This window comes from Artemia sp. Qi Xiang Cuo, chromosome 10 (genome assembly GCF_049724085.1).
Source record: "Artemia sp. Qi Xiang Cuo chromosome 10, ASM4972408v1, whole genome shotgun sequence".
NCBI lineage: Eukaryota > Metazoa > Arthropoda > Branchiopoda > Anostraca > Artemiidae > Artemia > Artemia sp. Qi Xiang Cuo.
The window spans coordinates 3919324-4053075 of record NC_142803.1 but is presented as its reverse complement, the minus strand read 5'-3'; the positions used below and the strand labels follow the sequence as shown (position 1 = coordinate 4053075).

General features: G+C 37.2%; 1 protein-coding gene across 2 annotated transcripts; it reads right to left on the bottom strand.

Moving 5' to 3' along the window:
• Positions 1 to 12342: 12342 nt before the first annotated feature.
• SecS (Sec synthetase) lies at positions 12343 to 130680 on the bottom strand. 2 transcript variants are annotated; one of them, XM_089095221.1, is made up of 3 exons: positions 130639 to 130680; positions 19900 to 20222; positions 12343 to 13827 (listed from the first exon to the last, which is right to left on the bottom strand). In XM_089095221.1, the coding sequence occupies exons 1-3, from the start codon at positions 130650 to 130652 to the stop codon at positions 12713 to 12715; spliced, it is 1452 nt and encodes a 483-aa protein (XP_088951347.1). In that variant the 5' UTR covers positions 130653 to 130680; the 3' UTR covers positions 12343 to 12712. The 2 variants fall into 2 exon arrangements, with proteins under 2 accessions (XP_088951347.1, XP_088951348.1); XM_089095222.1 differs by lacking the exon at positions 130639 to 130680 and adding an exon at positions 36214 to 36264 and having other exon boundaries at positions 12344 to 13827; positions 19900 to 20212.
• Positions 130681 to 133752: the final 3072 nt, after the last annotated feature.

The window sequence follows — 133752 nt, the reverse complement described above, 5'->3', positions numbered from 1 at the left end:
CTACCATTTATTTGGTTTTTGTTAGTTTACTCCAATTTTTATTGCAGGTGAGTAAATAAAATAATAATGATTTATTGTTAACCAACTACGAATAGTGTTATAAACTTATAAGAATGGAAAATCTTGTTTAACCGCATGAATTTTTAACTAACTGGGAATGAAATTATTCTTTTAGTGAACAGTCAAAGGGTAAGTCACTGTCTTTTGTAATTGCTTCCTTTTTGAGTTAATTATTAAAATTATTTTTAATAATTTTAATAAAATTATTTTTAATATTTGTAATAAATAAAGGAATCAATTATTAAAATCGAAAGTGATTAGAGAGCAACCAACCACGGCGGGAACATTTTCCGGGGGGGGGGGATAAACGCCGGCCACCTAAAATAAGGTTTCCATTGGAAAACACATATGCATATGGTTGTAGTTTATCGAATGGTGTCATCTGAAAATTTGATTCATAACTGTTTTTTTTCTGTTCATTTGGCCAAAAAAATCGTTGACTGTGATGTGACCTATTGTGACACATTAGCTATTGACCTATTTACTATCGTGACATATAAACTTTGGGTGGAAACTGACGCCATTGTGCAAAAGATAAATTGTAAATGTTATCTGGTGCTTTTGCCAACTAGCGTTGTAAATTATATCCAAAAACCATCTAAAATCGCCTTTACAGAAATATCCCCTTTTTCAAGAAAACGAGGGGAAAATTTCAAATTTCTACAATATTTTTTGGATTGAAATGTGTTTTCTATTGATTTAAAGCCGGGGAAACAGAAAATTCCACCGCATTATAAAAATTCCGTCGCTTAGTACCCCAATTCACCTTAAGCGAGGTCAGAGGGGATGGAAATCGGAATGTTAATTTTTGCAGTATTTGCACACATATGAACACTATAAGTTTCAGTAAAATTCGCTTAATAACATATCCAAAACGTTAGAAATGGCCCGTGCAGAAATATCCCAATTTCAAGGAACAGAAGGAGCAAATCTTGAGTTTTGATTTCTGCTATAATTTCTGGATTGAATTTCCTATCAATTTCAGCCCGGAAAGACCGAAAATGACATCAAATTCAAAACTTTCCTTATCTAGTACCTTATTTCCAGCCTAAGCGAGACCAGAAGGGGTATATACCATTTGTGGTATATTTTATTAATCTGAACAGCATTTCACCGACATTTCAACTTCAAGAAACCGAACCTGAAGTGATGATTCTTCTGTTTTATTCTGAACCCGAATTCGAAGTTCACAAATACGCCCTCTTCCTCAGTTTATATTCAGCGCGCAATAACCGCAACTTCAAATACCTCAACTTCAAATCCCGCACAAATATAGACAGCTTCATCTAGTGTCGTTAAAAATGATTTAGGAATGATAATTATTATCTAGGTTTATCTTAATAGTGAAAGTTTATTGTGAGCAAATTTTTGGGTATCTTAAAATGACTATTCGAAGGTGTAGGCCTACCACCTTTATCTATCTGGAAGACATGCGCCAATTCTGTAAACCGCTATTTTATGGCACAAAAGGGCAGCATTTGCAAAACTTTGAGCGCGAATCCAAGCAGCTAGCAGACAGTGTTTCTGACTTGGGATTTTTAAAGTCAAATCGAGATTAATATATATATATATATATATATATATATATATATATATATATATATATATATATATATATATATATATATATATATATATATATATATATATATATATATGTATAGACATAGACATAGGCTTATTAAGATCGAACAGCGTAGCCATGGCTAATTTATGTCGTCTTTACAACAATATGGAAAAAAAAAAATACAAATAACACTATAAGAACACTAACTCGTGAATACAAATAACACTAAGTCTTGTTGTATGCTTCTACGAAAAAGGGGACAAATGTGTTTTTGTAGCGGTTGGTCCTGCAGACCGGGGGTTGTAGCTTCGACTGGTATCTGGTTCTTTGGTTAACAGGAGCATCGGGTGGGAGGATCAGTCTGTGATGGGGCGAAGATAGCAGTGACTTGCCGAGGGACATGATCAGTGATAATCGTCTGTCGCTGAGAGATTCAAGGTTCAGTTCTTGCAAGAGTTTGTTGTAGTCGTCACTTCTGTTACCAACGATTATGTTACTAGCTCGTTTCTGCAAAGATTCAAGGTCATCGCAAAGGTAGTGGGTGCTCTGGACAAAAGGTGCCCAGACAGCAACGGCATATTCGAGTAGAGGTCTCACATACGTAATATAGGTATTTTTTAGGCTTTGAGAGTCGCAGCCAAACCTGCGCACCAGGACTAGAGTCTGAAGTGATGCATTGCCAGCCTTAATAACCTTCTCCACGTGTTCGGTGAATGTGCAGTCCATCGATAATGTGACTCCGAGGATTTTTGCAGATGGAACAACAGGGAAAGGGACTTGCGGGAATTCCAGACCACGCTTTAAGGGGCAAAACCAGAGGATCTTTGATTTATCTGCATTCAGTGTCAGCTTGTAACCTTCACAGTCCTCAGAGAAGGATGCCAGAAGGGTCTCACTGAACTGACGTTCGATTACACCTTCTCTCACGAGGTATTTGAGGACAAATGATAAATCGTCAACGAATTTGAGTCGCTCTTCGAAATTCTGAAGGAGGAAGTTGATGAGGGAGATAAATATGAAACCAACAAGTCTTGTACCCTGAGGGGCTCCACAGGTAAGTTTAGACCAGTATGAGATCAAGTCACCTTCAAACAATGGAAATACACACTGCATTCTGTCCTGAAGGAAGCTCATTATTAATGCAAGAGACGGCTTCTGTGTGCCCATTCCTCGCATATTTTTTGCTGCCGTAAGATGACAAATCAGGTCAAATGCCTTCCTGAAATCGGCGAGAGCTAGGTCAATGAAGGTACTGCCCTTGTCAAGCCACTTAAAGATAATGTCAACTAGGCGCACGAGGTATATCGAGGTATTGCAACCTTTTAGGCCGTCATACTGGTAACGGTCTATGTTTTCCCGCGTTTGCTTGAGCGATTCACGCAGGAAAAATGACTCGGTGACTTTTGCAAAAAGATGTGATTGATATCGGTCGTAACTCGTTGCAAGATTTGGGTGTTTTAGTCTTCGGTATAACACGAACAAATGCGCGTTTCCAGCACGACGGGAAAGTTGACTGGGCGAAACATTCTCTGATGATGTGTCCAAGTGGCTTGGCCAGGAATAAGAGAGAACTCTCGTATTAACCTTATAGGCAGCTCTTCAGGAAAAGAGCTACTGGATGGACTCAACTTGTTCAGCTCTTTGAAAACTTGATACTCAACTATTTCGATTTCACCTTCGTCAGGGCATATTGACAGTAGATTCTCTATTTCAGTGTTAGTTGGGGCAAAAATGTACAAATGTCAGAAAAGTAATTGTTGACGTTATTTGCACTCACGAGTGACCCATCATCGTTCAGAATACGGATACTAGATGATACTGTTTTTCAAGCAATCTGCCTTACTAGACGGTGCCATTTACGGGGATCCTTTTTTATTTCAGGGTCCGAAAGGGATTTTCCGAAGGATTTTCTTGCCTCGCGACAAAGGCTAACGATTTTGTTTCTTAATAATCGTAACGACGTTGCGTCGCCACTTGACTGCCTTACAGTGGTTTTTTTTGCAAATTAGCTGTTTTATTTTTGGAGTGATCCAGGGCTTGTCAGATTCGCTCATGACAAACTGCTTTTCCGGGAAAACTTTTAAGTATTTTTCATAGAGTAGTGACTGAAATATTTCTGCTTTCCTGTTGACATCTCTTTTGTTGTATACTTCGCTGAAGCAGTGAGTACCGACCCACATTCCGTACGTATTAATAGCAGACTTCGCGATAGGTCTCCGGAGTACTTTTATTTTCTTAGCTTCCTGATTTCACTTTTTGCATTCATCAGCAGAATGTGATGGTCCGATTTGCCCAATGGCCCGTTCGAAGACACGTCTTTGTAATATGGAGCAAGGTTTGTAAGAATAAGGTCAAGGGTGCTCCCGGTCACATGGGTGGGTATCTTGACCACTTGTGACATACCCAGCGTATTGGCAAGCCATTGTTTCTTTGTTTGGTTGAAGTCACCAGCTAGCTTCAGGCCGGCAACACTCGTCCCTAAACAGAAAAGGGAGTGTCATTCACCACTTTCAGCCTCTAAGTGGCAAGCTGAAGTTGGTCCTAATAACTAGGGAACTCCCTTCTCCAACCTTGGAGGGCTCCCCATGGATCTCAGCTTGCTTCACTGTTGACACTTCATATGAACAGAGTTATTGACCCCCCCCCCAGACAGGATTTTCGCTGCCACCGTTGATTTTGAATTGAATTTATCAAGTATTTTGGGCAATTGGTTGCATCAAGACTGGGCTGGGTATTTGTAGACAGAGAAAAACCAAGACAGATAGTACAATTTACTGAGAGGCAAATGTTTAAATGGCTGGGGCACCTAGCTAGCAACCTAGTAAGAGACGATCACGTCAAATGTTACGAAATATAAAAACTCATAGTTGCTAAAACAGGAGTCAGATCAAAACAAATTCGGGTTGCAGCGGTAGCTAGCAACCTAGTAAGAGACGATCACGTCCAATGTTAATAAATGTAAAAACCCATAGTTCCTAAAAAAGGAGTCAGATCAAAACAAAAATCCGGGTTGCAGCGGTAGCTAGCAATCCGGGTTGCAGCGTTAGCTAGCAACCTAGTAAGAGACGATCACGTCCAATGTTAAGAAATATAAAAACCCCTAACTCCTAGAAAAATAGTCAGATCAAAACAAAAAGTACACCATTAGAACCGCCTTCTCCGAAACCCCTATAAAGGAAACTTACCACCCTTTGGCTTGAATAACAAAGAAAATATATTGGCTTGAAAATCAAGAAAATTGACTTTAACCACGTTATTCTGCACAAACGGGATATTTTTTTCTTTCTTTTGTTTCCAGAGATAGCTTGGCACTGGAACATCGTAGAGAGTTGTTCAATAGCTCATTTTAAAGGAAATCTTTAGATCTAGCGCCTTTTGCACTTAATTTTTTTATTAATTATTTTTCAAGAAAAACTTAATTTTGTATATACAATATTGATCAATGACGTCATAGTCGTTGGATGTAGTACATAAAGGCTCGATCATCGAATTTAAGCCGAAACTAAGTAAAGGACAATTATGCCTCCATATATTCACAGTGATGTATAAGATTTCCCATTACATCTGTAAACTGTTCCACAGTTGCCGGTCCATACCTTTGAAGCTTTTCACTAAACATGCAACATTTCTTTTCGATATTACTATGAAGTTTTGCGAAAGCATCTCTAGCTGACTTTTCAACAAAATCTATTCTTTCAGAGATAATTTTAATCTTTAATTTTTAATATTTTTCGTAATCCTGGTAAAACATTCGTAAAATTTTTCTCAGTTTACAAAGATCAGCCTGTGCGTTCTTTGCAGCTTGTGTAAACTGCAAAAATATCTATGGTATCCGAGCAATAGTTTGAATATTTCAATACAAGCTGAAAAGATGCCTTAAAATGTTAAAATTAGTTTCATTTTTGGCTTGGTTCTAACTACCCGATGTGGGATTGACTATGTATTTTCAGACCAAAAAATTACATTTTCTAATATATATTTTATTTTTCAGTTTAGAATCGCTAAAGTTATTATGTAAACTGCAAAAATATTTATGATATCTGAGCAATAATTTTAATTTTTTCATTCAAACTAACAAAATACCTGAAAATTTAAAAATTAGTTTTATTTTTTGTTAGGTTATGGATACCTGATACGAGTTATAAGAAGTGTTAATTAGATGAAAGTATTATTTCTTGTTTTGTAATAAGATGTCTTCTAAGCGAGTTATTATACGTAATTTAAAAAAACAGTACTATACACAAAACAGAGACAACATCTTGGAAAGAAAAAAGCAAAGGTATTCAACTGACAAGGCGTATCGAGAAGTAATAATTGAGAGAGCAAAACAAAACAGCAAGATGTGTTATCACAATGATGAAGATTATAGACATGTGAAAATTGAGACAGCCAAACAAAAGAGTAAGGAACGGTATGATAATGATGAAGATTACCGAAACAAACATAAGAAAAAAGTTGTTACCAGAATAATGGGTAGATACTGGGGTGACAAAAGCTATAATGAAAAAATTAAATTCTCTGCGAGGTTGTACCGAAGAACGCATAAGGACAAAGGGAAAAATTACATTCAGAAATACAAGAAGATGGCAAAAATGCAGGCTGATCTTTGTAAATTGAGAAACATTTTACGCATGTTTTATCGGGATCACGAAAAGTATTCAAAATTACAGATTAAAATTCTCTTTGAAATTATAATAAAGAACGACCTCTTGCATATACTAAATTTTATACGCCACTTAATTATAGTATATGTTAGGAATTCCACAGATAGCTTTGCACTGGAACATCGAAGACAGTTGTTCAATGGCTCATTTTAAAGGAAATTAATAGGGTTAAAAACCTTTTGTAATTCCTTAAGAAATATTCCTTAAGAAATCATCATAAGTAAAAATTACCCATACGGAAATTCAACTCAGGCCAACTGGTTGAGAGCTATCCCAACCTCTAGACCACATAGGATAAATTGAAATATTCGATTAAGGAAGTTTATATTAAAGAATAAATTAAAAACCTAGTTAGCTGTCTGATTATTTGAGGATCGTCTCTTACTATTCCAAAGAAGAAAAAGCCATAGGCTTTTTCCTGTTTGTAATTTATATTACAGTAAAGAACGAACCTTAGCCCATAGTAAAAGACGATCATTAGAAGAACAAACCATTGAAGAACAAACCTACATTAAATGACAATCACTGAAATAACAAACCATTTCTTACATTGGACTTAGTTAGCTACTTGATTGTTTGAGTTTTGTCTCTTACTATTTAAAAGAAGAAAAAGCCGTAGGCTTTTTCCTGTTTGTATTTATAGTTAAAAAACGAACTCAAGTCCAAAGAAACTGAACACTGTGGTTCATTCATATTATCTTCATTATTTTAGCTAGAATGTAAATAAACAAGTTTCTTTTTTAAATTTTAAATTGAAAAGATAGTGCTTTTAATTCAACATATTAAAACTTCTCCCCGACGGAGAATCGAACCCCCTTCCCCCAGGTAACAAGTGGCCATACTTACCATTAGACTATCGAAGACTTATAAAATAAAAGTTACATATAAGATATGATAATAATTTTTTAATCCGGGTTACATAAAGGCTCGATCATCGAATTTTTCCGGATTGCAGCGGTAGCTAGCAATCCGGGTTGCAGCGGTAGCTAGCAACCTAGTAAGAGACGATCACATCCAATGTTAAGAAATATAAAAACCCCATAACTCCTAAAAAAAGAGTCAGATCAAAACAAAAAGTACACCATTAGAATCACCTTGTCTGAAATTCTCTATAAAGGAAACTTACCGTCCTTTGGCTTGAATAACAAAGAAAATATATTGGCTTGAAAATCAAGAAAATTGACTTTTACCACGTTATTCTCCACAAACGGGATATTTTTTTCTTTTTTTTCCACAGATAGCTTGGCACTGGAACATCGTAGAGAGTTGTTCAATGGCTCATTTTAAAGGAAATCTATAGCATCTAGACACTATTTGTACTTAAAACAATTTATTTTTAAAATAGAATCAGTTTTTTACGAAAAACTTACATATTTCATATTAAATATTAAACAATGACGTCATAGTCTTTGGATGTAGTTAGTACATAAAGTCTGGATCATCGAATTAAAGCTGAAACTAAGTAAAGAACAATTATGCCTCCATATATTCACAGTGATCTATAAAATTTCCCATTACATCTTTTTTTATATTAAGCATTCAGATTACAATTATTCTATCTTCATAAACCCTAGCATTGTTTCTCTGTAGAGGGTGGGCGAACCGAAATATCAAAATCGAACTTTAGAGTTCTAATTTTCGTTATTTTCAAAGGTTGTCCTTAGAAAAAAAATTTTTAGGGGATATTAAAATTCACACAATAAACAAAATAATTATTTCAAATAACCAAAGACACGCATCATAAAAAAAGAACCATAATCTTATTGTGCTACGTTTAGACCTAACACAAAGCCAAAACCCCTTTTCCGCTCTATTGCTCTCCAGAAAAATATACAGTGTAGCTAATTTGACTGTTACAGAATCGATACATCTAGATAATGACTTTTCTTCATACTAAGCGTCGGAGCCAATATTGGAACAAAATAAAATTAGCAGTCTTAAGCTATGCCCATAATTGATCATCAAAAAGCCCAAAGAATCTTCTAGGACGGGAGAAAGGGTTCATAATATCGAATTCTATATAAGAAACAAAGCAGCTATTCCGAGAAAGTGAAAAACACAACAAAAAAGAATTTGGGCTAGAATAGTATTATCCTCTAATCCAGCGGTTCTCAAGCTGTGGTACGCATACCCCTTAGGGGTACACAATTTTTTTTTGGGGGTACACGGCCGGCCAAAAAAAATAAAAAAATAAAACAACCGTTAAACTCTAGGACTGGCAAACTTGTAAAAATTGTCCCTTTCTGACTCTCAAACGCTTTCAGCGGAGACACGTTAACATGCGCATGCCACTAAGGCTTAGTCATGAGAGTGGCAGTGCAGGCCGGCCAGTCATCCGTGTCACTGCACTGCAGTAGTATTGCCTGCTATTACAAGCTCACTCTCAGTATTGTGTTATTTTTGGGATGTGTTGTGTTATTCTGCGGACACTCATTCCTGTTCAAACAGTACCGCCATCGTGTTAATTCAGATACGTAAGAGAATTTTACAATAAAATTAACAATGGATAAATGGTTCCCAAAGAAAAGGCCTCAAGAAGATCTGAAACAAAGTTCTGGCCCATCAACTTCACAAATGAAAGCAGTCCTGAACGTCTTATTACTAATGAGCAGCCCAAGGAAAAAATACAAAAAACCTAAAAACTGGCAAATGAATCTAAAAGTAAAAAAAGAAAATATGACAAGTTCTACTTAAAATTAGGTTTAACTTGGACATGAAGCTCAGGCGAGCGTCATCTACAATGCGTTAGTTTGTTCTGAAGTTTTATCAAGTAAATCTATGAAACCTCTTTTAAAACGCCATTTTGAAAGCAAACATGAGAATTTAGTAAAAAAAGAGGAGTTATAGTACTTTGAACGTCTTTTGGAAGATCTTAAAAGCAGAAAAAACACAATAAACCAGTGTTTTGCTGCAGATCAAAATGAAAGTGCTGAAAGGCTTCTTACAAAGTTAGTTATTTGATTACGAAGGCTGGAAAAACCATACGAATTTGCAAAAATCTACCTCCCTGCCGCAGCAGAAATTGTTTCTTTCATGTTTGGAGAGAAAAGGGCAAAAATAATTACAAAAATTCTATTATCAAATGACACAGTTTCAAGGAGAACTAGTGATATAGCGTACGACACAAAAGAACAACTTGTCCAAGCAATTCGAGGTAGTCCTTGCTTTGATATACAACTCTATGAAACCACGGATGTTGCTGGCATAGCCCAACTAATAGTTTTGTATGTGGAATTTTTTTAAGATGAAATATTAAAAGATATTTTATTTTGTAAGACACTTAAAACGTTGAAAAAAGGTGAAGATATTTTCAAGTTGTTAGATTCTTTTTTACTGAAAACCAGCTCGAGTGGAAAAACTTTGTGCAAGTGTATGGATGGTTCTTATGCTATGAGCGGTCACATCACGGAGCTTGTAAGTCATGTTAAAGAGGTTTCAACTGAGTGTAAGTTCACTCATTGTGTACTTCACCAAGAGGCTTTGGTGGTTAAGAACCTCCCTGATGAACTTAAAGATGTCCTAAATCAGAATGTTAAAATTGACCTCAAAAACTAGGTCTCAAAAATCTCATTATTTTAAAATTCTATGTTAGGAAATGGGGAGCATACATGCTAACCTATTACTACATACCGAGGTACGATGGCTTTCTCGGGGAAATGCTTTGTCATTGTATTTGAACTCCACAAAGAATTATTATTTTTTTTTTTTTTACTGAACACAAATTCTATGTCTTCTGTACTTACTGATGTTGATTGGCATTTGAAGTTGGCTTATTTAAGTGATATTTTTGAAAAACTCAACATCTGGAATTTACCCATACATGACAGTGTTTCTGATATTTTTTATGTGGAAAAGAAAACTGACGCCCTGGTAAAAAAGATCACTCTCTGGGGAAAACAAATATAAAATAACAACTGCGAGGCGTTTGAAAGATTACATACATTTTTGCAAGATAATGAGAAAAACATATCTAATTTCACTGAACTCAAGACTCAAATGAGCCAGTATTTGAATGCATTGAAAATCTGCATAATAGAGTATTTTCCACGGCTGGAGAAACAGTTAGAATTGATACATGACCCCTTTAATGCTGATACTATGGACCCTAACCTGAGTACCTTCCAAAAGGAGCAACTCATTAATTTAATGTCATCCCACGCTGAAAATAAATACTTGACTCCTGGGACTACATTGTTAGCTTTTGGATCGGTATTAGGAAAGAATACAATTTTATTCAGGTCTGTAATCCTTTGCCAGATATTGCGAAATCTAACAAGCTTCCCAGGGATTAAAATTCAGTGAAAAAGCTTACTGGTTTGATAGTTAATTAGGCATCCCTCCTTCCCACTCTCTAAGGATTTTTACTTCCTTTATTTGCCCTTTACCACGTGACAGTGTCTCCCAAGATTGGTCAGTTAATCACTGATTAATGGAAACAACCTTCAGAGAAAACATTGACATGCTGCTTTTTTAATCAGAGGCAACGCTGTAGTGTTGCTTATAGTAAAGGCCCTACGGCTCCAATGTTTGTGGTTAGTGGTATGGAATTGGGAAGGAATACAAAGAATTGTCAATTACTGCCGTTAAATTTCTTGTAGGATTTTCACCACTTATTTATGTGAAAAGGGTTTCTCAAGTTTAACCTATCTTAAAAGTAAATCTTGAAACAAATTAAATTTTGAAGACGATTTTATATTGTATTTAACTAAGTTAGAACCAAATATCGATAAACTGTGTAAAGGGAAGCTCATCCTTCTCACTAATCTCTTTGAAAGTAAGCACTTTTTGTTCTTTAAATTTTGTGTTTTTTTATATAAAAATGTTTCTAAAAAATATACCTTTGTTTTTAATTAAACATAATGCGTAATTGAGTCTAAATGGTTAAGGCTTTAAGATGTGTTTAATATTTTAGCTTTAGTTTCCTTAGTACCACTACCTGAGAAGGGGTTCCAATTTTTTTTGTGGGTAAAAAGGGGTACAGTGTCTAATTAAGTTTGAGAAACACTGTTCTAATCAATACTGAACCCATTTTTCTGTTCTTCAACTACCCTATTATTCATGGTGTTGCTAATTTGATTGTTGCAAAATAAAATGGGTTTGAAGAAAATTAGAACTTTATTGGGGAGCAAAGCTTTGAATACATTGGTGTGGAAAAGGCGTGTGCACAGTTGTTGGCTTCAAGCGGCTTAGTACTGCAGTGAATTATTAGTAGGCTAATCTAAGAAGACTAGCCTACTAATCATAATGTCTGGGAAGCACCTTTCCCATATGTCAAGCATTGACATTAACTGGTGTTTTTACGACTGAAACTGATCGGCTGCTAGGGCAATGTTTGCTAAAAATTGCTTATCCCAAATTTGCCTCTCAATCTCTCGGACTATCTGTCTGGGCTTTTTCTACAATTACCCATGTTTTGATGCCTGCAAAATACTTGATTTTAATTCAAACATGTCTTGTTGATACTTAAGGACTGCAAGACCAATTGAAGAAAACACTAAAGAATTCTGAAAGCTACTTTACTTACTTGAGTTATTCCTAAAGGTGCATTATTTCGCTTTATCTACCCCCCTCCCCCTTGCTGGAAAAATGTATAAACCACTTCTTGTATTTTCATTATATTTTAAAATAACGCTATTGAAATATAATGAGAGCACTATTGCAAAATATGATGAGATATAGTGGGTTGTGTATTTATCCACTAGGGGGGACGGGGGGGGGCAAAGTGAAACAACCCGTCCTTAGTTATTGCCCATAGTTTTAACAAATATCAAACCACTTTAGAATTGAGAAGTATGTTAGAACACGTTTCAATTTGAAAATTAGATGATAGCCATTTGTTGTAATGGTTAAATAAATATATCATATCACAAATTAGTGAACTAAAATCAAGTATTGTCAAAATTATTTATCATTTTCGGTTTACTTCATACTTTAATGCAAGCACGTATTCGAATGAAGACCTAGGACCCCCCCCCCCTTCATTTATCAGTATTTTCTATAACTATCCCTATAATTTGATTTATTTTTCCTTTAAGGTTCAATTCTGCTTCGCCCCCTCCCAAAAAGCAATCTTACCTACCTGATCTTGCTTCAGTTTCTTTTTCTTCTAAAAGTTTAATAAAAACCTGGAAACAGGATTGTGACATCGAGATCTTAAACACTTTCCAAATAACAAAAATATTAAAAAGAAAACTAAACGAAAATGTAAGAAACTGTTGCAAAGGAAGAAAGTATGATATTCTATTTACGTTTTCGTTAGATATAGTCTAAATACCAGATTTCCTTTGTTGCATGTTTTTTTTAACACCAAAACATAATATTTTATTTTGATCCTAAAAATAAATAATAAAGATAAATTTCACCCTAATTCAATGAAATGGCCTCGTGATTAAAATTTTCAAGATAATCTAAGAATAGGAATTCAGTTTTTTACTTGTCCTTTTTTCTTCCACTCACTTAAAGTTGTATCCAACTTATTTAAAAACACATCAATCTCCTCTTTTTCCATACCAATACCAGCAGCCACGGTCAAATATGGGGTGGAATAAGAACTGTTATGTGAACCCCATCCTTGATATGTTACCCCCGCCACGTCTTTTACACTACCGACATCTATAACACGACAGCCCGATATTCTTTTTTGAAAAAGCCACGCACCAAGTTCTGTTATGTCATTGTCTCTTAAGCCTTTAATATAAGAAAGAGAAAGTGCTAATGATATATTGTTTCCTTTTGTCTCTAAAACCCTTTCTCCATGCTTTTCAGCTACGAATTTCAATCCAGATTTTAATTTTTCAAAATTTTCTTTTCTCTCATTTAAAAGTGTTTTAAACTTATTTTTACCCACACTTAATAAAGTGATAAGCAAATCTAAAGAGGGGCTAGCTGATGCTCTTCCAGGGTAGAACTTCGAAATATCATCAATAAACGTTTTATCAAAACCGGCGATTATAGAGCCGCCTACAGGGACCATAAAATTTTTATCAGTGCTCTGAACAAAAGCATCAACCCGTCCCTTTATGGCAGCAGTTTGAATAAGATGGCAGCACTTGCTACTTTGCAGACCATAAGCATTGTTGACTAGATGTGGAATGTCATATTTTACACACAATTCAGATACACTAATAATGTCATCAAAAGCACGGGGTGCAAAGCAACTAGTTGTTGTTATAACACAAAGAATTTCTTCTAAAGGAATCTTGGTTAATAGTTGTTCGATAGCAGAGACATCTGTATTCAGCTCATCACCATTTTTGGTTGTGTCAACCACTTTTAATGTAAAACCACTTAACTGCACTGCTTTTATACAAGATTTTTGGTCAATTCGGGACCATATGACGTACTTTGACGAGGGACGTTTATGCCACAGTGTAGACAACACAAGAGATAGGGCCATTCCGGTGGCAATTGGTGCCACGAAACAGTTTTGAACCGAAGTAATGCCACATATTTTTATAGCATCTAGTGCCAAGGCATTGGTAAGTTTATTAACAAGGCTTGAGCCAACTGCTTTGGGTTGAGGTTCGACCAAATCACCTAAAATTCAAAGTCGGCTTTTAATTCAAAGTGAGATGAAATGTCTTTAAACATCAATTATGAATTAATGTGAATCATGTATGAGCTAACAGTTTGAAACATATAACACACCTTTAATTTGGACAAAAACTAAACCTCCTGTGCCAAAACCATGGGAAGTGTTGCGGCAAATGTGACACAGGAGTAAAAGTTTCACAACAGCATATGCAACCATGCATGGGCAAAATCTATATGTTCCGTTTTATATTTCCATAGTTTGTGCAATTAAACAACTTCAGAAATAAATCTTCTGTGCACGAAGCCACGATTAAACGTATAAACGGAAGAGTTATTTATTCAAAAATATGTAACCAAAAAGATTACCTGTTTGACGGGTCTGGTAACTTCCTGCGATTCCCCCTGAATTTTCCTGAGACACATAAAACACTGATAGTTTAAAATATGAAGTAGATCTCAGTACATATCATAAGATAAATGCTCAACGGGTTATACTATTGGGTTCAAGCCCCTTAGAGGCTTAATTTGAATCCTAGTTAAAAATCATTACTACATTAAGATTGATAAGCTCTTCTGATGGCTGTGAATGACAAGAACTTAGCCATTCCCAAACAAAAGTCAGATCGAAGACTTACTTTCGAAAAAATAGCTGTACCTGCGGCCAAATTCGGCTGAACAAGGCTGATGACCAACCATTTTGAAATCACTAAGTCCTCCCCTCCCCTCTAGAGGTCAAACTAAGTTTAACCGCTAGAAAGGTAGAGTAAAGTACTTAGAAATTTATAGGTTGGGATTCCTGTTTGGTTGGGACTCAACAGCCCCTTTTATAGATATCTATAATTTAGGAGGCCTTCTCCACCAACAGTAGTAGGACTGATATCATACCCTGAGATGCACCAATAGAAAATATACCTCTATTCATAGATACCCTGATTAATTGGTCAGGTCTAATTCATACCCAAAAAAGCAAAATGTAAAAATAAATATGACTTTTCATGATTTTTTTTTTATGTATATTTAACAACCAGTTCAGGAAAATTTCCTGACTAAAAGAACAAACATATAGCTAGAACATGAACCGTCGATACTGGCTCAGTTTGGGGATCAGTTTGGGGTCTGTCCCTTGAGTAGACATACTAAACTGACATACCCCTTACACACAACGTCAAGTTGTTACCGCTTGTAAAATTTCTTGAGATCTAAATATTTCTTTTAGTAGATATTCTGATGACAAGACACCAGATCTACATTAGCCGGATTCCTTCCATATCCAAAACAGTAAAATATGAAAACACGAAATTTTTCTGTGTCTGACAAACATTTCAAGTAGATTACAAAAAACTCACATACAACTTTAATTATTAACTCGGTTAGGGTGAGATCTGGCAATTCCTTAGGTTGATATCTCCAACTTAGGAAGTGGCTCCCATCACAAATCAACGTCCCACCAATGGTTTGGGCATTAGCTAATCAAACATTAGATGAAGATTTCTGTTTGGCTTGGCCTTAACTAAGCTCATATCGATCGAACTTGGCTGATAAGCTCATATTCTGGTGCTATATAAATTTCCGTTATGAATTGGTTTGGTTTCAACTGATTCACAAAATTAGATCTAGCCAAATTATGGTCATAGTAAAATCTCATTATAAATGGACCTAAAAGGATACATAATTCTGATCTAGTGTTTTAAATAGGTCATTCGATGTCCTAGATAAGTCAGGCATAAATGACCCCAAAAAAGTTTACGTTCAGTTTCCAAAAAAAGTTTCCAGAGCAAGGACAGTTTCGTTTCGTCTCTTTTTTTACACTATTTAGAAGGCTAGAAAAACGCTAATTATTTTGTGGAAAATTATTAAATATAATCAAAACTCCGTAGAATCTTTTTCCTACTAAATAGAAAAATTTCAACTTTTCAGCTTTTACTGTTGCAAAACTAAAGATCATTAATAACAGAAAAATAAAGCAGGAGCATCGCATCGTAACATGATCATAGCTAATACTGAGCCATAATTCAGAAAGCGCAAACGACTGTTTTCAACTTGAAAGGTTTTCACTTCTTATTGTTAACCGGCAATGGATATTAATCATAAAAAAAAATTATGTTGAGAAGTCATTGAGAAAGTCATTTAACTGCCATGGTCTTTAAATCTTAGCGGATACCAATTTTTTTAGCTAATTAAAACATTTTCTTTCTTTGTTATGGCAGTTTGGCCATCTAGATATCTGAAAAAAGTCAAGTTCTATCTTTTTTTCTTTTCTTTTTTTTGCAATCTATATTTCTGGAAAAAGTATAACTCTTTATAACGTTTCTACATGTACCTTAAAAATGAGCTAAGTTCCTTTCTTATTCCGTGGGGAACAAGTATTTTGTTTAAAAGGCCAAGTTACTTCATATGAAATCTCCCTTGTGGACGAAAAAACAAGGTGCTAGCCTTTCACAACTCTAATAAAAATAATGCTATCAATAATACTTTTTTACACACTATTAAAAATTGTAAAAATATAGTGTATTGAAAAAAAAGGAAAAATAAACAAAAACAACAAAAAGACAAAAATCGGAATTGCAAAAAAAAACTAACAAAAAAAAGAATACTGAATGTAAAATAAGGAGAGTGCAAAGTCACAGGCACAAGTTACAGGCAAAGGAAAAATAGCAAGCAAATCAAATAAGAAGCATCAAGAAGCAAAATGAAAGAATCATTTTGGAAAACTTATTCAATAGCATCTCAATGGCACAACTATATCAGTAGCTAAATACTTGGCAGAAATTTACTGTTATAATACCGCTGAGGTAAATACAGCAAAATTTTAAAACAACAAAGAAAAAAGCGCGGTGAATCAACAGCAAATAAACAGGTATTGTCCGAAGTCAGACATCCTAAATGAAACAGAAAATTATGGTAAAAAAGGATGAACTTAAGATTGGGGAATGGCTTAAAGCTTAAAGACTATGCAGAAAATTATTATCTGTTGAAATTTTAATAAATTTATATTAAAATAAATTTATTTAAAATAAAACATATTTTTTCGAATTGAAAACTTACACAACCATTTATATTAATTCAAATTAAAAAGGAATAATCGGGAATAAGTTTTTAATGAAAAGTCCTCCTTTTTCGTTGTGTATAATTTAGTAGAACTATGAACTATAAGTGAAAAAACAGCAAAAAAGCTAAAAAAAAAAAAAATAGTGCACTTAACAGCTTAAGAACATGCAGCTTTCCTTTGAAGGTTTAGTTGTCTGAAGGTGAACTGATTCCCCAAGTTAGTAGATTGTTATTGTTTAAATCAAACAGTTTGTGGCAACGAACTGTAAGTAAGGAGCGACCCGGCTCAATGGTAACCGAAACTGTAGAAAACGGAATTTTGATACCAATAGATACATCAAAAGAATCAGATTTTAATGCTGATTTCAAATATATAGGTTTCATCAAATTTAGTTCTACCTATCAAAAGTTACGCGCCTGAGAAAATTTGGCTGATTTTTGAAAAAAGGGGGAAAGACCCCCTAAAAGTTATAGAACCTTATTGAAAATCACGCCATCATATTCAGCGTATCAGAGAACCCTACTGCGGAGGTTTCAAGCTCCTATCTACAAAAATGTGGAATTTTGCATTTTTTGCCAGAAGAAAGATCACGGATGCGTGTTTTTTTCTTTGTTTGTTTGTTTTTTTTTTCCCAGGGGTGATCGTATTGACCCAGTGGTCCTAGAATATCGTGGGAGGGCTCATTAGAACGGCAATTAAAAGTTCTAGTGCCCTATTTAAGTGACCAAAAAAAATGGAGGGCAACTAGGCCCCCTCCCACGCTCATTTTTAACCCAAAGTCACCCGATCAAAATTTTGAGATAGCCATTTTGTTCAGCATGGTCGAAAATATGATAACTATGTCTTTTAGGATGACTTAATCCCCGAAGTCCCCGGGGGGAGGGCTGAAAGTTATGAACTTTACCCAATGTTAACATATAGTATTGGTTATTCGGAAGTATACAGACGTTTTCAGAGGGAGTTTTTTCTGGTAGTGGGGGGGGGAGTGGGTCGGGGGTTATGTGGGAGGATCTTATCATGAAGGAAGTTTTAATGGGAGAAGAAACATTGCTATGAAGGGGGTGCCGGATTTCCCAGCATTATTTAAATAAAGATCAGAAATTATATATAAAAAAAAACAAGTTTTCCAACTGAAAATAAGGAGTAGCATCAAAACTTAAAAAGAACAGACAATATTACGTGTATGATTGGGTTCACCCCCTAGTCAATACCTCGCTCTTTAAGCCAAAGATTTTTTAGTACTTTCATAAGAGCTATTTATTCTAAATAACGGCCTTTGTGATTAAGGGGTCATTTTTTTAGAATTGGACCAAAATTCAAACTTTAGCTTAAAGAGCGAGGTATTGACTAGGGAGCGAGCCCCCTAATATACGTATTAAAAATATATGAATATAGAAGTTCGTTACGTAAGTTAATTCGTAAGTTACGTATATTTATTACTAATAAAAACGTTTGTAAATAAAATCAAACAAGTTTCAAGAAAGCAATTTAACAAATTAAAAGTAAAATTAATATGCAATTTTTTTTTTAATTATTCATGTACGGGGAGTCAAAATCAAAACCTGCATTAATTCAAAAACGTTCAAAAATTAAATAAAAAAAACAAGTTTTTTAACTGAAAGTAAGGAGCGACGTTAAAACTTGAAACGAACAGAAATTATTCCGTATATGAAAGGGGCTGTCCCCTCCTGAACGCCTCGCTCTTTACGCTAAAGTTTGACTCTGTCTCACAACTTTATTTTTTAAAACAATAAAAAACTTTAGCGTAAAGAGCGAAGCGTTGAGGAGGGGACAGCCCCTTTCATATACGGAATAACTTCTGTTCGTTTTAAGTTTTAACGTCGTTCCTTACTTTCAGTTAAAAAAACTTGTTTTTTTTATTTAATTTTTATACAGATACAGTAATTGCGTTGTCAAATTTAACTAATTAGTTTTGCTGATTTATTTTCACAGTTTTCGTGGCAACACTGACAAAATTTTCATAGTTTTGAAACAACCAAAATCATTTTTTTTCTTAGAAAAATTGTTGTCCTCACTTATGAATACACCAGTTTCCAGGGGGGGGGATAAAAAGTTTTTTGGATATCCTTGGTACTTTAAGTAACTGAAAATATTTATTGAAGGTAAAAGCAAACAATGTCTAGTAGTCTTCTGAAGAACAATTTAGAGGTCTCCTGATTCATATTGTCTATATCACCTCGAAGTGACGAAGGATATGACAAAGCTATATATTTGACACATTCTGGAAAAAAGAAACACAAATATAATACTGTAAACAAATCCTTTAAATCTCCCGAGGCTCTAACTTTTAAGTATCAAAAGACCTCGAAAACGTAAAAGTTTCAATAAAGACGAGGAAAATTTTTGAAAAACAACGTTTTCACTTCAATAGCTTACTGGTCTAAAGCACTGTTTCGAGAGATAGCGTTTTTATTACACACTCAAAGGTTTTGATTCTATGCACAAAAATTACCCCTAGGAGGAGGATTCTCCAATGCAACTTTGTGCATTCTTATCCATAACACTATTTTAAGCAGCAAGATTTTAAGGATGAATACCTGATCTTTCAATTCCATGGGATAGACCCTTATGTCTAGTCCAAATAATCTTGGAAAACACACAACCTTCTCGTTCGCCAAATCAAACTAATCTAAGGAAATTGTTGCTAACCAGACATCAATTCTATCCCCTAGACAATCCCCCCTTGCAAAAAACTCCCCTGCAACTTATGTCCGTGTTTCTCAATAACAAATACTATCTGTAAAAATGGACAAGTTACAGAACCTAAAAAGGCATTTTATCTTTTACAAGGCGGTTCCGTGAGAAATCTAAGGTCTCGGTCTATTCTTAAAATAGTTGACATGTAATATTATAAACTCCGTTCCTATCAGGACAATGGAATCGTAGAAATGGAGTTAGAAAGTCTTGGTCATTTCCTTGTCAACTCCTTAGGATTCCCCTGTGCTCCATCGTCCATTCTTATCCACAACATTAATTTGAAGCAACAAGATCATAATGATGAATACCTGATCTTCCAATTCCGTGGGATAGACCCCAATGTCTTGTCTGAACAATCTTGGAAAAAACACGACCTTCTCGTTCGCCAACTCCAACTGATCCAAGGAAATTGTTGCTATCCATCAGTGCTATTTCATGAAGGAATGCTTCTACCATACTATTGCTCCACCCCTCTTCTGGCCACTTCCGTTTTTCAAGAAGCTCTTGAATCTTATTGCTTACTGACTTTTTAGCTTCCTCTGCAATTCGCAGGTAAGAGACTGGCAAAAGCTTTGCTGCAGCTTGAAAGTCCATGCGTATTTTCTGCTTTAACTTGGCTACCTGAAACAGGCTATAACATAAATATTTCAATAGAATACAGATGAAGCTCCTAAGTTCTAAGGACGTTCAATATCACAAATGTCGTTTTACAAGTCTCAACGTCGGATGACACTCTCAAAGACAAAGGGCATATAAGAAAATTTTCCCAGCACCATAGAGAGCTTCCAAAGCATTTTTTTTAATTGACAGGAGATCTTAAATATGTCAACAGTAGTTTCTAACACCTCAGAGACTGTTTCCGTACTAAAGAGAGTTTGAACTGTGCTTCTGGTAAGTTTGGAAATCTGAGTCTCGATTTGAATTTTCGACCAATAGGAAATCAGCATATGTTTTTTTTAACCAATAAGAAGCGTAGCTCGAAACTCCAACTAAGTCATTAATAGGCTAGTAGTTCAAAACAAAGACTGTCTAGCCTCTTTCTAGTTGTTAAACCAAATGCGGTCAATTCAATGTACATACAGCATTAATAATATGCATGCTATGTCGGCAAAGATTTCAATCAAGGTGGTAAGCAAAACAGAAACTTCTAAAGCTGTCAAATTATTCAATGATGCTTCTTTTGAGCTGATTTTTAATGTTCTCCAAGCAGATATACTACAATATTTTTAGGGACTATCTAGGCTACATCTAATTTTAGTAAGAAAATTCTGCTTTGTTATAAGAAACAAAAAATTCACGTTCCCTAATGATGTAACTTTTATGAAATCTGAATATTTCTATCTCTGGCACATAACGGGAAATTTTAAATGTTTTTTAAAATTAAAGTCAAGTATTTTGCAGAAATCAAGACATAGCTAATTGTAGAAAAAGCCATTGCGCAATCTATTGCGCAACTAAGTCATTGCACTACTAACTCTCAAGGCTAGAGAAAATCAGACCTTGACAAGCGAGGGGCTACTTACTCTCTTTCAGAAGGTGTATAGCGCCGGTATAAGTATAATCTAGGACTCTACTTATACCGACCACGCTGTTTTTCTTGATCTGTTTAAAATCGGTTTTTCTGCGTCCACTCGGAGATAAACATAAAGTATGATATTTTCATCAGATTTTGGTATATTTCATTATGATCAACCTAACTTCCCTTCTTGAGTGTGATTGGTGTAATACACAATTACCAAAATGTGTTTTGTCAGTTTTCCAAGTTTATTGCAAGACAAATGTCAACTTTTCTGCACTTACTTATTTACTTTCCTAAAAATCAAAGAGCATAAAAGATAAGAAATAAAAGTAGGCTAATGATCTATGAAAAAACTAAAAGCTCGGAAAAATAACTAAATAGAATATTTAGCCCACTTTTTGGCACCAAATTAGAATAATGACAAATATTTGGCCATTTTATTACCAAATACTGTATTGGTTATATCTAGACCTACAAAATTGCAGCAGTCTATGGTCATCACTGTTTTCTTTTCTAAAACTGAATTTACCTAGGCTAGGATACCTTCTATCCCTATTTCTACTGACCTGGGTGTTAAAATCTCAGAATAAAAATACCATATTCTACATAGATAATTTCGGAGACCACACTGCCTTACCATGACGATAAAATAAAAGTTCGAAATAGGGATAAAATCCTTTTTAATAGACAGTGTATAATAAATTTCACAAAAAATAACAGATATTTCGGTCACATATTCAGTGACCGTCATCAGTAGTAAATCAGTTTTACTACTGATGATGGTCACTGTATATGTGACCAAAATATCTGGTATTTTTTGTGAAATTTATTATACACTGTCTATTAAAAAGGATTTTATCCCTGTTTCGAACTTTTATTTTATCATGTTTTCCATGGAACCAAGTCTATTTGTTCTTGTAACTGTGAATAAAATCCATCTGAATCACTAGTATCTCCGTCAGTTAGTTCTACAGGGGCATATGCTATTATAACTGATACCCTGAAATTTTTAGTCATAAAATGAGCGATTAGTATTCTATTATTAATACCTTCCCAGCCTAAAAAAGGCTTAGCAGCTTCCTTACTCATTATGAGCCCTAATCCCTGTCTATGTGCCCCATCCTTCCTGCTGGAGAAAATAAATTTCATATCACCTAATTTCAGGCTTCCTAACCCATGGACCTGAGTTTTTGAAACTCCTAATAAGTCCAATTCGAGTCGTCTGAATTCATCAGCCAAAATAAAGATAAGATAGTCATTTTTTAACGTCGTAATGTTCCAAGTTCCAATGTTCATATTCTTTAAATCATTAAAATTGTTTTGGCCTGAGAAAAAGCAATGGTTCCAGATAGCAGTGTAGGACACGACTAACACATCTTCTCAAGTCTACGAGAATCACTTCAGCCGGCTTAGAACCAGACAGTAAAAATTCTCTGGGACCTCCAGTTGATTGGAGGCAGCCGTGCAAAAAGTGGGGTAGCAAAGTAGCAATGCTACTTGGCAGTTTTCAAATTTGTTGGCAGATTCTGTCTGAAAATACCATTTTTATATATAAAATAAATTTTTCCTCATAAAAAGGCTGTCAGAACACAAGTTAAGCTGCTGAAAGTTGGCAGCTTTTGGAAGTCTGTTGAATTCTGCTACTGGCAGGCAGCAGCTTTGGAATTATTCTATACCTGACTCCCCCCTTCCTAACACTTAAGTATATAACCCAAATTATATATTTCCCATGAGCTTTTCTGGATATTTATTTTGTCACAGTTGGTCCAGTTTAGAGGTACACAGTTTTAAGCAAGAGTGATACTAACAACTTAATGTAAATATGGTAATTTTAAAAAGATTTGTAAATTATTTTTCTAATTGGGTCATGATGAATCAATGCCTCTGGATTTTATAACTTCAAAAAAATGGAAATGTAACAAATATTAAGTTTTTAATGGTACTTGTTAATTAAACAAAAAACACTCAAGAATTTGGCTTAGGTTATATCTAAAAAAAAACGGCTTCATAGCATACAAAGACAAGTGATGGGCGATCGAAGTGCATCGGACTTAGAAAATTTGGGCTATAGCCTATATTTGCACATTGGGGGGGGGGGGGAGGGGGCAGCATGCAAAAAGTTGGGTAGCATAGTAGCATGCTACTTGGCAGATTTTATTGTCTAATAAAATTTGTTGGCAGATTTTGTCTGAAAATATCAGTGCTTTGACTATCCCCAAATTTTTGGGGATTTCCCAAAAATCTGTCTTCTCAAAAAAAGCTGCTTCCCCAAAAATCTCCTTTCGTTCAGGATTGCCACCCTAGTGATTCATCACTAGTGGCAATCCACCCCTAGTGACTACCACTGTCACTTTACTTGACATTATTTTTTCACTACTTTCCAAAGTTTTTGTCTCAATTATTAATACATATAAAAAACCAGACATCTGAATTACTGAATTACTGACCTTTCTTCTTATGCCAGTAAAGGCATAATGTTTATTAGACTATACCATTTCATCAATAATTCTTTTGTGACCTGGAGTAAAGAATTTTATTTGAACACGTTTTACGTTCAGTTTAATTTTGAGATTAAATAAAAAAAACAAGTTTTTTTAACTGAAAGTAAGGAACGACGTTAAAACTTAAAACGAACAGAAATTATTCCGTATATGAAGGGGGCTGTCCCCTCCTCAACGCCTCGCTCTTTACGCTAAAGTTTTTTTATTGTTTAAAAAAATAGAGTTGTGAGAAAGTCAAACTTTAGCGTAAAGAGCGAGGCGTTGAGGAGGGGACAGCCCCCTTCATATACGGAATAATTTCTGTTCGTTTTAAGTTTTAACGTCGTTCCTTACTTTCAGTTAAAAAAACTTGTTTTTTTTATTTAATTTTTGAACGTTTTTTAATTAATGCAGGTTTTGATTTTGGCTCACCGTACATGAATAATTAAAACAAAATTTGCATATTATATTTGGTTAAATGGCTTTCTCGAAACTTGTTTAATTTTATTTACGAACGTTTTTATTAGTAATAAATATACGTAACTTAGAATTAACTTACGTAACGAACTTCTATATTCATAAATTTTTAACACGTATATTAGGGGGTTCGCCCCCTAGTCAATACCCTGCTCTTTAAACTATAGTTCGAATTTTTTTTCCAGTTCTTTAAAAATGACCTCTTAATCACAATCAGTTGATCAGTTGAAAAACTTGTTTTTTTTTATTTAATTCCTGATCTTTTTCTTTAATAATGCTGGGAAATCCGGCGCCCCCTTCATAGCAATGTCCCTTCCCCCCGGCAAACTTCCGTCATGGACCGCGCCGGCCATATAGCCCCCGCCCCGCGCCCTCCCCCCCCGCCCAGAAAACATCTCCACTGAAAAAGTCTGTATACGTCCCAATAACCAATACTATATGTTAACATTGAGTAAAGTTCATAACTTTCAGCCCTCCCCCTGGGGACTTTGGGGGATCAAGTCATCTTAAAAGACATTTTTATCATATTTTCGTCCATACTGAACAAAATGGATATCTCAAAATTTTGATCGGGTGACTTTGGGGAAAAAATGAGCGTGGGAGGGGGCCTAGTTGCCCTCCATTTTTTTGGGTCACTTAAAAAGGGTACTAGAACTTTTAATTACTGTTCCAATCAGCCCTCCTACAATATTCTAGGACCACTGGGTCGATACGATCACCCCTGGGGAAAAAACGAACAAAAACAAACAAACAAACAAATAAACACGCATCCGTGATCTTTCTTCTGGCAAAAAATGGAAAATTCCACATTTTTGTAGATAGGAGCTCGAAACCTCTACAGTAGGGTTCTCTGATACGCTGAATATGACGGTGTGATTTTCATTAGGATTCTATAACTTTTAGGGGTCTTTCCCCCCTTTTTTGAAAATCAGCCAAATTTTCTCAGGCGTGTAACTTTTGATGGGTAGCTCTAAACTTGATGAAAGTTATATATTTGAAATCAGCATTTAAATCTGATTCTTTTGATGTATCTATTGGTATCAAAAACCCGTTTTCTAGAGTTTCGGTTACCATTGAGCCGGGTCGCTCCTTACTTACAGTTCGTTACCACGAACTGTTTGATTGCAAAGAGTTACTTTAGACTGCTGGGCAGTGAATTTAAATTTTGTTTTCTTTTGCCATTCTGTTTAATTTTCAAAGGTCTGAAAGTACAAGGGAGTTAGATTGAAAAATTATTTTAAAATGAAAAAGGGAAAGCATGGTTCCTATGCAGAGAAGGGGGAGGGGATTTTCATTGTCAAGCTATAAATTTGATGAACATACCACTTGAAACCTTTTTTATGCTCTTTCAAAATATTACCATTGTTTGACAAAAAAATTAAATGGACCCTTTAAGATGATTATTTGAAAAAAACTACGTTTTCTAAAGAGTTAAAGAGGCTGAGTTACAAGGTCGAACCTTAAAACGTACAGGGATTAGGAGGCACAGTTGAGGGGCTGCCGCCCCCAAACCCCGCTTTCGCAGCCTTTAAGTAAAAAAAAAATTTAAACTGAAAGTAAGGAGCGACATTAAATCTTAAAACGAACAGAAATTATTCCGTATATGAAAGAGGCTGTGCCCTCCTCAACGCCTCGCTCTTTACGCTAAAGTTTGACTTTCTCACAACTCTTTTTTTAAACAATAAAAACTTTAGCGTAAAGAGCGAGGCGTTGAGGAGGGCACAGCCTCTTTCATATACGGAATAATTTCTGTTCGTTTTAAGATTTAATGTCACTCCTTACTTTCAGTTTAAATTTTTTTTTTTATTTAAAGGCTGCGAAAGCGGGGGTTTGGGGGCGGCAGCCCCCCAACTGTGCCTCCTAATCCCTGTACGTTTTAAGGTTCGACCTTGTAACTCAGCCTCTTTAACTCTTTAGAAAACGTAGTTTTTTTCAAATAATTTCTGCACGTTTTTGTACAGTTTATTACTTATTATTGCTTGACTAACTGTTAGCTGATCGTGTCAGGAGTTGAAGTTGGGGGCTGCCGCCCCCCAAACCCCCCGCTCTTGAACATTCTTGTTTTAAGGCTTTTAATTCCTGAATACTCAAATCACGTCGTACAGGGTGCCTCCTAATCCCTGTACGTTTTAAGGTTCGAACTTGTGACTCAGGCTCTTTAACAGCCCCCCCAACTGTGCCTCCTAATCCCTGTACGTTTTAAGGGTTGACCTTGTAACTCAGCCTCTTTAACTCTTTAGAAAACGTAGTTTTTTTTCAAATAATACACATAAACAGGTTAGACATGCCTTGTTATGAAAATTGACGCGCAGATATTTTCATAACATAGCATGTCTAACCTGTTTATCTGTATTATTTGAAAAAAACTAAGGTTTTTCGTAAATGTAAATTCGGGGGATAATTTTTTCGGTCTGAAAATATCGAAAGGCCCTAACAGGTCGACTTCTGCTTCGAATGAGTCCTCATTCAACCGGATCCGTTGCCAACTGTGGCCTGTAGGCGTGGCTAAGAAAAAAAAAGAGATGAATGTTAAGTGGCTATATTTGGTTTTTTGAAAACAGGGAAGGAGTTATCGGATTGAGCTGAAATTTCGAGGATAAGCTCCCGGGCCCTAGGAAAGCTTAACTTATATATTTTAGCCCAATCGGACAACGTTAAAGGGGGGCTGTGGTAGGAGGGTCCAAACTTCCGGCCCAGTTTACCCCATGAAGATAAAATCGGAGGAGGATGAAATTTTGCAAATTTCTTAGTTTGAGCTTGGGCTACAAAATGCAATTACCGCCGTCTCTCTGCGACCTCTAGGACCTGAAATCGCTTAACATTGTGGTGGGTCGCCTCTTTATAGAGGCACAAGTGTGCCTCCTTGATACCTTTTTCTCTTACTTTCTGCAATTTAGTTTGAGTCTCATTTACTTTTACTCTAGGTTTTGGGCATAATATATTAATCTTAAATGCATAATAATTGAATGCGTGATAGACTAAAGGGTACTTATGTATTTTACAGCCAACACTCAAATTTACACTGTTAAAACTCGAGACCAAACCAGTTTTATCTGTCTGCATTAAGGAACAGGTAGCTCATGCTCAGTAGAAAACAAGTAGCAGGTGACAGAATACATTAGAATTATATAATATGGGCTATATATTTGTACATTCGGGGTAGAGGGTGGGGGGAGGGTTGGGTAGGTTAGTTTAGTTTAGGCTACAATCCCCCCCCCAATGTGCAAATATACAGCCCAAATTTGTTCCTAAAGTATTTAATTTCATCATTTTTTGGTATTTTTCATTAGGATTAACCTAACTTCCCTTATTGAGTGTTGGTGGTATAATACATAAGTGCAACTTAAAGGAATTGATCTTTTTGCCAGGAATCTTCACTATTTAATTTTTTTTTGAATTTTGCTTCATTTGGTATGTAAAAATTAAGTACTTTTCTTTTTTCCTTGAGAATTTTATTTTGCATATAACCTGTTATCTTCAAATGTATTCCCCTCCTCCTCCTCCGCTCGCCATTGCTATTCTGGTGCCCTCCCCCTGCAAGATTTTTGGCGGGCGTCCATACTTGATTGAGTGGTTCAAATGCAGTCTTGGATCTTTTTATGGTCTAGGAAAGTTGCTAATTAAGTGAATGCATTATTTTCAGACTTAATTTTTATGAACAGTTGGTCTTTCTTTCTTACTCTGTTACCTGATATCTGTGTTAGAAGATTGATCAAACCGTTTGTGGTAATGAACTTAGTACCTCAACCCAACAGAAACCAAAACTGAAGCAACTACAAAACAAAAAAGAGCTGTTTTTGTTTTTGATTTTCTTTTTTTCTACCAGGTGTTAAGATTCTAAGCGTTTAACCCCCCCCTCCCCGTGGAAAATCCCCCCTGCGGAAAAAAGTCCCCCCAGGAAAATACCCCAAATGGAAAATAAGGCTTTCCAAATTTAAGCATTTTATTTGAGTTTTATTTTTTTAATTTCCATAGGGAGAAGAAATTTTGGTACTTGTGCATTATGCGCCACTCACTCAAGTTTACGCTGTTTAGAACTTGAGAACAAACCGGTTTCTTTATTAGTTTCTTTAAGCTTAGCACGAGACAAGAAAAGACAAGCGACACGAGGCTATATATTTGCACAAAAGGGGGTGAGGGGCAGTAAGTATTTGGTCAGTTTGAAGTCAGAAAACAATTCTTACTGTATGATATGCAGAATAATTGTCCCTAACACATTTTGCATGCAGACCTACTATAGGCTACTTTGCCCATAATGTGCAAATCTATAGCCAAAATTTGTTTCTAAAGTAGGGTTATGGAAAAAGTTTTGAAGCAAATGATAACCCTCGCCAAGACACAAGGTGTCAGTTTCAAGAAGCCATCATACTTTCAGGGACAACTATCCCCTGATGTTTTCCTTGCTCAGTGACAATCGAGATGATTATTTGAATAAGATCTCTCATGCCAATTTTGTACTTAGCTCAGAAGGTATTATTGATATTTACAAAATTATGACTAGCCTTTTCCTTTCACTCCAAAAGGTGGAGCTCTTACCATGGAAAATCACGAATATATTGAATAAATATATTGATGATCTCGCCAAGATGAAGTTACAACTGTCAGCAGATGATCCAGTTGATTCTCAGCTACTTCCTTGCTTCTTGAAAGCAGCGTCTTCCTTATCGACAGGTTTTTTACACCATGGAGTTCCCATATTTTTACACCAGAAACCCCTAATGTCGCGAGGGACACTTTTGGTGATTGATAACAATGCGATTTCTGAGTTGGGAGATTCTCGAGGAATGGCTAAAGATGCAGTTGCTGCAACTTCCTGGAAACTTTGCAGCTTTTTAGACAAACTATTGAATAATCTCAATTACGCTTTTTCGTTGCCACAAATAGGTAAAACCCAGTTGATGAATGGACTGCCATTATGGGAAAAATATTTGATACAAGCACCAGCTCAGTTGAATTGACGTTCAGAAAATCTAATCAACTTGGACACTTGGTTGATCTTGCAGATTCAGAGGGTTTTCAAAATTTGCCACAAAATGCAGCTTTTGACCAGTACAAAACATGGTTAGATTGTGTTTCTAGCGTAAATGCAGATCCAAAGCGTTCCTCTTTTAGAATACTACAAAAGCTTTACTTATTTTTTCAGCAGGCAGCAATGTATGATGGCATTACCGAATTCCTTCACCTCTTATTGTGCTGTATATGCAAAACCTCATGCAAATCTGTTGTCGAGAATATGGGCAGTATTGTGGACAGACGTGCTTGTGGCAGTAGTGTTAGTTCTAACACTCTTTGCAATGAGTTAGTTATCTGGTGGCAGGGTCCCCTAGTCACCTCGAAGCGGCCTTGGATGTTCACTTTGGTTCACAGAAGAAGTGGCATTTCTTTTGCATAACTAATTGTGCAGAAAAACTAAAATTTCATTGCATAAGTGAAATAACAGAATGGAGTAGCTCCAAAAGGCCCTGTGTTCCACTTGCTTTGTGAATACCAGTATGTCCTATATTCTCATTAAAACTATTATGCAAACCTGATCTTTAATGCTTCAAGACAAAGATATTGGCAATCTTAAAGATTGGTATCAAATTCAATTAGTACATTAGAATGACTTTAGCACACATTTAGAGAAGTAACATACAATCTCACTTTGTGAGTGAGCTCTCATGCTCTTGCTTTTTGAAACTTCTTTAAACTAAAAGCTCATTGACTTTCAATGTTGCTATGTGAAAATTTATTTTTAAGTCATTGATATCCTTCATCCTTGTGGACAAGTTGTGACAAACTCCACCTCTCTTCAACTGAAAGTGAATATTTCTCCAAATCTCGCACAAATAGCCAAATTCTCTCAAAACTACTTATTTGTCAGTTGAAAGAATCTTAAAAGGGCTGGTAACAATTAAGGTGTAAATACAGTTAAGCAGGTAATGGGAAAGCTGGAACACGGAGGATTAGTAGCCTAAAACAGCCAAATTACACTATAGTAGTAATTCTCTGTTTGTTTTTGGGATTAGATTAGAGCAAAGTTGTGCTGTTAAAGTGTCAGCAGCTTTTGGAATGCTACTGGCAGCTTTGGAACTTTTTGGACACCTGATTGGAGGGTTTGCACAATCCTTGGCCCATCTTGGTCACAACATGGTTTTCGGCACTTAGCAATGCTCTTCTATCAACAAGAGTCAAAATCCTGCACGGACAATCTCAAGCCTATTACCTCAGACTTATCATATATTCATGTCTACAAATATTATGCTACTACAGGGATGCAACCCATAGTAGACAAATTAGCTAGGAAGAGGTTATAGTTGACTTCAAGATGCCCTGTCTTGCAGGTGCCCTGAAAGTGTTGAGGCATCCCTTTACACAGGCCACTGTCCAAAGATCTGGATCTTATGCCCTGCTGCAGTTGTCTTCCTATAAAGGGTCCTCCAATGATGGTGTTCTACCCTCTGATCCCAACCTCCAATCACTATGAATCTTAAAAAGGGCACTAGAACTTCCAGTAGCCAATTCAATGATTGCCCTCTGAAGTTTATATGATCACCCTTTCTATATCTTATATTCCCCCAGGGCAAAGTTTACAGCCTTTGCCCTGAGGGCTCCGGGGGGGGGGTCATTCTCAAACACATAATTTCCAGACCTCTTATTTACATTGAACAAAATGGATATCTCAAAATTTTGATTGGATGTGTTTGGAAAAATGGTGGGCGTGGGAGGGGGGTAGTTTCCCTATAATCATTTTTGACTATTAAAAATGCATTAGCCCTTTCAATTTCCAAATCAATAAGCCTTTTGTGAAGTTTCTACAACAACAAATTGCCATCTCAAAATTTCTATCAGATACATTTCAGGAAAATACAAGTTTTAGGGGGGTATCTACCCTTCAATCACTCTCAATCTTGAAAGGGACACTAGAACTTCTGATTACCAATCCAATGGACCCCTTCTGAAGTTTATATGATCACCCTTTCTATATAAACCTCACATGCCCCCAGGGCATAACTTACAACCCTTGCCCTGAGGGCTGTGGGGAAGGGGAAGTGTCATCTTGAAAGACAAAATTTCCAGACCTTTCAATTATGTTGACCAAAATGGATATCTAAAAAATTTTGATTGGATGTGTTTGGGGTCATAGAAGGAGGGGTGAGTTGCCCTAAATCACTTTTGACTATTAAAAAAGGCACTAGTCATTTCAATTTCTAATCAAATGAGCTCTTTTCAAAGTTTCTATGACGACAAATGGCCATCTCAAAATTTCTATCAGATACATTTTGTGAATAAACTAGGTGTTTGGGGGTGGGGGGTATCTCCCCTCTGATCACTCTGAATCTTAAAAAGGGCACAAGAGCTTCTGATAACCAATTCAAAAATCCCCTCTGAAGTTTATATGATCCCCCTTTTTATATACCTTATATGCCCCCAGCACACAGCTTACAACCTTTGCCCTGAGGGCTCTGGGGGGTTGTCATCCTTAAAGACATAATTTCCATACCTTTAATTTATATTGAACAAAATGGCTATCTCAAAATTTTCGTTGGATGTGTTTGGGAAAATGGTGGGCATGGGAAAGGGGTTAAATGCCTTCCAATCACTTTTGACAATTGAAACGGGCACTAGCCCTTTCAATTTCTAAGACAACATATGGTCATCTCAAAATTTCTATCAGATAAATTTCAGGAAATTACAAAGTGGGTGGGGGAGGTGTCTAACCTCCCATCACTCTGATTCCCAAAAAGGGCACTAAAACTTATGATTAGCAATCCAGTCATTCCCTCTAAAGTTTATAAAATCATTCTTTCTATATAATTTGAAAAAAACTACGTTTTCTAAAGAGTTAAAGAGGCTGAGTTACAAGGTCGAACCTTAAAACGTACAGGGATTAGGAGGTGCAGTTGGGGGGCTGCCGCCCCCCAAACCCCCGCTTCTGTATATAAAAGGGGCTGTGCCCTCCTCAACGCCTAACTCTTTACGCTAAAGTTTTTACTGGTTAAAAAAAGAGTTGTGAGAAATTCAAACTTTAGTTTAAAGAGCGAGGCGTTGAGGAGGGCACAGTCCCTTTCATATACGTAAGCGGGGGGTTGGGTGGCGGCAGCCCCCCATCTGCACCTCCTAATCCCTGTACGTTTTAAGGTTCAACCTTGTAACTCAGCCTCTTTAACTCTTTAGAAAACGTAGTTTTTTTCAAATAATTTCTGCACGTTTTTGTACAGTTTATTACTTATTATTACTTGACTAACTGTTAGTTGATCGTGTCAGGAGTTAAAGTTGGGGGGCTGCCGCCCCCAAACCCCCCGCTCTTCAACATTCTTGTGTTAAGGCTTTTAATTCCTGAATACTCAAATCGCGTTGTACAGGGTGCCTCCTAATCCCTGTACGTTTTAAGGTTCGAACTTGTGACTCAGCCTCTTTAACAGCCCCCCAACTGTGCCTCCTAATCCCTGTACGTTTTAAGGGTCGACCTGGTAACTCAGCCTCTTTAACTCTTTAGAAAACGTAATTTTTTTCAAATAATTTAAAAAAGAAACTGAGTTTCTTTTTTAAAGTTTAAATTCAGTATATAAAAAATTTGCTCTGACCGTCAATCGAACCCGGGTTTTCCGCCTGACAGTCTAGAGTATCAACCGATGGACTAAAGAACACAACTGTAATTGTTTTTTAGTAAATGGAATCTTATTTCGATGCAAGCAAATTCCCACAAAACTTGATATTTGGTTTTTGGAAAACAGGGAAGGAGTGATCAGATTGAGCTGAAATTTCGAGGATAAGCTCCCAGGCCCCAGGAAAGCTTATCCTCTAAATTTCAGCCCGATCAGACAACGTTAAAGGGGGTTGTGGTGGGAAAAATTAACATGGGTTATTATAGGAAAACGAGGTTTTTCGTAAATGTAAATTCGGGGGATAATTTTGTCGGTCTGAAAATATCAAAAGGTCCTAACAGGTCGAATTCTGCTTCAAATGAGTCCTCATTCACCCGGATCAGTTGCCAACTGTGGCCTGTAGGCATGGATAAGAAAAAAAAAGAAATGATGAATTTTAAGTGGCTATATTTGGTTTTTTGAAAACAGGGAAGGAGTGATCGGATTGAGCTGAAATTTCGAGGATAAGCTCCTGGGCCCTAGGAAAGCTTAACCTCCAAATTTCAGCCCAATCGGACAACGTTAAAGGGGGGCTGTGGTGGGAAGGTCGAAACTTCCAGCCCAGTTTACCCCATGAAGATAAAGTTGGAGGAGGATGAAATTTTGCAAGTTTCTTAGTTTGAGCTTGGGCTACAAAATGCGATTACCGCCGTCTCTCTGCGACCTCTAGGACCTGAAATCGCTTAACATTGTGGTGGGTCGCCTCTTTATAGAGGCACAAGTGTGCCTCCTTGATAAACCATATATGCCTCAAGGGCATAACTTACAACAATTACCCTGAGGGCTATAAGGGGGTGTCATCCTCAAATCTATAATTTCCAGATTTTTCAACTATGTTGAACAAAATGGCTAGCCTATCTTGAAATTTTGATTGGATGTGTTTGGGGAAATGGTGTGCATGGCAGGGGGGTTAGTTGCCCTCCAATCAATTTTAACTATCAAAATGTTAATAGCCCTTTCAAATTCTAATCAAATTAGCCTTTTTTGAAGTTTCTATTAAAACTTTTTCAATACAAAGTGTCCGGGTCAAAAACAAAAAAAAAAAAAAAAAAAAAAAAAACTAGTAATACATTGTGCCCACATTGCTCTTTACATAGGCAGCGCTATTGTGCTCCATATGATACATTAAAGACCCCAGGGCATAACTTACAATCCTTGCCCTGAGGGTTGTAGGTGGAGGGGGTGTCATCCTCAAAGACATAATTTCTGGACCCTCCAATTATGTTTAACTAAATGCCTATGTCAACATTTTGATTGGATATGTTAGGGGAAATGGTGGGCATGGGAGGGGGGTTAGTTACCCTCCAATCACTTAGAACTATTAAAAAGGGCACTAGCCCTTTTAATTTCCAATTGAATGAGCTCTTTTCAAAGTTTCTACAACAACAAATGGCCATCTCAGAATTTCTATCAGATGCATTTCAGGAAAATACAAGATGTGGGGAGGGGGATAACCACCCTCCAATCACTCTGAATCTTAAAAAGGGCACTAGAATATCTGATTACCAATACAAAGAGCCCCCTCAAAAGTTTATACAATCACCTTTTCTATATATATACCTTATATGCCCCCATGGCAGCACTTACAACCCTTGCCCTGAGGGCTTTGAGGGGGGTTGCCATCCTCAAATATATAATTTCCAGACCATTCAATTATGCTGAACAAAATGGCTATCTCAACATTTTGACTAGATGTGTTTGACAACAAGAGATTTTGATGACAACAAATGGCCATCTCAAAATTTCTATCAGATGCATTTTGGGATAATACAATGTGTGGGCATGGGGGAGATATCCACCCTCCTATCTCCCTGAATCTCAAAAAAGGCTTGGGTCTTTTGAGCATCTTTAAGTTTGTTTTTAGTGCCTATAAGTTGAATCTTTTTTTTGTTTTTTTTTTTTGTAAGAAATGCAATCTTAAACTTAAGGCTTCCATGGGCTGTTTTGAGTGCCTATAGGTTTAATTCAGCTAACTTGACTACTTTTCAAGACAAAAAATCTACTGATTCAAAAATTCCTATCATTACTCACAACTTTGTAATATACTGATTTATTAAATATTTATGCACAAGTGGTAGCAAAATAGGTAGAATTCTCGTTTAGTTACTTTTCACACTCTTGGAAAGGGGTTAGGTCTGAAAATTGGGTAAACTTCTAGGTGGCTCTTTAATTTAGCTAGGATGAAAGTGAAAACATCATTTGATGCCTTTTTTTATGCTCTTTCATAATTCAATAATTGCTTCTGTGGCTAATTGCATCTTTCAGTAATGAATCCACTAATGAATCCTTTGAAACTTTCAGTAATGAATCCAGGGCCAAAAATATTCCCTGGGAAGGTTTTGTCAATCTTCTATGTTAGCCCTTTTCAGACTTCTAAGTCTTAGAAATTTGCCAACTTGACAGGTCTATAACCTATTGAAATTTTGACAAAGCAATATTTTACCTTAATTTTCTATAATCAGTTTCATTTTCTGGTAAATTCTTTGCAAATCATATTTTGACTTACAAACAAAGTAAATATGCCCCTCGTTGACTTTTTCATGCTATTTCCAAATATAAAGATCCCTTCTGTTGCAAATGTATTTCACCCCCACCCCTAGCCTATATACAAATTCAGGGTATTTATTTGCACATTAGGGGGGTGGGGGTAAAGTTTAAACTTACCTACCATTTAAATCAGAAATAAAATTCACCCCCATCCCCCTAATATGCAAATATATACTCTGAATTGGTATATATAGGGGCGGGGGTAAAATTCATTTTCAACAAAAATAATTATTATATTTAGAAAGAGCATAAAAAAGGCATCAAGTGGTATGTTTACTTCATTCATAAGTCAATAATATGATTTGCAAAAAAATTCCCCATTTTCTTAGGCCTTAGTTCTGAAAATACAATTCTCATTATTTGAGTAGAATTTGAAGCCTAATCAATATATTTGTCAAAAATTTAGAAAATATATTTGCATATTTTTAAAACCTTATAGACTGGGATTGAACAAAGTTATGAAGCTGAAAACAGTTTTGTTGTACTTTATTTCAGCAGATCTAGTTTACAAGGTTTCACTATGGGGTCAATATCTACCAAATCATATTATTGAGTTAGGACTAAAGTGAATACACCATTTGATGCCTTTTTTAATGCTGATTACAAATACAATAAGCATTTCTATTGGAAATGAATTTCATCCCCCCCCCCTATATATGCCAATTCAGGGTTAGGTTGGGTATAGATTATACAGGGGGGGGGCTTAAATTCATTTCAGCCCCCCCCCCCCCCTATATGACATCAAGGCCCTTTAGAGACGCCTATAAGGCCCTTTAGAGACGGGCAGACGTCTCTAAAGGGAGAAAGAGCGGAGGTATGTGCTTCAAAATACCTTCCCTGGATAAACTAGCCTGATCCATCCCTGAAAGTTTCGTATTCCGAAACTAGCCCCTTTCCAAGATAGTGAAAGTATAATTTTACCGCTAAACATCTAGTTACTTTATAAGAAATTATATAGTATTAACTACACACGTTGACTACTAAGTTCCTTTCCTTGGCCCTGCAGTGTGGGCCCCTATGTATTATCAGGTTCCAAGATTTTGAATTCATCTTCTCAATACGCCATCTATATTTGGAAAAGGTTGTTTTAGAAAGTTATCTAATCCACAGAAAACAATGTATGTAATACAGATATCGAACTTAAATAACCTTATTGATTACAATGAATTGGTTGCTTGTTAAAAATTGATTTAAGATTGTCGTTGCAGGTTTTCGACTCTTGTTGATAGAACAGCAATGCCAAGTGTTGAAAACCATGTTGTGACCAATATGGGTTAAGGATTACACAAAGCCTCAATTCATAGTGGAGGTCCCCATGACTTTTAGCTGTCCCATTGTCAGCCGGCTTAAGCGCTTCAGCGTAGACTTAAGAAGATGGGTTAGTCCCCGTCCTGCACTGGTATCCGGAACCATTGCTTTTCCTACGGTCAAAACAATTTCAATGATTTAAAGAATATGAAGATTGTAACTTGGAATGTTACAATTAAAAAAAAAAAATTAACTATAGTATTGACATTTTAACTTATTAGGACTTATTAAGAATTTCAGAAACCCATATCCCACAAGCAGGAGGAAGAAAATAAGACTATATAGAATTTGTTTATTCAGGAAAGAGAGAAGGGGTACATAAAAAAGGTGTAGGACTCATGATGAATAATGAAGTTGCTGATTCTTGTTTAGGCTGGGAAGAAATTAATAATAGAATACTAATCGCTGGTTTTATGACTAAGAAGAGCATGTCGTCAATTATCATAGTATACATTCCTGTAGAATGGATTAACAGAGATGATAATGCCTCAGATAAATTTTATTTACAGTTACACTAGCAAATAAAGAGGATCCCAGGTAGTAACAGGCATAGATGGTATTCTAGCCTAGGTAAATTTAGTGAAAGAAAATAGTAATGGCTAGAGACTGCTGCGATTTTGTAGGTGTAACAATCTATTCAAGGCGGATGGAAATTCAAATTTTAAGTCCATCAACAAGACCGGGAATCATACTAATAAGCTCTGATTTTAGCAAATCAGCATTGGGGCTTTACTGAAAACGAATTATATTAAAAATGTTTTCTTTTGTACTTAAAATTGAAAATAAGTATTAAAATTACAGTAAAATTTTTAACTGATGAGCTTTCAGTAATTAATATAATTATACATCAAATAATCAGTTTAATTTATTAGCTCTTTCCAAGATTGGTCAAGACAAATATAGTTTGACTACAAACAAAATTTGGATACTGTCCCCTTCTTTAACTGTAAAAACCTAAGGCCTTTAGCGCCATTGGCGCTTCACTGGAAACGAATTACTCGTATATTACAAATTTACTCTTTTCCAGTTCTTACAGCATTGAAAATCAAAATAAAAATTACAGTGAAAAAAAAATCTTGAACTGATGGATCTTTCAACAATTAATATCATTATATATCTAATATTCAATTTGATTTTGTTATACTTTCCAAGACTGTTCAAGACTCACATAGTTTTCAGTAAGGTGCCAATAACGCAGTAGGTTTTAGGCTTCTGCAGTGAGGCGATACCCAAACTCTTTTTTGTACTTATTTTTATTCGATTCAAACTTGATTTACAAATTCATTTTAAGTTTCACTTGTTTTAAGATTTATTTACTCATTTACATTAATATATATTGTATGTTTGTTCACATTGATTGTTTATTTAATTTCTGTTCGTTTTAAGTTTCATTTATACTCTAATATAAAAATATTATTTTTCGTTTTAAGCTTGATTTTCATATTCAATTTAAGCATTACTCGCTTTAAGATCTATTTATTCATTTATATTATTGCTCGTTGTATGTTCTTTGCTATGATTTTGTATTTAATTTCTGTTCGTTTTGGGTTCCATTTATTCTTTAATAGTAATTTCTGGTCGTTTTGAGTTTGAATTTTAACAGGTATTTGTATCTGCTGAGCTTAAGTTTAAAATGACCTTTACTTTTATTTGAAAAACTTATTTTTCGGAAAGTTTTTTTTTTAATTAATCACTCAAAATACCAAGCACTTTTTTATTAATGACATGAGTGGACACATTAAGCTGACTAGTTGCAGCGGCGGTGAGAGAGACGGCTGAGGCTTTATCTTGGCTATGAACTAACCATCTTATCTTGATAGGATCAGATCTCACTCTTACGATACCATCATCACCATCCAGTCTATCAAGGATATCTTTGCGCTCAATAAGATTTTTGAGGTTAGTAAGTGGATTTTTAGAATAGCTGCATAGGACGGTTTTGAAAGGACAGAACACTCTTGCATTAACGACAGTGGATGTCCAATTTTTCAAAACAGAAGAGTTTTCACATAGTCAGACAAAGACCATAACTCGGGCAAACAGGAGTTTACACGGCAACTTGACGCTCAAACAGCATAGGTAAGAATGAGCGGTACTTCACTAGGGTGGCGGATAACAAAGACTGACAGACCAACATCATCAGTATCGAACTTTGCGGTAGTATCGATAATATCAGAGACACTGTTAATAAAAGCATTTGTACCCACTCTCTTTGGCTGAATTTCTCCAGGACGGAAAATAAGATTTGCCTCCTCGCTTCAGAAACCTGAGCGAGTGTAAAAAATTCAGACATATGTTTCCTCATAATATCTGGAGAAAAACCTTTTTCGATACTGTTTTGGACAAAATTCAGAACAGGACTATGAGCGAGCAATCCAGCGGTCCATGAAATCAGCACCGAAGGCCGAATAAATACTAAATGACGGAACCTAGGAACAAAGGAAGTGTAAGGACCCCCTCAACTGTTCCCCGCAATTTACGGGTAACTTATTACCGGCGGCTGCAAAACGTTACTTGCAGGAGGTTCTTTCCCCTCTTCTGCTAGTTCCCAGTACACTTCTTAACGATATGAAATAAAAAATGACGCTTTAAAAATTGATATTATAGATGGCGCTTCAACCTACGCAAGAAAAAGATGGTTCTGGTAAGAATTCCCTAAAAAAACAGGCCTATTCCAATAATTAAAGAAGATCTTACAAACACTACTTAGCAAAAAATCTATCTTTAGAGGGTAAACAACAATAGAAAAATACCCACAAAATAATTCAGAAACTTTTCAGATAACAGCTAAGAAGCAAACTCAGCCACAATAACATTGAATATACTATAGATGGTGCTTGCCCCCCCCTTTATGGGAATGGGTGGGATAAATTTGCAAACCAAAATAAGATTATTGGAGGTTACATTGATGACAGTGGTCCAACATGGTTCTGAATGGATTCTGCGATCCATGGTTCTGCAATCCAAAAAATTGATAAAAATTTGCAAAATTTTTCCCAGACAAATTATCAACATACTGGTTTGGGTACTTGGCTGACTGACCGTATTTCAAACAGTAAATTCTACGAAAAGTGTAGGTCAACCCTACCTTCTAGTGCAATAATGAAAAAAAGGTTGAGGTGGCTAGGGCACGTTCTACGGATGAAAGGCAACAGATTGTTCTTTTTGGCCAACCGTCTAACGCTAAACGGAAATCAGGTTGTCCACGGTTGGGGCGGGAGGGTGTCATAAAGAAAAATCTAGGGGAAATGGGATTTTCCCGGGATATTGTAAAAAAAGGGGCTTTGAAGAGATTGGAACGGAGGAGCATCCATAGCTGTGTTGGCCTTGGGTGGCCTGGTGCTGCGGTGAGTTGTTGCTATTAGAAGTAGCTTGTCTATCCTTAGTTTCTGCGGCTTTTAGCACATACTAACGTTATCATGTATAACCAAGGCACCCGGACACCCGACACTTTTTTTTTATTATTGGAAGATAAGGCACTTATATGTCTGTATTAATACATGTTGTCTATGATTCAGACAGAAAGAAGCTTACAGATCATAGTATAATTTTGGATCAAATCTTAAAGTTTAAATAAAGGAAGGCGAACTTTAATCAACTCTAAGAACTGGATATAGCAAACTACAAATAGCTGACCCAGGAAGAAGACATTGCACCTCAAACTTCAAAAGTTTCTCATGAGTGGGCGGCAAGATCAGTATTTAAACTGTTCTCAGACCCAAACCAGCTTACCTTCCTAAACATAGCTGGTAGAGATTCGGTGAAACAAAGAACATAAGGTAGCTTTAAAAGGAAAGAGGAAAGCCAGAAACCATCTTCTGAAATATTTTGTTCCCAAGAACTCTTGGTGTCGAGAAAAAAAAATCAGTAATGAAGATTTCTGTGAGGATATGAAGGCTACTTTACACCCTTTTCGGATTTTGTACAGTGGATCTTCATCATAGACAGCGCGCTAGCGCTGCTTAAGTAAAGAATGATGTGGGCACAATGTGTTTTTTCTTCTTCTTCTTCAGTCGGGCACTTCGTATCGAAGTAGTCGTCGTAGAAACTTCGAAAAGGGCTCATTCGATTGGAAATTGGAGTGGCTAGTGCCCTTTTTAATAGTTGGAAGTGATTGGAGGGCAACTAGCCCCCCCCCACGCCGATCATTCCCCCAAACACATCTAATAAAATTTTGAGATAGCCATTTTATTCAGTGTAGTTGATTTCCTGATAGAAAATATGTTTTTGAGGAGGACACTCCTCCAAAACCCTCGGGGCAAGGGTTGTTTGCACAATGTACTATGTATAATTTTTTTTCAAATAGGGCAGGGAGCTTCATATGGAAGGGGTCGTCGTAGAAACTTCAAAAGGGGCTCATTCGCTTGGACATTGAGAGTTATAGTGCCCATTTTTAATAGTCGAAAGTGATTGGAGGGCAACTAGCCCCCCCACCCCACGCCCCTCAATACCCCCAACACATCCAATAAAAATTTTAAGATAGCCATTTTGTTCAGCGTAGTTGAGTTCTTGATAGAAAATATGTTTTTGAGTAGGACACTCCCCCACAACCCTCAGGACAAGAGTTTTAAGTTATGCCCTGGGGGCATATAAGGTTTTTATAGAAGGCGTTGTCGTAGAAACTTCAAAACAGGCTCATTCGATTGGAAATTCGAAGGGCTAGTACCCTTTTTAATAGTCGAAAGTGATTGGAGTGCAACTAGCCCCCCCGCCCACGCCCATCATTCCCCGAAACACATTCAATCAAAATTTTGAGATAGCCATTTTGTTCAGCGTAGTTGATTTCCAGATAGAATATATGTTTTTGAGGAGGACATTCCCCCACACAACCCTCAGGGTAAGGGTTTTAAGTTATGCCCTGGGGGTATATAAGGTTTTTACAGAAGGCGTTGGTGTAGAAACTTCAAAAAAAGCTCATTCGATTGGAAATTCAAAGAGCTAATGCCCTTTTGAATAGTCGATAGTGATTGGAGGGCAACTAGCCGCCCGCCACGCTCAAAATTTCCCCAAACACATCCAATCAAAATTCTGCGATAGCCATTTTGTTCAGCGTAGTTGATTTCCGGATAGAAAATATGTCTTGAGGAGGACACTCCGCCATAACCCTCAGGGCAAGGGTCTTAAGTTATGCCTTGAGGGAATATAAGAACGATGTTAGCATAGTGTACAATTTATTTTTTTTTTCCTTTAGAGCTGGGCACTTCATATGGAAGGGGCCGTCGTAGAAACTTCAAAAGGGGCTCATTCGATTGAAAATTGAGAGTTCTAGTGCTCTTTTGAATAGTTGAAAGTGATTGGAGGGCAACTAGCCCCCCCCCCCCGCCCATCATTCCCCCAAACACATCCAATCAAAATTTTGAGATAGCCATTTTGTTCAGAGTAGTTGATTTCCAGATAGAAAATATGTTTTTGAGGAGGATACTCCCCCATAACCTATTATTTTTTTCCTTTAGAGCTGGGCACTTCACTAGGAAGGGGTCGTCGTAGAAACTTCAAAAGGGGCTCATTCGATTGGAAATTGGGAGTTCTAGTGCCCTTTTTAATAGTCAAAAGGGATTTGAGGGCAAATAGCCCCCCCCCCATGCCCATCATTCCACCAAACACATCCATTCAAACTTTTGAGATAGCAATTTTGTTCAGAGTAAATGATTTCCAGATAGAAAATATGTTTTTGAGGAGGACACTCCCCCACAACCCTCAGGGCAAGGGTTTTAATTTATGCCCTGGGGGCATATATGATTCTTATAAAAGGCGCTTTGCAGAAACTTCAAAAAGGGCTCATTGGATTGGAAATTCAAAGGGCTAGTGCCCTTTTTAATAGTCGAAAGGGATTGGAGGGTAACTAGCCCCCAGGCCACGCCCATCATTCCCCGAAACACAACCAATAGAAATTCTTATATAGCCATTTTGTTCAACGTAGTTGATTTCAAGATAGAAAATAGGTTTTTGAAAAGGAGACTCTCCCAAACCACCCACAGGGCAAGGGTTTTAAGTTATGCCCTGGGGGCATATAAGGTTTTTATACAAGGTGTTGTCGTAGAAACTTCAAAAAAGGCTCATTCAATTAGAAATTCAAAGGGCTAATGCCCTTTTTAATAGTCGAAAGTGATTGGAGGGCAACTAGCCCCCCGCCACGCCCAAAATTTCCTCAAACACATTCAATCAAAATTTTGAGATAACCATTTTGTTCAGCGTAGTTGATTTCCAGATAGAAAATATATTTTTGAGGAGAACACTCCCCCACACAACCCTCGGAGCAAGGGTTTTAAGTTATGCCTTAAGGGCATATAAGAACGATGTTGGCACAATGCACTATTTATTATTTTTTTCCTTTAGAGTTGGGAACTTCATATGGAAGGGGTCGTCGTAGAAACTTCAAAAGGGGCTCATTCGATTGGGAATTGGGAGTTCTAGTGCCCTTTTTAATGGTCGAAAGGCATTGGAGGGCAACTAGCCCCCCCGAGCCAATCATTCCCCCAAACATATCCAATACAAATTTTGAGATAGCCATGTTGTTCAGAGTAGTTGATTTCCACATAGAAAATATGTTTTTGAGGAGGACACTTCCCCACAACCCTCAGGGCAAGGGTTTTAAGTTATGCCCTGGGGGCATACATGGTTCTTATAGAAGGCGTTGTTGTAGAAACTTCAAAATAGGCTCATTCGATTGGAAATTCAAATGGCTAGTGCCCTTTTTAATAGTCGAAAGTGATTGGAGGGGAACTAGCCCCCCCGCCAATCATTTCCCCAAACACATCCAATCAAAATTTTGAGATAACTATTTTGTTCAGCGTAGTTGATTTCCAGATAGAAAATATGTTTTTGAGGCGGACACTTCCCCACAACCTATTATTTTTTTCCTTTAGAGCTGGGAACTTCATATGGAAAGGGTTGTCGTAGAAACTTCAAAAGGGGCTCATTCGATTGGAAATTGGGAGTTCTAGTGCCCTTTTTAATAGTCGAAAGGGATTGGAGGGCAACTATCCCCCCCCTCACCCATCATTCCCCAAACACATCCAATCAAAATTTTGAGATAGCCATTTTGTTCAGAGTAGTTGATTTACAGATAGAAAATATGTTTTTGAGGAGGAAACTCCCCCACAACCCTCAGGGCAAGGGTTTTAAGTTATTCCCTGGGGGCCTATATGGTTCTTATAGAAGGCGTTGTTGTAGAAACTTCAAAAAAGATCATTCGATTGGAAATTCAAAGGACTAGTGCCCTTTTCAATAGTCGAAAGTGATTGGAGATCAACTAGCCATAACCCCCCCGTCCATCTTCTCCCCAAACACATCCAATCAAAATTTTGAGATAACCATTTTGTTCAGCGTAGTTGATTTCCAGATAGAAAATTTGTTTTTGAGGAGGACACTCCCCCACACAACCCTCAGGGTAAGGGTTTTAGGTTATGCCCTGGGGATATATAAGGTTTTTACAGAAGGCGCTGGTGTAGCAACTTCAAAAAAGGCTCATTTGATTGGAAATTCAAAGAGCTAATGCCCTTTTTAATAGTCGAAAGTGATTGGAGGGCAACTAGCCGCCCGCCACGCTCCAAATTTCCCCAAACACATCCAATCAAAATTTTGAGATATCCATTTTGTTCAACGTAGTTGATTTCCAGTTAGAAAATATGTTTTGAGGAGGACATTCTCCCACAACCCACGGGGCAAGGGTCTTAAGTTATGCCTTGAGGGAATATAAGAACGATGTTAGCACAGTGTACAATTTATTATTTTTTTTCCTTTAGAGCTGGGGACTTCATATGGAAGGGGTCGTCGTAGAAACTTCAAAATGGGCTCATTCGATTGAAAATTGAGAGTTCTAGTGCCCTTTTTAATAGTCGAAAGTGATTGGAGGGCAACTAGCCCCCCGCTCCCACGACCATCATTCCCCCAAACACATCCAATCAAAATTTTGAGATAGCCATTTTGTTCAGAGTAGTTGATTTCCAGATAGAAAATATGTTTTTGAGGAGGACACTCCCCCACAACCTATTATTTTTTTCCTTTAGAGCTGGGCACTTCACTTGGAAAGGGTCGTCGTAGAAACTTCAAAAGGGGCTCATTCGATTGGAAATTGGGAGTTCTAATGCCCTTTTTAATAGTCAACATTCCATCATTCCCCCTAACACATCCAATCAAAATTTTGAGATAGCAATTTTGTTCAGAGTAAATGATTTCCAGATGGAAAATATGTTTTTGAAGAGGACACTCCCCCATAACCCTTAGGGCAAGGGTTTTAAGTTATGCCCTGGGGGCATATATGATTCTTATAGAAGGCGCTGTTGCAGAAACTTCAAAAAAGGCTCATCGGATTGGAAATTCAAAGGGCTAGTGCCCTTTTCAATAGTCAAAAGTGATTGGAGGGCAACTAGCCACCCCCCACGCCAAACGTTTCCCCAGACACATTCAATCAAAATTTTGAGATAGCCATTTGTTCAGCGTAGTTGATTTCCAGATAGAAAATATGTTTTTGAGGAGGACACTCCCCCACACAACCCTCAGGGTAAGGGCTTTAAGTTATGCCCTGGGGGCATAGAAGGTTTTTATACAAGGCTTTGCCGTAAAAACTTCAAAAAAGGCTCGTTCGATTAGAAATTCAAAGGGCTAATGCCCTTTTTAATAGTCTAAAGTGATTGGAGGGCAACTAGCCACCCGCCACGCCCAAAATTTCCCCAAAGAGCAAAGGGGGAGTGTAGGACACTCCCCCACAACCCTCAGGGCAAGGGTTTTAAGTTATGCCCTGGGGGCATATATGGTTCTTATTGAAGGCGTTGTTGTAGAAACTTCAAAAAAGGCTCATTCGATTGGAAATTTAAAGAGCTAGTACCCTTTTCAATAGTCGAAAGTGATTGGAGGGGAACTAGCCCCCCACCCATCATTACCCCAAACACATCCAATCAAAATTTTGAGATACCAATTTTGTTCAGTGTAGTTGATTTCCGAATAAAAAATATGTTTTTGAGTAGGACACTCCCCCACAACCTATTATTTTTTTTCCTTTAGAGCTGGGAACTTCAAATAAGGGTCGTCGTAGAAACTTCAAAAGGGGCTCATTCGATTGGAAATTGGGAGTTCTAGTGCCCTTTTTAATATTTGAAAGGGATTGGAGGGCAACTAGCCCCCCCCCCCATCGCCTATCATTCCCCCAAACACATCCAATCAAAATTTTGAGATAGCCATTTTGTTCAGAGTAGTTGATTTCCAGATAAAAATATGTTTTTGAGGAGGACACTCCCCCACAACCCTCAGGGCAAGGGTTTTAAGTTATGCCCTCGGGGCATATTTGGTTCTTATAGAAGGCGTTGTTGTAGAAACTTCAAAAAAGGCTCATTCGATTGGAAATTCAAAGGGCTAGTGCCCTTTTCAATAGTCGAATGTGATTGGAGAGCAAATAGCCCCCCCCCCCACCCATCATTTCCCCCAACACATCCAATCAAAATTTTGAGATAGCCATTTTGTTAAGCGTAGTTGATTTCCAAATAGAAAATATGTTTTTGCGGAGGATACTCCACCACAGCCCTCAGGGCAAGGGTTTTAAGGTATGCCCTGGGGGCATATAAGGTTTTTAAAGAAGGTGTTGCCATAGAAACTTCAAAAAAAGCTCATTCGATAGGAAATTCAAAGGACTAGTGGCCTTTTTAATAGTCGAAAGTGATTGGAGGGCAGCTAGCGCCCTCCCCCCACCCATCATTCCCCCAAACACATGCAATAAAAATTTTGAGATAGCCATTTTGTTCCGCATAGTTGATTTCCAGATAGAAAATATATTTTCTAGGAGGACACTCCCCCACAACCCTCAGGGCAAGGATTATAAGTTATGCCATGCGGGCATATAAGGTTTTTATCAAAATCTTTGTCGTAGAAACTTTAAAAAGGGCTCATTCGATTGGAAATTCAAAGGGTTACTACCCTTTTTAATAGTCAAAAGTGATTTGAGGGAAACTAACCCCCCTCTCACGCCTACCTTTTCTCTAAGCACATCTAATCAAAATTTTTAGATAGCTTTTATTCAACGTAGTTGAAATTTTTGGAAATTAGGTCTTTAAGGATGACAATCCCCCCCCCCCCTCACAACCATCAGGGCAAGGGCTGTAAGTTATGCCCTGGGGCATATAAAGCTTTTATTGAAAGTGTTGTCCTAGAAACTTCAAAAGAGGTCATTCAATTGGAAATTTAAAGGGCTAGTGCCTTTTTTAATAATTGAAAGTGATTGGAATGCGACTAACGCCCCTCTCACGCCCACCATTTTATTTTCCGAAACACATCCAATCAAAATTTTGAGATATCCATTTTGTTCAACGAAGTTAAAGTTTCTGGAAATTCGATCTTTCAGGATGATAACCCCCCCCCCATAGCCCTCAGTGGAAGGGGTTTAAGTTATGCCCTGGGGGCTTATAAGATTTATATAGAAATTTATTGTATAAATCATAGGCAGCAGGATTGTGCTGCCTAAGTAAAGAACAGGGACAACGGGGACTAAGTAAAGAGGAGGACACTCCCCCACAACCCTCAGGGCAAGGGTTTTAAGTTATGCTCTGGGGGCATATAAGAACGATGTTGAAACAATTTATTATTTATTAATTTTTTCCTTTAGAGCAGGGCACTTCGTGTCGAAGAAGTTGTCGTAAAAACTTCAAAAAGCGGTCATTCAATTGGAAATTGGAGTGGCTTGTGCCCTTTTTAATAGTCGAAAGTGGTTGGAAGGCGACTAACACCCCTCTCACGCCCACCATTTCCCCAAACACATCCAATCAAAATTTTGAGATAGCCATATTGTTTAACGTAGTTGAAAGTTCTGGAAATTTGGTCTTAGAGGATGACAGCCACCCTAGTAGAATGCTTATAATGAATTTGCCTACAGCTCTACACCTTTTCAAAGAGAGTCAGAACTCCCTCACACAGTTTCACGTGCACATTGCAAAAAAGCCTGCAAAAACCTATAAAGTGATTAAACACGTTTTGAAACTACATGCTATTTGCTTGTCTTATGTCCCCTTGGTACCTTTCCAAACGAGCGGGGATTCCCCACTGGTACCTAAACATTGCAAAAAAAAGCGAGCAGTATGAACAGGGATTCCCCACTCAACTTTGTTTCAACTTTATGTTTTTCAACCAGACTAGTATTTGAGCCAACACCTATGTTTTTTTTAGGACCAATCAGAGAAAGATGGAGTTAAAGGATGATTTACTCCTCTCTCTCTTTCTCTCAATTTGTTTTTGTTGGTAGCTCAGTTTCATTGTGGCAGTGAGAGTGTTAACACATGAAAAAATGTTCCATACGTGTCCACTATGTATGTACACACTGGGCAGCTGGTCATCATGTGAGAATTGCACAATGATCGATGAGTATGATGAAAAGTGTAGATTATGCAACCCGTGTAAAGTGCATAAAGGATATGCTGTACAAATTAAAGGTTGTAATTCCTGTCTTGAAGAGGTGTGTGACTCTCATCCTAGAGGGCACTTATGCTCCAATTGCCACTATGATAAATGTAATCAATGGGAGAATACATACCCCGGTATGATTGGAAAGAATCCTAAGCGTGATTTTAGTTTATTGCTACGAGATTGGTATTGTCGTGGATTTAGATTGTTCTGGGAGGAGGAGCCGGGTCAGCGATACAACTGTTGGAGCAACAAAAGAATTTGGTTTCCATGTCATCGTTGTGAAGACAATGGCTACTATGATTATAAGCCCACTGATTTTTATTTTGCTGTGACGCAATGTGATTCGTCACTTGAGGACACTGTTTGTGACATTACTTCAAATAAACAAATTGAAACATGTGAATTCTATAGAATGAATGAGAAGAGTGTCATTGACTATACAAAGAGATATGACAAGAGTGAAGTTACACTTTACAGTAGAAAATACGAGCCTGACATTGCAGCACATCAGGATCAGTATACTGTGAATTCGGATAATCTACCTGCATTAGTTGTTATCGACAAATACCTAGTAGAAAATAAAATCTAAAGATTAGGAAAGTAATTTTTATCATGTACATACATTATTTTAAATAATAAGCAATCTAAAAAACATTTTGTGAAAATTTTATTCGTATGGCACTAAAATCAATATTAAACACGCTTGTAAGAATATTTTCCACTAGAAAGTCGTTCCATCGAGGTAAGTCAACGTAGATGTCGAGAAACTGTTTGTAGGTATAGCCACGACATCTGAACATGAAAAAGAGTAGGGGAGAACGGGGTGAAATTGGACAGGGGCAAACTTGGACGTCGAACCTGACAACTAGCCTATTGCTTCTATCGATCCACAAAAAATAGGGTAGATGGGACTTATGTGTGTCTACATTGGCGGGAAGTTTGAAATCTAACGGAACTGTTAACACCAGGATAAGAGGTAAGAAAGTTTTTAGATGCTTAAAAAAAATCTGGGAGTCGCAACATCAGTTCGATTTGCGGTAACAAAAGGTGGTAGTTTTTCTTTGTTGTTGATGTTGTACAGTTGCTAGATACATCCTCTATCTATGCCCTGAGTGTGATTTGTCTATTCCGAGTACTTCTTTTTCAGGACGCCATTTTCTAAAATTGGTTCGATAGGGGCGAGATTGGACAGAAATTCAGGGGCGACTTTGGACACTGTCCAAGGTCGCCCAGTGTGTCCAACTTCACCCCATGCTGTTTTTGTTTATCATTTTAGAGAATGTCTTTGCCTCTTTGGAGGCAATTTTTAGAGAATTTCTTAACTAATATTTGGAGTTTGATCGATGATGGTAGATGGCGTTGCTTGTGTGTAGATGTGTTTTTTTTTCTCACAATACAATGAGGTTAAGTTGGCTGTTTCATTAGCTTAATGAAAGGAGCAACATTAAAACTTAAAAAAAACAGAAATTATTCAGTATATCCCCTCCTCAACGCCTCACTCTTTACTACGCTAAATTTTGACTCGTTCTCACAACTATATTTTCTTAAAAAATCAAAATTTTTAGCTCTAAGTGGGTGGCTTTAAAGAGGGGAAAACACCTTTCATATACGGAATAATTTCTGTTCGTTTTAAGTTTTAATTACGCTCCTTACTTTCAGTTAAAAAAACTAGTCTTTTGTAATTTAATTTCAGGACGTTTTTGAATTAATGCAGCTTCAATTTTGGGTCATCGTACATGAATAATTCAAACAAAATTTGTATATCAATTTTATTTATTTTTTGGCTAAATGGCTTTCTCGAAATTTTGTTCTGACGTAACTTATGAATTCACTCACGTAACAAACTATATTCGTATATTTTTATTACGTATTTTAGGGGGTTCACCCCCTAGTCAATACCTCACTCTACGCTAAAGTTCAAATTTTGTTCCAATGCTTTAAGAATGACCCCTTAATCACAAAAGCCGTTAATTAAAAAAAAAAAAAAATTAATTTATAATATAATTTTTTTTTAATTACATGATCAAACAATTCATGGTAACGAACTGTAAGTAAGGAGGGACCCGGTTCATATCATTGCTTCTTAAAGCTATTTCCAGGTTATTTCCCGTGCATTTACTGTTTGTTCTTTCTAGTTGGACAATGGTTCGCAACTACATCAGGAAACACGATCTACCAGATGGCGAATCCATGGAGCAGGCAGTGAATACAGTCTTAGAGCGTAGACTATCTATTAGAAATGCCGCAAAAACCTATGGACTGAAGAAATCAACCGTCACCTATGCTCTGAAAAATCGACAAGGAGTTACTGAAGAACCTCGAGCGAATCCAGTTACACCCCCAGGTCGCCCAAGCCCATCCAACCTGAAGAGAAAAACTGTTTTCTCAAACTAACAAGAAAAAGAGTTTGTAGAGTATCTCCTAAAATGTCAGCTGATGAATCACGGCCTCACTCCGAAAGAAGCGAGGAAACTTGCCTTTGAATGGGGCAAATTGATTGGCATCGAAACGCCGGAGAGCTGGGTGCGAGAGGACATAGCTGGGGTTGACTGGTTCTCAGGCTTTATGAAACGAAACCCAGAGCTATCTATTCGTAAGCCTGAAAATACCAGCCAGGCAAGGGCTGCTGGCTTCAATTCAGTGGTTGTGAATCTGTTCTTTGACAACCTGCAGAAACTCTACGAAAAATTCAAGTTCCCACCAAACCGTATTTGGAACTGTGATGAGACTTGGCTTCTTAATCTATTACCAGCTCCTTAAGTAATTACACGAGCAGGATCGAAGCATGTGTTCCAGGCTGTGACAGCAGAATGTCGGTAAAATTCTATAATGCTCGTTTCTATTACAGCAACAGGTTACGCTCGTCTCCTCATGGTTTTATGCCCCAAGGCTTAATTGATTGACCAGGTTTGTTTAAAAGACCCCCGAGGATGTCTCGGGCCTTCTCGCCCTCGTGGTTTGATGACCTCCATCAATTCTGTTGCATCTATTAAGCACTTCATCAATCTTGTGAATTCATTAAAAGAAGACTCTGTACTATTGCTATTTGACAACCACACTAGCCATGTCTTGGTGGAAATAGTGCGGCTGTGCAAAGACAATTCGGCCCACCTCCTGACCTTTCCTCCCCATTGTTCCCACCGCTTACAGCCAGTGGACGTCTCTGTCTACGGACCATTCAAGTTTGCGATGAGAGAATCACTGAACACTTGGTTGCAGATCCATCCAGGTCAACGAATTACGATTCACGAGACTGCCCAGCTCAGGAAAGAACCATTCCTTTGCAAGTTCAACCCGGAAAATATAACAGTTGGTTTCACGAAAGCTGGAATTTGGCCCTTCAACAGAAGTGTATTTTCTGAGGTAGACTTTCTACCTGCTGAGGTGACAAATCATCCACCCCCGGACGATTCGTTACTCGATATAGAGCCAAGACCCTCCCTCTCTCCTCCACAGTCTTGTCCCTAAAGCTAGCTAGAAAAACAGACTCCTGAAGCGGTAAGACCCTATCCAACAGCAGATATGACACAGCCCAGAAGGACTACAAGAACGCACGGTCGAACTTGTATTCTTACCAAAACACCCATAAAACATTATTTAAAAGCTGAAGCATGATAGAGAAAGGAAAGCAGAGTAAAAATCCTATACCCAAGCAGGCCAAGCAGCCCACTGCCATGAAAAGAAAGCAAATTGAATCTCCAGTGGAAAGTAGTGGTGATGACATTGAACTTGACGACAATTCATCTGACGATTCTCTGCACCCCCAGGAGGCTGATAAGGATGACATAGACAAGGACATTCAAGCCGGAGACTTTGTTCTTGTCAAGTTCGAGTATGGAAAGAAGAAAGCCCTTGTGTATTATGTTGGCGAAGTTCTTGATGTTGTAGAAAACCAGTTTGCGAGGGTTAACTTTCTTCGGAAACAAGGGGACAAATTCATGTTTCCTCAGCTTCCCAATATTGCTGAGATAGACGTTACCGACATAGAACTGAAGCTTCATGTCCCCTCTTCAGCTGGTGGAACCAGTCGTGCAGTTCAGGGGCTTGTTTTTGGTTGTGATCTTTCGATGTACGCTTTAAAATGACAATTCTAGTTGAAACCCGGATGCCCGTGCAATGTTCCTGGCTGATTTTTTTATGCGATTTTGAGTTTTCATATGATTTTGAGTGATTATGTATCATTTTACACGAATATTCTGTATTTGGATAAAGTTTAACTGCTTAAAACTGTCTTGTCCAAGGTCGCCCCACGCCTGTCCAATTTCACCCCGTGTACGGGGCGAAACTGGACACTTGACAAGGTCCTACTCTCATGGTACTCACGCTTCAGGGTGATCCTTAAAAATCTGAAAAAATTCACCATTATTTGCCAGACTTTTACCTTTCTAACGACCCACACTAAATTGTTTTATGTCAATCCAGTACCTAGTTATGCTTGGAAAACTAAAAAGTGTCCAAGTTCGCCCCATTCTCCCCTAGTGCATGAAAGCCACATGTCTTAGTCGTTAAATCCTGTACTCTTCGTTGATTTTGAATAATAGTTTTCCCACTGCTTTCAATAAAGTTGCTGATGTATGGAGTGTAGAATTTATACAACAGGCCAAGAGGATCAAAAAATTCAATATTCTTCGCTGTTTAAAGATGCATAGCCAATAGCCGGTCTTCAAAGTCAATGGACTGCTATTAACAATGATTAGGGTATTGTTAACACTTGGAATTTTTCGATGAAGTCCGATGGTATGCAATAGGACTTGTACTGGGACATGTATGGATCCATACTAAATACGTTGATTATTTGGTTTTTGTTCAAGATGCTAGGTCTAGTAGAACACTGCCGTTGGGTGTAATCTCCCAATAGGTTTCAAATTGACTAGATGATATTAGCTCGATACGCTCATCAAAGCATCGGGAAATGTACACTCTAAACGTACATTCCCTGTTCGTAATATGGTCATATCCTGAGTCCCCGACAAATCCAAAACAATTACACCATGATTTTTTGAAAACATTGAATCGGTTATTCCATTTTCAAATAGTTGAGAGTCATGATCTAAGGATTGCATGGTCAACTCGTACAGAGTTCTATAGGATTTGTTTTCAAAAGATAGAGTTTATCGGGGAAAACAATTCACTTTGCACACAAGGCTAGATAGACCGAAAAAATTAAAATCATGGGGGGATTCAGTCTAGGATCCAACGGCACTGCCACTCTTCACAAAGGCCAAAACCAATTTTAATGGGATTTCTCCATAGATAAATGAAGAATCGGTATAGCTAAGAGAGCCGGAGGCAATGTGACGTTGATTGGTGATCGTAAGGGGGACAAGAAGTTTAATGTTGTTGCCATTGGCTCTTAGCTTTTCAACTGCCAATGCGACAGAGCTCAGAACCTGTTGTTTTCGAACGTGGAGGATTGCCGATGTGATAATGACATTTGCATCGGATGCTGCAGGAACGGTTTTTCTCAAAATGAAATTCGATGGGGCCAGTTGCAACTTTATGTCAATCTTGACATTGGGGGGTAACCACTGAGATATGTTGAATATCTCATGATTTAATTTTCCAACCAGATGATACTCCTGGCTCACTGCAGTAGTCAAATCACCGTCAGTATCAACATCTGTTCGATAGTTATAGCCTAAAGATTGTCCTATCTTCTCCTTATAGGCCCTTGTCGTCTTCATCATAAATTTTATCTAGATCGCATACTTGGATAAGTTATTTCTAGTCATCACCCATGTCCCATTAATAAAAAAATTAATTTGTTTGAATAGGTTTTGTAGAATACAGTTCTCGTAGGAGAGACCGTCGACAACAGTTGGAGTTGTATTATCTGACTTTTTCTTCAGCGCAAAATTTAAATCAATATATGTTGATGACAAATCAATGAAATAGTCTTCATTGGAAAATATTTGAAAGTGTATATTTTCCGAGAGGGGTTGTTGGGGATGAAATTGTTCATAATAGCCATACTTGACACTGACATCAACATTTTCAGCATTGAACAGATTCAATGAGGAACTGATTGATGGGTGTGATTCCTCGTGAGGGAGATAAGTCATCTGAAGAGAAGAAATCCTTCTTTGATTTAACACTCTTTTTTTTTCTTCTTATTGGCCTTCCTTGTTTTATTCCTCAAAGTCCTTGTTGATGTCCTTCAATTCCCACCTGGGTAGAGACTGATGAGTGAATGACGTGCACGCATCCTTTTCAACCCCTCCCCATTTTGCCGAGGTTTTCATTGCTCACCAACGGCTCTTGCTGAAGACCTAATATTTTCCTTAACACTCTCCTTGAAATTCTTGCCCGACCCCCAGTCCTGTAGTGTGGAGGCAGCAAAATTTGATGCAGCAGGTACAAGATATTTTCTGGCAAGGGGTAGTGCAGAATAAAAAAATTTAGCATACCAGCTACATAGATCATAGACAGATATTGTAGCACGTCCCCTGCGGCGGTCTAGGGTATTGCACGTTTGTTACTAAATCAGATCATCGGCTCGACCGTTGTCATCAGGGCGGATAAGTTAACTTCGCTCAACAACAATTACAGGTGCTGCTGTGGTAAACCCTGGGTTAAAAATGACCTGTAGTTGCATCTAAAGCTTTTGCTTATGCTTGATGATCACCCAACTCACATTTTAGAGTTAACTGACAGAGTTCCAAATAAGAAGTGTTTACAGGAACATACTGAAGATGCTTTATAGTATAGTGCTGAACTAGTTCATGGGTTGTTTTTCGTTCAAGAACACGTAGGAGGGGGACATTTGAATTACCAACTCTCGATGTTTCCACAAAAGATGCACAAAGAAATATGCAAGAGTCCGAGGCAAAACCAGGTGGATAATAAGCAAAAATAACTTGATCCATCCCGTAAACAGTGCCAGCACTTTTCCGTATTGATCATATTCTGTTTAAAGCCAAGAACGTCTCTCAGATTATCATTGAGAATAATTATTTCACTGTCAACAGGTGAAGTAATGCAAATCCTATCGTGTTCCAATGAACAATTAAAATGGAATGTGCCGTTCCTACGATAAGAGATTTTCCTATTCATTGTATGACATATATCTCTGATACAACCAAATTCATTATATTATAATTTGGCATGTTGATATTTGCTGGATTTAAGTGCTTCAACCCAATCATATTCAGCGAAGAGTGACCAATCAAATGGTATATCATTTATATTATATACACGATCCATTCTCAGGATGTCATAGGCATTTTTTAGAATACAGCCGAAACAAGCCACTTTATATGCGCCGTAAAACTTAATGGCGGGATAGATCATTGCCCGAGAACCACTTGTCTTAGTCAAGTCATTGTAGAGAGTATTGGAAACGTTGGGAATAAATGTTACATAGAAATCATTGTGAATTGTCAATATCTTCAACACTGATCCAAGAATCAAAATCAGAGATGTATCCTAGCCACCGAACAAGTAACTGTTTCCTACCCCTTGAGTACGAGGCTTTAATATCTTTTCAATTTGATAGATTTCACTATTTTTTTTAAATTTTTGTAGTTCCTAGTCATAAAAGCCGCCGAGAATCTCTTCATCTTTGGTACCACGCAAACGATAAGTTATTGGTTTAGTGTCTAGGATTTTCGCCACTTTAAAAAGTTCTGTGGACCAAAAGTAATTACCCTTTTCAAAAACATTTGCTGTCCTGTTGATTCGAACAGTATCACCAACATTGAATTTTTTCTTCTTGACAATCGTTTCATTGTAATATTTTTTACGAAAAGTGTTAATTGTATCATGATCAAAATGATGAACTTATTTTGGGATTGAGTTTGACAATGATCGATAAGGTCGTTGATTATAAATTAAAATGATTGTATCTAAATCATGAATAAAAGCAGATGTATTTTTCAATGTGCAATATCTTGAAATTAAAAGTCGAATAGTTCTTATCAATCGTTCGGCCATTGCAGCCGTTATAGGGCTATGACTGTGATAGAGTAGTGTATTATATTTCGCTAGTACTTTTGCAACATGGGGATTAACAAATTCACTAACGTGATCCTTTTGAATTTTCTTATACGATACCTGTTCGAGAATGCTTTTTATGGCTCGAGCAACTTCAACATCTCTCTTCGGTTGCAATGAAATGACATATGACAAGTAACTAAAAATACTGATCGTAAGAAAAATATACCTTTGAGGTGTATTGTGATGTCTTTAAATCTGATCCAGAGTTAAGTGATCTACTTACATTATATGCAAGGGGTAAAAGGCTTTAGTTTTTCGATATTGATTAGCACGAAGTCTATGATTTCTATGCAGAATGTAACTTGATTCATTTTGTATATAGTCTTGTACACTTTTACCGTGAACACCAGTGACTTTGGAAAGAGTGGTGGGGGAACTTAAACTCCCCACTCCACGAATATTTTCATAAACACGTTTCAGAACTTCAACCATTTTGAATGTAAACGTTTAGTGTAACGTCCGTTACCCTTTTGTATACTGGTGGTTGGTGGTGATGGTGGTGATGACGTTGACTTGATACGTCTTCACTTTTTTCTAGCTATCAGTGCTGTACTGTTGCTGCTCCTTAGTTTCAAGTGTCTACTAGGGATGATTATATTTTCAAAAGTTGATTTAGAATCTTCTTCTTCTTCTTCAAGTTCATATTTGAATGGTGTTCACAAGGGAATATGCTTATTTAATTTTTTTAGAATTGCTTCTTTAAGAATAAGATTTTTGAGAGAGGTTAGTTTATATATAAAGGTGTATAGATGAGTGTCAAATGATAATAGTCCTTTACGATTTGTAACCATATCATAAATTAAATCAAATAAATTATAGCTTTTGGCTTGAATTATAATCTCTTTCACATTGCTATCAATTTGAATATGATCTTGATCACTTTTCATGAGATAAGTTATGAGTCGTGTACTTTTTTAAAGATTTGGGTGGGGCATTAGATTTCCAATTTTCGATACAATTGAATTCAGTTCCTCCTCCTTTAATTGTGTTCCAGCAGCAGCAGCAGCAGCAGACTCTTGAGAAGATGTTTCTTTTTTGTAATCAATATCACTAGCCTTCGCACGATAGGGCTTATATTTGTCCTCTCGGCAAAGTGCATCTTGAAGTAAAAGCAGTTTTTTATCGTCCTCAATATTCTCGTTGTCAATGAATTTACTCAGATTGCCCTCAAAGTGTTCCACGGGTGAGAGAGCGAGTTCTATTGGAGTCAATTTATAGGGTTTGGCCATTCTCGCTAGAGAAAACATTTTACAGGTCGTGCAATAATTGGCAATAGAAGCGGGAAAAAGCTACCGCCCGCCTGAAGAAGTCATTTCTTTTTAAAACTATTTCCTTTGTTTTTTCAGGCCAATATACGTAAAATGGGACGATGTTTCTTTGCCTGTTGCTTAACTACTTCTGGCAGTTGAACATTGCCCTCGGTTAAATTTTAAAAAAGTTCATATATCAGATTAATGAAATCACCATTATCACGAAACATGAGCATGACTTTCCCTATCTAAAGCGCTGAAACGTCTAAAACTGAAAATAAATAGCCATATTAATGTTGTTTCTTCAGTGTCTGTTTAGCAATATTTAGGTACTTCCGGTTCTCAAATGAAGATATACTGTAATTTCATGGTCAAAAATATCTTATGGAACACACAGAACCTAGGGTTCATTTTTATTAAGATCCAAAAGTATGCAACCGTAGGGTATATTAGTTGCCTGACTGTACGCTGAGAGCAGAAATTTGGGGGCACCTGGATAGATTTGTTTATTGAGGGTTATTAGGGAGCTAGAATCACGAACAACTCTGTAGATGATATAGTAGGTGCAGTTCAATGAAAGTGTTCGCATACATTTGCTCTGATGAAAGAGATTGTTCTGAACCAGAGTAATTGAAATCTCTTCATGATGAGAGAGAACATTGAATAATTGCAGCATTTCCTGGGACCATTGTTCAATAGATCCAGCCAGATCGTCAATAATCAGCCAAGAGTTCGGTTCAATAATGTTGAAAACAGGTCCCTGTATGAATTGTATCTGCACCAATCCCATCGTGGCAATTGATTTTATTTTATCGAATGACTCCTGCCAAATACTGTAACAATAGTAGATTTTTTTCGGCTTTTCCACAAACATTTTATCACAATTTTTAATTATTTTAGTTAAGAGTGTTGTTTTGCCGACATTGACGGCCCACACAGAAACGATCTGAATGGTGTTTTAAATTGATACATGTTCCCTTCAACAGTTCACCTGGACAACTAACTGTAGACTATAGTTGTCTAATGACTAATTAATTTCCCCTATTACTACCAGTCTGTTCAAGAGAAAAATAAATAAAGAATCGTATTTCTTATATTATAAACAGCACTTTACAGAAAACAAAGAAAAATACAATTTTTAAATTTATTTATAAAAAATGCAAAAGAAAAAGCACTTAAAATAATATAACTTTTTTTCAATGAAACATGTATATTTACAAAAGCACAAAAAAAATCTGCTCTAAGTAAAAAAAAGATAACTTTGGTAGTGGCGGTTCACCCCCGCTGAAGGCCACCCCCCCCTCGGGACGCGAGCCCCCCCCCCCCCCCCCCCAAGGCCACGAGGCTCCCCCCCCAAGGTTTTGGGAAAAATTTATTGGACTTTACTCAAACCGAGACTTTCCCTATGGCTAACACATTCGGCTCGGTCGGAAGTTAAATAGTGTCCCAGGGGGAGGGTAGTCACACCGTCTTGACAAACATAGACCTTGTTTGAAATGTACTCATGGCATTTTTTCTACATTTACAGTAAAGTTCCTTTAGTTGAGGGAATGAATTGCCAGCAATTTGGCTCGTGGAATTGTATTTTCAACAATACAATTCCTATAGATGTCCATGTCAAAATTCTTATCCACATGGCACGTGGGTACTCCTTTGCAACGTTTCTTGATTTCCTCGTCGTTTGTCTGTATAAATTACACCTTCGGACTTACAAACATACCACGGGAAATCATGTCGCTTACCGTTTCTAATTTAAAAAATAAAAGCTGATTTGGCACCCGACGTTTCACTAGCTCTGAGTAAAGCCCACTCCAATTGGTGTAGTCCATCCGCGATCTGATGATTTCATTGTGCGCCAAATCATCAAGTAGATTTGGAGTTTTTACTTTTAGCAGTAGAGAATCTGTATCCCCGTAGCAGACCTCTACTTGCCCCTTCTCCGGCCACTGTAGCCTAGCCACATTGTAGTAGAATTCCAAGATGAGCTTTCTGAGTGCGATCTCCAAGATCGCACTGCCTGCAGGAATATTTTTATTCAGGACAATGCGTCTTTTTTTTTCTATTCAATAGTACCATGTCTGGACCAGTGATCGTGAAGGAAGTGCAATTTGTATCGGAAATAATTCGACCAAATTGTTCGGGATCGGTCATGACGTCACAACGATTTCTATTGCGAACACTCTCGCAAATTTTAACAAAAGCCGAATTCAAAATGAGCTTATAAATTTCTTTTTCGGCTTTCGTTTGCGCTTCAGAATGTTTCTTGACAAAAGTGTCAACAAACGTTTTCAGATAGGGTTTTTGACTAAACTTGAGGGCTCTATGAATCTGTGTTGCGTTGAAACCGTTGTTGCACATCCATTTTAAAGCCACATGACGCACAACAATATTTTTTTTCGGCAGAAGGTCAGCAATAAGTTTTTTTTGAAGGTGACCAATGCAATCCTTCGAGCTCGACTAAACGCCTATTGCAAGGGCTCAAAGAGTCCCTAATCACAGGTCTATTAATGCACGGGAAAACAAAATCCTTTACTGAATCGTGAAGCTCAACTGATATCTCCCCATCAATTTCAAAAAACCCTCCAACCGGCATATTCTCCTCGGCACAGTCAATATTGGGGAAATGGAGAGCTTGAGGTTCATTGAGCCATTTATAGTCCTCGAAGGGTAGCACGTAATGGCACATGGCCGAGGGGTAGAGAAAATTCATATCAAGGAAAACTGCATCCGATTCTGCCCCCATCTTCTCTCCAGTTGGATCAGTTTCCAGGATACGATCCCCGTGAAAAACGTATCCACCCCTCATTGACCCATCGATGAACAGGTGCTGATCGATGTCGGTGATTAGCCCTATTTTTTCCCCGCTAATTTTTAGGATGAGGTCCATTACCAGATTAGGAGATAAAAAATAATATCCTAAATCAAGATTAAATTCCCCATAGATTTTGTCCGTATTTTTAATTTTAATGTCTAACAAAGTTAAAAAATAACTCGACAAATACAGCTTGCAGTAGTCAAAGCCATTTTTACATCCTCCCTCTGCCCACACTTTTTTGGAAAAACTGTATTTATCAGGCGTGAACTTACAAACCTGTAGACTATTGTAAAACAATTCAATCGAGGGAATAGTTTCCTCGGCAAATCTCGACATGGAACAATAATAATCATAAGGATATATGCCCTTGACCGTCAGCAAATCATATAAATCATTTGGAAATTGTTGCTTGAGAAGGGGGAAAGCGTTGCAGCTGTCATCATTTTTCTGCACTTGAATTAATTCACTCAATGATTTGGGGAATAACTGTAGGAATCTAAAAAGGGAATTTTATTCATGTACTCAACGTCGTCTTCAACAAATTTCCACAGAACGCTCGAACCAGGATGCTCTTCCGACGATTTAGCAATAGTTTTGTAGAAAATGGTATCTATCACCAGAGTATCATACACTTTTCAATTTCTTTGAAGATTCGCCATTGCTGGTAGAAAATATTTCATATTGGAGTTAGAGATATACGTAAGAACTGGAAGAAAAAGTTGCTGTTTAATTTTTAAATTACATGAATTGTGAGCCCACCCCCGAAAGTTACTTTTCCCCATTGAATTAGGGTCAATAAGATGATTATGATCCTGGACTGCGTCTTTTGGGGCAAGAGCACTCCTTCAAACCGAACAAATTGTCCCCTTTTCTAGTGCCCGTTGCTCCTTATCTGATAATGACATTGGGTAGTTGGTGACGCAATCGCGAAATTGCACCATTCGCCGTTTTTTTTAAAGACACCAATAACTTCTCCATGTTACCCTCCTGATCCATAGCCAAGAAAACTCTTCCAGCTGCATTTCATCATTGGAATCGCGATGGGCATGCGCACAGCAACACGCAACTAATTTGTGTTCCTTGGCTATATTTAGCCTTGATGGGTCTGATACATCTACCAGTCTTGATTCACAATCCAAACATACTTTATCAACCTGTAGCAGGGAATTTTGGAAGTTTTGAAATTGTAAAGTATCTTTGCTTTCTGCCGGCATTTCTATTCTTTGATTGCCATGAATTTTACAATATCTCATGTGATCCGTGAATGTTCACTCAGATCTAAATGAGGAAAGGCACATGGGGCAATAGTAACATTCTCCTTTGTTCTTGCCTTGGGATAAGAGTCGACTTATTGCCTTAACGGGGAAAAAATGACCATAGGAATTTACATCTTTGGGGGGTTCATAAATAACACAAACCCAATTTTTAACATTATCTACTAACGGTGTCCTAACTGATTATAAAACTCCTTTTTTATTCTTTCCCCCATTTACAAATTCTGTGTCATACTGGAGAACAACCACCCCCAACCCAAGATTTTCGTTTGCTTTTTAAATATGGTTATTTCTTTTAAGGACACTGGATACTTCCCCCCTAAACAATCCAAATTTACTTTAGGGAAATTTTCTCCACCGTTACGCGCAAGTCTGTCGAGATTTTTCATTCTTGAATCATAATTTAATATCTCATCGGCTGTTAGTAAATCAGCGCATTTAAAATATTACACTCCCATGTCAAATTCGAAGCTTCTAACCCCCCTCGTGGTTGTACCATCCCAAAGATAATTATTTTGTCGACTACTAACCAATTTTGAGACACTAATTTTCTTTTAAATTATATTAAGATTCAGATCTATGTGTTAAATTTATAAATTGGTGGACCCGCTCCCCCTCTCGTTAAATGTGTCCAAATTTGATATTAATTTATTAACCCAATTGAAAAAGTTACCCTCAAATTCATTTAGACCTGGGTAAAAAGTTTGATTGCCAGTTGAATGAAAATAAAAAATGTCCCCAGATGTCCCCTTTTGTAAATAAACTTTTTGATTTACCGCTGCCTTAATCCTCCCCTGACCCCCCCCCCATTTCTGAATGTAAATCTCAATCAGTGCTCGAATTCAATCGATGTAGGTATGAAGAACATTTACAGGGTCTGTTAAAATGACACTCCCGTCAGACGTGTTTTCCTCGGAAGGATTAAAATATACCTTATGTGTTTGCAGGGGACCAAGAGTAAATTCTGGCGAATGAAATTCATGTAGTTCCGGGGATATGACGCTATTTTCGTGTCTTGTATTCATTTGCAGAGGACCCAATTTCTTAATAATAAGGTCATCGTCAAAAATGTCCCCGGAAACATTAGGTCCAACATTTTGCATAAGGCTATCCATTTCTTCAGTTGTAAATTGAAAATGAAGGAGAGTAATTGTAGGAATTTTCCTCCTTAAAAAGAAGAAAAAATTTAGTATGGAAAAAACGATTCCCCTTTTTTACAGAAGAAAAAATAAGTCTGCACAAAGAATTCCCCCCTCCCTCCCCCATACTTTCCATGTGACGAAATAGTTTGTTTTTTCACCTCGCAACGAAAGTGTTAGAATTGATACATTGCTCCCCTCCCCTGCCTTATATTTTTATAAAACCCTCTTAATCATGGAATACAATTGAAGATAGAATATCTCTCGTCTAATTAGACCAGAATACAATTTCTCTCTTTGTCCAGGAAAACCTTTGCTGCTATCCATAAACATGTGCTATTAATATGTGATAACACGAGCGTGCGAAGTTTGCTTCCAAAAAGGACCCTTTCTGTAATTATAAACACATGTGGTTTTAGACCAGAAAAAAGATTTTTTATAATGGGAAAAGGGACATTTTTGAACGAAATAACTAAAACTAATGAAATAAACTCGTAGACATAGGAGGGGGGATGTAGGTTTACATAGTGGAAAAAAGAGCGTACTTTAAGTTTTCTTGCGAGTATACTTATCATATTGTAGGGTTTGTATTGTTGGAGGGGAGGGGGGGCTATGTCCCCCTGAAATTTGAATTTACTAGTGGGGTGGTAAAATGATTTTATTTGGAAATAAATTAAGAAATTAAGTAAACTGTACTCACATTGTAAATTGATGTATCCATAACTTCAATGTCAATAATATTTAGTGTACTATCCATAGTATGTTAAATCATAATGAAAATTTAATTGTAAGGTATGAGCATTTTATACAAAATCTCAAGGACGAATAAAAAATCACGTCTTTTATTTGTAACCAATCACCGGTCGAGTTATCGTATATTGAACAACCTCCAATGTCTCTGATTGGACCCCTAAAAAACAGATCTTGGCTCAAAAAACAGTCTGGTTGATAAACTTGGACTTGAAACAAACTTGTGTGGGGAATCCCCGTTCATACTGCTCGCTTTTTTGCAATGTGCATGTCAAACTGTAGTGTCTCAGGCGTAGGTTTCAAACCTTATACACTATCAAGATGAACGAAGTTGCTAGACATGTTTTTTTTATCACTTTGTTTGGAAAGGTACCAAGGGGACATAAGCAAATAGCATGTAGTATCAAAACGTGTTTAATCACTTTATAGGTTTTTGCATTCTTTTTTGCAATGTGCACGTGAAACTGTGTGAGGGAGTTCTGACTCTCTTTGAAAAGGTATAGAGCTGTAGGCAAATTCATTATAAGCATTCTACTCACCCTAACAGACCTTAGGATAAGGTGTGTAATTTATGCCCTGGGAGCATATAAGGTGTCCAAAAGGGCTCATTCGATTGGAAATCGAAAGGCCTAGTGCCCTTTTTAATAGTCGAAAGTGATTGAAAGGCATGACATTTTATAGTGAAGATCGAAGTGGGTATAATGTATTATTTTTTGTTGTTGTTGTTTATTAGATCATGGCACTTCGTATCGAAGGAGTTGTCGTGGGAACTTCGAAAACGGCTCATTCGATTGAAAATAGAAAGGGCCTATGCCCTTTTTAATGTGATTTGTCAAAAGTGATTTGAGGGCAACTAATTCCCCTTCCACTCCTACCCTCCGACGCCCAATCTCAAACGCCAACCCTCCCATTTCTGCTCTTAAAATTTAACCAAATACAAATAGCGTAAGTGTATCCAAGCTATCAAAGAAAGTAAACAGATTGTTTTTGCGAATGGTATCAAGTTTTCCATTTCAGGTCAACTAGAGGAGGTATGAAACTGAATTAAACACTGCTACTTGTGTCTATATTTTTAAAATAGTGCATGTTATTAAAAATTGCTGAAAATTTTTCTTCAGTAAGCAAATAGAAGGCCAAACTATAAAGTCTTGAAAAACGAAAAGATTTAAAGTATTATTTTCTTTTTCCCTGAAAAGATTATGTCAATATAAAACGAACAGAAATTAATTTGAAAAACTTTTTCCACAAAATAAGTTTTTCAAAGGAAAGTAAAAAACTCCATTAAACAAAAATGAGCAAAAATAAAATCAAATAATCTACCGAGCGTGAAACTACCACAAACCAGCATCGATAAATAAATGAAACCCAAAACGAACAGAAATTACAATAAATAACTGAGTCAAACTCAAAATGAGCAGAAATTAACATGAATTGGAAATTAACATGAATTAACATCAAATTAGCATAAGTTGAGCGGAAAACCCCTATGCCTTCCCAGGGCCAGAAAAAAATTTGCACTTTACTAAAAAAATAAGCTATAATTTTTTTTACTTTTATAGCTTTAATAAATCAATTAATTTTAACATTTTGATTACTAAATATCAGTATTTGTATATTAAACTGACAATACACATTCATTTGTATTTTTTCAGTAAAGTGCAAATTTTGTTCTGGCCTTGGGAAGGCATAGGGGTTTTGCGCATGTTAATTTCTGCTTGTTTTTAGTTTGAATCGGTTATTCATTGTAATTTCTGTTCGTTTTGGGTTTCATTTATTTTTCGATGCTGATTTGTGGTAGCTTCACGCTTGGTAGATTATTTGATTTTATTTTTGCTCATTTTTTGTGTAATAGAGTTCTTTACTTTTCTTTGAAATACTTATTTTGTGGAAAAAGTTTTTTAAATTAATTGTCGTACAAACAAGGATCGGCTCAATGCTGTCAGTACTGCTTTTTCATTTCAAAATGTTTATTGATACGGAATAATTAAATGGTTGATTCTAATAAATTACAGAGCTTTATCAACGGTGGCAAATAGCACCGGCTCCATTTTGGGCATTGGTGTTTATAGGGTTCCCTGTTCTTTCGGTTGTTTCTATATTGGAAGAATCCAGCAACAATTAGGGGAGAGGTTGTTGGAACACAGTTCCTCAGTCGAAAAAAATGTGGGACCTTTGGTTCAGCCTTGACACAACACGTCTAGAACAGTCTATATAATTTCATTTTGCTTAATAACACTTTCATTATTGCCCCCCGCTAAAGGTCTCACGCCAGTTTTCAGGGAGGCAGATGAAGTAAAAAAGCACATTTACCACAGGATAGCTATCATGGGTGCCAATAAGAGGGGGGGCAGAGGGGGTGCCAGCCCCCCCTGGCCGAATGACGCTGCCTTGTTTTTTCTTCAGATTTCTATTATACAGCTAAACCCCAGAGCTGTGCCAATAAGGGAAGATCGGCAGAGGTGGGGGCAAAAAAATAGCAGCAGCAGAACAATGCTGGCAAGATCATTATGGACAACAAAATTTTTTGTTTTGATCAGTCTTTATCCAATCCCAGCTTTAATTTACAGCAGATTTTGGCCTATTCACGAGTTAGAAACTTTGCAAGTTGCTGCCTGGACGCTAGTCTTATTTGTTATTCATCAAGAGAAGTAGAAATCTGGTTGAAACGAAATCACTCTGGTATTTCAGAACCCTTGCATAATAGTTCAAATATCAAACAGCTATGTATTCCTAACAAAAATAATTATCAAAATTAATAGTAGTTTTTTTTTCGAGCAACTGTACGAGCAACTGTCACCATTTAAATCACAGCTCGGTTGGTAGGAAAATATTTCCCCTTAGCTTTCATACTGTAAAACATCCTGAAGGGTTTTGGGAGGTATATCCCATTTCAATCTAGATGGTTTTGATTATGAAGATCTGTGCTCTTAAATACAGACCAACCAAATGTTTTATAGCCCATGAAGCTGGTGGCCAATTGCTGTGCTCATTAGATGTTCTAATTCCAACCCCATCCCTACCTGCACTGCCATTCTTTCACCCAATGTTTTCAGTAAGCCCTGTGTCCTTCTAACTTTATGGGATATCCACTGCAAAAAAATGTCCTTCTTTCAGATAATTCAGTTTTGGGACTATATGAGCTTCTTCTTATGACACGATCAACCAAAGATATAACTACTCCCCTTTTTTTGAAAGAAGACTGATTGGAAGAAAAATACAAATACCTATTATTATGTGTAATTTTTCTATAAATCTAAAACTCAAGGCTGAGAGATTTATTGAAGATTAAGGCGTCTAGAAAAGGCAGTTTATGATTATATTCTAACTCCAAAATGAACTGAGGGCTAGAATCCAAAGTGTTAAGATGATTCAAAAAGGTGCTAAGTGCCATCTCTTCATTATCCCACAAAAAATAACATCATCGACATTCTGGCCCCAGAAACGGTGTTTCAGAGGAAAAGTATGCAAAGCGGAGGTTTCAATAAATTTCATATTAAAAGTGGCCAAAAAAGGTGAAAGGCTCGTGGCCATTGAAAGACCTATAACTTGGTGTAAAATTGATTATTGTACCGAAAATACATGGAAGATCTATTGCAAAGGCGAACAAGACGCATAACGGTTACGATATCTAGTGTTTTATGGTCTATCTTGTCAATATTACCTTTTAGTTTCTTTTGAAGAGCAAGTTCACACTTTCTAATATCACATGAGGCATGCATAGATATGGCATCGAAACTGACCAAAATTGTGTCTTTTTTTTATTTCAAGGTTTTTAATTTTTATATCAAGGTCTGTAAACTTAAACTTTCGCGGTTTGGGAAGCGGGCAGTAGCCAAAATCTTGTTTGTAATGAAAACTTAATTATGTGTCTTGAAGAGTCTTCGAAAAACTAATGAATTAAACTGAATATTTTAGGTATAATCATATTACTTGATGAAAGCTCATCAGTTCAAGATTTTATTTAGCCGTAGTTTTAATATTATTTTCAATAATGTAATACGTACAAAATAAAATATGTGTAATATATTTTGAATATTTGTTTGTTATGATACTATATTTAATTTGAGTTTGTTTTGTGTTTCCTTTATTCTTTGTTAATATTTTCTGTCCTTTTGAGTTTCGATTATTGTAAGTTTGTATTTCTGCTCATCTTAAGTTTAATTTGGTCTTTAGTTTTCTTTGAACAACTTTTTTTTAACTTTTTAATTAATTCCATATCAATAAACATTTTGAAATAAAAAAGCAGTATTGACAGCATTGAGCCGATCCTTGTTTGTATGACAATTAATTTAAAAAACTTTTTCCACAAAATAAGTTTTTGTAAGAAAAGTAATGAACTCCATTAAAAAAATATCAGCAAAAATAAAATCAAATAATCTACCAAGCATGAAACTACCACAAATCAGCATCGATAAATAAGTGAAACCCAAACCGAACAGAAATTACAATAAATAACCGAGTCAAACTCAAAACGAGCAGAAATTAACATGAATTGGGCGCAAAACCCCTATGCCTTCCCAAGGCCAGAACAAAGTTTGCACTTTACTGAAAAAATACAAATGAATGTGCATTGTCAGTTTAATATAAATATACTGATATTTATTAATCAAAATGTTAAAATTATTTTATTTATTAAATTTATAAAAGTAAAAAAATGTATATTTTTTTCAGTTTGCAGGACTGTGGGGGGAAGGGTTGTCATCCTTAAAGACCCAATTTCCAAAATTTTCAACAACGTTGAATGAAATGCCTATCTAAAAATTTTGATTGTATATGTTTGGGGAAAAGGTGGGCGTGAGAGGGGGGTTAGTTGCCCTCAAATCACTTTCGACTATTAAAAAGCGTCAAATCCCTTTGAATTTCAGATCGAATGAGCCCTTTTTCAAGCTTCTACGACAAAGATTTCAATAAAAACCTTATATGCCCCCAGGGCATAACTTATAATCCTTACCCTGAGGGTTCTGGGGGAGTGTCCTCCTCAAAAATATATTTTCTATCTGGAAATCAACAACGCTTAACAAAATGGCTATCTCCAATTTTTTATTTGATGTGTTTGGGGGAATGATGGGGGTGGGGGGAGGGGGGGGCTAGTTGCCCTCCAATCACTTTCGGTTTTTAAAAAGGGCACTAAACCTTTGATTTTCCAATCGAATGAGATTTTTGTGCAGTTTCTATGACAACGCCTTCTTTAAAAGGCTTATATGCATCCAGGGCATAACTTAAAACCCTTGCCCTGAGGGTTTTGGGGGAGTTTCCTCCTCAACAATATATTTTCTATTTGGAAATCAACTACGCTGAACAAAATGGCTATCTCAAAATTTTGATTGGATGTGTTTGGGGGAATAATGGGCTTGGGGAGGGAGGGGGGGGGGGCTAGTCGCCCTCCAATCACGTTTGACTATTAAAAAGGGTGCTAGCTCTTTGAATTTCCAATCGAATAAGCCCTTTTGAAGTTTCTATGACAACGCTTTCAATAAATACTTTATATGCCCCCAGGGCATAACTTACAACCCTTGCACTGAGGGCTCTGAGGGTGTTATCATCCTAAAAGACAAAATTTCCAGAACTTTCAACTACGTTGAAAAAAAATGAGTATCTCAAAATTTTAATTCGATGTGTTCGGAAAAATTGTGGGCGTGAGAGGGGCGTTAATCGCTATCCAATCTCTTTCAACTCTTAAAAAAGGCACTAGCCCTTTCAATTTCCAATTGAATGAGCCCTTTTGAAGTTTCTACGACAACGATTTCAATAAAAAACTTTATATGCCCCCAGGGCATAACTTACAACCCTTGCCCTGAGGGCTGTGGGGGGAGGGGTTGTCATCCTTATAGACCTTATTTCCAAAACTTTCAACTACGTTAAATAAAATGGCTATCTAAAAATTTTGATTGGATGTGTTTGGGGAAAAGGTGGGCATGAGAGGGAGGTTAGTTGCCCTCAAATCACTTTTGACTATTAAAAAGGGTACTAGTCCTTTGAATTTCAAATCGAATGAGCCCTTTTTCAAGTTTCTACGACGAAGATTTCAATAAAAACCTTATATGCCCCCAGGTCATAACTTATAATCCAAGCCCTGAGGGTTGTGGGGGAGTGTCCTCCTCTAAAACATGTTTTCCATCTGGAAATCAACTACCCTGAACAAAATGGTTATCTCAAAATTTTTATTGGATGTGTTTGGGGGAATGATGGGAGCGGGGGGGGGGGGCTAGTTGCCCTCCAATCACTTTTTACTATAAAAAAGGGCACTAGCCCATTGAATTTACATTCGAATGAGCTTTTATTGAAGTCTCTACGACAATGCCTTCTTTAAAAACCTTATATACCCCCAGGACATAACTTAAAACCCTTGCCCTAAGGGATGTAGGGGAGTGTCCTCCTCAAAAATATATTTTATATCTAGAAATCAACTACGCTTAACAAAATGGCTATCTCAAAATTTTTATTGGATGTGTTTGGGGGAATGAAGGGCGTGGGGGGCTAGTTGCCTTCCCATCCCTTTCGACTATTAAAAAGAGCACTAGCCCTTTGAATTTCCAATCGAATGAGCCTATTTTGAAGTTTCTACGACAACGCCTTCTATAAAAACCTTATATTCCCCTTAGGGCATAACTTAAAAACCTTGCCCTGATGGTTGGGGAGGAGTGTCCTCCTATATATATATCCTAATATATTTTCTATGTGGAAATCAAGTACGCTGAACAAAATGGCTATCTCAAAATTTTGATTGGATGTGTCTGGGGGAATGATGGACGTGGCGGGGGGGCTAGTTGACCTCCAATCCCTTTCCACTATTAAAAAGGTTACTAGCCCTATGAATTTCCAATCGAATTAGCCTGTTTTGAAGTTTCTACGACAACGCCTTCTATAAAAACCTTATATACCCACAGGCCATTACTTAAAACCCTTACCCTGAGGGTTGTGAGGGAGTGTCCTCCTCAAAAACATATTTTCTATATGGAAATCAACTACGCTGAACAAAATGACTATCTCAAAATTTTGATTGTATGTGGTTGGAGAAATGATGGGCTTGGGAGGAATAGTTGCCCTCGAATCACTTTCAACTATTGTAGAGTGCACTAGCTCTTTGAATTTCCAATCGAATGAGCCTGTTTTAAAGATTCTACGACAATGTCTTCTATAAAAACCTTATGTGCCCCCAGGGCATAACATAAAACCCTTGCCCTGAGGGTTGTGGGGGGGGTGTCCTCCTCAAAAACATATTTTCTATCTGGAAATCAACTACGCTGAACAAAATGGCTATCTAAAATTTTGATTGGATGTGTTTGGAGAAATGATAGGCGTGGGGGGGGGGGCTAGTTGCCATCCACTCACTTTCGATTATTTAAAAGGGTACTAGCCCTTTGAATTTCCAATCGAATAAGCCTATTTTGAAGTTTCTACGACAACGTCTTCTATAAAAGCCTTATATGCCCCCAGGGCATAACTTAAAACCCTTGCCCTGAGGGTTGTGGGGGAGTTTCCTCCTCCAAAACATATTTTCTATCTGGAAATCAACTACGCTGAACAAAATGGCTATCTCAAAATTTTGATTGGATGTTTTCGGCGGAATGATGGGCGTGGGATGTGGGGCTAGTTGCCCTCCAATCACTTTCGACTATTAAAAAAGATTCTAGCCCTTCGAGTTTCCAATGGAATGATCCTGTTTTGAAGTTTATACGACAACGCCGTCTATGAAAGCATTACATACCCCAAGGGCAGAGCTTAATACCCTTGCCCGGATGGTTGTGGGGGAGTGTCCTCCTCAAAAAGATATTTTCTATCTGGAAATCAAATACGCTGAACAAAATGGCTATCTCAAAATTTTGATTGGATGTGTTTGAGGGAATGGTGGGCGTGGGGGGGCGGCTAGTTGCCCTCCAATCACTTTCAACTATTAAAAAGGGCACTAGCCATTCCAATTTCCAATCGAATGAGCCCTTTTCCAATTTCCAATCGACTCCTTCGGTACGAAGTGCCCGGGTATGGAGAAAAAAAAATCACAACACATTGTGCCCACATCGTTCTTTACTTAGGCAGCGCTAGCGCGCTGCCTATGGTATATAAGATCGAAATTTTGAGACATATATTTTGTTCATTATTGTAACAAAACGATAAAAAACTTTACGAAGAGAATATAAACAACCAGTGAAAAAAAAAACAATCGCAGATTACAATGTAAATATTGACCGCCAAGATCTTGACCGTCCTTAGTGCAGACCGTCCTTAGTGCAGAAAATATTAAAAAAATACTGATAAAATCTGAAGATAATATAAAAATCAAACCTTAAAACAAACAGAAAAACTAAAATAGGAAAACCCCCTTACAGTAACAGTGAAGGGGTAACTGAATGATGGCAATTCAAATTTTCAATTTATGCAGAGCATTTTTAAAAGCCAATCACTTATCAGGTAAAATGTTATCATAGATTCTGTTAGGTTGTAAAATATGATTTTGTTTATTGATATAAAAACAATCAGAATTAAAAAGTTCATTAAAAATGAAGTTTCAATGTATAGATAATTTCAAACATCACACTGCCTTTCCATGACGATAAATAAAAGTTCAAATTGGGATAAAACCCTTTTAATCGACAGTGATAAATTTCACAAATTACTTCATATTTCGGTCACATATGCAGTGACCGTCATCAGTAGTAAAACTACTGATTTACTACTGATGATATTCAATGCAAATGTTACCAAAATATCTAGTATTTTTGTGAAATTTATTACGGTCGATTAAAAGGAACTTATCCCTATCTGAACTTTTATTTAGGGGCTTCAATAAGTTTCTCCAGTGTCTCTATTGATAGATACCATGAGCACCCATAAGCTGAATTTTAGGGGGGGAGGCTTACCTGGTCTAATCGGCACTTCCAATGTTGAATATCAACTCCGGCACAACGCCGGTATATCCATCGAATGTCGCTGACGAGAGTCCGAGTCAACTGCCGCCGTTGTTTAATAAAGCTGCCGCCACCAGCCTGGCGGTGGTATTTCGCTGACTTTGAATTAATTTGAGCCAATTCTTTATTGCGTCAACCGCAATGTCGGAGCTTTTCTTTTCTCATGTGGTTAAGGATTTCAATTTTCCTGCTTAGAAATCAAGTGCGATTTCAAAATTAAACAAACAAGTGCGCACGCAAATAATTTGCATGAATTTCTTGTGTTCCCAGGGGGCTGGAACACCGAACGCCTTATGCTCGAATGCCGCCGACCAGAGGCCCTGTCAATTGCCGCCAAAGTGTCGTAACGCCGCCGTCATCTGGGCTGACGGTGGCGTTCCGCTGACTTCGAATTAATTTGAGCCAATTCTTTATTGTGTCAACCGCAATGTTAGAGCTTTTCTTTTCTCGTGTGGTTAAGGGTTTCGATCTTCCCACTTAAAAATCGAGTGTTAATTAAACAAACAAGTGCGCACACAAATAATTTGCATGAATTCCTTGTGCTCCCAGGGTGAGTTTTTATTCAGTTCTTGTTGCACATCCATTGAACAGACAATTGTCTTTTGAACAGACACAAGATTATATTCCATGTACGAACTTAGGATTTAAGGACAACTTGGTATAGAAAAAAATCAATATTTCTTGAGTCCTTGCTTTAGACAGGTGTTTATAAACACTTAGGTTTTGATTCCGTGACATAGACGCGTTACTTGAAACGGTAGGTTCTGAAAATTATCAAATTCCAAACTCTCAATTTCTGAATTTAACATTGAGGACAATGAATGTGTTTCATTATTTGTCATAAAACCACTGGAGGTGTAATTACTAGGAGCAGACTAGGAGAGACAGTTCATAGTAGAGACCTAATCGTAATTGTACATTTTTAGCTTGACTCTAATCTTCGGAAATAGGCTACTGCTCAATCTTGAACAAAGGATCTTAAAATTGAAGTATCTCTATCATGGACAGATTCAATCACTGACATGTGCTGTGAAAAAGTATAGTCATATTTAAATAGACTTGGCAATAATATTATAGTCAGTCAATCCCAACTGTCTATATCAGGTCCAAGGTTAAGAAACTGCTGTCCTTGCTTAGGTAATATACATTTTAGTCAAAAATAATTAAAATAATTGAAATAATTAAAATAATTAAAATAATAAATAAAATAATTAAAACAAAAATAACAAAAATAATTATCAAAATTATTAGTAGTTTTTCTTCGAGCAACTGTCACCATCAAAAAGAACTGTCACCATTTACATCACAACTCGTTTGGAAGGAAAATATTTCCCCTTAGCTTTCATACTGTAAAACATCCTGAAGGGATTTGGGAGGTATATCCCCTTTCAATCTAGATGGTTTTGATTATGAAGATCTGTGCTCTTAAATACAGACCAACCAAATGTTTTATAGCCCATGAAGCTGGTGGCAAATTGCTGTGCTCATTAGAGGTTCTAACTCCAACCCCATCCCTACCTGCAAGTAGAAGGGGAGGTTCTACTCCGATTGCTAACCCCTGCTGCCACCTACAACTTTTTTTACATAGTTTATGTCTGTTTGTTGTCACTGAGAATGAAAAAACAGGAATTTTGTCACATTCATGTCTGTTTTCATGGATGGTTATGTATGTTGGTCGATTTATTTGATGTTTTATGGTTTTTGTCAGTGAGAATTTGAAAAAACAGGAATTTTGTCACATTTATGGATGTTTTTATGGACTTTGTCAGTGAGAATGAAAAAACAGGAACTTTCTCACATTTTTGTATGTTTGTTGTCAGTGAGAATTTGAAAAACAGGGACTTTCTCACATTTTTGTATGTTTGTCGTCAGTGAGAATGAAAAAACAGTATTTTTCTCACTTGAAAAACAGGAACTTTCTCACATTTATGTATGTTTTTATGGATTTTGTCAGTGAGAATTTGAAAAACAGGAACTTTCTCACATTTATATCTGTTTTATTGACTTTGTCAGTGAGAATTTGAAAAAAACAGGAACTTTGTCACATTTATGTCTGTTTTTATGGACTTTGTCACTGAGAATGAAAAAACAGGAACTTTATCACATTTATGTCTGTTTTCTTGGATGGTTATGTGTGTTGGTCGATTTATTTCATGTTTTTCATGGATGTTTTTATGGTTTTTGTCAGTGAGAATTTGAAAAAACAGGAACTTTCTCACATTTTTGTATGTTTTTATGGACTTTGTCAGTGAGAATTTGAAAAACAGGGACTTTGTCACCTTTATGTATGTTTTTATGGACTTTGTCAGTGAGAATTTGAAAAACAGGAATTTTGTCACTTTCATGGATTATTGAGTCATTAACCGAATCGTTTCCGGGCAAAGTAATGACACTTCCTTCCTGTTCTTGTTCAAGCCAAATGTTATGAGTTTCCGGGGAACACCTGTGCTGTCGGTCATTAATCAAATTGTTTCCGGGAAACAGTTAATTAATGTCTGACAGATGACGTAAAGTTAATTAATGTCTTTGGATTTCGAACAGAAATGTTCCCGAGGCAAAGTTTAGATCACACATGACAGATGATGTCATGATTGATTGAATTGTCTCTGGCGCGAAGTTTATTAATGTCTAGAGTTCTTCCAGAAGAATTGTTTCCGAGGCAAAGTTTAGATCTTAGCGACGAATTATTTTAGCGCGAGAATCAGGTTTCCAAATAATTGAAATGTGCCAGCGCAGGGATGCCAAACAAAAGGAACATGCTGAAATTTCGTTTAGGGATAATTTTGGCGAAACCTTTTTAGCTATTTTATGGAATTATTTCGACGAAACAGTTAGAGACATTATAAAATATGATTTTTGAAGAGATTTTAGAAGAGAATTTAATGGTGAAACTCTGTGGTCGTTATAATACACAAGTTCCATTTGAACAGTGTTGTGAGGTCCTCTACCCCAACCCCAAAGCGCTCCGACCCCCCTACCCCAACCCCAAAGGGTTCCGATCCCCCTACCCCAACCTCAAAGGGTTCCAATCCCCCTATCTCAACCCCGAAGGAAGCCCCCGGTCCTCAAGGGTCCCCCCAAGCTCCCAAAGGGCCCCCAGATCCCCAAAGGCTCTCCCCGGGCCCCCAAAGGCCCTCCCCCGGTCCCCAAAGGTCCACCGGGCTCCCAAAGGACCATTCGTCCCTCAAGGGCCCCCCAAACCCCCAAAGGCCCTCCCCCAGTCTCCAAAGGCCCTCCCGGACCCCCAAAGGCCCTCCCCGATCCTCAAAGGCCCCCCAGGCTCCCAAAGGGCCCCCGAACCCCCAAAGCCCCTCCCCCGGGCCCCACAGGTCCACCGGGCTCCCAAAGGGCCCCCGGACCCCCAAAGACTCCTGAGCCCCACATTATAATACTTTTTTAAGGCTTTATTATATCTTTTCAGAACAAATTATTATTTTAGGGAATTATTTCGGCGAAACAGTTAGAGACATTATAAAATATGATTTTTGAAGATATTTTAGAAGAGGATTTGAGAGTCAAACTCCGTGGTCGTTATAATACACAAGTTACATTGAACAGTGTCGTGAGGTCCTCTACCCCAACCCCAAAGGGTTCCGACCCCCCTACCCCAACCCCAAAGGAAGCCCCCGATCCTCAAAGGCCCCCCAAAGCTCCCAAAGGACCACCCTGCCCTCAAGGACCCCCCCCCCTACACACCCTCAAAGGCCCTCCCCGGGCCCCGTCTTTCGTTGATGTGTGTTGTCTGAAACTTCTAGTTTGGGATGAATAGTTTGCTATTTCAGCCTTTTATGAGCTAGGTTTCCTAGTATTTCGTAGGTGTGTGTTGTCTGAAGCTTATGATTTGAGGTGCGAAATTCGCTACTTCAAACTTTTCGTAGCCAGATTTGTTAGTCGCTTGTCTGTGTGTGTTGTCTGAAACAGATGATTTTTGATGGTTATTTTGCTAGCCTTGACTGTTCTGATCTTTATTTCTTAGACATTCATAGGTGTGCGTTGACTGACACCCATAGTTTATAATGGGTGGTTTGCTATTTTTTTACTTTTCTGAGCTAGGTTTTTTGGACTTTAATAGGTGTTTGTTGTCTTAAACATATTTTTGGATGTGTGTAATGGTATATTATTGACTTTAATATAGATTAATATTAGTATCTATTATGTGGGTTTTTTATGAAAAATCGTGTTTATTGGGTGTTTTTTTAGATTCTGGACTTGTATTAGATTGATTTATTATCCTTTAATATGTTTTGGTTGTCTGAAAATGATAAGGTGAGGTGGTGAATTTGCTAATTTGGACTTGTCAGGGCTAGGATTTCTACTCTGTTATATGAGTGTTTTGACTTAAACTTCGTGGTTGGGATGTCTTTTCTGTATTATAAGTATCTTACTACATAATTCTTCCTGGTATGTAGTATGTGTTTGCTACATTACAATTTGAATTTTGGGGGTGTCTATTACTCGTTCTTCTATTGTTCGAAATATTTCTTAGCCTTTAATTGGTGTGTGTTGTCTAAAACCCATGATTTGGGATGGGTGGATTGCTATTTTTGACTTTTCTGAGCTGGATTTCTTAGCCTTTCATGGGTGTGTGTTGTCTGAAACCTTACACACACAAAAAATTACACACACAGAAAAACTTAAACACACAAAAAAAAAATTACACGCACAAAAAAATTTACACACACACACACAATTAGACAAAAATTACGATATTTATGCACAGTTTCAACTAACTACGGCTAAGTATCTTAAAAGGCGAGGTATTTTTCTTGCGAGAACACAAAAAATCATTAAGTGGTATTAATGAAAATGATGATAATCAACCGAAAACCGTCAACGAGAACACCGATTAACCATCACCAAAGTGTCACAATGCTGTCAGTGTGTCAACACCCCTCGGAAAATAGGGGGTAAAGGTCAACTGCGAAGATATCTAGCCTACAGAAAAAATTGCTCATTGTTCCTTTAGTAGCCACACAATTAGACTAAAAATTACGATATTTATGCACAGTTTCAGCTAACTACGGCTAAGCATGTTAAAGGCGAGCCATTTTCTTGCGAGAACACAAAAATCAGAACACACACACACACAAAAACTTACACAGACACAAAAACTTACAAAAACACCAAAAAATTGCACACACAAAAAAATTTACACACACACACACAATTAGACAAAAAATTACGATATTTATGCACAGTTTCAACTAACTAAGGCTAAGTATCTTAAAAGATGAGGTATTTTTCTTACGAGAACACAAAAAATCATTAAGTGGTATTAATGAAAATGATGATAATCAACCGAAAACCGTCAACGAGAACACCGATTAACCATCACCAAAGCGTCACAATGCTGTCAGTGTGTCAACACCCGTCAGAAAATAGGGGGTAGAGGTCAACTGTGAGGTTATCAAGCCTACAGAAAAAATTGCTCATTGTTCATTTAGTAGCCACACAATTAGACTAAAAATTACGATATTTATGCACAGTTTCAGCTAATTACTACTAAGTATGTTAAAGGCGAGCCATCTCCTTGCGAGAAAAAAAAAATCAGAACACACACACGCACAAAAACTTACACACACACAAAAACTTACACACACACACAAAAACTTACACACACACAAAAATTTTCACACACACAAAAACTTACCCCCACACACAAAAAAATTACACGCACACAAAATTACACACACACACAAAAACTTACACACACAAAAAAAAAATTACACTTAAACAAAAATTTATACACACACCAACAATTATACAAAAAATTACTAAATTTATGCACAGTTTCGACTAACTACGGCTAAGTATGTGAAAAAACAAGGTATTTGTCTTGCGAGAAAACAAAAAATCATTAAGTGGTGTTAATAAAAATGATGATAATCAACCAAAAACGGTCATCGAGTACACCAATTAACCATCACCAGAGCGTCACAATGCTGTCAGTGTGTCAACACCCGTCGGAAAATAGGGGGTAAAGGTCAACTGCGAAGATATTTAGCCTACAGAAAAAATTGCTCATTGTTCCTTTAGTAGCCACACAATTAGACTAAAAATTACGATATTTATGCACAGTTTCAACTAATTACGTCTAAGCATGTTAAAAGCGAGCCATCTCCTCGTAAGAACACAAAAATCAGAACAAGAACACTCACAAAAACTTACACACACACAAAATCTTACACACACACAAAAACTTACACGCACACAAAAATTTGCACACACACAAAAACTTATCCACTCACACAAAAACTCACACACACACACAAAAAAACTTACACAAACAAAAACTAACAAACACACAAAAACTTACACACACACAAAAAAAAATTACACACACACAAAAATTTACACACACACACACACAATTGCACAAAAATTACTTTATTTATGTACAGTTTCGACTAAATACGGCCAAGAGTGTTACAGGTCAAGGCATTCGTCTTGAGAAAAGACAATAAATCAACAAGTGGTATTAATGAAAATAATGATAATCAACCGAAAACCGTCAACGAGAACACCGATTAACCATCACCTAAGTGTCATAATGCTGTCTGTGTGTCAACACCCCCCAGAAAATAGGGGGTAAAGGTCAACTGCGAAGATATTTAGCCTACAGAAAAAATTGCTCATTGTTCCTTTAGTAGTTACACAATTAGACTAAAAATTACGTTATTTATGCACAGTTTCAACGAACTACGGCAAAGTATGTTAAAGTTGAGCCATTTTCTTGCGATAACACAAAAACCAGAACACACACACGCACAAAAACTTACACACACACAAAAACTAACACACACACACAAAAACTTACACACACACAAAAATTTACAGACACACAAAAACTTACACACACACACAAAAACATACACACACACACAAAAAAACTTACACACACAAAAACTTAAACAAAAATAAAAACAAAAACAAACACAAAAACTAAAAAAAAAACATAAAATTTAAACACACACACACAATTAGACAAAAATTACGATATTTATGCACAGTTTCAACTAACTACGGCTAAGTATCTTAAAAGGCGAGATATTTTTCTTGCGAGAACACAAAAAATAATTAAGTGGTATTAATGAAAATGATGATAATCAACCGACAACCGTCATCGAGAACACCGATTAACCATCACTAAAGCGTCATAATGCTGTCAGTGTGTCAACACCCCTCGGACAATAGAGGGTAAAGGTCAACTGTGAAAATAATTATCCTGCAGAAAAAATTGCTCATTGTTCCTTTAGTACCCACGGATTTAGACTAAAAATTACGATATTTATCCACAGTTTCAACTAGCTACGGCTATGCATGTTAAAGGCAAGCCATTTTCTTGCGAGAACACAAAAATCAGAACACACACACACACAAAAACTTAAACACACACAAAAACTTACACACGCACAAAACTTACACACACAAAAAAATTAACACACACGCAAAACCTTACCCACACACACAAAAACTTATACACACACAAAAACTTACCCACACACAAAAACTTGCACACACAAAAAACTTACACACACAAAAACTTACACACACATAAAAACTTACACACACACAAAAATTACACACACACAAAAACTTACACACACACACACACAATTAGAAAAAAATTAAGATATTTATGAACAGTTTCAACTAACTACGGCTAAGTATCTTAAAAGGCGAGGTATTTTTCTTGCGAGAACACAAAAATCATTAAGTGGTATTAATGAAAATGATGATAATCAACCGAAAACCGTCAACGAGAACTCCGATTAACCATCACCAAAGTGTCACAATGCCGTCAGTGTGTCAACACCCCTCGGAAAATAGGGGGAGGGAATGAGTTGCTCAGAATCTAGAAGGACATATTTTTTCACTGGAAATAACAAAATTGATATTTTTCAACGACAAATCCCAAAAGAATTATTATTAAAATCATGAGGGAGAGGGATCTAGGAGAATCAATGCTTCATTCGTCGTTTAGCTTCCCAACCGAGAGAGTTTCCGAGCAGAAATGTACATATTTAATCTAGAACTTCAATCATTTTTGCATGCTTTTAATTTAATTTCTCTATCATTTTTATAATAAAGTTAAGTTTTTATTCATTTTTATGATTATTTGCGCGGGAGTTGGAGGGTATAAAACCTAACTTTGAGATATCATATTGAATTCTCTGACCTTTCCAATAATATATATATATATATATATATATATATATATATATATATATATATATATATATATATATATATATATATATATATATATATATATATATATATATATATATATATATATATATATATATATATATATAGTCAAACTTATGCGCAAAGAGCGAGAAGTTTTAGTGTTGCTTCTTACTTCCAACTGAAAACTTATTTTTAAATTGATGTTTTACCATTTTTTCAAATCATGTCATAAATATCCGTTTGTATAGACCCTCGCTTATCAGTTTAACACGATTCGAGCACCGGTTCGATTCGAACATCAACAAGTCTTTCTCATTTTGAGACTTTTCAAGCATAATAAACTTGATTACGGTATGTAATTTGTAGGACCGGTGGTCTTTTCCTTCAAAAAATTTCTCGTTCTTTCTACCCTTTAGACTTTTCAAACATAATAAAAATGATTACGGTATGTAGGCTAATTTGTAGGACCGGTGGTATTTTCCTTCAAAAACTTTCTCGTACAGTAAACTGTTGATGTGAAACTATAAGACTAATTCATTTTAAATATTTACAAGGGGAATAAGAGTTATCTTTTGTGAGGGCGTAATAGCTAGCAAAAATCCAGATGGCCTTAATTCACATTTTAGAGTAAAAAAGTGCACAAAAAAAATCAAATAAAATAGAAATTTAAAATATCCCCCTCACAAAAAACAAAATTTTCTGGGGGGGGGGCATAGTTAAATTTTAGTTTGTAAATTTTCCTTAGAAAAACCAACGAAAACCAATATCAAAAGCAAAATTTTTGTGTTTTTTTCACTGACAAGTCCTTTTTTTTGCCAAGCCTTAACCCCCCGTAATTGAAAGATATGAATTATAATCAAGGAACATAGTTCATCATATTTACATATTTTTCGTTAGAACACACACTGAAAAGACGTATTATTTGAACTTGCATCAAGCGTTGGTGGACTTACTTTTGAAGAGCCTTCAATTACTTTCTATCTTGTCCAATATTTCAGCCTATACTGACTTTTAAACCTTTCAAAGCCCTGAAATATACTAACCTAACGGTTATTTATTTACGAAATCGTGCAAACTGTTGATTTTAGAACAATAATTACCTTTCTATATATCACTTAAGAGTCGCCAAAACTTCCAATTATCACTCGCGGAGAATGGATTCAAAACAGTACATCTTGCATCACATAGCCTAATTGTATCAAACGAGACATCTTCAACGATGATTAATTAATTGATGCGTTCGATTTTGTTTTGGATACAGGAACGCGTCGATAGGGGTGAGATTTTCTGTAAAACTATCCAAGAGTGATCAACTCTGTTGTTTCACAGTTATTTTGTAATCATACAGAAAACAGAGTAATAATTGATAAAATATATTTTGATATATGATTCAACATAAGATTTCCTACAACTTAAATGACGCGAGGGGGGGGGAATCAGGTATAATAATATCCTGGATGTATCATTTTTATATTATCTAAGTACTCACAGAAGGAGTCATCACAGAAACTTTGAAAAGGGCTCATGTGATTGGGAATTAAAGTGGCTAGCACCCAATTCACAGGAGGGAACGTGAAAACTATGGTTTTTAACTTTGATATGCAAAACTAGAAAGAAAAGTTCTTAGGTGTGGGGCTACCCCCCCCTCGACCCGCGCGCTTGAAATCCCCCCCACCCAACTCAACTTTTCTAGAAAGAAAAGTTCTTAGGCATGGGGCTGCCCCCGCCTCAACCCTCGCTCTTGAAATCCCCCCCAACTCAACTTTTCCAGAGGATTTCAAAATCTCCCCTCCAAACTCAAAAATTTCTAGGAACGTTTTTTCATCATATTTAAATATTTACCCACGTACGCATCACTGAGGTTAGATTAGATTAGGTGAGAGACAGGCATAAAGTTAGGTGTATGGTTAGGTTAGGTTGGATTTTGTTAGGTTAGGTTAGTTTAGGTTAGACTAGGTTTGCCTTCGTACGCGCGCGGTCGTAGGCTAACCTAGGCTAACCTAAATTAACCTAACCTAACATAATCTAACCTAACCTAACCATACACCTAACTTTATGCCTGTCTCTCACCTAATCTAATCTAACCTAAGTGATGCGTACGTGGGTAAATATTTAAATATGATGAAAATACGTTCCTAGAAATTTTTGAGTTTGGAGGGGGGGGATTTTGAAATCCTCTGGAAAAGTTGAGTTGGGGGGGGGATTTCAAGAGCGTGGGTTGAGGCGGGGGGCAGCCCCACGCCTAAGAACTTTTCTTTCTAGAAAAGTTGAGTTGGGTGGGGGGCGGATTTCAAGAGCGCGGGTTGAGCTGGGGGGCAGCCCCACACCTGAGAACTTTTCTTTCTAGCCTTGCATATCAAAGTTAAAAACCATAGTTTTCACGTCCCCTCCTGTGAATTGGGTGCTAGCCACTTTAATTCCCAATCTCATGAGCCCTTTTCAAAGTTTCTGTGATGACTCCTTCTGTGAGTACTTAGATAATATAAAAATGATACATCCAGGATATTCTTAAACCTGCTTCCCCCCCCCCTCGCGTCATTTAAGTTGTAATAGCTCTGATTTTGGAGCATATTTAAAAATATCTTTTATCAAATATTCTTCTTTTTTTCTTTCTGTATTATATATATATATATATATTATATATATATAATATATATATATATATATATATATATATATATATATATTATATATATATATAATATATATATATATATATTATTAGAAAGGTCATAGAATTCAATATGAAATCTCAAAGTAATGTTTTATACCCTCCATCCCCCGCGCATGTAACCATAAAAATGAATAAAAACTTAACTTTATTATAAAAATATAAAAAATTAACCTTGAATACAAGCGAAAATGATTGAAGGTCTAGATTAATTATGTCCATTTCTGCTCGGAAACTCTCTCGGTGAAAAGTTAAACAATGAATAAAGTACTGATCCTCCTAGATCTTTCTCCCTCGTGATTTTAATAGTACTTCTTTTGGGATTTGTCCTTGAAAATTATCAATTTCGCTATTTCAAGTGAAAAATATGTCCTTCTAGATTCTGACTAACTCATTATTTCCCCCTATTTTCCGAGGGGTGTTGACAAACTGACGGCATTGTCACACTTTGGTGATGGTTAATCGGAGTTCTCGTTGTCGGTTTTCGGTTGATTATCATGATTTTCATTAATACCACTTAATGATTTTTGTGTTCTCGCAAGAAAAATACCTCGCCTTTTAAGATACTTAGCCGTAGTTAGTTGAAACTGTGCATAAATATCGTAATTTTTGTCTAATTGTGTGTGTGTGTGTGTAAATTTTTGTGTGTGTGTCTAATGTTTTTTGTGTGTATAATTTTTTATGTGTGTGTAAGTTTTTGTGTGTGTAAGTTTTTTGTGTGTGTAAGTTCTTGTGTGTGTGTATGTTGTTTTTATTTGCTAAATATTTGTGTGTGTGGGTAAGTATTTGTTTATGTGGGTAAGTTACTTTGGTTGTGTAAATTTTTTTGTGTTTGTGTCAGTTTTTGTGTGTGTGTAAGTTTTTGTGTGTGTGTGTTCTGATTTTTGTGTTCTCGCAAGAAAATGGCTCGCCTTTAACATGCTTAGCCGTAGTTAGTTGAAACTGTGCATAAATATCGTAATTTTTAGTCTAATTGTGTGGCTACTAAAGGAACAATGAGCAATTTTTTCTGTAGGATAAATATCTTCGCAGTTGACCATTACCCCCTATTTTCGAGGGGTGTTGACACACTGACAGCATTGTGACGATTTGGTGATGGTTAATCGGTGTTCTCGTTGACGGTTTTCGGTTGATTATCATCATTTTCATTAATACCACTTAATGATTTTTTTGTGTTCTCGCAAGAAAAATACCTCGCCTTTTAATATACTGAGCCATAGTTAGTTGAAACTGTGCATAAATATAATTATTTTTTGTCTAATTGTGTGTGTGTGTGTAAGGGTGGTGTGGTTTGTAATTTTTTTTTGTGTGTGTATGTGTTTGTGTGTGTATATGTGTGTGTTGAGTGAAGTTTTTTGTCTGTTTTTTGATGTTTTTGTGTGTGTGGGTAAGATTTTGTGTGTGTGTAAGTTTTTTTTTGTGTGTCAGTTTTTGTGTGTGTGTAAGTTTTTGTGAGTGTGTGTGTTCTGATTTTTGTTTTATCGCAAGAAAATGGCTTGCTTTTAACATGCTTAGCTGTATTTAGTTGAAACTATGCATAAATATTGTAATTTTTATTCTAATTGTGTGGCTACTAAAGGAACAATGAGCAATTTTTCTGTAGGCTAGATATCTTCGCAGTTGACCTCTACCCTCTATTTTCCGAGGGGTGTTGACACACTAACAGCATTGTGATACTTTGGTGATGGTTAATCGGTGTAGTCGTTGATGGTTTTTGGTTGATTATGATCATTTTCATTAATACCCCTTAATGATTTCTTGTGGTCTCGCAAGACAAATACCTCGCCTTTTAAGATACTTAGCCGTAGTTACTCGAATATAATAATTTTTTTCTAAATGTGTGTGTGTGTGTAAATTCTGGTGTTTGTGTAATTTTTTTTTTGTGTGTGTAATTTTTTTTGTGTGTGTAAGTTTTTGTGTGTGTAAGTTTTTTTTTGTGTGTGTGTGATTTTGTTTGTGTGGGGGTAAATTTTTGTGTGTGCAAATTTTTGTGTGTGTGTAAGTTCTTTTGTGTCTTTTAGATTGTTTGTGTGTGCGTATTCGGGTTTTTGTGGTACCACGAGGAAATGTCTTGCTTTTAACATACACTGCCGTAGTTCGCTGAAACTATTAATTATTAACATAATTTTCAGTATAATTTTCTGGCTACTAAATGACCAATGAGCATTTTATTCTGTAGGCTAGATATCCTAACAGTTGACCTTTACCCACTATTTTCTGTCGGGTGTTGACACACTGACAGCATTGTGACGCTCTGGTGATGGTTAATCGGTGTACTCGGTGATCGTTTTTGGTTGATTATCATCATTTTCATTAATACCACTTAATGATTTTTTGTTTTCTCGCAAGAAAAATACCTCGCCTTTTAACATACTTAGCCGTAGTTAGTTGAAACTGTGCATAAATATCGTAATTTTTGTCTAATTATGTGTGTGTGTGTTAATTTTTGTGTGTGTGTATTTTTTTTTTGTGTGTGTAAGTTTTTATTTTTGTGTGTATGTTTTTTTGTGTGTATTTTTTTTTTTGTGTGTGTGTGAGATTTTTTTTGTGTGTATAAGTTTTTGTGTGTGTGCAAATTTTTGTGTGTGTGTAAGTTTTTGTGTGTGTGTAAGTTTTTGTGTGTGTGTAAGTTTTTGTGTGTGTGTGTGTTCTGATTTTTGTGTTCTCGCAAGGAGATGGCTCGCTTTTAACATGCTTAGCAGTAGTTAGCTGAAACTGTGCATAAATATCATAATTTTTAGTCTAATTGTGTGGCTACTAAAGGAACAATGAGCAATTTATTCTGTAGGCTAGATAACCTCACAGTTGACCTCTACCCCCTATTTTCTGACGGGTGTTGACACACTGACAGCATTGTGACGCTTTTGTGATGGTTAATCGGTGTACTTGTTGATCGTTTTTGGTTGATTATCATCATTTTTATTAATACCACTTAATGATTTTTTGTGTTCTCGCAAGAAAAATACCGCACCTTTTAAGATACTTAGCCGTAGTTAGTTGAAACTGTGCATAAATATCGTAATTTTTGTCTAATTGTGTGTGTGTGTAAGTTTTTGTGTGTGTGTATTTTTTTTTTTGTTTGTGTATGTTTTTGTGTGTTTGTAATTTTTTGTGTGTGTAAGGTTTCAGACAACATACACCTATGAAAGGCTAAGAAATCCATCTCAGAAAAGTCAAAAATATCAATCCACCCATCCCAAATCATAGGTTTTAGACGACACACACCAATTAAAGACTAAGATATCTAGCTCAGAAAAGCCGAAATAGTAATTTACATATCCCAAATCATAAGTTTCAGACAGCACACACCTACGAAATACTAGGAAACCTTAGCTCAGAAAAGCCTGAAATAGCAAACTATTCATCACAAACTAGAAGTTTCAGACAACAAACGCATATGAGAGACTAAGAATTCTAGCTCTGAAAAGTCAAAAATAGCAAATTACACACCTCAAATCATAAGTTTCAGACAACACACACCTATGAAAGGCTATGAAATCTATCTCAGACAAGTCAAAAATAGCAAACCACTCATCCTAAACTATAGGTTTCAGTCAAAAAACATCTATGACAGACTAATAATCATATATATTAAAAGTAAAAATAGCAAATTACACACATCCAATCATAAGTTTCAGACAACAAAAACATAAGAAAGGCTAAAAAATCTAGCTCAGAAAAGTCAAAAATAGCAAACCACTCATCCTAAACTATAGGTTTCAGTCAACACACACCTATGAAAGGCTAAGAAATCCAGCTCAGAAAAGTCAAAAATAGCAAACTAACCATCCCAAATCATCGGTTTCAGACAACACACACCAACGAGAGACTAAGAAATCTGGCTATGAAAAGTCGGAAATAGTGAACTACGCATCTCAAATCATAAGTTTCAGACAACACACACCTACGAAATACTAGGAAACCTAGCTCATAAACGTTTGAAATAGCAAACTATTCATCCCAAACTAGAAGTTTCCGACAACAAACATCAACGAAAGACGGGGCCCGGGGAGGGCCTTTGAGGGTGTGGGGGGGGGGTCCTTGAGGGCCGGGTGGTCCTTTGGGAGCTTGGGGGGGGGCTTTGAAGATCCGGGGCTTCCTTTGGGGTTGGGGTAGGGGGGTCGGAACCCTTTGGGGTTGGGGTAGAGGACCTCACGACACTGTTCAATGGAACTTGTGTATTATAACGACCACGGAGTTTGACTCTCAAATCCTCTTCTAAAATCTCTTCAAAAATCATATTTTAAAATGTCTCTAACTGTTTCGCCGAAATAATTCCCTAAAATAATAATTTGTTCTGAAGATATAATAAAGCCTTAAAAAAGTATTATAATGTGGGGATCAGGACTCTTTGGGGGTCCGGGAGCCCTTTGGGAGCCCGGTGGACCTTTGGGGACCAGGGGAGGGTATTTGGGGGTTCGGGGGCCCTTTAGGAGCCTGGAGGGGCCTTTGAGGATCGGGGAGGGCCTTTGGGGTCCGGGAGGGCCTTTGGGGACTGGGGGAGGGCCTTTGGGGGTCTGGGGGGCCCTTGAGGGACGAATGGTCCTTTGGGAGCCCGGTGGACCTTTGGGGACCGGGGGAGGGCTTTTGGAGGGCCCGGGGAGAGCCTTTGGGGGTCTGGGGGCCCTTTGGGAGCTTGGGGGGACCCTTGAGGACCGGGGGCTTCCTTCGGGGTTGAGGTCGGGGGATTGGAACCCTTTGGGGTTGGGGTAGGGGGATCGAAACCCTTTGGGGTTGGGGTAGGGGGGTCGGAGCCCTTTGGGGTTGGGGTAGAGGACCTCACAACACTGTTCAAATGGAACTTGTGTATTATAACGACCACAGAGTTTCACCATTAAATTCTCTTCTAAAATCTCTTCAAAAATCATATTTTATAATGTCTCTAACTGTTTCGTCGAAACAATTCCATAAAATAGCTAAAACGGTTTCGCCAAAATTATCCCTAAACGGAATTTCAGCATGTTCCTTTTGTTTGGCATCCCTGCGCTGGCGCATTTCAATTATTTGGAAACCTGATTCCCGCGCCAAAACAATTCATCGCTAAGATCTAAACTTTGCCTCGGAAACGATTCTTCTGGAAGAACTCCAGACATTAATAAACTTCGCGCCGGAGACAATTCAATCAATCATGACATCATCTGTCATGTGTGATCTAAACTTTGCCTCGGGAACATTTCTGTTCGAAATCCAAAGATATTAATTAACTTGACGTCATCTGTCAGACATTAATTAACTGTTTCCCGGAAACAATTTGATTAATGACCGACAGCACAGGTGTTCCCCGGAAACTCATGACATTTGGCTTGAACAAGAACAGGAAGGAAGTGTCATTACTTTTGCCCGGAAACGATTCGGTTAATGACTCAATAATCGATGAAAGTGACAAAATTCCTGTTTTTCAAATTCTCACTGACAAAGTCCATAAAAACAGACATAAAGGTGACAAAGTCCCTGTTTTTCAAATTCTCACTGACAAAGTCCATAAAAACATACAAAAATGTGAGAAAGTTCCTGTTTTTTCAAATTCTCACTGACAAAAACCATAAAAACATCCATGAAAAACATCAAATAAATCGACCAACACACATAACCATCCAAGAAAACAGACATAAATGTGATAAAGTTCCTTTTTTTTCATTCTCACTGACAAAGTCCATAAAAACAGACATAAATGTGACAAAGTTCATGTTTTTTCAAATTCTCACTGACAAAGTCCATAAAAACAGACATAAATGTGAGAAAGTTCCTGTTTTTTCAAAATTCTCACTGACAAAATCCATAAAAACATACATAAATGTGAGAAAGTTCCTGTTTTTCAAGTGAGAAAAATACTGTTTTTTCATTCTCAGTGACGACAAACATACAAAAATGTGAGAAAGTCCCTGTTTTTCAAATTCTCACTGACAACAAACATACAAAAATGTGAGAAAGTTCCTGTTTTTTCATTCTCACTGACAAAGTCCATAAAAACATCCATAAATGTGACAAAATTTCTGTTTTTTCAAATTCTCACTGGCAAAAACCATAAAACATCAAATAAATCGACCAACATACATAACCATCCATGAAAACAGACATGAATGTGACAAAATTCCTGTTTTTTCATTCTCAGTGAAAACAAACAGACATAAACTATGTAAAAAAAAGTTGTAGGTGGCAGCAGGGGTGGGCAATCGGAGTAGAACCTCCCCTTCTACTCCTGCACTGCCATTTTTTCACCAAATGTTTTCAGTAAGCCCTGTGATTTAGCAGTCATTGCGAAAAAGGATAGTCCCATCTGAACAAGTTCAACCACATCCCAGCATCACCAAGAACACAAAATGCTTCAAGGAAGAAATGAGGGCAGACCCAAAGTGCTCACTGCCACATCAGTGAAAGCCAAGATTGACGCTGCTTTTTCTACAAGAAAGGCAAAGAAGAGGCGGAAAAGAAAAAAAATAAATCAACAAAAGCAAGAAAAACAAAGAAACAGGCTGTGAAGAGACTTGGTGAGAAGACAGCACTGAGGGTGAAAATAAAAATGGAAGGGCTCAGAAAGTGACTGTTGATGGCAACTCAGACAGTTCTCTTGGGTAAGATAGTGAAAAGGAATGTGAACCTAGTTTTGATTTGGGTTGCAGTTGGTAACTTTGTAAAAGTCCTCTATGAGGGCCTTTAGGGAGAAGGTAGAACCTACGGCAGAGGTCAGTGTGTGGTGGGAGAGATCCCACCACTATGAGTGGCGGGAGAGATAATTTGTGAAAGTGGCTGGAATAGCCAGATCATATCCACTACAGGAAAGAGAATTAAGATTAAAAAAAACAGTACTTGGACAGTGTGTGATCTTGGACAAATGTTTTGAATAAAATGCATCTTACCTAAGCAAGGACAGCAGTTTCTTAATCTTGGACCTGATGCAAATAGTTGGGATTGCCAAGTCTATTTAAATATGACTTTTTTCACAGTACATGTCAGTGATTGAATCTGTCCATGATTGAAATACTTTAATTTTAAGATCCTTTGTTCAAGATTGGGCAGTAGCCTATTTCCGAAGATTAGAGTCAAGCTAAGAATGTACAATTACCATTAGGTCTCTACTATGAACTGTCTGTGCATTCAAACTAGTAACCATCACATATGGGTGAAATATTCAAACTAATGAAATACTTATTAAATTGAGATAGATTTAGTAGAGAAAAATTAATTTTCCAGGTGGTATTATAAATATAACTATTGAGATGGTGATTATAGAGACCCGCATTTGTAGTTTTCTTCCCATTCATTTCTGTCGATGTCTTAATAGATCCCCGTCCTATAATTAGACACCTCCTAGTCTGTTCCTAGTAATTACACCTTCAGTGGTTTTATGACAAATAATGAAACACATTCATTGTCCTCAATGTTAAATTCAGAAATTGAGAGTTTGGAATTTGATAATTTTCAGAACCTACCGTTTCAAGTAACGCATCTATGTCACAGAATCAAAACCTCAGTGTTTATAAACGCCTGTCTAAAGCAAGGACTCAAGAAATATCTATTTTTTTCTATACTAAGTCTTCTTGAAATAGAGAGGTCCTTAAATCCCAAGTTCCTACATGGAATTTAATCTGGTGTCTGTTTAAAAGACAATTGTCTGTTCAATGGATGTGCTACAAGAACTAGTGCTGAATAAAAACTCACCCTGGGAGCACAAGGAATTCATGCAAATTATTTGTGTGCGCACTTGTTTGTTTAATTTTGAAAACCACACTCGATTTCTACGTGGGAAAATCGAAACCCTTAACCACACGAGAAAAGAAAAGCTCTAACATTGCGGTTGATGCAATAAAGAATTGGCTCAAATTAATTCGAAGTCAGCGGAACGCCATCGCTAGCTGAGAGGATGGCGGCGTTACGACACTTCGGCGGCAATTGACAGGGCCTCTCGTCGGCGGCGTTCGAGCATAAGGCGTTCAGTGTTTGAGCCCCCTGGGACCACAAGAAATTCATGCAAATTATTTGTGTGCGCACTTGTTTGTTTAATTTTGAAATCGCACTTGATTTCTAAGCAGGAAACTTGAAATCCTTAACCACATGAGGAAAGAAAAGCTCCAACATTGCAGTTGACGCAATAAAGAGTTGGCTCAAATTAATTTAAAGTCAGCAAAATACCACCGCCAGCCTGGTGGCGGCAGCTTTATTAAACAACGGCGGCAGTTGACTGGGACTCTCGTCAGCGGCATTCGATGGATATACCGGCGTTGTGCCGGAGTTTATATTCAACATTGGGAGTGCCGATTAGACCAGGTAAGCCCCCCCCTAAAATTCAGCTTATGGGTGCTCATGGTATCTATCAATAGAGACACTAGAGAAACTTATTGAAGCCCCTAAATAAAAGTTCAAATAGGGATAAGATCCTTTTAATCGACCGTAATAAATCTTACAAAAACACTAAATATTTTGGTTACATTTGCATTGAATATCATCAGTAGTAAATCAGTAGTTTTACTACTGATGATGGTCACTGCATGTGTGACCGAAATATCAAGTAATTTGTGAAATTTATCACTGTCGATTAAAAAGATTTTATCCCAATTTGAACTTTTATTTATCGTCATGGAAAGGCAGTGTGGGGTTTGAAATTATCTATACATTGAAACCCCATTTTTAATGAACTTATTAATTCTGATTGTTTTTATATCAATAAACAAAATCATATTTTGCAACCTAACAGAATCTATGATAACATTTTACCTGAGAAGTGATTGGCTTTTAAAAATGCTCTGCATAAATTGAAAATTTGAATTGCCATTATTCAGTTACCCCTTCATTGTTACTGTAAGAGGGTTTTCCTATTTTAGTTTTTCTGTTTGTTTTAAGGTTTGGTTTTTACATTATCTTCAGATTTTATCAGTATTTTTGTAATATTTTCTGCACTAAGGACGGTCTATACTAAGGACGGTCTGCACTAAGGACGGTCAAGATCTTGGCGGTCAATATTTACATTGTAATCTGCGACTGTTTTTTTTTCACTGGTTGTTTTTATTCTCTTCATAAAGTTTTTTATCGTTCTGTTAAAATAATAAACAAAATATATATCTCAAAATTTCGATCAAATATATCATAGGCAGCGCGCTAGCGCTGCCTAAGTAAAGAACGATGAGGGCACAATGTGTTTTTTTTGTTTTCTCCATAACCAGGGACCTCGTACCGAAGGAGTCGTCGTAGAAACTTGGAAAAGGGCTCATTCCATTGGAAATTGGAGTGGCTAGTACCCTTATTAATAGTCAAAAGTGATTGGAGGGCAAGTAGCCCACCCCCCTCACGCGCATCATTCCCCCAAACACATCCAATCAAAATTTTGAGATAGCCATTTTGTTCAGCGTATTTTATTTCCAGATAGAAAATATGTTTCGAGGAGGAAACTCCCCCACAACCCTCAGGGCAAGGGTGTTAAGTTATGCCCTGGGGGGATATAAGGTTTTTATAGAATGCGTTGTCGTAGAAACTTCAAAACAGGCTCATTCGATAGGAAATTAAAAAGGCTAGTGCCCTTTTTACAGTCGAAAGTGATTGGAGGGCAACTATCCCCCCCCCCCACGCCCATCATTCCCCCAAACACATCCAATCAAAATTTTGAGGTAGCCATTTTGTTCAGCGTAGTTGTTTTCCAGATAGAAAATATGTTTTTGAGGAGGACTTTTGATATATTTCGGGGAATGGTTTTGCCTATGAATATATCAGGTGATTCATGATCGTCAAAGGATTATTTCAGCAAGTCGTTTTCTGGTCTTCGTACAAGAAACAGAAAGATTATGGATGAAGAAAGTCGGGTGATCATCAAGAATAATCCTGAATCGCTTCTTGACCTTATATACCCGAAGACTAATCTACGCCTTGGATATATTAGGTAACTTTTATTTCTATGCATACTTTAGTGAGAACTTATTAGTCGCTAAATTTAAATGAATTATTTAATAATCAATGAATTATTTAAATAAATTATTTATATCTATTTTGAAATATATCTTGTGAGGTTGCTTACTATCCGAAGAAACTCGTTGTTTACTATCCGAAGAAAATTGAAAAGATTAATTTGGTTTTATCTATTCTTACAACTTTGTTTCTTTCAGCGACACTGACATTTGGCCTTTCAGTCCAAGATAGAGCGACAATTGCAGCAATTATTGTCGTTTTTGCCATTGTTTTGTCATCGGTTGTTTGGTTTATTGTATCTATCGTTCGAAAAAAAGAAACGTACCCGAAGAAGTGCTGCCACCGGGATCTGAAGCTCTTGTACCTGATTTTGTGAAGCTCTACCCAGAAATAGCAATTTATTCTTTATGTCTAATGTAATGCTAGTGGTATTGGTAGTGTTGTGTTTACATCATTGTTAGTGACGTTACACTTTGCTTTATTTTATAATTCATATGTCTCAGTTACCTCGATCACAAGTTTTTTTTTGTCTCAATTATCAGGTGTTTTATAAATTTATGCATTTTAATTCTTAAGAAAAGTTCGTATATCAGGTAATAACCATTTAGAGCTTCATAGAGCATGAGGTGCGTTGCCAGCAAAGTTTTAGTGCAAAATAAACCATCATGAACATTTTAAGCAGTACAGCAGAAATTATACATAAGCTATAAGTGCGCCTTAAGCCTAATAACAATTTAAGATTCGCCATTAATAAACCATTTATTATTATTTTGGAAATTTCGAATACAGTCATTTGTAAATCACTTAAGATAGCGTGCCACCTATTATTATTTTGCCGCCGTTTATCATTAATTTGGAAATTTCGAATACAGTAATTTGTAAATCACTTAAGATAGCGTGCCACCTATTATTATTTTGCCACCGTTTATTATTAATTTGGAAATTTCGAATAGAGTCATTTGTAAATCACTTAAGATAGCGTGCCACCAATCACTGTGGATAGCACAACGAACGACAGTGGGAATGAAAAAAGAATATTAGAAAAAAAAATTACCACTTTCAAGTAATAAGCTCCAACTAAGTGAAAGCATCCTAGCCTAACATTAAATATGAGAAGTCAGGTGCAGGTGGAAAACCATTTCAATAGTAACAAAGAAATGACTTTATCAGAAAGTAATCAATTCCCTGAGACACATCAATTGTAGACAAAAAATTTAGTAAACGGTAAATCGTTTGTAGATAACGTTCCGTCCATCACTGTGGATAGCACAACGAACGACAGTGGGAATGAAAAAAGCATATTAGAAAAAAATTACCACTTTCAAGTAATAAGCCCCAACTAGGTGAAAGCATCCTAGCCTAACATTAAATATGAGAAGTCACATGCGGATGGAAAACAATTTCAATAGTAACAAAGAAATGACTTTATCAGAAAGTAATCAATTCCCTGAGACACATCAATTGTAGACAACAAATCCATTAAACGGTAAATCATTTGTAGATAACGTTCCGTCCATCACTTTGGATAGCACAGCGAACAACAATGAACATGAAAAAAACAAAAAAAAAACAGAAAAAACAAATTAGAAGACAGAAGAAAAGTAAAATCTTAAATAATTATCCCAAAACTGAATGAATGCATAGTAACTCAACATCAAATTAGAAGATCTCAGATACTAGTAGACAACGACTTTAATTTCAATAGAAACAAGGAAATGACTTTCCCAGGAAGCAATCCGTTCCCTTTGATTTATGTATCTTTATAACAACCTTTTTACTCTGCTGTCTAAAGCCTATAGGGTATATATAGACATTTTATCACTATTAAATTCAAGCCGATTAGTTAAAAATCACATATACTTATATGTTTTCCAATTCAACATCTATTTTGACAAATTCGTTTTAGCCGATGTTCCAGTCGATATGATGTTAGCATATGATTTTGCCTTTATTACAAGTGAGCCCATTTGCAACGTAGAGTCATTGAACTACAGGATTTTCAAAGTTAGAACCACTAAACTACTACTGCCCAATTTAGGTTTCATCAAAGTAAACAGTTCGGGGAAATTAGGGTTGTAGCGGTACCAGCAACCTAGCGAGAGATTGCATAAAAATTTGAACACGTATCAGGTTCATTTGTATTCCACAAAATATAAAATTTAGGGTACTATTTTCACAACTAAAAGAGTCAAGCAATATTCCAGTCCTGTGTTTAAATTCTATTCATATAAACTGAAACAGAGCTTTTTCTCTTTAGCATTATAATAAGTTAACTTCTAACCCCAAGACTAAAATATGTTTCTATATATTCTGAAGACTTAGCAAGAGTAGATAATCTATGAGTTTAGCGTACATTTTTTAAATAAAAGTAAATTAGTTTGGCTTCTTGATTTGAATTTTTGTGATATTTATTGTTTTATTTTTTTTTCTATTTTCTTCCAGATTTCCAGTATGTATTTTAGAGGATATTTTGTTCGATTGCTAAACTTTATGTGAAGATGATACTACTTTTTCCGATTTAAAATTTATTCTTTACTTGTCCAACAGTCTTGAAAACAGAACACAGAATAGTGAATTTAAGTCCTTTTATTAAGTCTACCACAAACAGGATGCAGTAGAGCTGTTTTCACAGAGTTGTATCGACTATTTTATTTCTCAATTTTACTTTTCTGGTGATTTTAGACACTACTATTTTTGTAATCGCAACCCTTTTATGAATAGGCTGTTTTGGTCAATGTAAAATCTATATTTATATTGTGAGCGAATAGTCTGGAACATTAAATAAAAATCTTGGGATGAACAAAAGGTGTTATACATCGTAGAATATCCCTAGATTAAGATCGTTACATTTCAAAGAAAAGAGTTGAAAAGTTTCGTTTTGAAGTTTCCCTATGAATCGTAAAATTGGCTGGGGAAATGATAGAACATACTTTGTTCTATCATTTTGTTTCCTAATTTTGCTTTTTGGTGATTTTGGCGACTGCTATTTTTTTGTACTCACAACCTTTTTTGGAATAGCCTGTTTTGCTGGATGTACAATCAATCTTTATATTGTAAGTAAGCAATTAAGAAAATTAAATAAAAAATCATGGGATTAATAAAGGGCTTTATATTTCGGAATATCCTTAAATTAAGACCCGAGTTAAAGAAAAGAGTTTCATTTCAAAAGAAAGGAATTTTCATTTCGTTTCTAAAGAAAGTTTCATTTCAAAGACAAAAAATTAAAAGATTCATATCAAAATTTTTCTATAAATAAAGAAAACATTAGTTACAAAGAAAAATATTCAAGTTAGCTACATTTGAATTTTCTTTGACACATTTTCACCCTGTTGAATGACGTCACCAATATACAAATTCCGAGCCAACTCAAGCCAATTCTGAATCGTGAAAAATAAACAGCTTCAACTAATTAGTTAATGTTTTTTCTAAAAAAAAGACAGTTTATGTAGTGCTTATTAGACACTTTATAAATTGGAAGACGCAGTTAATGGTCAAAAGCCAATTGCTATGTAAATTCTTTCAATTAGCTGGTGAGTTTTAGTGGCGCCAACAGGATTTTCAAACTAATACCCAGGTCTCATTAGCGAGTTTTAAAAGTTTAAAATTGGAATTTATACAAAAAAATATAATTGAAATTATATTTACAATAAATACGTCAGCCAATAATTATATTGTTTTGCAGGGAATGGGCGAGATTCATCATCAGATTGATCAATCCAAGCAAACCCTACTTTTTTTTTACCTTAGGCTCGAAATACGTATCTCAATAGTTTTTCATGACGAAAAATGTCCCACTAAGTATGATATCATGTCAATATAGCATCTAACATACAAAATTATTTAAAGCAAAATATATCATCCATGTGGAAACGAAATATTTAATAATAGTAATTAAATATGAAAAAAAACATGTGCGTTTTTTTATGCTTGTAATTTCTAGATTCTATTAATCTTTCAGCTGCTGTGAGTATCATAAAACCTCAACGGCCAGGGACATGAATTTCAGAAGGTGGAAGCTGGAAATTTAGGAACTTGCTACATGTTTTTGCGTAACTTGCAGTTGCTCCGTGTTGGTGAAAATAGTGGTCTACTAGCAAACAATGGAACTCGTCCCATGGGAGCTTAATCATAAATTTGATTCGAGAGAGAAAAAAATCACCGACAAACTTTTTTTTTAATCGCCAATTAGCCAATGAGCCAGGAACGACAGACATAGACAGAAAAAAACGTAATGTATGCACTTTTGCGAGTAGAAAAAAAATCACCTTCTTCCTCCGAAATCAGAATTCTGTAATACTTCCCTCCCCCCAAAAATCAACTTTTCCTGAAAGTTTCATGTCAGTGAGACCGACTTTGGCGTCGCCATTACCTCATACGTTGGTACATCTATTAACAAAAGCTTTTTTCGGTTTGGCAATGGAAAGACGGGGTCAAGAAACCACAATTCCGCCGAAAACAAACGTTTCCACAGCGATCCAGTCCCTCGCCATAAATTATTCAGATCAGTTTCTTTTTTGTGGTTTAAGGGGTCACAAGGAGACACTAGCCAAGGTAGTTATTGGTTTTAATTAAACATATAAAACATTTTTATTAGTAAAAAGGAAAATGAGTTTATGCTCAAAATATTTGTGCAATAGGAGAGGAACTTCCTACCCACTCAGCATGAATATTGCACAGTTATTCATAAAATCTTTTTGGGAGTATGTGTAATGTTTGCTAATGATTATACCTTCTTCACTAAAGATATCCAGGACACTATTGCGAAAATTAAAATTTTCGCACTATTGCGAAAATTCAATTTTTGACACTATTGCGAAAATTCAATAAAAATTCAAATTTTGATTTGAATTTTAGTACCTTAAAAGACTGTTCCACGAGTCTTTCTTTTGTTCATTTTTGTGCAACTAAGGTGGTTAATTCAAATGTTGAAGGATGAAAAACCATATTATGTAAATTTTGCAACCTTTTTCATTTTAAACTCATGTGTTTTTAAAATGCATTGATGCACTTCAGAAATGTTTCTCCTATGTTTCCTACATAGGAAACATACATATTTTTAACATATTTATTTATATTTATATAAATATCTACTTTTATTCTAGGCCTCGTGTTTAGTAGGCCAGATAATTATTTGTATTTTAACGGTTTAGCTGCGGTAAATCCAGTATCTGGGTCTGAATAATACCTTTCATAGGTTATATTTTATAAGTTATTTTATAAGTTTACATAAGGTCATAATGCATAGGGCGTACAGGCCTTCATAACAAAAGGTCATAACGCCTAGGGCGTATAAGCCGTCATAACATAAGGTCATAACGCATAGGGCGTACAGGCCATCATAACATAAGGTCATAACGCCTAGGGCGTACAGGCCGTTATTACATAAGGTCATAACGCATAGGGCGTATAGGCCATCTTAACATAAGGTCATAACGTCTAGGGAGTACAGGCCGTTATTACATAAGGTCATAACGCCTAGGGCGTATAGGCCGTCTTTACATAAGGTAATAACGCATAGGGCGTACAGGCCTTAATTACATAAGGTCATAACGCCTAGGGCGTATAAGCCGTCATAACATAAGGTCATAACGCCTAGGGCGTACAGGCCGTTATTACAGAAGGTCATAATGCCTAGGGCGTATAGGCCATAATTACATAAGGTCATAACGCCTAGGGCGTATAGGCCGTCATAGCATAAGGTTATAACGCCTAGGGCGTACAGGCCGTTATTACATGAGGTCATAACGCCTAGGGCGTATAGGCCGTCTTTACATAAGGTCATAAGGACTAGGGCGTATAGGCCATCATTAGATAAGGTCATAACACCTAGGGCATATAGGCCGTCATAACATAAGGTCATAACGCCTAGGACGTACAGGCCGTTATTACATAAGGTTATAACGCCTAGGGCCTATAGGCCGTCATTACATAAGGTCATAACGCCTAGGGTGTACAAACAATAATTACGCAAGGTTATAACGCCTACGGCGTTATAGGCCTTCTGGCAAGGGATAAGTTGGTCTGGAGATTTGCAGCTCAGATTAGGCCCAGCATCTAATTATAAAGATTTTATAGTTGGTTAAAATTAGGCACCGATCCTGGAACAGATGACATGGTCTCTTTGGCAGAGTCGCTGGACCTTGTATACGAAGTACTGGGTGACACCATTTGCCCCAGGCCTACCATTACCGTCCAACAGCCTCGCTCGGTGGCAGAGCTGGTTTTGGCAATTGAGCCATTCAAGAGAAAACAGCTTATCACGTTACCTTTCTCCCCAACGCTGAAAAACTTCATCAAGCAGCGCTCAGAAGAATTGCAGTCAACAACAAAGAATAAGCCACTCTCAGAACATGATAATTCATTTGATCCTCTCGAGATACCGGGCCGAGCGAAAGCACGGGCTTTTTCCTCAGTTTTACCCCTTTTTAGATATTGGCAGCTGGCAACCCTGATGGTACGCAGAAATCAAGAAACAGAATATTACAGAAGTTAATGTTTGTGTCTTAGTTGTAATTATTTGTATTTTAATCATTTGGGTGTATTAAACCCAATATTTATGGTATGGTATATAACTCATTACATAAAGAGTATACAGGCCGTCATTATATAAGGTCATAACGCCTTGGGCGTACAGACCATAATTACACAAGGTCATAACACCATTGGGTGTACAGACTACCATTACATAAGTTCATAACACCTTGGGTGTACAGACCGTCATTACATAGGGTCACAACACCTTGGGTGTACATGACGTCATTACATAAAGTCAAATCACCTTGGGTGTACAGACCGTCATTAAATAAGGTCATAACGCCTTGGGCGTACAGACCGGCATTACATAAGTTAATAACACCTTGGGTGTACAGGCCACCTTTACATAAGGTCATAACGCCTTGGGAGCACAGACCCTCATTACATAAGGTCATAATGCTTTGGAAGTACAGACCACCATTATATAAGGTCACGACGCCTTGGACATACGTACCATCATTGCATAATATTGTAACGACTACAGCGCTAACCTATAGGTCTGGTCTGGCATGTGGTAAGTTTTTCTGGTGATTAGAGTTGAATTTACTTCCAGCGTCCAATTACAAATATGCTATGCTAGCTGGATAACAGTATATAATTAGAATATTGAAGAAAATATCGTTCAAAACGTAGTACTTCTTTGACCCTTTCGGCATCCCGGGCCGAGCAGGGGCTTACAAATGTCAAGACGCTTTTTCAGCTTCACAGGCACCACGCATAAGCCCAAAGTTTATTTTGTTACCATCAACTGGATAAGTAGAGGACCTAAAGTTCATATCAGTTGACAGAAAGTCATTCTTGGCCTTAGATTCTTCTACACGAGTGACTCTGAGCATGCTATCATACGGTGACCTCACGTTATGTACTGTCATTAAGATGTTAAAGGCAGAGAACGTCTCTCCTGACACTATCCCAAAAACTGATAAACTTCTTGGATTCTGTTAATACATGTCAGCAGCATCTTTCAAATATTCTTTCTAGAGCATACTCAAAATTATTACCTCTGGAAAGTATTTCATGTTTCCGCCGACTTTAAGGACCTAACTCACAGAATGAGGTTAGGGTTCACATTCAAAAACAAAATATATCAGTTCAAAGTGCCATCGTGAGCTATGGCCATCTTCAAACCATCCAATGGCATGCTTACATGAACAATTAAATTCTGCACAATTACCAAAAGTCATTAGTACAGAACAATGTAAAGATCATTATGATTTCTCCAGCCCAGACTTGGGTTCATGCTGAGCCAGATATCAGAGAATTGATCCTGCACAGACTCGGGTTCAGGCGAGCCAGAAATCAGAATTGCAACCTATGCGACGGATCATATTTCTCGGGTTTTCAGGTAGACCAGGATGTATAGAGGGTTTACCTAACCCCGGAAAAGATTCAGAACTTGATACATGCAATCAAGGCGGCTCTGGAAAAATCGCAAGTCTCAATAAGGCAACTGATGAAGCTGATTAGACTCATCAATGCGGGCTCAAGAGCAATTCCTTTCAACAGATTACATCTCAGGAAATGTCAGTTACAAATGCTCAGATTGTGGGACAAATTTTGGAGCAACATATATTTAAACATCCTAATTACGACAGAGATGAAAGAGGCATTTTCACAGTGGCTGAATAAAGATTGGCTGAGTCAAGGCCTTCCTCTGAAACCCCCTATTGTTTCCAAAACAATATTCACCGACAGCTCAACCTACGGGCGAGGTGGCTATCTAGAGGACCTACATCAAGACACTTTGGAGACTTGGTCTCCAGAAGAGAAGTCTCTTCATATTAATTGCCTCGAGATGAGAGCCGAAGCCAATACAATCAAAGCTTTTGCGGAGGAGCTAAGAAACGAGGTAGTCATAATAGCGACGGACAACTCGACTGTAGTCAATTACATAAACAAAGAGGGCGGAACCCGTTCTTTCTCCCTAGAGGAGGAACCCATAAAGCTCTTCGAGATTACGATGGCCCTGAACGTTCACTTGAGGGCAAGACACATCGCCGGGTCACTCAATCTAGTAGCCGGCACACTGTCACGAGAAGAAAAAGGTCTGCCCACGGAATGGAGTCTCAACGACAGTGTCTTCAGAGCCCTGTCAAAAGAGTATGGACTGTCAGAAGTCAATCTATTCGCGGCTCGATTGAACCGGAAGACCGACGTATATTTCTCACCAGTTCCAGATTCTCTTGCGATCGGAGCAGATGCCCTTGTCCACGATTGGTCGAACAAACATAGCTATGCTTTCACTCCATTTGCCCCGATACCAAAGGTTCTGGAGAAGGTTCGAAAATCTGTGAACTGCCGAAATGATGCTAATTGCTCCGTGAGGGCCTCGCCAAGCTTGGTACACGAATCTTCTCAACCTGCTAGTACAATTGCCTATACCCCTCGGAGATTAGTCAGATCTCCTCCAGTAGGGTCGACTTCACCACCCAGCACTAAAGAATCTAAATTTACACGGCTGGAAGATATCGAGCGTGGACTCGAAAAGAGAGTTTTTCTAAAGAATCAGCCCGTGCAATTGCCCGGTCCAGCGACGATCTACCATTGAATTTTTCAATGGAAAATGGCAAGTGTTCGTAGGTTGGTGCAGTGAAAGGAAGATTAATGCTCTCGCAACCAGTACTCAGAAAGTTGCGGAATTCATGATATATCTAAAGACTGGTTGAAACCTCGCACCATCAACGATAGAAGGTTGTAAAGCAGCAATATGCTGAACGCTAGCTCTAGCTACAGGAACAGATATCAGCAAAGATACTTGTTTGAAGAAAATAGTACAGAATTTTGGCACGAGTCAAAGCGGACACAACATGATATTCCTGCCTAGGGTCGTGGCCTTGTTCTAAGGTATTTAGAACTTCACAATTTCTTGACTTGTGGAATATTGATATGAAGGATGTTACTCTTAAGACGGTATTCATTACTACCATTGCATCTGGTCGTCGAAGGAGTGAAATACATGCCTTGTCTTTCAGTACAGCACAATTTTCGGATAATTCAGTAACTCTCAGGTTTCTCCCTTCGTTTAGACCCGAAACCGTGAAGCCTCATGAGATACCTTCTCCTATCCTCCTTCCCGCACTAGATATAGATCCAGCGTTGTGTCCAATGAGAATACTATCGGCCTATGCACAGCGAACAGCTAACGTGGCGGTCAGAAAAGGGAGAAAAAGGTTCTTCATTCCTTTTTCTAAAACAGCACCGCGAGAGGTGGCAGCTGGAACCATTTCTTCTTGGATAAAGCAGGCCATACCTATGGCATATGAGGCAGCAAAAGAAGAGTGTAGAAAAAGGAAAGCACGTGACACAATATCCATGACGGCGTCATGGGCGCTATCAAAATCAGTACCACTTGCTGATATAATGAGTACTGCTGGCTGGTCTTTGGAGTCTTCTCCCAGACAACACTATCTTCATGAAATAGAAGATTGAACCAATGCTCAAAATTTTGTTGCGGTTCAGAGAGTTTTATAGTTTATACATTTGAATATTTGAGTTTGAAACTAATATTTTATATTAGTTGAATTATGAACCCACCACCAAATCGGTTGTAATCTAAGCTTTTGTTAATAGATGTACCAACATATGAGGTAATGGCGACGCCAAAACCGAACTTTCGAAGGAAAGTTCAGTTTGGCTAGCCGATACTTACCTCATACGTTGGTATATAGAGTCCCTCCCTCCTCCCTTCTCATTGAGAGTTAAGGAATTATAAGGGATTTTGTTCAAAAAGGAAACTGATCTGAATTAGTTATGGCGAGGGACTGGATCGCTGTGGAAACATTTGTTTTCGGTGGAATTGTGGTTTCTTGACCCCGTCTTTGCATTGCAAAACCGAAGAAAGTTTTTGTTAATAGATGTAACAACGTATGATGTAAGTATCGGCTAGCCAAACTGAACTTTCCTTCGAAAGTTCAGTTTTTCAACTTATAGAATTCATCCCCTCTTATGGAAATTTCTTAACGTTGAGATTCCGTGATTATGTTATGTCCCTCTTGATTTCTGGGAATATTTCTGGTCTACGCTGTTATTATGAGAGTAAAGAGTAACGTTAAACCCCAAAATGAGTAGAATTTATCCGTATAGGAGAGGACTGCTCCTTCCTCATCCCCAGCTCTACCTCCAGGTCGTAGAAACTTTGGAGGATGATCATTCGATCCAAAATACTATTCATATAATACTCGTAATACATGTATATTCACTACGGGTGGTTCCATATTCTGTTAATCTCTCGTTATGCGATCCAAAACAATAATAAAATATCAACGAATCAAATGACATGAGATTCGTTTTTCTTGAGCATGTCTTCAAACAAATACGTAATTAAATTTTGTTATATGACTGCTATTGTTATACCCCAGGGGGTAAGTTAGTAAATAACGAAATGGCTGCCCATAGCAAACAGAAATTCAGAAATGCGTTTTGAAAAACAAAAATCAACCGCCAAGTGAAGAAGAATCACAAATTGAAGCTGATTCGGGGGTGATAACTATTACTTCGATCAGTCTAATTGATACTGATCAATTTTTGTTGAGATAGCAAATTAATGGGAATTTTGAAAAAAAATCCAGAAACCTCACAAACATTTTGTTTCGATCGAAACAAAAATTGTGCCGTTAGATTCCTCATCGGCGAATTACAGCCCCCCTTTTTTCTATCACCACTAGAGGGGTGCTAAAACATCATAGAGATTGTTCCTAGACTCATTTGAAAGGAAGTTGACTACCCTTGAAATGAAATAACAGCGATTTTTTCTGAATCCGCTTAATGTAGTAAAAATATTTAATTCATTAATTAAAGAGTGAAAATATTAAATAGAGATTGTAAAAATATTCGATCAACAAAACAGATCTTTCTTATGAATCATATTGACAGGCATTTATGTTATGACTTTAAAAAACAAACAATTCCAACAAGATTGAACATGTAATCATTCTAACTTGTGTTATACTCATTGATAGTGCCTTATATTTGTAGAATACTGAAAAACTGAGTAAAGTGGTTCAGTTACACGAGGGTTCAGTTACATGGGGGGTTCATTTGCACGGTGGTTTAGTTGCTTGGGTTCACTTACATGATGGTTCAGTTACATGTAGGCTACATCCTTAAGGATAGGAGATAAGGTCTATTCGTGAATGAATTGAATCATTCTCGTAGGTTTGGTTTGTGTTTGATCTAGGTGTCGGGGACTGATACTTTTTTATCAATTAGCCATAGCTAGATCATAAGCTAGCGCTTTAACGTTATGAGGAGTCAGCCCATAACATATTCTTAATGAATATATGACGTAGCTTCTAACATGTCTTCTAGTTCATCATTAAATATATACCTCTACTCAGCAGAACACCTAGTAAGTTCCCCACCATCTGATTCATCTTTCTCTTTAATGAATATAATTTCTCAAACAACATTGGCCTGACATAACATAAAGAAAGAAAAACAAGCAACGATGGGTCTTAAAGGCCAAATGAAATTACTGAAAAAACACAACAAAGCGAATATTTCGAGACGACAAACTCCTCTCTTCTTCAGCGCCAAACGAAATAATGTATCCAAGGAAAGTGCCGAAGAAAAAAAAAAAAAAAAAAAACGCGGAAAGTAAATTTGAAAATAACCAAAAATAAATTAAAAAACCAAAAGCTTAAAAGATGAAAAAAATTCAATAAAAGCCAAAATTATAGTAATTAAAACCAAATACCAAACAACCATAAATGTGAGTTATTCGTTTTAATAATTTTTCGGATTTTGTGCAAATCGCGGATATTGGCGAATAACACTTTTCATAACACAGCAACTAACTGCTTCACAACTCTGAAACTACCAATAAAGTTGCGTCCCGGTACAACGAATTGTTTTCGATGGCCCGCTGAAGGCTAGGCATGCACATAGATTTTAAGTAATTTTTGTATCAACCTACCCCCATCTCAACCAGCCCCACTCTCCCCTACTGCAAGTTTTCCTAAAAGCGAGGAAGAAACATATGGCAACTGCTAAGTCTCTAAGTAAGATAAAAAAACTAAAAAGTCAATTGGTCCGAAACTTGGTCAAGTCACTGGTTATTGAAAATGCAGCAATAGTATAAAACAAGTTATTTTGTAGCATATTTTCTTCCAATAAACAATTAGTGGAGGAAAAATACGCTGTGACCTTGGGGAAATTGCAACAGAATTTTTTTTACACCAAATGTTCAGAAAAATCAGCTTAATCACACAAAAAAAATCCCCCGAATCCCCCATGCACACCTACCCAAAATCTCCCTTGAAAGGGTAAAAGAAGGGGGGAAATCAGAATTTCTATTTAGACGTATTTTTGTGTTTAAGTGGCCGTTTTCTATCAAATCAAGCATGAAGAATCTGAATCCGACGTCAGAAATCGAGTTTTCCGTACCCCAGTATCAATATTCACCTTCACGGAACGGGGGGAGGGTAAAGAACGCAGATCATTATTTGCCAGATTCCTGCGGCTAAAGGGTAATTTTTTATCAAACAAAGTACCGTATTGCCAAAAATGGGGTCAAAAAGCAGTTTTTTTTTACTATTTACCTCATTTCTACCTCTAAGGGGCCTGTAATATGAGGGGTTGCTAAGTATAATATCTTGAAAAACCGCTTTTTAATCGAGATCAAAACTTCAGATCAATCAGTTATAAAAAAAAGTTTAGAACTCAGGTAAATTAATCACAAGAACATTTTGATTTTGAAGCACAACCTACTTGCACAACCTGATTTGGTGATCGAAAAGACGTTAATGAGAAGCATGAAAACGAGTGGCGGTCTGACGAGAGGTAGAGGTATGACTGAATTACAGCGGACAATTTGGACATCTGCTATGCCTACTTTGGTCCTAGTTAACGAATGCATGCAGAAACTTACAGGCCTCGTGGAGTTGACTATTGAAAGTCACGAAGAAGTGATATCTTCGAGGAGAGCTAGAGACATGGCAGACATCGAAAAGATAGTTCGATACATTGATCCCCTAGAACCCTTCAGGCAGGAATCCCAGCTGTTTAACGTGGTTACTGGTGTCCACACTTCATCCTCTGTAAACGCACGCGATGCCAAATCTGTGGGAGAAACGATTCTGAAGGGTATGGAAGCGAAAAACATTGACAAATATGTTTTCAGGAGAAAAGAGAAAGCTGTAACTATTGCTCAGAAGTCATCTGTGGTGATAAGATAGCCAGAGGGTAATGGTCGACCCTGCTATAATCTTTCAACGTCTAGCTGCAGTGGCTAGTACCAGTGGTTCTGACTTGAATGAGGTTCTGTCGTTTGAGCTCTGTACTTTTCCGCCATCGCTCTTTAGTTCGTTCAAGGTGACGAGGACAGCCGACAAAGCCTCTCTAACAAATGCACTGATGAAAATTGAGGGACTTGAGGGTCTAATGACATTGCCATCCTCCCAAAGGGTTTTGGACGGTGGCTGGCTAGTCCAAAAGATCCCGTGGACTGCCGGATCCACATATTCTGAAGTGGTAGGATTTTACGTAGATTATGTTACAAGAAATTTCGGCCAGGTAGCGGTAGTTTTGACTCTTACACTGATACACCAACGATGAAAAATTGCAAAAAGCTGAAGAGAACAAAAGGTTTGTCGTGTGCAACAATTGAATTCTCTCTTAACATAAAGATCGTCAAAAGTAAGGAGGAATTTCTGGGAAATCCCAAAAATAAACAATGCTTCATCGACCTACTTACTGAGAGACTGGCGAACTCAGGATGCAAAGTTCTACATGCTCAGGAGGATGCCGATGTCTTAGTTGTACAAACTGCAGTCAGTTTCACTGAAACTTCATCGACTACTTTGATTGCGAATGATACCGACCTATTAGTCCTTCTGCTGTACCATGCTAAGCTTGATGCATGTGATATCTTTATGCAGACAGACACACATGGAAATAATGGACGAGTGTATGACATAAAAATGATCAAGAACAAATTAGGAACCGAAGCAGCAAAAAATCCACTCGTCTGCCACGCAATGTCTGGCTGCGATACGACATCCAGACTTCACGGCGTAGGGAAACCAGGAGTGGTTTCCTTGTCACTTAAAGATGGAATTTTTAAGGATGCTTGCAAGATCTTCATGACACATTGATCCAACCACCAGAAGATTGCCGAAGCTGGAGAGAAAACTTTGCTCAGCATATACAAAGGGAAAAGCAATGAGAAGACCCTGAAGGATTTCCGGGTGCGAGCATTTCCAATGCTGGTTGCAAGGGCAAATGCTTTTGTTCAGGCAGAGCGGCTTCCACCGACCTTGGCTGCCGCAAAGTATTACTTTTACAGGTGCTATTTTCAAATAATGAAGTGGCAAGACACGTTAAATTCAATATATCCCGAAGAGTGGGGCTGGTGCCTCTCTTCTTCACGGAATATGACAGATGCTTCACCAGCACCGGAAAACCTATTGAAGATGGTGCGGTGCCAGTGCACCAGCGGGTGCGAGTTGTGGGGATTCGGGAGGATTTTTTTGTGTCATTGAGCTAATTTTTCTGAACATTTTGGTGTAAAAAAAAATTGTGTTGCAATTTCCCCGAGGTTTGACCATTTTTTCCGTATCTTTCCTATTCCCGAATTTAGTGGAGGAAAGATACGGAAAAAAATGGTCAAACCTCGGGGAAATTGCAACAGAATTTTTTTTTTACACCAAAATGTTCAGAAAAACTAGCTCAATGACACAAAAGAATCCTCCCGAATCCCCCCTGCACAAGTATCCCAAATTTGCCCTTGAAGGGGGAAAATGAGGGGGAAAATCGATTTTGTGTTTATAAACATTTTGGAGTTCAAATAGTCGTTTTCTATCAAATCAAGCATGCCGACTCCAAATCTGAATTCAGACTTTGATTTTTCAGTACCCTAATGCCCATTTCCACCCATAAAGGGCAGAGGGTGGGGGGGGGGTAAAACTTTTTAATTAAGAGGCTGCTCGATTATTTGGTCGTTTCCCATGAATCAATGGCGGCGAATTCAAAAATGAAGTTAAAAACTTGATTTTACAAGGTCGAGTACCTCATCTTACCGAAAATGGCTCTGAAAGTTGACCAGCATGAACTAGTTATTTTAATCACTTGTCGGTTGATTCACCATTTCCAATCAAGCTAGGAATGGCACCTTAGAATACGAGTCTCAAACAGTTTAATTTCAAACCAGTATTCCAGACTCCGCTCCTCCTCCCCCCTCCCGTGTGCAGTTTCCATTCCTTAATGTCAATTTTTAAAATCAGTAGAGCCATCTACCAAAGTATTTGCTATAAGACTGGCGTGTTCAACGCTAAATACAAGGTTTGTGCCGTTATTTTACTTCTGCAAAAAAAGACAAAAGAATAAACTGGGATCCGCGAGCGTTGAGTAGAAGTATTTAGCAACATAGTGTTTAGGATTATGCTTCTGATTTTTGAAAAGAGCGGATAATAATTTCTGCTTTTCAACTTCATTTGTCTAATGCCATCTACTTTGTATCATTCAAGCTGAGTTAGTTCTTTTAAGTGGCGATGGGTTGAATTCTGATTTGTTTGTGCCTGGATTGACTGAACAAACAAGTAGTATGAATTAATGAAAAAACCGTTTGGTTCGGGATTATACCGAAATCCTTTTGTTTGGATCCACGGTGGGACGGCCTCCCATGCCACTCTTGCCCAGTATTTATTTCCTGTCTAGCATTGTTGTCCTGGGTGGATTTCACGCAAGCATGAGTTTCCTAGGAGCCACTAGGAGCCAATGGCTTCCTTATGGCTGACTCGGGACTTTTGGAAATCATAAGTCAAGCATACGCACCTAACAATGGGCGTAGTATGTTACAAGGCAAAGCTGTCTCTTGTGCAGTGCAAGACCATGGTCTATTGGAAATAGCCCTTTATGCGAACCTTTTATAATCAGAACTGGTCAACAAAGCGTTTGATGGCAATCACATGATACCAGAGCCCCTTGAAAAGCCAAAACAGGCGTATGAGTTGCTCCTTGAAGGATATGCCATCGACGAAGCGCAGGTGTCGGAAGCAGCAGAGCTTATCTATGAATTAGTTCAAAGTGCAAAAGAACGATTGTCCGAGTCCAGAACTGCCCGTCTTAGGTTTCAGTATCTGGACCAACTCGGAATTCTGAGAAAGAGCCTGATAGCTGAACGAAGTGGCAACCTTGAGCTTTATCTACAGTCGCTGTTGGAAATGCTTCCTTACTTTGCTGCTTCCGGCCATACTCTTTACATGAAGTCTACTTGGCTGTTCGTGCAGTCGATGTTTCAGTTAAGGAAAGACAACCCAGAGCAGTACAGAACGTTACAGGAATACTTGTTCATCCGAAGAACAAACAACTACTGGGCAGCACTTTCTCCTGATTTGGTGATCGAACAGACGTTAATGAGAAGTATGAAAACGAGTGGCGGTCTGACGAGAGGTAGAGGCATGACTGAATTACAGCGGACAATTTGGACATCTGCTATGCCTGCTTTGGTTCTGGTTAACGAACGCTACAGAAACTGACTGGCCTTACGGAGTTGACTATTGAAAGTCACGAAGAAGTGATATCTTCGAGGAGAGCTAGAGACATGGCAGACATCGAAAAGATAGTTCGATACATTGATCCCCTAGAACCCTTCAGGCAGGAATTCCAGCTGTTTAACATGGTTACTGGTGTCCGCGCTTCATCCTCTGTAAACGCAGACGATGCCAAATCTGTGGGAGAAACGATTCTGAAGGGTATGGAAGCGAAAGACATTGACAAATATGTTTTCAGGAGAAAAGAGAAAGCTGTAACTATTGCTGAGAAGTCATCTGTGGTGATAAGATAGCCAGAGGGTAATGGTCGACCCTGCTCTAATCTTCCAACGTCTAGCCGGAGTAGCTAGCACCAGTGGTTCTGACTTGAACGAGGTTCTGTCGTTTGATCTCTGCACTTTTCCACCATCGTTCTGTAATTCGTTTGAGGTGATGAGGACAGCCGACATAGCCTCTCTAACAAATACACTGATGAAAATTAAGGGACTCGAGGGTCCAGTGACATTGCCATCCTCCCAAAGGGTTTTGGACGGTGGCTGGCTAGTCCATAAGGTCCCGTGGACTGCCGGATCCAAATATTCTGAGGTGGTAGGATTTTACGTAGATTATGTTACATGACATTTCGGCCAGCTAGCGGTAGTTTTGACTCTTACACTGATACACCGACGACGAAAAATTGCAAAAAGCTGAAGAGAACAAAAGGTTTGTCGTGTGCCACAATTGAATTCTCTCCTAACATGAAGATCGTCAAAAGTTAGGAGGAATTTCTGGAAAATCCCAAAAATAAACAATGCTTCATCGACCTACTTACTGAAAGACTGGCGAACTCAGGATGCAAAGTTCTACATGCTCAGGAGGATAACGATGTCTTAGTTGTACAAACTGCAGTCAGTTGCGCTGAAACTTCGTCTACCACTTTGATTGGAAGTTATAGCGTCCTATTAGTACTTCTGCTGTACCATACTCAGCATGATGCATGTGATATCTTTATACGGAAAAAACTAAATCGAAGTCACGGATAGGTGTACGACATAAGAAGAACCCAGAACAAACTAGGAACTAAAGTAGCAGAAAATCTACTCGTCTGCCACGCAATGTCTGGCTGCGATACGACATCCAGACTTCACGGCGTAGAGAAACCAGGAGTGGTTTCCTTGTCACTTAAAGATGGAATTTTTAAGGATGCTTGCAAGATCTTCATGACACATGGATCCAACCACCAGAAGATTGCCAAAGCTGGAGAGAAAGCTTTGTTCAGCATATACAAAAGGAAAAGCAATGAGAAGACCCTGAAGGATGTCCGGGTGCGAGCATTTACAGTGCTGGTTGCAAGTGCAAATGCTTTTGTTCAGGCAGAGTGGCTTCCACCGATTTTGGCTGCCGCAAAGTATCACTTTTACAGTTGCTATTTTCAAATAATGAAGTGGCAAGACACGTTAAATTCGATAAAGCCCGAAGAGTGGGGCTGGTGCCTCTCTTCTTCACGGAATATGACAGATGCTTCACCAGCACCGGAGAACCTACTGAAGATGGTGTGGTGCCAGTGCACCAGCGGGTGCGAGTTGCTCAGATGCAGCTGCCGTCGGAACGGTTTGCCCTGCAGATTTGCCTGCGGGGAGTGTAAAGGGGCGTTATGCGCTAACGCTTCCGAAAGACAGGATGAGGATGATAACGAAGACGAGCAGGAAGAAGAATTAGCTTTAGGTTGTGCTTCAAAATCAAAATGTTCTTGTGATTAATTTACCTGAGTTCTAAACTTTTTTTTATAACTGATTGATCTGAAGTTTTGATCTCGATTAAAAAGCGTTTTTTCAAGATATTATACTTAGCAACCCCTCATATTACAGGCCCCTTAGAGGTGGAAATGAGGTAAATAGTAAAAAAAAACTGCTTTTTGACCCCATTTTTGGCAATACGGTACTTTGTTTTATATAAAATGACCCTTTAGCCGCAGGAAACCGGCAAATAATGATCTGCGTACTTTACCCTCCCCCCGTTCCGTGAAGGTGAATATTGATACTGGGGTACGGAAAACTCGATTTCTGACGTCGGATTCAGATTCTTCATGCTTGATTTGATAGAAAACGGCCACTTAAACACAAAAATACGTCTAAATAGAAATTCTGATTTCCCCCCTTCTTTTACCCTTTCAAGGGAGATTTTGGGTAGGTGTGCATGGGGGATTCGGGGGATTTTTTTTGTGTGATTAAGCTGATTTTTCTGAACATTTGGTGTAAAAAAAAATTCTGTTGCAATTTCCCCAAGGTCAAACCGTATTTTTCCTCCACTAATTGTTTATTGGAAGAAAATATGCTACGAAATAACTTGTTTTATACTATTGCTGCATTTTCAATAACCAGTGACTTGACCAAGTTTCGGACCAATTGACTTTTTAGTTTTTTTTTTATCTTACTTAGAGACTTATCAGTTGCCATATGTTTCTTCCTCGCTTTTAGGAAAACTTGCAGTAGGGGAGTATGGGGCTGGTTGAGATGGGGGCAGGTTGATACAAAAATTACTTAAAATCTATGTGCATGCCTAGCCTTCAGCGGGCCATCGAAAACAATTCATTGTACCGGGACGCAACTTTATTGGTAGTTTCAGAGTTGTGAAGCAGTTTGTTGCTGTGTTATGAAAAGTGCTATTCGCCAATATCCGCGATTTGCACAAAATCCGAAAAATTATTAAAACGAATAACTCACATTTATGGTTGTTTGGTATTTGGTTTTAATTCTTATAATTTTGGCTTTTATTGAATTTTATTCATCTTTTAAGCTTTTGGTTTTTTCTTTGTTTTTTGGTTCTTTTCACATTGACTTTCCGCGTTTGTTTTTTGTTGTTTTATTTTCTTCGGCACTTTCCTTGGATACATTATTTCGTTTCGCGCTGAAGAAGAGAGGCGTTTGCCAGAACATAATTTGCACTTTACGGAACAAATATAAATGTTTTTACTTTTCTAACTTTAATGAATCAAATAATATTAACATTTTGATTACTAAATATCAGTATATGTATATGAAACTGACAATGCACATTCAGTTGTATTTTTTTCAGTAAAGTGCAGATTATGTTCTGGCCTTGCGAAGGCATGGGGGTTATTGAAGCGATAAAGCTTTCAATAAAAACCTTATATGCCCCCAGGACATAACTTACAACCCTTACCCTGAGGGCTGTGGGAGAGTGTCACCCTCAAAAATATAATTTCGGGACCTTTCAACTTCTTTGAACAAAATGGCTATTTCTAAATTTTGATTGTATTTGTTTGGATAAATGATGGGTGTGGAAGGGGTATTAGGTGCGTTCCAATCACTTTCGACTATTAAAAAAGGCACTCGCCATTTCAATTTCAAATCAAATGAGCCCTTTTTGAAGTTTCTACGACAACGCTTTCTATAAGAAACTTTATATGCCCCCAGGGCAGAACTTACATCCCTTGCCATGAGGGCTGTGGGGGAGTCATCCTCAAAGACTTAATTTTCAGATCTTTCAACTACTTTGAACAAAATGGCTATCTACACATCTTGATTGGATGTGTTCGGGGAAAAGCTGGGCGTGAGAGGGGGCTAGTTGCCCTCCACTCACTTTCGACTATTAAAAAGGGCACTAGCCCTTTGAATTTATAATCAAATGAGCCTTTTTTGAAGTTTCTACGACAGCGCTTTATATAAAAACCTTATATTCCCCCAGGACATAACTTACAACCCTTGCCCTGAGGGATGTGCGGAGTGTCCTCAAAAACATAATTTCTATCTGGAAATCAAGTACGCTGAACAAAATGGCTATCTCAAAATTTTGATTGTATGGGTTTGGGGAAATGGTGACGTTCAAGGGGTGTTAGTTGCCTTTTGATCACTTTTGACTGTTAAAAAGGGCACAGGCCACTCTAATTTCCAATCTAATGAGGCCATTTCGAAGTTTCTACGACAACTCCTTCGATACGAAGTGCCCTGGTCTAAAGAAAAAAAACATAAATAAATAATACATTGTGCCAACATCGTTCTTTACTTAGGCAGCGCGATTGCGCTGCTTATGATAATGGCTATCTCAAAATTTTAATTGGATACATTTGGGGAAAATAGGGCGTGGGGGGGGGGCTAGTTTTCCTCTGAGTACTTTTAATTTTAAAAAGAAACTCTAGCTTTCAATTTACAATCAAATGAGCTTCCTACGAAGTTTATACTACCAACCCTAACATTAGAATCTTATTAGCCCCCGGGGCATAACCTACAACGCTTTCCACCAGGCTCTGGAGAGTTGTTTCTACCCTGCAGTTATTGTCATCTGATCTTTGGACTTTTTTGAACAAAATAGCAATCTCAAAATTTTGATCAGATCTATTTGGGGAAAAAAAAGGCTTGAGGGGTGACTTGAGGATGGCACCTGACACTTTTGACTCTTAAAAAAGAGCCCTAGAGCTTCCGATCTCCCATTTAATTAGCCCTCTCCAAAGTTCCTACGACCACTCCTTCCATATAAAGTGCCCCTGGGAAACAAATAATAATAATCTTAAGGCCCATAATATTAAGGCTTAATAATATAATTATTTAAAGCTTATGGTCTATACTATAGGCACCGCTATAGCGTTGCCTATGATTACAATGTGAAAGTTTTTGGTTAGTGCTAGTCCTGAGTTTCTTGGTTGGTGTTTTTTAAGATTGGGCGCCATTTAGTTGGAATTGATTTTCGTCTACGACAGCTTGTATCAGTGGAACAATTTTGGTTCAAAATAAGTAAATCAATAATTCGCCTTTACCATAAGAGGATGTCCAGGCTGTTGAAAAGAAGAAGGAATGTAGATAAATAAAATTTAGGAAAGACTTCAGAATCTTACAGCATCTCAAATAAAAGTCTACTGAACTTCTCAGCCAAAGAATCTTACTGAACTGCAATGATTAAAGGACTTGGACAGCCGTTTCCTTAACTGTAAAAAATTTCCCTGTAGAAGATTATTCATTAACAGCTGTATAGTCAGTGATCCAGGGACCGTTATCTTACAAGGTGTGGCTCATATTCGCTGCAGTTGGTTTGAGGGGGGATACTAGGGTAATTGGGGGCGCTGATAACGAATATTGGGGTTCAAAAGTTCGCATGCGTATAGAACATGGTCATTTTATCCTATAAAGTCAAATTTGGCCTATAATGATGTCATACTGCTCTTGATTTTATTCACACAGTAAAAAAAACCGACATCTTTATAAACTTGACGTATTCTGAATTCTAAGAACAAACACTTTTACGTGTTATTTTTAGTTATTCTTCACAACCTTTACTTTTTTTGTTAACCCCTATTTAATTTTGTAAACAAGGTTTTTAAATATACTTTTTCTTAGTTTTTTCGATTTTTCTGAAATTTTCGCTAACATAACTATGTTTTTTTATTGATTTTTTTGAATTCTGCTCGTTATTACGAGTCAAACAATGTACCTCTTTTTTAAAAAATCTTAATCCTTGAGCAACTATATATTTTTTCTAAATAAAGTCACAGCTTTCAGAAATTAGCCCACAATGACCAGGTTTTTAAAATTTTTTTTTTTAGCTGTTAAAAAAAATGAAAACGAATCAAACTGCACATTATTCGAACCCTCAGAATGTCCTTTACACATTTTTAATAAAAGTCGAGACTTGAATCTGCAAGAATATACAAGCGTTTGAACAAGAGAACTATTTTCTTTAAATCCCAGGATAGCAGGGGCCAATGATCCAATCGTTTAAATTGGGTCAACGGCCACTGATGTAGTAGACGGTAAATGTAATGATCAGCTGAAAGTAAGGTTTAGACGACTACACACATTTTAATGTCAAAACAAATAAAAAATCAAATATTTAAAACTGAACATGAAATAGTGGGTCAAATCTCTTTTTCTTCTTCATCTTCGTCTTGGGACTCGTTCTGATTCGTTCTCTTGTCACAGTTGCAAAAAGAAAGCGATGCTAGCCCATGCGGCATCGCAGAAACTAGGTCTGGCTTTAGTTCATGATCTTCAATTCTCCAGCCCATATCTGTAGCCTGAGGTAAATCAATACAGGGCCTGCGGCTTTGGATCCAAATCAGTAACTGGGAAATACACCTTTTCAAATGAAGCAGAAACGAGATATCAGTTGGTGGTAAACGCCACAAATCCTCCAATCTTGAGTACAAAAGTGCTTGAAGATCGTTCAGACAAGTGAAGTAAGTCACACTTCTACCATACACTGTAATGACAAGCTGCTTACAGACGTTGACTAAACCATCACTTTGCGCAGATGATGGCTTCTTTGCAAGGGCTCGAACTTCATCACCTAAAAACCCTAATAAATTTTGAAGCCATCACAGCTCAAAAAAAACGGACCTTTCCAATTCCATACAGAAAGATTGTGGTGTCACTTCCACTCAAGCTGTTGACAAGCGGCAAGCCGTTTCAAAATGTTACTCCTAGTTTTTGTGCTACCGTATGAATAGGTATGCAGTAGGACGGAAACTTAACCCAGAGCTGCTAGAGGCCGAGACTAGCAAGATATTGGAAGTAGTATGCAGCTAGTAAGACGATATCAGTATCGTTGGCTTGTATTATCACAAGTTTGCTCTTTCGTCTTGCGGAAACTGCGGTGTGGTATAATATCCGAGTTTCTGTCTCCTCATAGCATCCTCATAGCATTCTGTCTTCAACAGAGCTTCCATGAGGCGTAACGGTAACAGCTCTTTTTTGACTCTCGAAACCTCCGACGACATGAACCATCAGACGGGCCGAAAAATTGTACTCCCAGACTTCGAAAAAATTTTTCAAGAGTCGAACTTTGGCTGAGAGAATACTGAGAATCCCGTCCCAGAGTGTTGCAACTTTGCTGGAGGAAGTGAAATGGCTGGAAATATTTACTTTAGGATCTCCTCTTCTTTCTCGACAGCGAGATACTTCCTTGAGGTTGAACGAGTAGTCAACGTGGGTTCTATCGTCACTAAGACCGTCATACCTGTCACCAACCAAACGGATAGACTGACAAGCTTCGGGTATGTTCCTAAGAATCCCATCGTAAACTCTTATTCCAAAATCTGCTAGTGTCTTATGACACCTTATGACACACATGACATCAACTATATAGCCAGATCGACGAGAGTCTTCAAAAAGTGTTGAAGAATAATTTTTGACCATGACTGCAAGCCAGACTATTTTAGAATGTAGTTCAAGGCTGTTGACTTTGTACCAGTACGTAGCTGAGGCTCCTTAAAACTTGCTGACAGTGCTCCAGGTGAGGCTGGATATGGCTCTAGCTCGTACTTTAGCAGATCATAGAGGGACAGCTTTTTTGTTGAGTGTTCAAGACGCAGAGCTTGTTTAAGCGGCTCAGTTTCCCCCAAAAAAATTTTGTGGCTCTTTCTTTTTTCCTTTTTTGGCAACAGAGGTGAAAGTTTGTACTATGCCAACTTTTATTTTCGTGGATGTCCCGTGAAGAAATGAGCTCATGGCTTCAAAGCCAATGTCTCAGAAGTTCAGCAGACTATTTGCTACGGCTTTTGCAGCTATATCCCCTATCATAAAGTTGTACACCTCTGTTCTCGTCGTCTTGAATGGGTTTCCAAGCAACTCTATTAAGTCCACAACCCGATTTTTACCTTTTATTGTCAGATTTGTAAACGCAGTGGTATCTTCATTATACTTTATTGCCTCGTCATCCATATTCAGGTTTGCTTTCAGCGATCTGATGACCGCTGCGAGAGATCGAAGAGCAACCAGATATTGATCCCTATAATTTTCATTCTTTGCCTCACCAAAGACATAAGAAGCTCTTTAATGACCTTTGATGTCCGGATTCACGGTCGACTATAAAGCCAGATCACATGCAATGCTGCAAAACGGCATGGTTGTTTTCCTAACAACAAAATTGCCACTTACAAACTCTCTGTGAACTTCTAGCGCTTTTTCAGGCAGGCGTAGCATTTCTTCTAGGTAGTTAAGCGCAACTGCGGCGTATTTATGTTTTCCGGGTGCGAAAAAAATCGAAATCTTCTCTTTTGTGGTGTTTAAGTGTGATCCCTAGTCCGCAGCTGTTTCAGCATAAAGATAGTCGTTTCCGGTACGGATAAGATCTAAATAATTGATCCAGAGGCTATGATTCCCTATGGTAGATCTGGACTCATTGTGCTTCGACAAAAGCGGAGCAATGCTAGCCAACGCATCTCCTATCTGTTTAAATGCTTCAGAACTAGTTGTACCAACATGGTGTGTCTAACGCAAGACAACTGACACCCTCTAAAATCGTTGTTGCCGGGATCCTTACCTTTAGTTACCAAATCCTTTCCTTTTATGTCGTAGTTTCCAGTATTTTATGCAATAGTCAGTGATCCAAGGCTCGCTATCGTTCAAAAAAAGAGAGGGGGTGGCTCATATCAGCCGCAGTTGGTTTGAGTGTTGATGCCGGCGTAATCTAAGGTGCTTAAAACGAATATCGGGGTGCACATGCTCGCACTAATGTAGAACTTGACGATTTTAGCCTATAAAGGAGAAATTAGCCTTTTAGAGCTAAGTACTTTATGCAACTAAAGCCCGATATGTAAGATGCTCAGATTTTTTTTTTGCTGTGGAAACCGAATTCACGCATGCGATCGCAGAACGAGGCATCTGTTGTTTTTTTTTTGTTATTTTCTTGGTAAAAAATATTAGTTGTATAGAATGTAAATAAATTATTTTATTCAAAAAGAGTGATCTATCGTTTGGTGAAACAAAAATTATAGATTGTGTTGATAATATAATATAGAGTTAAACGCCACTATTCAGAAAATTTTCTTTTTTTTGGGGGGGGGGGATTGTCTTGTTCAAACGCTTATATATTCTTGCAGATTCCAGTCTCGACTTACTTTTTGTTAACAACATGTAAAGGACATTCGGACGGTTCGAATGATGTGCAGTTTGATTCGTTTTCATTTTTTTTTAACAGCTAAAAAAATTTGTAAAAAAAATGGTCATTGTAGGATGATTGCTGAAAGATATGACGCTATTTAGAAAAAATAAATAGTTCTCAAGAATTAATATTTTTTGGAAAAAAGGCAATAATTTTGACTTGTAATGAAGAGCAGAATTCAAATAAAGCATAAGAAAATATAATTATGCAGGCAAAAACTAGCGAGCTAGAATCACGAACAACTCGGTAGATAATATAGATGGGGCAATTCAAAGCAAGGGTTCTCATACATTTGCTCTGATGAAACAGATTGTGTAGAACTAGTGTTATGGAGATGTGTTCATGATGAGAGCGAACGGTAAACAGCTTTAGCATTTACTGTAGGAACTGTTCAATTAATTCAGCCAAATCATCAAGTCCCCATATGAATTGTATTGATATGGATGTGGCAATAGCTTTTATTTGATCGCAGGAATCTTGTCAAATACTATAGAAATAATAAATTTCCTTAGGTTTTTCCAAAAACATTTTATTACAATTTTGAATTATTTTAGCTAAAAGTGTCGTTTTCCCAGACATTGATGGGCCACACAGAAACGATCTGAATGATGTTTTAAATTGACACATACTGCTGCTGCTGTTGACAACAGTCGGAATACAACTAATTGTAAATCATACTTGTCCAATGAATGAGTAGTAATAATAATTTTCCCATAGATCTATCTACGTTAACAAGAACAACAAAAACAGCATTTCATTCATTTATTAACATAAAAACACTTTTATGTTCAACAAGAACAACATTATTAACAAAAACACTTTTTTTTTGTTCAACAAGAACAACAACTCTATTTGTTCAACAAGAATATTTATTGAACAAAAACACTTGTTCAACAAGAACAACAACAATATTTATTAACAACAACAACAACATTTATTTTCAAAAACACTTTTTTGGTTCAACAAGAACAACGCTATTTGTACAATAACATTTATTGTCATAAAAAACACTTTTTTTGTACATGAAGAACAACACTATTTGTACAACAGCACTATTTGTACAACAACATATTTACATAAAAACAACACGAATATGAATAGCACAGTTGAACACTTTGAATTTAAAAGATACCCCCCCCCCACCCCCGGGAACCACGGGGCGAAGGCCGACCGCAGGCGGGACCCACCTCCCCCCGGGAACCGCTGTGGAAAAACTGTATACAATAGTCGCCGTCGCTGCTGTAGCAAGTTAGGTTAGGTTTGAGCATTTAAGTTAGTTCATGAAAGGTTGAGTTAGGTTGGGTTAGGTTAATTTAAATTATCCAGACCAAGTTGGTTGCGACAGTATACACGTTCAACCCGGTCTGAAATTCGATAGTGGCCGTGGGGGAGTACACTTACACCATTCTCGAGCACAAAGACTGTCGGATATACATGACATGGCATTGTTTTCTACTCTAATAGTATAATTTTTATACTGCAGAGAGTGAATTGCAAGCACTTGTGCTCTCGGCACTAGACTACTCTCTACACAGGTTCTGCAGACGCTCATGTTGAAATTGTTCTATACAAAATGTGTAGGCACCCCTTTACACGCCTGTTTTACATCTTTGTTGTGAGTTTCTACGCAATAAACTTTACGACCCGGAAACACCCCGTTGGATATCAAACCACTCCCCGTCTCTGATTTTAACATGAGTAGCTGATTGGGGGCTTGACGTTTCACCAACTCGAGGTAGAGGGATGCATTCCAGTTAGTGAAATCCATCCGCGAGCTGATGTGTTCCCCATTTTCTAGATCTCTCAATAATTCCCCGGTTTTTACTTTTAACAGCAGAGAATCTGTAACCCCATAATAAACTTGAACCTCCCCCTCCCTTGGCCATTGTACCTTGCACATATTGTAAAAAAAGGACAACATGAGCTTTTTGGAAATTTCAAGTACTGAACTACCTCCCGCTATATTCTTGTTCAGTACCACATTTCTCTTTTTCCTGTGTAGAAGAACCATGCTTGTCTCTCTGCTCGTGAACGATGTAAAATTGGGGTCTGCAATAATTCGTGCACATTCTCGGGAGTCAGTCACGACGTCACAACGGGATCTGTTCCGTAAGCTTTCACACATTTTGCCAAACGCTGATTTTAAAATGAGCTTGTACATTTGCTTTTCTACTTAACTTTTTTCCCGAGAGCGTTTATCGACATAGGTATCGATAAACGTCTTCAAATAAGGTTTTTGACTGAATTGCAGGACCCTATGTATTTTGGTGATCTTTAAACAGTTGTTCACCATCCAGCGTAAAAGCACATGGTGAACAACGATATTCTGTTTAGGGTCTAAATCTGCAATCATTTTCTTCTTGGAGGGGGTCCAGTGCATCCCCATATCATCAACCAATGATCGATTATATGGGCTCATTGAGTCCTTTGTCACTGGTCGATTGATACAGAGGAAAACAAAATCTTTGACAGAATCATGAAGCGCCAATGGAATGTAACCGTCAATTTCAATGAACCATCCTTGTGGCCCATAGTCCTCTACGGTGTGAATGTCGGGATCTCACAAGGATTCTCAAGCTATTTATAGTTTCCACATGGCAAAGAGTAGTGAGACATTGCCGAGGGGTACAGTGAGTTCATTTCAAGGAAAACTGCATTGGACTTTACACCAGTGTCTTGCCCACTTGGATCTGTCGTTAAAACGTGATCTCCATGAAAAACATACCCCCCTCATTGATCTTTCTAGGAAAAGGTGTTGATCTACATCAGTGATCAACCCTATTTCTTCCCTAATAATTTTTCAAAGTCAAGTCCATCACCAAATGTGGTGTTGAAAAATAATAGCCTATATCTAGTCTAGACTCCGGCACCGCGCCGGCGGATCGACCGAATACCGCCGACGAGAGGCCCGGTCGAATGCCGCCGAAGTATCGTAACGCCGCCGGCGCATCGAAGATACGCCGCAGCCGGCAGAGGCGGCGTCGTTCGGTCGACTTTAAATTATTTTTGCGGCAATTCTTTATTGCGTCAACCACAAAGTCGGAGCTTTTCCTTCTCGTGTGGTTTAGTATTTCAATTTTCCTGATCAGAAATCAAGCAGGGCTTGCACTATCCCCGAATTTTGCGTATTTCCCTGAAAATCTATGCGTAACCCCGAAAAAAAATTTGGTTCCCCGAATCCCCGAAAATCCCACAATCACGGTGCTACCCCTAGCGATTTATCCCCAGTGACTTTCCCTGCCAAATATTACTTTGCATACCATAATTCTTCACAACTATCTTGTTCGTTAATTTTCATCTCTTTTGTTACTTCGCATAAAAACCAGACAGATGCAATATGCTATTGCAAATATTGCAATATACACAGTTCTTCATATGTTCGACAAAAAAAAGCATTGTCTTTATGAAATGAGTTTAAATCATTTCGAATGCAGTTTCACAATCGCTATTTATTACATCATTCGTAGTCAAGAATTTTATTTTCAAGTTGAATTGAATTATAGAACGCATTCACTACTATACAGCTTCAGCCTTTTGTTGGATTTCGAAATTGACAGCCGACAGATTGTTTCTACAGCTGAATTGTAAGTTTGCAGATTTTTTTTTTTTTTTTTGCTGTTTTTATATAAGATTTTCTTAATGTTTAATACTCAATTATTGAACGCCTTATAGAAAATATAATCTTCTTTCTAGAACATTTTTACCCCCTGCCCCCCCCCCCCCAAAAAAAAACCTTCGATTGAGGCAAAATTTAGCTAAAGACTAAGCTATGTACAAGGTTGGGGAATTAAAGATTGAACCGAAAGCTACCCCAAAAATATGACTGATAAATAAATTGTAAATTATTGCCTATAGGGGGAGGGATAGGGGCTATCATTTTTAAATGATAATACCTCATTTATTTTTTTTGAAAGCAGGGATGCCAAAAAGATAATTATTTTTTACATTTAAAGTGGAGACGGAAGAAAATGATATCAAATTCCCTGGAAAACCATTGAAATATTTTGATAGACCCAGGGCCCCCCATAAGGACTTGTTCATTGTCTTGAGTATTTTGCGATTTCTCATAGGCTACTGGCCTTGTTTGGCTTTTGTGTGTGCTCCCTTTTAATTAGATTCTTTGTATCTTATGGAATGCCATGGCGAATCCATCACTCAGTTTTCCAATAATTTGAGGTATATCTGCATAATTTCGACATTTTTGTTGTTGTTCTTGTACCCCTTTACTCATACCCTCTATTTCTTTTCAAGGAACACTAAGCTGTTTAACGTTATTTTGCGTGTTTATTTGAACCAAATAGTGACCTAGTTAATTATTAAGTAAATTATTTTTCTAATTAAAGCTGAGACGGTATCCTATCAAGGTGGTATCCAGAGGGGGGGGGTAGGGAGGTATTACATTTAAATAATAATAATAGCTCGAAATTTTATTTATTGAAAGCAGGAATCCCAAAAACTTGATTTTTTTTAATTTAAAGCAGAGACGGCATCCTATCAAGGTGGTATCCAGAGGGGGGAGGGGGGTATATTCCTCGGCAGTGCATTCACTGTTGGTGAGTGAATTATATGAAGCTTCAATTGGAGGTAGTTTCTCCTCGCCTAACCAAGCGCCAGAACAGTAATAGTCGTATGCATATACACCTTTACAGATCAGTAGGTCGTACATTTCACTTTCTGGAAAGGGCTGTTTAAGCAAAGGAAAACTATCAAAATTGTCGCTTTGCTGCACTTGAATCAATTGACTCGATGCCTTGGGGAAAAAACTAAATGAGTCTAGAAACCTGATTTTATTCCAGAACGTATGCCCTTTATTCACTACCTGCCATTTCAACTCGAGAAGTACCAACTTCGCAGGTGATTTGGGGATGATGTTATTGGTAAATGAATTGTTTACCCATGGACTATCTACTCCCCCTCCCTCCCTGTGCATACATGCCAAATCCGGTAAAATAAATTTTAAATCATAATTTGCGTTGTGAATGAAAACCGGTATAAAAAACTGCTGGCTTACATTCATATTGCATGATTGATGTGCTACCCCTCTAACATTACTACCCCCTGGTGGTATTTCCTGCCACAAGTGATTGTGGTCTCTGACTTTCCCGTTCCCCCCTCTTTTCTCCCTAGCCCCCTCTTCAAACTCCCCCTTACAAACCCAGCATATTTTTTGATTTTTAATCGCGAGACGATCCTCTGCAGAAAACAACATTGGGCAATGGGTATTTCTCAAATGAGAAATAGCGCCATTTGCAGTGCATATTAATTTGGTCAGTGCCATGACCATGCACTCGTCCTCAATACAACGTTTCGACTATTTCTAACAACTGCTTAGTGTTAGAGTTATCTCTTTGCGCATGGGCGTAGGAAACCGCAATAGCTTGATGTTCTTTGATTTGATTTGGAATTCGAGAATCGTTCACTTCCACTACCTTAGCTTCAAAATCCAAAGAGCTTTTATTGCTTTGGAGGAGAGTATTTTGGAAATTTTTAAAACATAAAATGGCTCTATCACCTGAAACTGTTTCGACTGACTGGTAGCCATGCAGTCTACAATGATTCATATGATTCAGTAGTTTTAAATCACTAAGAAATCAAGACAGGCATGTCGGAGAGTAGAAACGTGTCCCTATTTTCTTGCCCACCCCCAAAATTCTACTGATGTCTGTAATTGGGTTAAAATGGCCAATTGCATTGGGGTCACTAGGTGGTATGTACAACAACCAAACCCAGTGCTTCACCAATTCCATTGAAGTGCCACTTACTGGGAACAAGACCTCCTTTTTATTAGAACGAGCCCCATCCTCAAACTCGGTTTCATACTGAACCACAGTAACGCCGATATTTAAATGAGCATTGGCCCTTTCAAAAATATCAATGGACCTGAGTGTTACTGGGTATTTTCCCTCTAAACAAGTGAAACCTACAGTGGAAAAATCGGACCCTACCTTCCCATGTGCAGCCTAATGTTCTAAATTTTTCTTTGAAGCGTCACGTGCTAGGTGCTCGAAAGCTGACATGAGGAAAGCATACATGAAAGATTTTGACATGTTTCAAAACAGATTCGTTGAACGCCCTTGCATCCCTCTAAATCTGGATTATATTTTAAAACTATTGACCTCTCCCCCGCCCCCCTGTCCCTACCCTGGAAATAAAATCTTTTTTAAATTTACAAATATTTACGCTTAAATTTTCAATAAAAAGAACCACTGATCCACTCTCATTCTCATTATAATTTTCGAGATGCGTAATAATATGGCCTACCCAATCCATAAAAAACTGTTTCGTAATTTTCAAATGCGGGTAGACCACTAGCGTCTCGGTATGTACATAATGATAATAAACCTCACTTTTACCCTCATTTAAATAAAATACCTTTAAATCAATTGAAACCTTATTAACCTCCCTACCCCCCCCCCCACACAAACAACTGAATCTGGTTTTCTAACAGTGCATGAATTTTATCTACATATTCATGGACAATTTCTATAGGGTCAAATACAAAATTCCCCCCCATAAGTGAATTAAATGGATCCCCCAAAAGTCGCAGTGTAGACAACTATTGTATTCAATATCGAATTTGACAACCGGAAGTCTGGAAATGTAATAAATTGTGTTTTGTCACCCTCTTGTATATTATCACCACCCCCTCCACCACTTTGTTCAATAATAGGGCAATGAGAAACTATTTCATTTGTTTCAACTTTGTTCGTGTAATCACTGGGGGTAAGGTTCACTGTTAATTGCCTTTTAAAATCGTCTAAAATTTGCATAGTATTCCAATTGAGTAAAGGCAAGTCCCCCTGCTTAACTGTTCTAGTATCTAAATTAAAATAATTACTTAAAAAGTCATCGATATTGTCAGGTGTTTCATTAACGATACCTTGCCATTCACTGATTGGTGAATTGTTGCGAAACTCCATTGATGTTTCTTCTTTTTCTTCAACTGATGAGGACGGCGACAAGGAATATGGAACCAATGTAATCTATAAAAGAAAATAGCTTATTTTCAAAGTGTCTAAATCACCATTTTTTTAAAATTGGATTATTATTTACATGTGCTTAGTAGCATTTGCATAATTCACTGCTTTATATATCCTGAAAGTTCCACTTTAATATAAGATATTTACAATCTATCACATGACATAGTAGGTTTTGATTTTGTTCAAACAATCCCTCAAAAAAAAGATTCATATTAATAATCTTTATCTGCTTTGAAAAAAACATGATTTGAAATGGATAGCCTAACTCGTTCCGATAGAAAGTTGTTTTTTAAGAAATTTGTAGAGTCAAGATTAAACTTTCGTTTACATTGCAATAGAAATTACCATTTACCCTACTATGACCAGAATATAGTGCCTTTTTGGCTTCACTAACCTAATTTAGCAGGGTGAATGCATGCAGTTGACATGATTCAAAAGGGAGAACATTACATTTCTTTTGGGAGAAAAATGTCTTTTAATATCTCTGACACACTTTTACAATGTTGAAAAATGGCAAAAAGAAAGGCCTAAAAAAGTTGGAAGACATAAGTAGATATTTCTGTAACCAGGTAGAAAGTAGGGGTAAAATGCTAAAATTTCCAAATTCTGGCTGCACTTGGGTGCCAGATGGTCCTGGTAGCGCGTGTTGGAGGGCAGCCTCATGAACTTGAGTAGACGGGACTGGTCATGAAAACTCGGGCAACGCATGTTGGAGGGCAAGCTCACAATCGTGTATAGGTGGTGCTGCGGCATTGAAAGCAGTCATTCACTCTCTTTTTGGTTTTCGGCCTGGCTGTATTGTTGTCTGTGCAGATGAAGCTTGGGCAGTGCAGAGCTGTAGGGCATCGGACAGCGACCATATTGTATAACTGAGGCCCTCACAGGGGTTTTATCTTGGACCCTAGCTCTCTTAGTGGGAGGCGGCGGGTATTTGTCGGAATCATCCTTAAAAAAAGAAGAAAAAATTTAGAATAAAAAAATAATTCACCTGTTAGAGAAGAAAAACAGAATTTATTGTAAGGCATAATTTTGTCTAGAAAGCATTTGTCTCAAAGAAGCCCCTCCCCTCCCTTTTCAGTAAAGTAAAAAGTAAAAACTTGCGACAGTCAGAAATGCTCCTATTTTTACCATTTAGAGAAAAAATTAAATACATTCCGTGTTGGAAATAAACCCGAAAAGCATAGAAATCCTATTTTTACCATTTAGAAAATAAAACAACATATAATTTAAAGCAAAAAGAGCTAAGGTGTGTTTAAGGTTAAAAAAAACTAGCATTATTCTTTAAGACCAAAAGCTGCATCAAATCCAGGCCAGTTATTTAAAATATGGATCTCAAAATATCCAGCCATAAATAAGGTATAATTAAAAGCTAACCAAACACTAAACTTCAGGGTTATATATATATGAAAGGTAATTTATTTCGTCGAATCAGTGTCTACATAAATTGCACGCTGGTGAGCACAAGCAACAATCTCTTTTCAGTTTACGCGAAGTAACAGTTTGTTTTCACCTTACAACGAAGCTGTTAGAACCGAGGCATTGCCCCCTCCCCCTTCCCCATATAAACACTGAGTACTCAAAATGGAAGACATTACATTTTCCATATTAAAATATTTATTTTAACTAACACCTCTCCCCCTTGCAATTCAAAGGATTTACTGTCGCTAATTTGACCAAAAAGAAGCATCTTTTTAGTGAAACCAATGTAATGCATAATTCCCTGGTTTCGTAGATACCGGATGACCGTTGACAGGATGCGATAATTACCCCTATTTAAATCTTTGCAGAAATGATAAAAGTTAGGTTGACGGCTTAAATGGAAAACGGCATATTAATAGCAAAGGGTTGACAGAAGTCAGTTGACACTTATAGGTAGAAATATAGAAACCAAGAATTTATCGAAAATGATAATTATTTCCAATGAAAGAATTAAAGTCATTAACGGGGGGGGGGTCGGGGGGTTTACATGGTAAAAAAGCATATTTTACGCTTTCTAACGACTATAAACAACGCATAGTGGAGTTTGTGTTGGAGGGGGGGGGTTACCTGAATTTGAATATACTGGAGGGGGACTATGTAAAATAATTTTATTTCGAAATAACCTAAGAAAATTTACTAAACAGAACTCACATTATAAATCATTGTAGATAAAGTTTCCTTGTCAGTAATATTTGGTGCTCTATCCATGATGGCTTGAGACTATATGATAATTTAACCTCAACGCATATCCGTTATATACAAAATCTCAAGGGCAAATTGTGATGTAATGGGAAACCTTGCGTAACACCTTGATTGGCTTAGAAACAGACATATGATCTTATCCCGGTAGCGGATGAAAAAAAATTTGGAAACAACAAACGAATTGACCTAGAAAGAGGTGTGATTGTCCCGTTAGACTCGATAAGCCAGCAGTTTTTGATGTGAACTTATGTTGACATCCAAGGAAACAACAAACAAATTGAACTTGAAGCAGGTTTCATTGACCCTGTACTACTAAACTCGATTCATAATCCAACAATTGCAGTTTACTTTCAAGAAACATTTAGCAATGTTGTTGAACTAATGTTGACATCCATCGAACAGTGAGAAAACCCATGAAAAACAATCCTCAGTGAGAAAAAACATAAAAAAATGCATAAATTATGTCCTGTTACACTCAATTATAGATGGCAGCACTTGTGTTCGTTCAGGAGTCAATAGGGCCTCCCTACTTGTGTTAGACCCCAATTGAACAATTAGATTTTTGATTCAATAAATTAATGAATTTAAAGATAGAAGCAAAGATTGTTTGTAATAAAATGTGAAAGCTCGTGTTTCCCAAAGTAACGGAAAATATTAGTGACAATAGGGCATGTAGTAGATATAGTTGATATTTTCTAGTTTAGCCATACATTTTTGCACTAACTGCAATTACTAGAAAGTAAAAATTCATACACTAGTATGTGATAGTGTATACATAATTTACATAACCGAGTTGGCGAACAGTTCGGGTAAATAAGAAGTGACTTTAAGAAAGGAGTGAGCCGGCTCAGTATAAACGAAACTCTAAAAACGAAATTTTGATATCAATAGATGAATCAAAATAATTGGCTTAATATGATGATTCCAAATGTATAAGTTTCATTAAGTTTAGTCTTACCCATCAAAGGCTAAGAGCCTGAAAAAATTTGCCTGATTTCCAAAAAAAGAAAGAAATGTCCCCTAAAAGCCATAAAATTACTTGAAATTCACACCAGCTTACCAGAAAACCCACACTACTGTAGAGGCTTCAAGCTTCTACCCGCAAAAATGTGGGATTCTGTATTTTTTGCAAGAAGAAAGATCACCAGTGGTCCTAGAATATTGTAACCCAGCTAACACAGCTCAATCAAACGAAAATTAAAAGTTCTTGTGCTCTTTTTAAGTGCCAAAAAGATTGGAGGACAACTAAGCCCCCTCTCATACCACTTTGTTCTCAAAATCGTTCGATCAAAACTTCGAGATTGCCATTTTGTTCAGCATAATTGAAAGACTAAATAACTATGCCTTTGGAGATAACATCCACCAAAGCCCCTGGAAAAAGGTCTTCAAGATATAAAATTTGCCCATTGTTTACGTATAGTATTTGTTATTGGGAAGCATGCATACATTTTTCGGGTGGGGAGACAAATTTTGCTAGGTGAATTTTTCATGGGGTGAACTTTCCTTAGGGAGGGAATTTTCTAGGGGGAGAATTTTACAGGGAAAAGTTTCTAGAATGTCTATACGAAATTCTTCTTATGTCTTGCTCTTTCTTTGTCGAATCAGTTTTACGCGTCGAGATCTTCAGGGTAATTTTTCTAAGGGTAAGATCTTCCTCGGATTTTTCCGAGGAAGTGGAACTAAATTTCCTGGCATTATTTAGAAAACGATCTGAAATTAAATATAAAAAAACAAGTTATTCCAATTGAAATTAAGGGACAACATTAAAACTTTAAACGAACAAAAATTATTACGTATATGAGGGAACTGCCCCCTCCTCAACACCTCGCTATTTACGCTAAAGTTGGAATTTTGTCCCAATTCTTTAAGAACGACTCCTGCAACACAAGGTTCGTTCATTTAAAACATTAAAAAGCTTTTTTAAAAGTACTAAGAAACTTTAGCTTAAAGAGCGACGTGCTGAGAAGGGGACAATCCTCCTCACATACGTAATAATTTCTGTAATTTACACATTTAACAATCTTCATATTTCGTACGTGTGTTACCAATACTTTTTGTTTGTATGAGCTCAGCCCCATCTAGTCAATTTACACCCGCTTGTTATCATATTGCGATGTCTTTTTTTACTCAGTTTAACATTTGTTACAAATACTAATTGGATAAAATTAAAGCTTTAATTTGCATTAATTAAAATTCACAATAATTATATGATTATATTTAAATGTTACTAAAATTATTTATTAGACACTAAATAATTGCAAGTAATATAAAAACATAACACTAATTTATTAAATAAAAAAGAATAATTGAAATGACTAAGTTTAAAATTAAAAAGAAACATGGACGTAAAAAATATAATGTGGAGATTTTAGTTTGTTTCAAGTGATGGAATCGTGGAACGGTTTCCCTTAGGGCAGGGAGTAGGAAAGTGAAACATTTTATTATAGAACCGACGTGAGGTTCTGTTTGAGAATAAGAAGCAGTGACGACTCTGCACTTTGTGTAGAAAAAGTGTAATTTAGTTTATTGGCGTCCACGTTTTGATGCTTCTCTTAATTTCAACTCAAGAAAAAAATATATAAAAACTATTGAAAGAACAATATAAACAACCACAAGGAAAAAACACTAAGAAATATGTTTGAAAAAGTATAATCCACTTAAACCAAAAAAAACGCGGGAAATTGAAACTGCTCAAAACAAATTCGTCATAACGAGAAAATGACTTACTAAAAATCTTGCTCTTGTCCTTACTTACCTTGTTTTGTTCATTTGTGAAATATTGTTTGCAGAAGACAACTCATATAACAGATGACACATCAATTTTTCAAACCTGCATAACCAGTATACTTCCTGACACGACGAGAGGCTTCGGCTTTCACATGCATCTGCAAACATTTCTCTTCCTATTAATGACTTATCTTCTACTAGGAACAATTAGTCCCTCCTTGTGATTTATAAAGTAAGTAATTTAGTAAGTATAACCAGGAATATTAGAAAAATGAAAGCGGATAAAAAAAAAGAAGAAAAAACTACAAGGAATACAAATAAAAGCACAAAAAAGAAGAAAAAACATCACTGTGTCAAATATATCCACACTATGCCCATTTTTTCTAGATCAGGAACAGGGTTGCCACCCTAGCCTTGAATAATTTACTAAATCTGAAAGAAAAAATTTACTAAATCGCATCCGTTTTTACTTAATGCTCCAAAAAAAATTTTGCGCGTGCGCCGGTAGCCGAACACGCACCCTCAAGCATCGATTTTTAGTATAGAAGGATAATCAATAGGATTTCCATAATCTTTTTTCCTTTTTTTCCTTTTTCTTTTTTTTTCTTTTTCTCTTTTCTTTCGTTTTCATAGTATGGTTGAAAATTCCAGAAAACTATAAGTTCAAAAATTCTTTTTTTTATAATTTGGATGTACTTCTGGATAGGCTTCATATTCCAGACACGGTGTATCCAAGACGTCAAACAATAGTCTGGAATCTTAGATTCTGGAAATCCTGTTGATGAATCCCGGCTTTAAATTTATCAATGGTCTTTAGGTAATAAAATTCGGATATATTGAAAAATTAAAAAACAATCAATGAAGAAAAACAGCTACAACTCATATTCACGAAGCAATTCAGGCGATGGAGTACTTAGAATCTGAGGTGTGTTTGAAAGTGACGGCTTTTGAAATTTGTCCCCCAGTTTCCGTTTTTAGGTTTGAAATCTAAACCCTTCAATTTTGCATTTTTAAGACGAAATTTGCCACTTTTAAAACACTAATTGGGCTGGTCTTTAATAAGGGATAAGCTGCTTACAAAGATTTCTGGCAAATTTTAAAGCAAATAATTTAGGATTTTATAAATGATTTTTTTCCTGGTTTTTTTCTCGTTCGCATTCAAAGGAATCAAAAACCAATACAATCTTTGTCACTTCAAAACGAAATGACATAATCGGCTACCAGTTTAGTTGTAACTATATGTAAATTAAAAAGAGCACCATAAATTGGACTAGGGCTGCCAAGAAAAAGAATTAGTTTAAAAAAATAACATTGTGCTAATAGTCTTCAGGTCGGGCAAATAATACAAACTGAAAAGTAAGAAAAAAATATGTAGTCATAATTAAAAAAATTGCAGTTAAAAGGCTTTAACGTCCTCGGCCTCATCCGAATTTAAAGTATCCACTAGTGTCGAATTCTGGCTGAAGGGATCTACTTGTTTCCATTTCTTGATAACCCGAGTCAAATTTCTGGGGATCACCCAGTAATGTACTCTACATGACGACCTGAGAACAAGTTGCTTCGTTTTCATCAGGGACGAAATACTCGAGACATTAGTAGGAGAAGGGGTCCCACTCCGGTACGAAGTGACGTCACAACCACAAGCCCATTGAATACTACCAGGAGTGACATCACGACTTCTGGGAATTTACCTCGAATTTACACAATATAATTTGTCGAAATCTAACTGCATAATATCTGTTTTGATAAAATTTTACCTTGGAACATTGTATATGTCGTTTGCGCTTCAAGCCTATGATATCAGTTCTTTTAAAACCATTGAGGAATAAACACTATATTAAATGGAGCATATTGATGTTATTGCTACGCAAATTAATATCGTAAATTTTATTTTTGTAAATAATTAATTTGGATATTGGGTACTATTGCATTATATTGGAAACACATGAAAAAAAAGACAAGTTTACTTAATAAAATAAAGAATGGATGGGAAATACTTTAGAAACAAATTTGGGGTATATATTTGCACATTGTGAGGGGAGGGGTGGAGTTGCGTAAAGCATATATTAAATGTAACCCTACTGGCATTTTTTTCTGAACAAATTAATCTATTTGGGGTGTAGCCTAGCAGTGAAAATGTCGTTTGATGTAAATTTTAGGCCTATAAGCTGTGTGTGTGTGTTAACAAGCTTTTTCTGTCTAATTATAGGTCTATACAGTGGGAACATGCTATCAAGCCTCTATTTCTAGGGTTTATAATATCTCGAAGGTTTTATAATAGAGAGTCTATAGCATAGCCTAGACTAGCAATGAGATTTATCCACGCTTAATTCTGTTTTAGAAACATAATTTCTTAATGCTTATTGACCATCTCGTAATGGTTAATGACTGCAAAAAATCTTTATTTCAACTTATTTCAGTTTTAGATCTAATATTCCGATAGTATATGAATGGCTTTCATTCAACTTTGATAAACTCGAAACAAGGAAAAAAATATTTTAAACATAATCATTAAACTTTTAAAAACCTCATCGAATCTTAATGACAAAGTGCCTTTTGCATGAACTATACAAGATATCAAAATATTTTTTTTACATTCCATAATCTAAGAATAGTTATCTTCGTTAGAGAGAGATTGACTTTTAAAACCAGTTCAACCTTTTGAACTTCGTTTTCATAAGAGTAAATATTTTTTTTGCATTAATATAGAAGATAGGGACGGGTTGTGTAAAAGGGGGGGGGGGATTTTTTTTTCACTATGGCATACATAAAAAAAAATATAATTTAATTTCTTTTTAAAGATAATTTTGAAGAATGTGTTGCTCTCCCTGATAAGAACGCCCGGATTCAGGATGAGAATCACTTACGTCCTTCAGTAATTAAATGCGCCACATCTTTTATGTCACATATACAAGGCGTGAATACCATCACTGACAATACAAGACCCTGTATACACGAAAGCTAACTAACTAAGGAAATGATGGCCTTGCAAGGAACACTTAATGTAAGTTTTAAATTTATCGATATTTTCGCTAAGGATTTTTCTCCCAATGGGGTTAGTCAATTTGAAGGACAAGGATTGCCCTTTACTAACATTTTATTCCACTGAACTATTTGAACATTAAAAAACGAAAGGAAAAAA

Coding starts and splice junctions, on each gene's coding strand:
- SecS (XM_089095221.1), bottom strand. Junction 13,828..19,899: donor CCACGGAATTGGAAGATCAG/GTATTCATCATT, acceptor TTTGAATTTTAG/GTGATTTGGTCGAACCTCAA.